The sequence below is a fragment of the Dermacentor andersoni genome, chromosome 11 (assembly GCF_023375885.2).
Source record: "Dermacentor andersoni chromosome 11, qqDerAnde1_hic_scaffold, whole genome shotgun sequence".
Classification (NCBI taxonomy): domain Eukaryota; kingdom Metazoa; phylum Arthropoda; class Arachnida; order Ixodida; family Ixodidae; genus Dermacentor; species Dermacentor andersoni.
In genome coordinates, this window is record NC_092824.1 from 69,249,380 (window position 1) to 69,371,275 (window position 121,896).

The 121,896-nt window shown below is 45.5% G+C and overlaps 4 protein-coding genes, 1 long non-coding RNA gene and 1 other non-coding gene across 8 annotated transcripts; 5 read left to right on the forward strand and 1 right to left on the reverse strand.

Annotated features, from left to right (window-relative positions):
- The first annotated feature begins 15,921 nt into the window (after window positions 1-15,921).
- Window positions 15,922-24,794, forward strand: LOC129381455 (uncharacterized). Its single transcript, XM_055064325.2, has 4 exons — window positions 15,922-16,151; window positions 16,574-16,650; window positions 19,592-19,718; window positions 24,614-24,794. Exons 1-4 carry the CDS (start codon window positions 16,030-16,032, stop codon window positions 24,753-24,755), a joined length of 468 nt encoding a protein of 155 aa, XP_054920300.1. The 5' UTR covers window positions 15,922-16,029; the 3' UTR covers window positions 24,756-24,794.
- Window positions 24,795-38,105: 13,311 nt separating this feature from the next.
- On the forward strand, window positions 38,106-61,795 carry LOC129381428 (uncharacterized). The gene is made up of 6 exons (XM_055064288.2): window positions 38,106-38,317; window positions 39,671-39,741; window positions 43,478-43,604; window positions 53,597-53,673; window positions 56,579-56,705; window positions 59,534-61,795. Exons 2-6 carry the CDS (start codon window positions 39,724-39,726, stop codon window positions 59,725-59,727), a joined length of 543 nt encoding a protein of 180 aa, XP_054920263.2. The 5' UTR covers window positions 38,106-38,317; window positions 39,671-39,723; the 3' UTR covers window positions 59,728-61,795.
- Window positions 43,501-100,846, reverse strand: LOC140214027 (uncharacterized). Its single transcript, XR_011890937.1, has 3 exons — window positions 100,725-100,846; window positions 67,407-67,502; window positions 43,501-43,585 (listed from the first exon to the last, which is right to left on the reverse strand). It is a non-coding gene; the product is annotated as an uncharacterized lncRNA (long non-coding RNA).
- On the forward strand, window positions 77,300-92,338 carry LOC129381643 (uncharacterized). Its single transcript, XM_072285269.1, has 6 exons — window positions 77,300-77,699; window positions 80,769-80,845; window positions 83,482-83,608; window positions 85,082-85,155; window positions 86,607-86,748; window positions 90,330-92,338. Exons 1-6 carry the CDS (start codon window positions 77,578-77,580, stop codon window positions 91,021-91,023), a joined length of 1,236 nt encoding a protein of 411 aa, XP_072141370.1. The 5' UTR covers window positions 77,300-77,577; the 3' UTR covers window positions 91,024-92,338.
- Window positions 100,847-102,654: 1,808 nt separating the features above from the next.
- LOC126518417 (U1 spliceosomal RNA) lies at window positions 102,655-102,816 on the forward strand. Its single transcript, XR_007596389.1, has one exon. It is a non-coding gene; the product is annotated as a U1 spliceosomal RNA (small nuclear RNA).
- Window positions 102,817-111,534: 8,718 nt separating this feature from the next.
- On the forward strand, window positions 111,535-121,491 carry LOC140212852 (uncharacterized). 3 transcript variants are annotated; one of them, XR_011890940.1, is made up of 4 exons: window positions 111,535-111,690; window positions 112,120-112,196; window positions 114,465-114,591; window positions 119,479-121,491. XR_011890940.1 is itself a non-coding variant. In XM_072285266.1 (3 exons), the coding sequence occupies exons 1-3, from the start codon at window positions 111,569-111,571 to the stop codon at window positions 119,670-119,672; spliced, it is 393 nt and encodes a 130-aa protein (XP_072141367.1). In that variant the 5' UTR covers window positions 111,535-111,568; the 3' UTR covers window positions 119,673-121,491. The 3 variants fall into 3 exon arrangements, 1 of the variants encoding a protein (XP_072141367.1); XM_072285266.1 differs by lacking the exon at window positions 114,465-114,591; XR_011890939.1 differs by lacking the exon at window positions 111,535-111,690 and having other exon boundaries at window positions 111,827-112,196.
- Window positions 121,492-121,896: the final 405 nt, after the last annotated feature.

The window sequence follows — 121,896 nt, forward strand, 5'->3', positions numbered from 1 at the left end:
CCTGCCTTGCCAAACCTAATGGTTTAAACAGAGCGACCGGACACCAGTGTCCGGTACGAACCCGTACCTCATGTCGCAACCACAAAGCTACACAAGCTCGCGCGATTGTCCATCCTGGTAATACACCGCAATATGCGGCGCACTTCCAAGCCTGCTTACTCACTCTCCATAATGGAATATGTAAAGATTGTCGAAGAGAGACGCTCATCGAGGGCGAGACTCACGAAATTAAATAGGGTATTCCTGCTTTCCTGGGAAATTCCTGCAATAATTACGGTAGCACTCAAGTACTTGGGCGAGGGTTAAATGTTGCGATGACCTAAATGACACATATAAGCTGCTGTTCAAAGAATATGATGTCGGCGTAAAAAAGCAGCCTTAGCTCAGCATCTACTACCTAAACACTTTGGAAAAGAGAAATGAATGTGCTTGAGAACACACTGTACGAGTATTGAAGTTTGTGCACTTAAAGGAATGCGACAACATCCTAACTGAACAGTTGCATTTTAGATTCGTCAAATACTGAAAATGTTGAGAAACTCAAGTAACAAAAACATCTTTATCACTCAATGAAACCGACGGCAAAACTTAATGAACGGCGCCAAATAACACATATAAAGCGCTGAGAATTCACTTATTACACAGCGCTCTGAATGTTTCTGCTTTGTGGGTACATCATTCGGCCGTATTCGAACACATTTTATTGATTTCCAGGAAATTGAAAATGAATATGAAGAAAGTTCTCCGCTGAGGATGCTCCGAAAAATGCAGCTAATATAACTGCGATATATATTTTTTTCATGTAGTTAGCTTTGTAAATTCTCAGCTTCTATTGTTTTTAAACTTACTGATTTCATAAGTTTTCCCACTTGCGAGCCTGAATAAAAGTTTGATGGATAATTTGCCGGGATTTAACTGGCTCTGTCAAACGAAATATGATGGTGTGAAAGTTCTAATTTCTTCAATAAATGAACGGGTCTTGATGCCGGCCAAGCCTGCATGATTAGAAACGACGCCCAAGGTAACACCACACAACTCGAACCAAACGATGACATTGCATCAGTCATGTATACAACCGCTACAATAACTAATAAAAGTATACACGTAAAAAGTACATTACCGCGACAATAGCCATCAATGTTCACCTAGTGCTTAAAGTAGTCATTTCAAACGAGCAACATGCTGTACTAAAAACATACGCCATAGGCACTGTCTCCACTCTACTGCCCGTTGTGTTTTTCTTCGCTAAACGGTTGAAGAGATGTCGCACAAGCAATGCGTTAACTCAACGCTTGCAGCGTTCATTACCTTACCGAGAAAAACAAAAGAAAATAGTAACTTCTTCGGTAGCATATTTCATCCAATGTACATGAAAACACTGAAGTATTTGACGTATCTGTGTTTGCTACGTATTGGGGGAAATGATTACGTGTCGTTCTCACGATGCCTTCAGCAGGAATGTTGTGCAGTTCGAATGCGAGTGGACTATTATTTGACTTCGTACAAACACTGCAGGAAAACTTGAACCTGGAAGCTTTTCATTGTATTTGACATGAGCGACCTTAGTTATGCATACAATGTTCGACTGGGAGTCATTCCACCTACACTTGTCAGAAATAAAGCGAAAAGTTCGCCTTTGCACCATTTCCGTTTCTTAAAGTGAGAACTTCAAGTGGCCAATCGCTATACCCGCAAGAAATTGGCCCTAGTGCAGTGAGAGAAAAATATCATGTTTAGATCGGCTAAGTTCCTTATCTAACCACCACTAATAGGCATTTCTTTTCAGTTCGAGTAGCAAGAAAACCAAACCCTCGCTTTGCTTACTACATTATGTATAGACTATGTGAGAAAGGTGCGGGTCTTTCTTATTTTCAAGTTTAGCCACACCGACCAGCTAACGCAGCATTGTTCAAATTTAGCCAAACATGATCCCCAATCGAGCGCCAAGATTAAATGCATCAAGTTAGTGCTAAGTTTCAGAAAGTCGCCTTATCATGAACGCACGATTGTTTATCAACCTCTAAATTCTCATGTGTTTTACTCCTCTCGTAACAAGAGTCGGCCGTTTTGAGCTCATTTTTCCGCGTCCTTGCAGGAATGCTCCTGGAACCGGAGGAATGAAGGAGCAAGGCTCCTGCAGTGTCAGAGCAAGTGTTCAATCTTCTGCCAAGAAGCCGAAACACAAATGTGAAACATGTGGTAAATTTTTGAGGGCTGCCAATCTATCTGCACATTACCGCACGCATACCGGCGAAAGACCATTCAAATGTGAAATATGTGCGAAATCATTCGCGCACAGGTCGAATTTGCGTGATCATGAACGGATTCACACAGGTTTGAAACCCCATATCTGTCAAATATGCACTAAACCGTTCAAAAGCAAAACGGAACTTAACAATCATCTCAAATCACACAGTAACGACAGACCTTTCGTTTGCGACATATGTAATCGCTCCTTTAAGCACAAACGGCATCTCCAAAGACACCGCCAAGGATTTCACGTGGACGGAACACCGTAGGAGTGAGAGCAGTGTGGATTTTGGTCCACAAAGAGAGAAAGCATCGACGCACATCTCTGCCAGAATACTGGGCACTAATTGTGTGGAGATTCGTCTAGACATGCATTTGAACGAATTGCACATCCCGTGACGCATACGATGGGCAGTTTTAAGTGTGACTAGTGCGCAAGCGCAGTAAATCGCCCATGGGTTTTGTATATGAACGTGACCATGCACCCGTGCAGAAAAAAAATAAGCGCTGACATTCTCCCGCCGGAGTGATAAACTAACCGGACGCATCGTGTGGAGAAGCGGGCTTCTTTTGACGTTTAAGACTGCTGAGTGACATGCAAGACGTAAATGATGCCGCTTGATTTTCCGAAATTACAAAAGGAAACGTCGTCTCCAGCAGAATTTGGGATGTATGAATATCGAAGTATGTTGCAGGTCCTGGCTAGAGCTTATTGTTTGTACAACTATGTTGTTCGCCAAAGTAGCTTTAGCGAACTCATTCCTAGACAAACCCTAATGAGCAGCAAGTTCGTGTTTTGTGTCACTAGAGGGTTGAAACGCTCGCACAGAATCGTTGACACCTGGTTCAGTTCTGTGCAAATGGTCTGACAGTGTACTAGTAAACAAGTTTTACCTTATCATCGTTTTAATTATTCTGCAGTGTGAATAGAAGAGAACACCTCTCATTAGGAAACATTTTCAAAGAAGGCAGTTTTCTTGTCAACTAAAAAAAATATCTCCCAAGATTGAGGTCCCTAGGCCTTGCTGCCTTCCAGAGACCGCTTTTACGACAATATGTAGACATAAACATGGAGACATTTATGTCCCTTACAAATTGTTCAATGCACGTAATGCTTTGGCTCACTCTTTGGCTCTTGTATTCACAGCGAAGATTTTTCTTCTTTATCATGCCGATGAGAAAACGGAAACTGAATTAGACTGAAATCATATACAGCTTCACAATATATGTTCTACCAAAACGAATATTTCAGCTGTTGTTGTATTAACGTGGAACTTCTGTCACTTTTAATGTGCAGTTTCTCATTCATTCTGAAGGCGTCTCTTCTCCCTTGCACTCCACTCTATTACAGCTGTAGAATTTTTAGCCTGATGTGACAAACGTGTCCCTGCGAGCAAGATAGGTTTTAGTTATACTATTGACACGCGTAGTTCGTATGTCTTCTTCCTGTGGGCGCGTTTCACCGGATGCCCTTCTCATTGCAGGACGCGCCTGCATGCATCAGAAGGTGCTCCAAAGTTCGGTCTTATTTTTGGTATTGTTCAATTTTTATCACCAAATTTCACGCGCAGCACGAATACATTTGTGCACTCTAGAAGGCACGCGAGGACCAGCGATTCCGCTGGAATCTTCTACGAACAATGTGTGAACAGCCGACGCTTGTTAATCGTAAATCTCTTGTTGGACGATCGATTCATGTGCCCGGCACTATTTTTCTACCCGAATGTAACTTGTTTTGTGGGTTCCGGTTCGCCCAATAAAGAATGGTTCGTGAGTGATGGTTCTTGCTACTGTGTTATTTGTCGTATCTACAACGCGACATCTCGTAGAGGACCTTCGTGGTGACTGATCAAACCCTACCAGTCATGAAAAATCTTGGAGGACGCTTAAGCTTCACCTTCGACAGTGGAACGCGATAGCGTTATCGCACCCCATTCGCACTGCCCATTAATAAACGCAAGGGTATTGGGGCATCCTCGCACCTGTCCCCGCACGGCCCAAATGCGCTCAAACAAGACGAAGGGGAGAAGCGGGCGAGTGGCGCGCACCTGTCGGGGCAGCGCCGTACATTGCCAGGAGGGGGTCTTCTGTGTTTGCCGCAAGATGGCTCTGCGTGTGCGCGAAGCGCAGAATTGTAGCGGTAACATACTTGGCTAGTCGTTTAACTCCGACTTCTGTAACTTACATGCTCATAGTAACCGATATAGACCGCCGTATGACTTTCTACGGAACGTTTCTAAGGCAACGCAGCATTCACTAAAGGCGCTTTTGTCCCGCTTTGAGCCATCGAACTCGTCGCTGAGTGTTAGCGTCTCCTTCTCACATTATGGAGACCCTGGTTCGATTCCCACCCAGCCTATTTTGGAAGTTATTTATGAATGGCCTTCCGGGATTTTTCGCTCATGGCTGACGCCGCCGACACCAACACCAACGACACCAGCTTTTCTACGACACAAGCTCCTTAACGCTATCGCGTTAATATTGTGAACATCGCCATAGAGGAGCGAGCTAGCCGCAGGCTACGCCTGCCGCTTTAGTACGGACCTCTGCCCGAGAAGACCAGGACGATCATGACCCCGACAAATGCCACAGTGAGAGTGCCCGTGTCACCCGCAGTGACGTGTGCTGCAAAGCCAAGGAAGCCACCGATCATTAGCGGATCACCATTTGGAGATCTGGAAAGCTGGCCGGGAAACCTTTGGAAAACCACTATGTTTAACAATTGAATCTTTGACGAGCTGCAGTTTCACAGTGCATTTCTGCATACATTCAAGAGCGTCATACCCAAGGAGCGGGCCGAAGTTGAATAGGGATGCCGCACGAGAACACCGTGACCTTCAGGGCAGAAATTCAGCCACTTCGACCCACAGATGTCCGAGAGGAAAGCGTTCTTCCGCGCCGCGTTTTGAAACAAGTGGTTTACACAGGATGGATACGTGAGCCAGCCAAAACCATTCCAATATTCCTAATGGAAGCCACGGGTATTCAAAAGACGTTGTAATAGCGCACTCAACAACATCGTCACCTGCTGTTCGCGCCGAGGTGAAAAATTCAAACACAATAAGCTCCGACGAACTCCGAAACACCCCCATAACAGTTTCACGTGAACTACTTAAGATGTTCTCTTCGATGCAGCTGAAGTAGCCTTAATTGCTGATGTCGTCTGAGGGAAGGTCCAGCAGCCATTCCCAGTCCCTAAATTGCTGCATCTAAAGCATGGAGTGATGACCTACCTGACTCTCTTCAGGCGTCTGCGTCCCCCATCACGCCCGCACCTGACGAGTGCTCGCTCTGCTGCCACTGAGAAGCCGGACTCGTCTATTGCTTATGCCCTTACCGTGAGATACGACCTTTTGCCGTCAACTGTTTGCGTTCACAGCAACATTGTTTGTGACTGTTTCGCTGCAACTGAATGGAGACCCCGCCGACTGTGCCGATCGCAGTCGCCACGGCACTGCCTCTCACTGAAGCATCCAGAGTACACTGGGCTAATACGTTACTGATATGTGGGTCCATATCCGGTAAACTAAACACAGCAACCTACGGATGTGTGGTTTCTGTTCATTGAAGTGCCCAAGGTCCTCCCCCGCCAAAGTAAGATCTGTCTCCACGACGAAGAAACGTCGTGCTGCAATTTCGACGAAGCTCCCAATAAAAACCACGCTGCCAAAAGATACCTGACGACGCCACGGAAATGTGGGACAGTGCCACGAAGCCATGATCATATACCTCGCAATGAACCAACAGACTATGAACCAACAACACAGACGTTGTCGCCGCGTAGTGGCCGCTTCAGTGGACTGAGGACCTGACTACTCCGTCATGAATCAATACTTAACCGCACAGTCGTTGACAGTTATGACTACATGGCAAGGTCCCCAAATCAGAGCAGCTGGAGGTCACCTAACAAGGACGACTCGAAGGAGCACGTACGTTGAACACAAGAGGTGCTAGACGCCCTTGCGTCGCAGAATCATCCTTTTGTCGCAGGATCACGACAACTCGCCCGCCTAAGCATCAAGCACCAGCCAAGGACGGTCAGACAACGCTACAATCTTCGACGACGCTTCATCGAATAGCAGGCCGGTGACCATGATTAGGTTTTCACCCTCATAAGCCAACGTGGACTGAGGCAATAGCTACGTTATTTCGCACACTCCAGGAAAATTAGGCGAATGTGCGCATGGCCCGTAAGCTCGTAACATGGCCGTAAGCAGTCCAACTTCCGCGGCAGTGGGCGGTTTTACATTAGCCAACCCATTATGATTTCGTTGCTCTAATTTTCTTTACCGCGTGTTACTTCGTCCTCGTTCTCGTTTTATCTTTTTGCGGTGAACGCGTTTCACCGACTAAAGTGTTAAGTTATCGCTCCGCGCATGACGCGCTTGAATGTATCAGAACCTTCTTGGTCATCCTCACAAAATTTGTCTGCACTCTATGTTATAGTGGAACCTTCTGTAATCAGATTGCATGCGTGACGAGAATAGATTTCCACACACTGTAAGGCGCTTGAGCCTTTGCGACTGGTCTGGAGTCTTCGACTAAACATTTATAAATAACAGACTCGCTTGAGCCGCTGATCAATTTTGCAACGGTTGAGGCATGTGCTCGCTGATATCATTCAGTCCGAGTGTAACTGGTTTCGTGGCCATAGTTTCGCTCAATAAAGTGTTGGTTTTGTGACTCGCGGTTCTTGCTACTGTGTTTTTCACCGTCCCTTCAACGTGGAAATATCGACGATTAAGCCACGTCTTAGTTGAACATTCGTCGACAGTAACAGGAAATTGTGCGTGGCTCTGCTATCGCAAGCATCAAAGACCAGCGAAGCTGAGGGAAGTTGGGGCTTCAGAAAAATTTGTCGTCTTCCTCTGTGGGAGGATTCGGTTGGGACGGCGCGCCATTTCAGGCTCCTGCCGCAACACAAGCGATTTGTTGAGAAGCCATATGCGTGGGTGTCGTCTGCCAGACGGTGCACCGACGCCCCATAGCTCTGATGCATGCCATCTCCGACGCCGTTGACTTGGTAGCTTTTTGAAATCCGCCAAACCGATGATAATGGTGATCAAAAGAAAGAAAAGACGCTTGATTCTGCAACCCGTGAGGGAGCAGAGCGAAGCGTTGAACCAAACGAGCGAGTCGTTTTTCTTTTTGTTTTCTTTAGGTCTCAGAGAAATGATGTCACGCCTGCTGTGTCCCCGCCGCGCAGCTACTTCTCCCTCGCTAGACTCCACCGACCCTCGCCGCGTCGCTATGCTGCGCGAAGTTATTTCTTACACTCTACTTTCACTCTCTCTCAGCAGTCTCGCCCGCAGCTAGGCGAAGCTGCGAACGTCAAGAGAAAACCAGCGAGGCACTAACAGCTCCGATGCAAAAACCTTTTATCCAGGTGGACTGTATCTATGTTGACTCGCAGTACTTTACTTGCCGATGTACTGTTTGTATCAAACGAAACAGGAGCAGCGGATCACGTGACCGAAGCATAAGTGAAGGTAATGGGCATGCCGTGGAATAGTTATCACCATTGACAGGCTCGCGCATCCGGCTTTACTGGACTATTCAACGGCGCTCGCCCTATACCGCGATATTTCTTGCATCTGTTCTCTGTGATTTTTGCTTTCTCCCTTTGAAATAAAGAGGAACAAAACAGAAGACAAAATACCGAAATATCAGGCCAGCATCATCGCCTGGTGAGGTGAAACCAGATGTATTTGTCAATGCTGATGATTGGCAGTTTTTGCACAATAAACTTTGAGTTACGCTTCGGAAACGCATTCCGCGGTTCACGTCCCATTTGGCACCAATAGCAGAATACTTAAGCGCATTGTGAGAAGTGATAATGTCGGAGGTGCCCGACAAGAAAGGAAAAGAGGTGCCTACGTAGGCTTAGTACACTTTTCAGCACAACTCACGGAGATGTAGCAAGCATGTTCAATCTCGAGATAACGCACGGAACGAGGTTTTGCTTAGGTATGCGAATCGTTACATTTCTACATAGAGACGTTGATAGCAAGAATAGTTTTTTTCTAATCAACGCATTAAAAAGTAACGAGAAATGGCCATTGCTTGTTATTTGGGCCTCACTGGGTAGTAGGCGTTCCCAGACATGTGCTTTCCAGCTGTGCGATATAAGATGAAAGAGCGAATAGCAGACCGTCAGTTCACGAAAACTAAAGCTATGGCAAGTGCGCATGTTCACGAAATAGCCCTAAGTGTAAGAAAAGCACCAGAAAATATGCATGTTCGCTCGTCGCCGAATCGCGTAAGGCAACCGCGAGGTGGAGCATTACCTGTCATCTTGGAAAGCTGGAATTATAAATAGTCGAAAGCCACCCAGTCGTCGCATTTCGATAGTATTCAAGAACTAGAAGAAGTACTTTATTACATTACATTTCAATCTCCATTCCGCTCTGTTTACGCGACGCTGCAGTTCCCATACCGTTGGCGGGTCGCAGATGCAGGTCGGATCCTTCGTTATCTCACCGTGTGCGCCTTAGCTATGTCCGAAGGAAAGATGATTAGGACATTTAGGACGTTTAGGACTGTGCCAAGGTCTTTTAAGGCTCCTCGGAGGACGCCCTCCACGTTATTGGCTTGGATTTTGCGTGCACCCCGAGTGACCGATCCGAGGAAATTCGGCATTCGTGTTTTCCTCTCTAATTTTCGATAGCGCTTTTTTTTCTGAGGCACTTCCTTTTACTCGTAACAACTCCTACCTTCCTATTTGTTTGTAGGGCTCACGTATGCATTCTTACATGTTAAGACCTGCGAAGTCTAATGGTCATTGCAATCTAAACAAAATACAAGGCTATGAGAACCCCATCTTCTCTTTCACTACAGTAACACTAAAAATAACCTCACGCACTGATGGAGGCTCACCAGCTCTTTCACTCGGTAGAAAGACTCTCCGCCGTCTCTATGTAGCAAACTACGATAAAACTGAAAAGCAAGCTAGGATACTTTCTCCTTTCCTTACGGGCGATTCTTTGACTTACACCCTACGCGCGGGCTGGAATGTATTAGAAATGGTCAGTGGAGACCTCCTTCTCTTCTTTCGTGACAAACAAGAGAATGAGATGCTAAGCAGTCTTGTGAAAATTGGAGGTATTCCGATCACCAGCATAGCACACTGATGCATCAAAAGCGCGCGCGGATAAATATTGCTGCAGTGGCCAGCTCACCTGGGCAAAACGTGTTGTCCAAAGCCACCCCTCGGACCAGTGTGCTGACACACCCCATCGCAAGACGTCATCTGCGATGGCGACCACGCAGCATAACCAGGATCACGTACAAAATGAAAAAGAAGGAAAAAGGTCGTCACCCTCAATCTCAAAGAGAATATCTTGCGTGAGTAAGCCCATAAAAAGTGCTCAGTTTTTCACTCGCAGCCTTTGCTGATGGGATGCGTAAGGGGGGGGAGGGGGGAGGGTCCCAAAGGCCAACGTCACTTGCCCGGCCAATGCATAGCAGTGCCATCTGTTGCACTGGTTAAATCATCTTCGCCCATTCTATGAGAGAGCTGGGCGACTCCGGGACCGTCGGGCGACATCACCTCCCATCTCCAGGTGAATCCAGAGCCACGCCCGAACAGCCTGCAAGCGCGGGCACTCAGCGGGCACACAACTTTTGAGCCGTTGGTGCCGAATAGCCGGTATCGTTCACTTGATCGCCCAAAAACAAAAAACTAAGAATTATCGGTAAAGAGAAAGGGTAGGGAACACAAACTTGAATTCTACTGTGACACTTGGAACACTTTCCTTTTTGTTAGTACTACTATGGCGTTGCGGATAATGTATTGCAATGCGTGAGGGCTAATTAAAACTTTGATGATCATACTAAACTGTTATTTGAACACGAGCTTAATGTATTTATGAGTCCAGGAGAGGCATTTAACCTCTGACCAATCAAACTTCCGGTGATGGGCAATCTGAAGATACCGCGACGACGGCATCGCCTCATTGGCTGTTATGGCAATAATTGTGCAGACAAGTATGTCATTTATAATCCACAACTTAAAAGCCCCTCGAATCAGTGTCACAAGTAATTATAAATGATAGATTGGTTATGATTCCTTCTATTTACCTTCAATACAAATACGTATTATTGGCAATAATTTCTTATGGCTGGTGAGTGAATGCTGGTTGAATGCTCAACAATTTGTAGCGAGAGTCTCGGTGCGATGCAAAAGGTAAGCACATGAAGCAGCTTCTTGTAACCTTCTGTAAGTGATGAATAAAGAGGAGGCTATATATTGTACAGTATCACACAATTAGTATTGTTCTATTAATTCAGCGCTTGGCGCGTCTGGGCTTCTTCCCTACTTGGAAAGGAATGTTATAAAATATTTTAGGCAATGACCACTCCACAGTAACGTCGACTTTGATGCAGCAGCACGCCTGTCCTCGGCAAATTCCTATGTTGAAGCTTGCTTCGGCCAATTGGTCGCATTTTAAAAAATCAACATGTCTAATTCGTTATTAGATAAGCAAACTTAGCATAGACGACGCAATAGCATACTTTAGCACTTTCATTACTGACACCATAAAACGCATGCGGAAGTGAGGAAACGAGGTCTACGAAGAGACGCAAGAAAAGCAAATCAAACATTGGGCACACTTCGTCGATACCAAAACACGTAAAATTTTATCCAGTTGAAGGAGTTAAGTCAAAGGATAGACCGACGCAAGGGCAAGCTGCAGAACAAGCTGGGGCAGTTTCTCTCTGGCATAAGGTCCTGCACGCAAGAGATGCAAGTCTGGTACGGATTAACAAGCTTACAATGGCAGGAAACTCATCCGTAGATCCTGGTGAATGACCGGGGCAGGAGCCTAGGAGACCACGCATATACTCTTGGTGAAAACTTCGAGCATGTGTGTAGCTCAATGCCGAAAATTCAACCATTTTTAAGTTTTCCTTAAGCTCTATTACAGCTTCTGGCGCGCTGGCGCTATAATCAACTAAAGCTTTTAATCAATCGTTCGTGCACCCTGCAATTGAATCAGGGTGATAGAGAGAGGGAAAACAATATTGAAGGTCCAGTTGGCTTGGGTCAAGACAGACGGGCGAGCGGGAGGCGAGCCCCACCGGAGCCTCCCTTCCTCAGCTGGCGGCTGGACCTTGAGTCTTGGCGGCGTCGTCGGTCAGCCGAAATAGCCAGATGTGATCCTTCGGGCATTCGCCGAGCAGCATGTCAGAGCTTCTTTACTTCATCTTTTTATGTGTCAGCTCACATCACTGGTGCTGAGTGTGAAAGATAATTTACGACTATGGCGTCATCACTCCCAAGGATATCAACCTGGCTTCGGTGTCCACGGCTTGGCACGTGTTCTTGATTCGTAGCGTAGGACACGGATAAACACAGAAACATGACAAACGCGTCTCGCATGTCCAGGAGCAGTAGTATAGGTCGAAGCACAGGCCATGTAGGCATTCACGAAGCCTAAACCACATCGAAAGACAGTTCAGGGTGAGCAATGCAATTCTGCTCTTTTTGTTCTTAAACTGAAGCTTCTTAGGCGAACCATCCCGGAATTTGTTGCTGATTGTGGCTGCTGCAGTGTTACCCAATAGGTGCGTGCTTGAAGTCGCCTGGCTCGCATGCGCTGTGCAGTTTCCATTGCGCGACAAGCACAAGGATGAACCAAGAAAAAAACAAGACTACGTTACACCTGTCATTGGAGTCTTATACTTCATCCTGCACACACCTGTCCTTACACAATGCCAACATGTGCAATAGATGGGCGTAATTTCTTTTTTCCTTGAGGGAAGCAGGTACAGCATTGTAGACTGCTTCCAATCAAGATTTGGTACCACCGAAAAAACAAATCTTTAGATCTTTAGCGTAGATAACTTTTATGGGCATCGCCGGGTACGCATGTGTGCGGCGCCAAATACTTTCAAGTTCAAAGTTACAGCTGTGCGCATGGATTATGCTTAAATTTTCGATATAGTAAATTTGGCGCCAGAACATGAATCTAAATAAAGCGCCCCTATTTGAGGCACGTAAAGTTCAAAAAAAGAGAAAAACTTGCGTTTATATACTTGAGAGAACGCATGCTTTTTCTGAAAGGTAAGCCCTTCCCGGAAAGGCCCATCATTTGACAAGCAGGGGAAAGGTGTCATTGAGCCAGTAATAACGAAGTATACTGGAGAGGTAACGTTTACTACAGGTGTATTTTGCTGTTCTAGCTTTTTTGCGATGAATCAACGTGAATATAGAGCACCTTGCTTTACGACCCGAGCAAACTCATCCTCTGAGGGAACTCCGAAAGCTGCCTCACCAAAGAGGGCATTTACTGGTAAGGATTTTCAATAAAGATCTCCTTATGGTAACTAAAAGCCTATCCGCTTGACAGCATTTCATTTGAGCTCCCCCTTTGCAAGCTGATACCGACGTGAAGATGGTTCGTATCGTGAACCCTTGACTATGTCCAACCATCAAACAACCATCAAACAAACCAACTGCTTAATTTCGGGAAGGCGTGTTCGACTCCTGCCTTTCGCTGCCGTTCACAAACACGCATAACACGAAAGCGCTGCGTGAAGGGCGTCGTTTGTCCAAATCCACGCGCCAGCGTAACTCACCTCGCCTAAACGTATTAATCGACGCATCACGAGTAATGTATTAAATCGCCGCTTCAGGAATCCGAAAAGAGCTGCGCGAAATCAGTCCAGCTATAGAAGCGATAAAACGACGGACACCGACTAAAATATGTACTTTTCAGTACTTCTCTTGGTCGGTGTCCATCGTTTTATTTCTTCATGCTTCATCTCAACCAGACGAGCTTCCGTCGAACCTCGACTTCAGTCCAGCTATAGGTTTCTTTCAATTCGTACTTCGTCCTAGCGGCCAATAGTAGCTCACGGAGCAGAGCGCTAAATGTGGAAGTTGCAGAGAAGTTGCTCTATACTCTCTGGTCACCCACCAAAAATTGCACGCCCCGCTGCTTGCCATTCCTAGAAAATTTTATATGCGACGCCCTGCCATCTGCAACAAAGCAACCTTGTTTTGCTATGGGAGAGTCCAGGTGAGAGACAGGGTGGTTGTGGAGATGAAGACACGCTATTTTCTGCAGATATTTAGGAATGAATAAATGAATACCTTCATCTATTGTGAAAAGGGAGGAGCAAACATCGGTGGAAGCACGTCTCAGCACATTAGGAAAGGAGCGGGGCACAAAGAGAGGAAAAGCTGAAGTCCGTGTGACAGGCGAAGTCGCAGTTTAGGGTCGAGAGAATATAAGCGAGAGTTGGTGAAACCGGTTGAATTCCAGTGTACACGTGTGATGTGGCGAGTAAATGATTGGAGTCACGGCCCAGCATCCGTCCTTTGCGGTAGTATAATCACCCGCCGTTCTTGGTAATAAACGTCTACTCAAAACCAATCTTGGCAATTACTTATGCACTGGCCATACCTCGCCACGTATTCCTTAGTGGCAGGGTCTGTGGATTACAACTGCGCTGTCGCAACAAGTTACGATTATACCTTGACGCTTGCGATTGTGGTTGCCATACTTGTGGCTCTTGCTATTGCCGGAATACTATAAACATGGTTTTACAGCACAAGTTAGAGGACAGACATTGTAGAACATAGTTTCTCGCCTTTCATACGCTCAATGCAAGCACCATTGGAGCATGTTACGGTGGGCGTCTCTTCAAGACAGAGACGCGATCGCAAACATAAGAGCACGTTAAAAGACAGCGTGCCGTCTTGGGCCGCCTGCCAAACATATCCAAACCAACAATATATTCGCAACCATGCTGTCGTTTTTATCGATTTTCGAATTTTATCAATCTTTCCCAGAAACAATGGTTCACTAATGGAATTACAGAAATGATAACGTAATGAAATTGAAAGTGGATGAAAAAAACGACTTGCCGCATGGGGGGGGGGGGGGGGGAGGAGATCCCACGTCTTCGCAATGCGTGTGCGATGCTCTATTACATACGAGAATTTTCGCTCACGGGGACGCCGGCGCAAGTCGCCGACGCCGCCACCGGATTTTCTGTTATACGTACGAGGCCCTTAACGCTTTGGTGTTAAAATTGCTCCTTCCACAAACGAAACACAAAACACGTAAATGACGGGTCACCTGGGGGACTGAGCATTGCAGAAAGACGCGAAAGAAACAAAACAATGCATGGTATAATTTTAAGTAAAATATTATTTCTTAAATATAAATTAAGATATATATATAAAATAAATAATAAATATTAAATATTATTATTATTATCAAGTAAAATATTATCGAATCAGGGAGGTAAGTAAGAGAGTAGTTGACACAGTCGCCGGCTGGAGAGCAAGCTGGGGAAAGTTTCGAACGCGAAGGCTTAACGCATTATATATGTTTGTTGATTCGGGCAGGTAATCGTACTGGCAACTTTAGGTGCGGTGCGATTTTCCATGACAACCAACAATTTTTTCACCAAGGTTTGTATAAACTGTGTTCAAGACGCTTAGCAGGCATCAACATTGTGGCAAACATGTAGAAAATATGTTATCATTCATTTTTCAAGTAAGATATTGCACAAATAAAAGTATTTGCTAGACAGCGTCACGCATTAGGGAAAGTTGCGTAAATGGAGTTAAAAATTGACTTACTAGAATTACGTAATTACGTCCACAATGTCCAGCTATTCTAGTACTTGATATCATCGTTTATTGATAGATTTACTTAAAAAGCATTGAACATAGCAAAAACGAAAATAAATGCCCTTCCGTTTAGCATTTCAGGCACATATTCCCCTACGAAGCCCACACAATATCACGTGTCCCGCTTTGGAAAGGTATGAAAACAAAAAATATGACCGGTATCTGGTAGTAGCAAGAACGAAATTACTTGAGGCAACGCGCAGCAAGGCACGTAGTTCAATAGAAGTGAACAAAGACAGAACGCTTCAGTTCTGTTGTCCGATGTACCTTCTTGCGCACTGCCTGAAGTTATGCCGTACCAGCTTAGCCCACCTTTCGGTTTTCTTGAAGAAATCAATTACTGCACTCCGTATGTGTCACCTAATGAGCACCTCTGGGCTATATATGTGACGTGAGTGAATTGCGTATGTAGACTGCTGCCCTTCTGAGAGGCTGCATGTGCTCTTGTGCTGCAGTCACCCTGCTGGCGAGACTTTTCACTCTTGCTTACGCAATAAGAAAAAGACAATTTGCTACAATATATTACCGTTGTCTGAACCATTATCGTGTTAAAAGGGCCTGGTGATGCTCAGTATAATGTATTTTCAACTGGCATAGCTACAGCAAATACAGATAGCACACTGAAACTTCCACGATGTGGAACAAGCTCCAAATCGATCGATGTCTTAACTTTCTTTAATTTCTTCTCAATATTCATTCACGTTTGCAGTGGCAGAAACTTTTGTACAGCAACCATTTTCATGAAGAAATTGAAGTTTGTATACGTCCTGCGCTTCCAAGAGCAACAATTTATTCACAGCAAGATGTGCACTTCACTTTGCGAGGTGCATGAACGAAAACTGGCGATATCATCAGATAAATGTACTTTCTTTCCTGGTAAGGGAGGTGTAGTTTATTTAGTTAATTTGGCGGATAGATAGCACGGGTAATCGCGGCGCCTCTGCTGGCGTTCAAAAATTTGTACTTTAGCGTCATGCTTGTGGCGCACTCGAACATCTAAGTTTTTTTCCAGATATGCGGTATCGTTTTATTAGTTTCCGTTCTTTCTTGGCATTGAGTGCGCAAGCGCAGTGATTCAACAACGCGCAGTCGACAATACACGCCAGTTATAGGACATCAAAACATCAGACATGGCTGAAGAAAGCAGCAACGAATACACGCCTCTTGACTTAAGCATCAAGGGCAAAGCAACAACAAGTACAAGCCGTGACGGTACCCAGGACGCTTCAACTACATTGGGCGCCTACAGAACGTGAGCTTTACCACTTGTCAATTTTTTTCGTTGAAAACTGTTACCCTTAGACACGACCCATATAATAGGATTTAACATCTGTACATTTGTTCCCACCTAAAACGGGTCTTTTTTACAGCCAGCTTGAGCTTTGAAATCGAAGGCATTCTTAGATGAAGACGCGCCGACGCGAGGGCCGTGCGAAAATATTGCCACGTTTAGCGCAAAGTCAGCTACCTAGCGCTCAGGCTAAGATTTTTCAGAACAGGAGGCGAACGTATACTTACAGAAGAAAATACTTTTCATTGATGTATAAGTCTTGTACTCCACACATGCGATGGGGTGCTATAGCTTGAAGTCCCGGGTAGAAATTAAACATAATTTCAGCTCTTTATTTCTTGTCATAGCTAGTAACTGTCTGATGACTTTTTTATTATTTGTAGGATTTCCGACGACGCCTTGCGCTACCCGGGGAACACGCAGCACACGCCCACTACGGACGAGACTTGCAACGTCGACGGTACGTAGGCGATTGTCACTCGCCCTTATCATAACCATGGCATATAGCCCCTGCGGTTACGGTGGTAGAAATACATTTATTGCGTATAAAGATGCACTTTACTAGCGTTGCCAAGACGGTTTCCGCATGAGCCAGCTTATAACTGTCTTTACTAAGAAATTTGTGCTTATCTGAGTATATTCGCATTCATACATAACCTATGCAGTAGAAGTTTTGCATGAATGTGTTCTTGTATCGGGGCTCACATAAAGCCCGCTCCTAGATGATGAGGGCAGAAGCCGAGAGTGTACATTCCATGCAACGATTAATTAGCTCGTAAATGGAATCATAGCATGACTATTGGTCTACAATCTTATTTGCCAAGCAGAATCTCGGTGGGTTTGACCTGCTAACATCGTGGCAATGTTTCCCTTAAACCGATCACGCTGGTTTACAATGCAAGTGCTTTGATCCGAATGCCGTGTGTGATGTGCAATTATTGTGGCGTTTCAGATTTCTTTACTGGATAGTCTTAACGGTGCTGTTACGTTTTAGGCAGAGTGTGAAAATTGCTCATCAATAGCATGTTACGAGCAGCAGACATATCCCGCTGCGGCCTAATGTAAAATTTACAGCGTGCAATTTAGGGCACCCCAAAACAGCTTATATTGAAGCTCTTCGTTCTTTCATACGAAGCAAGCCACAGCCACAGCATAAGCAATATTAAATATATAATAAAAATGCAATGCAAGGAGATAGAAAATTGTTGGGTAGTTGTTTGCGCTCTGTTGCAATAAGTCTTTACCTAATATCTGAGCTATGGGCACCTGAAGCATAAACACTATTCGTATTGCCAGAGTAACCATCACTTCATCGAACGATTTAAAATCAGTGGGCCGCTACTTCAAAATTGTAAAGGATTCTTAAGAAGAAAATCTACACCATGCTGAAACACCGGTCTTCCAAATTGAATGTACTCTTTTTTTTGTAAGGTGATTGGCTTTCCTTGGATACGTCATCCATTTTTCGTACTGCCAGTATCTGCGCAGCCTCGTTCGCAGGCATGACGAACGGTGTGACTTCAGTGGTGCGACTAATAATGTTGAGAATGCCAGACAATAAAAATGAGATCTTTATTTACGCCTTTGCTACCACACTGCAGTTCATTCGATGTCAAAGTTGCAACTAAAATCTGTAGTTCCGGTGGTTGGGAATCCGCGTTTAATGTTTTCTTCGGCGCACGAAGGCATAGATGCTAAGGCATGTGGGTGCAATAAAGACACATTCTTGGCCAACTCAACCCCCCCCCCTAATATTGTATGCAAAAGTGCTTCCAAAAATCCGTGTCCCTGGAGTTTCAACGCTAATTGCAGTAGCGTAGATGGTAATCCTGAGTTTTATGCCGCAATTTCCGCCTCTTAGGTCTCTCGCGTGTTCCTTTCAGTTTCACGCAATTGCTGCGCCGTTATATAAAATACGTGCACCTAGCTACGATACTTGCAGCGCTATTCATACAGTCTACACTTTTAAAATCTTTCGAGGCTGTCCATTGCATAGATTTGTTACATATTGCCCCTTAAATTAACACTTCCGCATTTCTTTCCAAGCTAATGTACTTTCTGCAATACGACTCTTATATATGCGCAGTAAGTTATCTTTTTGAAAGCTGTGCTATAGTCTATTGATGACCTACACAGGAACATTGTTAATGACTGCCGTTTTAGCGCTCGTAATGAGCAGGGAGGTGGTGGTGATAAACTTTAATAAATATTGAGCCGTATCTTAAGCTATTCCTGGGTTGGCCCTTGGTCTCGTGAAGTGGCCAGCAGTCGGTGACGTCCGGCGACTTCCGAAGCCCAGCCCACCAGCTGCTTTTGGACAGCTGGGTCGGAGCTGGACACCGCGACCTACCATCGCTCGAGGTCAGTGAGTTGCCATTCTGATGGCGGCTGGAACTCAGAGCATACGTACAGTATGTGATGGAAATCAGCTCTTGGGGCTCCACACAAGGTACACTCTGGAGAGAACAGCCCTGGGTGCATTAGTGCTAGAAGGGCGGGGGAGAGAAAAGTGCGAGATTGTAGCTGGCGCCACGTCACCTGCTCTAATTTAGTGAGTGATTTGTGAGGCGGAGGATAGTGGAGTCGTTGCTCTCTGTAGTGGAGTGAAATTTCGTGGTATGTGACCATTCTGTCACGGGCGCTTCCTGGCTCGGCGGTTTGCCCTGCTCGGTTGACGTACGCTCGAGCGGTGTCATGGGCGGCTTCGTTGCCTGGATGGCCCGCGTGCGCGGGGACCCATATGAGTTGAATGGCAGGGAACCTGCAGTGCTTACAACCGGTACTTATGTGCTTCACTATACAAGACTCACCAAAAGGGGTTCGGATAACCACTTTCTGAAAGACGAGTACGTATTTTGATTACGCACCTACGTCATAGAAGGCCAATAAATTAAGGGCATACGCCAAACAACAATGTTAAATCCCTCGGTAGAAATGCGTCCTCTCACTTTTGCATGGTCATCGTCGGCGTCGGGCTATGCCTGCTGCTCGTAAAACATAAAGATGAAGAATAAGTAAGAACTTCGTGAGCCATCTAATGTGCTTATTACTGGATAGCACAGCAAATATTGGGTCAAGGGTTTCACGCACAAGGGACCGAGATGTTGTTTTTCACTTTTACCACACTCGTGTTCTGCCCGTGGTTTGAGATAAAGCGTGATAGGCGTGTCAGAAGAATCCAACACTACACAATCTTGATCGTGCATGATTTACCCATCACCACGAAGTTCTTGCATGCATTCAAGACATAGATAAAGCACTGCGTATGGAAGCACCGCAGTAACGTTTCTCGACCACTAAAAGCTTCTTGCCTTGCACCATGAGCAAAGAAAATTCATTCCCATGAATTGCCCTTGCACAACGGCGAATTAACACCTTTACAATACTTTTATGCCATAAAGGTGCCACTGAAAATGGGAGCACAAGTTACCAGCACCTGGGGTTCATCGGCAACATCGATAACGCAAGGCCCAGCACAAGCCGCACTGGCATGGAGGAAGCATCAGCCAGTTTTGAAGACGGCGCCACGTAAGTTCACATTTAGAAACGTTCCGTCGCAAAACAACTCGGAGACGACAGCGATGGCTACCCGTGTAACAATCATGCCTCTACTCAGTAATTTCTCCTAGGGAGGGCTAGCTCTGATGGCTGAAACAGGTGCTGCAACAGCAGTTTTGAGCGTACGGCCGGAGTGGCTGGCCTTGACTAACTTCACGGTTCCAACCGGAAGTGTGCACACCCGATGCCTCAACCACAAAGCTATACAGGCTCGCCCGATTTTCCATCCTGTTAACATGCCGCAATGTGCGGTACACTTGCAGGTTTGCTCCCCATTATGGAATATGTAAAGATGGTGAAGGGAACATGCTCATCCAAGTCGAGGCTCATAAAATGAAACAGGGTTTACCTGTTTTCTTGTAAAATTATGCAAGAATTAAGCTTGCACTGACCAAATATTACTGGCCAAATATTAACTGGTGTTTAGAGAATATGCTGTCGGTGTAAACAAAAGCCTTTACCTCAGGGTCGACTACCTAGGTACATTTGGAAAGAAATGCATGTGCTCGGCAACACCCTGTACGAGTATTGAAGCTTGTGGAATTTAAAGGAATGTCATAATACCGGAACCGAAGCTGCTGCATTTTAGATTCGTCATATACTTAAGAAGGCGTTGAGAAACTCAAGGAACAAAGTTACATCTTTGTGAACGTACAATGGTTTCCAGCAAGTACGCACGCGAGCACAAGAAATAGAAACAGGCAGGACAACGCTGGACCTACGATTGAAGTTTTTTGTGAAAACACTCCGCATATCACCGCCGCGCATGCGTATACACCCAAGAACAATAACAAGGTTTGCAGTCAATTATCAACAAAAGCTCTACATGTATACAAAAGTGAAGCCACACCCCTTCCCGACAAAGGCAACAACACGTGGATTTACATGATAAATTACGAACTTGCAGTTCTTTATCATTGATATGAACCGAAACTTCACTCAGACATGTATGCGCGCCCAACTTTTTCATGTGGAATGCTTCGCTAATTTCTCTTTCCAGTTTGCTGCGCTCTCTCCCCACTATCGATACACTATGAAAAATGGGCGGCATTCGTGCTTCTTGCAATGCAATGGCAAGTTCTCTCCTCTACCTGTAGGTAGCAAATAGCGATGCTCACGCATGCGGTCATTATTGTAATGACCTGTGCGGTCAATATAGAACTGTCCGCATGAGAGAGGTATGCGATACACAACCGAAGATGCAAAGTTTTTGTGAAAATAAGTGATGTGCTTTTTTCCACAGCCACTAGTCGCATCTTTCTTCTCCGCTGTGATGCTTTTGTACAATCTAACCAGTTTGCTCGATGCCGAAAACGTTAGTGTGACACCCAGAAGGCGAGATTAAGTGTCGGCAGGGTACCCGGTCTCACTTTTGGTGGCTGTGTCAGAATCCTTGTTTAGAAAGTACACAAAAAAGAAAACCGTGGAAAGCACGGACAATGAATCTTCAAAAAGAAAAGGCTGTAGCGATGCCGTGTTTGCATGGCTTGTCTCATAATCTTGAGAGGGTGCAAACTGGTTAGGTTGAGCAAAAGCTTCACAGGATAGAAGAAAGATGCGACTAGTGGCCGTGGAAAAAAGCCCACCACTTTTTTTCACAAGAACTGTGCATCTTAGGTTCTCTATCACATACCTCTCTCATGCGGACTGTCCTATATCGGCCAGACAGGTCGTTGCAATAATGACCGCATGTGTGAGTATCGCTATTTGCTATCTACAGGTACAGTAGAGAACTTGCCATTGCATTGCAAAAAGCACGAATGCCGACCTGTCTTTGATAGTGTATCGATAGTGGGGAGAGAGCGCATCAAACTGGAAAGAGAAATTAACGAAGCGTTCCACATGAAAAGTTTGGCGCGCATACATGTGTGAGTGAACTTTCGGTTCATATCAATGATAAAGAACTGCAATTTCTATGTTTATCATGTCAATCCACGTGTTGTTGGCTTTGTCGGGAAGGGGTGTGATTTCGCTTTTGTGTACGTGTACAACTTTTGTTAGTAATTTACTACAAACCTTTTTATTGTTCTTGGGTGTATACACATGCGTGGCGGTGATTTGTGGGATGTTTTCACAAAAAACTTCCGTTGTAAGTCCAGTGTTGTCCTGTCTTTTTCTACTTCTTGTGCTCGCATCCGTACTTGCTGGAAACCATTATACGTTCACCATGCACCAACTGGCCCAGCAAACTACTCTACTAAACTTATTTCTTTATAATTCAGAAAAAAAAAGACCGCCACGATTCAATCAACTGCCGCAAATAACATATTTAGAGAGCTCAAAATGGATGTATTACACAGCTCATTGAAATTTACTGTTTTATGGGTAGATCATTGGCCAGTCCTCGGGCACATTGTACCGATTTCAAGCAAATTGCAAATGAATATAAAGAAAGTTGTCCGCTTGGGATACTCCAAGAGATGCAGCTAATAAAACTGCGATATATATTTTTTTCGTGTAGTTAACTTTGTAAATTCTAAGATGCTATTCTTTTTAAGCTTAGCGATTTCATAATTTATGATAAGTTATGATGTATACATTTACCGAAATTTACCTGGCCCTATCACACGAAATTTGAATGTTTGATGGTCCTAATTTCTTCATGAAATAATCCGGTCCTAATGCCGGCGAAGCCGGCACGATTAGAAACGACGTAAAACGTAACACAACACGACTGTAACCAAACCATAACATCGCATGATTCATGTCAACATGGGCAACACGAATAAATCAAAGCACATTACCACAAGATAGCGACCAATTTTAATCTAGTGCTTAGCGTAGACATTTCAAACGAGCTACTGGCTTTAGAAAAGACATACGACGTACGCGCTGTCTCTGCCCTGCTGCCCGTTCTATTTTGCTTCACCAAACGGTTGAGAAGATGTCGCACCAGCAATGCCTTAACTCAACGCTTCCAACATTCATTATCTTACCGAGAAAAAAATAAAAGAATCCTAACTTCTGCAGCATATTTCATCCGATGTACATGAAACACTGAATTATTTGACGTGTATGCGCTTGCTACGTATGGGGGGAAATCACTATGTGTGTGTCGTTCTCGTGATGCCTTCGGCAGCAACGGTGTGCAGTTCGAATGCAAGATAAATACCAAACGACTCCATACAAACACTGCAGGAAAATATGCACACAGCAGTTTTTCTTCGTATTCGTAATGTGGGACTTCAGTTATGACGTGTTATGTCTGACGGGCAGTAAGTCCAGGTCAAAAATAAAGCGAATAGTTTGCCTTTACGACATTTTTATTTCTTAAAGCGAGAGATTCAAGTGACTAATTGCAATGGCGTATACCCGGAAAATGCGGCTCTAGTGCAGTGAGAGAAAAATATCGTCAAGAATGTCTCATACCTCCGTAAGCAAGCAATGATGTAATGGCTGTATATGAACGAAGGAAAGAAACATCGAACTAGCGAACAAACGAGCGACAAAAAAATGTGTGAATGAAAACAGAAACGAAACAACCTTTCGGTATTGCATTAGGTTCTCTCATATGACGTTGTGGAGATCAACCTATAGTGCCAAACGTATACTTCGTACTGTGGCTCACTATGTCAGACCCGTCAGATTGTACAACTTAACTTTAAACATGAACACATGTGCAGCAGGCCTTCGCCATCAGGTGTTAGAAGAGTGTAACATGCTGCCGAACTGTTTTACTCTTTTACTCCGAAAAATTCACCGATAATTTGGAAAGCTGATAATCCGAAATTTCAGAGCAGCATTGTACGTGTTTTCCTTTCGCGATATATGGAGTCAAAGATTTTGCGAGAGACACATAGCAGAGGTAAATCGCGACGGCTTTTGTGACTGGTCGACGGATGCAGTGTACTAGCTGGTGTAGCTTGGCTTACATAAAATACTACACAATTCGCGTTGCGCATAGAATCCGATTACAAAACAATTGCAAACCAAGACAACCGAACGAAGCAAACCAATCAAGCTGGAGCAAGAGCCGACGCGAACTGACGAGCTGATCATAGCACGAAATAAGCCCTCTGGCTGAGACCAGATGCTAGTACGAAACGAGCAGTCGGGCGGGTCAGCAAAAAACCAGTTTTGCGCGCTCATATCCCTGAAGGGCAGCTGTCATTGGTCTCCGCCTCTCGACCGTTCAAGGCTCGCGTCTTCTGCCTCTCCGCGTTTGCTCTTTCATCTTTCGCTGTTGTGCTCGGTCACTAGGTTACGCCGCCGACGCTCGCCGCAGGAGCGGGTCATTAAGAGCTGCGCCATGAAACGCAGACGTATTTTAGCCGACGCAAAACAGTCTTTTTCAATGACAAATGTCTCGCTTCGGAGCGCACGCTTCTGGACCGCTGCCTGAATACTCTTTGTGAGCGTGTAGAAGGCGGAGTTGCATTTTCAATACTCAGACCGGCTAATTTTTTAACTTACCATCACTGAGAGATATTTCTACTCTCCTGCTATCCCCCTAAGCCCTTCCCCCTGCGCAGGGTAGCCAACCGGAACTATCTCTGGTTAACCTCCCCGCCTTTCTCTGCATTATTTTCTCTCTCTCTCTCTACTCTCCTGCACCTGTTTCATGCAGTATATATATGATGTATTCGATGATGCAAGGCTTCTGTTATGCTTGAATCGAGAAAAGTTCTTAATTTACAGTGCAGCATTACAGGCCACTGAATAGCACCAGTGTTATATTTCTGACAATCTAGAGCCCAAATCGAGCGCTAAATACCAATGCAGGAACTTAGCGCTCAAATTGAGCGAGTCACCTTACCACTACGGTACGGTTTACTTTGTCAAACTCTCATTGGCTCAAAATCTGTTTTTGCCATCCCACAAAAAATTCGGCCATATCTTGAGCTAAATTGTCCATATCCTTGCAGAAATGCTACTGAAACCGGAGGAAGAGAACAGCAACTATCCTGCGGTGCCAGCAGGAAGGTTTCCAGCAGGCGGGACGCCTCACACGGCCAACCCAACGAACGTACCGGAGGCACAGCGCCCATGTTCAGAGCACGCGATTGATCGCCTGTCGAGAAGTCGAACCACAAATGCGAAACATGTGGTAAATTGCTAATGAGTGCTGATAATCTAACTGCACATTACCGCACGCATTCAGGAGAGAGACCCTACAAATGCGTAATATGTCATAAATCGTTCACGCACAGAGGCAGTTTCCATGCGCATCAACTGATTCACACAGGATTGAAACCGCATATCTGCCAAAATTGTAATAAACCGTTCAAAAGCAAAGCGGCACTTAAAGTTCATCTTATATCACACAGTAACGACAGACCTTTGATTTGCGACATATGTAATCGTTCCTTTAAGTACAACTCAACTTTGAGAAAACACCGCAAAACATTTCACGAGGGTAAATAGCCGTACGGGTCCTAGCAGTGTGGATTTCGGTTCGCAATGAAAGAAAACCTCGACGCACATCTCTGCAAGAATATATGGTGCGAATTGTGTGGAGATTCGTTTAGAGATACAGCTCAACTGGTTCCAGGTCACGTGACGCATACAGGTGGGCAGTCGTAACAGTGTGACTAGTGCACAAGGGAAGTAGATCGCCCACGTGTTTCGCATAGGAACGTTACCGTGAAGCCATGCAGGAAAATAACGCTGACATTCTCCCACACTGACGAGAAACTAACCGAGCGCATCGTGTCGAGAGGGGCTTCTTTTGACGTTCAAAAGTGCAGAGTGAAATGCAAGACGTAAACAATGCCACTAGATTTTTCTAAATTACGTGACAAAATGTCGTCTCCACCAGAATTTGGCATGATTCCATGTCGATGTATACGACAGATCCTGGGTAGAGCTCACTGTTTCCAAAACTATGTTGATCACCAACGTAGCTTTAGCAAACTCGTTTCTAGACAAACCATAATGGGCTGCAGCTTTGTGTTTGCGTAACTAGAAGGTTGAATGTTCGCACAGGACCCTTGAAACCTCGTGTAGTTTTGTGCAAGCGTTTTTACAGTGTACTAGTAATCAAGGTTTAGCTAACCGTGCTTTGAGGATTCTGCAGTGTGAATAGAAGGGAGTACTTCACATGGGGAACCCATTAAAAGAGGAGGCACTGCGTTCTTGTCAACTAAAAACTAATATCTAATAATTGAGGCCCTTCGGCCTTGCTGCCTTTCTGGGACAGCTTTTACAATATATGGACACAGCCATGGGAAAATTTCTTTCGCTTACAAATTATTCAATGCGCGTGATGTTTTGGTTCTCTCTTTGGCTCTTGCATTCTTACCGAAAATTTTTATTCTTTATCATACTGCTGACAAATCGGAGACTTTATTCGGCTCAAATCATTTAGAACCTAACTATACATCTTCTTCCAGAGTCAATATTTAAAGTATTGTGGTGTTGAGGTGTAACCTCCGTCAGTTTTCAAGTGCAGTTTCTTATTCACTCGAAAGTCGCCTCTTTTGACTTGCCCTGCGCTATAACTACCGCAGTGGAATTTTTTAGCCTGATCTGACAAACGCGTCTCTGCGAGCAATGATAGGACAACTCAGATACAGTTATTAGTTATTATTATTGACCCTCGTACTTCTATACCTTTTTCCAATGTACGCGTCTCACCGAATAACAAAGGTTAAGTTACAGCTCAGGGCGTGAGATACCAGCATGTGTCAGAACATTCTGCAATAGTGGAACGTCTGGTAATCAAATTGCACGCGTAAGGCGAATACAGTTGTGCATTCTAGAAGACACGCGAGCGCCAATGATAAGGCTGGAATCTATTACGAAAAAAAGTGAGAATAGCCGATACTCGTTAATCGCAAATCATTTGTTCAATGATCGATTCATGTGCCCGGCAATATCGTTCTGCCCGACTGTAACTTGTGTTGTTGATTCAGAGGTACGCCCAATAAAGATTCTTTCAAGACTCACAGTTCTTCTGACTGTGTTGTTCACCGTCACTACAACGTGACATCTGGTAAAGGTGCTTCATGGAAACAGAATAAACCCTACCATGAAAAAAACGTGAACGTCGTTAGGGGCGAGGGAGACAGCCGCAGGCTATGACTACCGCCCGAGTACTTGACCTCTGCTCGAAAAGACTATAAACATGGTGGCCCAGGTACCTGGCATAATGAGAGTGCCCGTGTCACCTGCAGCGACGTGGGCTGCAAAAGCCAAGGAAGCCACCGATCATTCGCTCGCGGATCACTGTTTGGAAATCTGAAAAGCTGGCCGGAAACCTACTCAAGAACCGCTATGTTTAACAATTGAAACTGTGAAAAGCTGCCGTTTGACAGCTTACATTTTTTACACCGTTTCACCAATTACATTTCCACAAACATTCGCGAGCGTCATGCTTAAGGAGCGGGTCTAACTTCAATGAGAGCACCGTGATTTCAGAGCAGAAATCAAATCCTAATTCATCCGCGTCGACCCTCACATGGCAGATATGAAAGCGTTTTTCCTCATCTGCGGTTTTGAAGCAAGTGATTTACGTCGGATATGTAAACCGCCCAAGACCATTGCGAAATTCCTAGCGGAAGCAACGGGCATTGAAAAGACGTTGGAAAAGCGCACTCGCAACATTGTTGACTAGTGCCCTCGCCGAGGTGAAAAATTCAAGCACTAGGCTCCGACGAACTCCGAAAGACCACCGAAACATTGCACGCGAAGGACTCCTTGAAATGTTCTCTTCGACACAGCCTCAAGTCGCCTCAATTTTGGCGTCGTCTGAGAGGAGTTCCAGCAGCCATTCGCGGTTACTGAATTACCACAGCTGAAGCCTGGAGTGATGGCCTACGTCAGTCTTCAGGCGTCTCGGTCCGCCTTCGCGCCCGCACCTTGGAACTGTGGTAAAAGCCGGACACGTCAAATGCTTACACCCATACCGTGAGATGCTATTAAAGGGTTGTGCAGTCAACTCCTTGCGTTCACAGGAAGACGTACAGCCGCGTGAAATTGCTCACTGTTTCGCTTCAACTGAATGGAAACACCGACGACTTTCTCGATCGCTGTCGCCAAGGTACTGCCTCTCACTGGAGCACCGAGGATAAACTGCGGCTATACGTGGCCGATATGTGGGTCCGTATCCGTTAAACCAAACACAGCAACTTGTGGAGGTGCGGTTTCTGTTTACTGAAGTGTCGAAGGTCCTCCGCCGCCATCACAATATCAGTCTTCACGACGAAGAAACAACGCGCTGCAATTTCGACGAAGCTTCGAAGAAAAAACCACGCTCCCTAAAGGATGCCCGACGACGCCACGAAGCAGTGGGACAGTGTCACGGAGCCATAGCCAGACACCTCCAAATAACTAAGGTAAGACTATGAACCACCAACATCGACGGTGTCGCAGCGCAGTGGCGGCTTTAGTGGACGGAGGACCTGACTACTCCGTCATTAATGAATCCTTAACCGCACAGTCATTGACAATTATGTCTACATGGCAAGGAACCGAAGTCAGAGCATCTGGAGGCCACCTGACAAGGACGACTGGAATGAGCACGTACGTCGAACTCAAGAGGTGCTAGACACACTTGCGTCGCAGAATCACCCTTCCGTCGCAGGATCAGGACAACTCGCCCGCCTGCGCATCAAGCACCAGCCAATTGGATTGGATTGGAGAAACTTTATTTATGCCCCGTGAAATTGCTCACTGTTTAGCTTCAACTGAATGGAAACACCGACGACTTTCTCGATCGCTGTCGCCAAGGCACTGCCTCTCACTGGAGCACCGAGGATAAGCTGCGGCTATACGTGGCCGATATGTGGGTCCGTATCCGTTAAACCAAACGCAGCAACTTGCGGAGGTGCGGTTTCTGTTTTCTGAAGTATCGAAGGTCCTCCGCCGCCAACACAAAATCAGTCTTCACGACGAAGAAACGACGCGCTGCAATTTCGACGAAGCTTCGAAGAAAAAAACCACGCTCCCTAAAGGCTGCCTGACGATGCCACGAAGCAGTGGCGTTGCCAGGCATCCAGTGGCGTTTCAATCTCTTTGGTCGCGTCGCGTACGCTCTTGGTGATTTCGGCCGTCCACGAGCCGATGTCTTCGATCTCGTCGTCACCGTCTCTCTTCTGGCTTCTGGCGTCTCGAAAGGCATCCCAGTCTATCCATCTGTGAGTTTTGACGCTGGTGTCGTTGTGTTCCGGTATGCCGATTTCCACGATGGTGTGGTCGCTGCCTAGGTCGATCCCCGTGTTGCTCCAGGTGATCGCGCCCCAGATGTCGTTCTTGACGAACGTGAGGTCTGGAGTGGTGTCCCGGGACACGGAGTTACCAATTCTCGTCTGATGTGTCGGGTCCGTGATGAGGGTGAAGTCGAGTTCCGTGGCGTCTTGGTACAGGTCGCGGCCCTTTGCTGTGCACTTGTTGTAGCCCCAGGCAGGGTTCATCGCGTTGAAGTCTCCGCACGCGATCAGCGTGCTGCGGCCCGCTGCGGTGCTGGCTCTGTGCAGTAATGTCTTGAATCTGTTTTCTCTGAGATGGGTTGCTGTAGACGTTGAGCAGAAATATGCTTCCTTTCCTCTTCTTGCCCGGGATGATTTCGGTGAGTGTGTGCTCGATCTTGATATTGCTGTGCAGCTCGTGTTCGACGAACGTGAGTCCCTTCCTGACCAGGGTGCACAGGCCTCTGCCGTCGGGTGGTCCTTTGTGCACTCTGCAGCCGGGGAGGGACGGTGCGTCGGTTAGTGTTTCTTGTAGTAGTATAACGTCTGGCTTGCGCGCGGCATGATGGTGTTGGGCTGCTGAGCACGAGGTCGCGGGATCGTATCCCGGCCACGGCGGCCGCATTTCGATGGGGGCGAAATGCGAAAACACCCATGTGCTTAGATTTAGGTGCACGTTAAAGAACCCCAGGTGGTCAAAATTTCCGGAGTCCTCCACTACGGCGTGCCTCATAATCAGAAAGTGGTTTTGGCACGTAAAACCCCAAATATTATTATTATTATTATTGCGCGCGGTATGTACGATGTGCTGTTGGATGACTGCCTTCTTCCTTCCGAAGCCGCGACAGTAAGCACCAGCCAAGGACGGTCAGACAACGCTACAATCTTCGACCACGCTTCGTCGAATACCAGGCCGGCGACTATGATTGGGTTTGCAGCCTTTTAAGCCGACGTGGACTGAGTGAAAAGCTACATTATTTCGGACTCGACAGAAAAATACAATGATGTGCGCATGGGCCGTAAGCCAGTAACATGCCCGTAAGCTGTCCAACTTTTGCGACAGTAAGCGGTTTTACCATAGCTAACCAACCATGATTTCATTTCTTTAATTTTGCTTACTACGTGTTCTTTTGGTATTCGCTATCGTTTAGTTCTCGTTGCCCGGGCACGATACTTTTTTAGGTAGGCGCGTTGACACGTGTTCTTTTTATCTTTTTGCGGTGAACGCGTTTCAGCGCCTAAGGTGTTAAGTTATCACTCTGCGTATGACGTGCTTGCATGTATCAGAACCTTCTGGGTCATCCTCACTGATTTTGTCTGCTGTCTAATTTATAGTGGAACCTTCTGCGATCGGATTGCAAACGTGACAAGAATATTTTTCCACATACTGTAAGGCACTTGAGCCCGTGCGATTAGTCTGAAATCATCGACTAAGCAGTTATAAATAACCGACTCGCTTGAGCCGCAGATGAGTTTTCCGACGGTTTAGGCATGTGCTCGCTGCTATCATTCAGCCCGAGTGTAACTTGTTTTGTGGGCATAGTTTCGCTCAATAAACTGTTGGTGTCCTCGTGGTTCTTGCTACTGTTTTTGCAGTCATTTCAAGGTGGAAATAGCAAAGGCTAGACCGCGTCCTAGTGAAACTTTCGTCGACAGTAAAAGAAAATTGTGCGTGGCTCTGTTATCGCAAACATCGTGGACCAGCGAAGCTGAGCGAAGCTAAGGATACGGAAAAATTGATGCCGTGTTCTTCTGTAGGACGTTTCGGTTAGGACTGTGCGCCATTGCAGGCGCCTGCCGCAACAGAAGCGATTTGTTGAGACGCCATATGCGTGGGTGTCGTCTGCCAGACGCTGCACCACCGACCCTTCGCTCTGATGCATGCTAGCTCCGACGCCGTGTACCTGGTAGCTTCTTGAAGTACGCCGAAGCGAGGATAACGGTGATCTAAAGAAAGGGAGGACACTCAATTCTGCAACCCGTGAGGGAGAGCGTCGAAGCGTCAAACCAAACGAGCGCGTGGTTTTTCGTTTTTGTTTTCTTCAAATCTGAGAGCAAAGACGTCACGCAAGCTGTGACCCTGCCGCGCCGCTCTTTCTCCCTCGCTAGACTCCACCGACCCTCGCCGCATCGCTATGCTGCGCAAAGCTATTTCTTACACTCTGCTTTCACTCTGTCTCAACAATCTCTCCCCCAGCTTGGCGAAGCTGCGAACGTCAACAGAAAACCAACGAGGCGTTAACAGCTGCACTGTAAAAACCTCTTATTCAGGTGGGCCATATCTGTGTTGACTCGCATTACTTTACTTGCCGATGTACTTATCTGTGCCAAAGAAAACACGAGCAGCGGATCACGTGACCGAAGCATAAACGAAGGTAACGTACGCGCCGTGGGATAGTTATCACCATTGACCGGCTCGCACATCGGGTTTGACTGGACTGTGCGACGGCGCTCGCCTTACACCGCGATATTTTCGCATCTGTTGTTTGTGATTTTTGTTTTCTCCCTTTGTAATAAAGAGAAAGAAAGAAGACAAAATATCGCAGTATAAGGCGATCATCATCGCCTGGTGAGGCCAAACCAGATGTATCTGCCAATGCTGATGATTGGCAGTTTGTGTACACTAAACTTTGAGTTACGCTTTGGAACCGCACACCAGTGTTCATATTGTTACGCGTAGAAAGACACAGACAAAAGAGACTATTTACAGACTATTTACACTAGAAGGGAGCCAGAGCGCCAGGCCGACATTCACCCGCGCCAAGGGCACCGACCCACTTCGTCGTCGTTCTCACGGCGGCTCGTCTCTCAGGTATTTACCGATCATATCGTAATACTACCCCCCGGCGGCAAAAGCGCCGTCACGGTGCAGTTAAATATCCAAGGCACGTGGAGAGTTGTAGGGCTTGAGTCGGGCGACGTGGACAATGTCACTGGTTGTCACAGCAGAGGACGTAGTGGGCGTGGCGAGAACGATTTCGTAGGTGACATCTGTCACTTGGCGAAGCACGCGATATGGGCCCGTGTAGCAGGAAAGCAGTTTTTCACAAAGGCCAACTTTACGTGATGGTGACCAAAGCAAAACGAGGGTGCCGTACACATGCCGATGATAGGCACAGTACCACCATCCGCAACGCGGACGACGCGTGCCGACGCTGGGGTGAGGAGCTTGTTCAGTCGTCGTCGGAAGGCAGCACTCATAATAGAAAGATGTGCCCCTGTGTCGATGAGTGCCGTGACAGGATATCCATCAACGTCAACGTCAAGAAGGTTTTGGTTCGTGTTTAACGTGAGCAGAGGATTTGAGGGCAGTGTCGACAACGCAGCTTCACCTCCAGAAGCTGCAGTGCCTAGTTTTCCGGCTGGGCCCGGGAGGTGATAGGCGGCGAAGAGAAGCGGCGGGGTTGGGGCGAACGGGACTGACGGCGTCGAGGTGAGGGCGAGCGGTTGTAGCGAAGGTTCGGAAGAGGAGCATCAGCGGCAGTGGGTTCACGGCGGGTGGCATAGGGAACAGAAGGGCCAAAGGTGCGGGAGTAAGTGGCGGCGTATGTCCGAGGAGGCGGAGGCCATCGGCTGCGGCAGTGACGAGCGACGTGGCCGATGCGACAGCAGTGAAAGCAGATTGGTCGGTCATCAGGGGTACGCCAATCGGACGGGTTGCGGCGAGATGTGGTGGAAAAGGACTGTCGGGGACGAGGAGGGCCGGTGGAGAACTGGGGAACGCTGGGTTGAGATGTTGAACACACGGAGTTCAGACCCATGTTCTCAAATTCTTGTCGGATTACAGCCTGAATCATGGCAATCGTGGTCGCTGGCGGATCGGGAGGCGTCGTGGAGAAAGCTGGCGAACAGGCGGCCTCAAGCTCGCGGCGAACAATACGGGTGACGTCGTCACAGGTGGTGGCCTGACGCGATCGACCCTCACATGTCGACGTAGCAGCGGTGTTGGGTAGCCGCGTGATGTGGTGTGTGATACGACGGCTCTTGGCTTGTTCAAGGCGACGGCATTCTTTAATGATGTCGTCGATTGTCGAGACATTGCCGAAAACAAGCAAATTGAAAGCGTCGTCGGCGATGCCTTTTAGGACATGTGACACTTTATCTGATTCAGACATAGCATCGTCAGCTTTGCGGCATAGAGCCAAGACGTCGAAGATGTAGGAAACGTACGGCTCTGTAGATGTCTGAACGCGAGACGCAAGAGCCTTTCTCGCGGCAACCTTGCGGCCAATGGGGTCGCCGAACAGTTCCCGTAGCCTTTCTTTGAAAGAGTCCCAACTGCTGATCTCTTCGTCATGCGTCTGGTACCACACGCGTGGCGTGCCGCCAAGATAAAAGATGACGTTGGCGAGCATAATGGTTGGGTCCCACCTGTTATTAGTGCTGGCATGTTGATATAGCTTGAGCCATTCGTCAACGTCCTGTCCCTCCAGGCCAGAGAACACACCAGGGTCGCGATGTTGGGCAACCGTGACGACGGGAGCAGTCGGACCAGCCGAAGCCATTGCAGAGGCGGGCTCGTCACCGGGAGGCATGGTGACAAGCTCGACGTACCGACCGCTCCGGAGTTCCGTGGCGAGGACGGGGATCGCTGACCTCCACCAGAATGTTACGCGTAGAAAGACACAGACAAAAGAGACTATTTACAGACTATTTACACTAGAAGGGAGCCAGAGCGCCAGGCCGACATTCACCCGCGCCAAGGGCACCGACCCACTTCGTCGTCGTTCTCACGGCGGCTCGTCTCTCAGGTATTTACCGATCATATCGTAATAATATCTCATTTGGCACCAATAGCACAATACTTTAGCGCATTCTGACAAGAGAAAATATGGGGGCACGCAGACAAGAAAGGAAAGGAGGCGGTTACGTAGGCTTCTTACAGTTTTCTGCAGAACTCGGGGATATGTGGCAAGCATGTTTAATCTCGAGATAACGCACGATACGGGGTTTTGCTTGGGTAGGGGAATCATTACGTCGCCACTTAGAGGCGTCGATATCAAGATTTTTTTTCTGATCAACGCATTATAAGTAACGAGAAATGACCATTGCTTGCCAATTGGCCCTCACTGGGTAGTAGGCGTTCCCAGACATGTGCTTTCCAGTTGTGCGATATAAGATAAAGAGACGAGTAGCAGACCATCAGTTCACAAAAACTAAAACTGTGGCAATTGCACATGTTCACGAAATACCTCTAAGTGTAAATAAAGAGCGCCAGAAAATGTGCATATTCCCTCGTCGCCGAATCATGTAAGGCAATCATGCCGCACAGGCCAACTTCGCCTGCCTGGCCTCTGCGCAGCTAGCCATACTTTAGCACTTTTATTACTGACACCATGAAATACATGCGAAAGTGAGGAAACGAGCGCTGCGAAGAGACGCAAGAAAAGAAATCCAACATTCCGCACACTTCGTCGATACCAAAACGCGTAAAATTTTATCCAGCTGAAGGAGGTAATTCAAAAGGATAGACCGACGCAAGGGTAAGCTGCAGTACAAGCTGGGGCAGTTTCTCTCTGGCATAAGGTCCCGCACACAAGAGATGCAAGTCTGCTATGGATTAACAAGCTTACACTGGCAGGAAGCTCATCCGTAGACCCTGGTGAATGACCGAGGCAGGAGCCTAGAAGACCACGCATATACTCTTGGCGAAAACTTCGAGCATGTGTGTAGCTCAATGCCGAAGATTCAACCATTTTTAAGTTTTCCTTAAGCTCTAATACAGCTTCTTTCATCTTCGAATAACACTTCTGTTGTCTCCGGCACGTTTATTTCGCCGCGTTTTTAACTCAACTAAAGCTTTTAATCAATCGTTCGTGCACCCTGCAATTGACTCAGGGTGATATAGAGAGGAAAAACATTATTCAAGGTCCAGTTCGCTTGGGTCAAGGCAGACGGGTGACCGGGAGGCGAGCCCCACCGGAGGCTCTCTTCCTCAGCAGGTGGCCGGACCTTGAGTCTTTGGCGGCGTCGTCGGCCAGGCGAACTAGCCAGATTTGATCCTTCGGGCTTTCTCTGAACAGCATGTCAGATCTTGTAACTTACTTCATCCCGTTATGTATCAACCCACTTCACTGGCGCTGAGTGTGAAACAAATTACGAATATGGCGGCATCACTCCCTAGGATAGCATCCTGGCTTCATCGTCCACGGTTTGGCACGTGTTCTTCATTCGTAGCGTAGGACATGGATAAACACAGAAACATGAAAAACGCCTCTCACATGTCCAGGATCAGTAGTTTAAGTCAAAGCACTGGCCACGTAGGCATTCACGAAGACTAAACCACATCGAAAGACAGTTTAGGGTGAGTCCATGCAATTGTGGTCGTTTTGTTTTTAAAGTGAAGCTTTTCAGGCGAATGATCCTGGACATTGTTGTTGATTGTAGCTGCTGTTGTGTTACCGAATTAGCGCGTGCTTCACGTCGATTCGCACGCATGCGCAGTGATGTTTCCATTACACCAGGAGCACAAGCATGAACCGAAAAAAAAACAGTCACCTTTACACCTGCCATTGGAGTCTTATACTTCTCCATGTACACACCTGTGCTTACACAATGCCAACTTGTGTACTGGATGAGCATAATTTTCTTTCCCTTTACTTATCTTTGACAGCGTGTAGGCACAACAACGTAGACTGCTTCCGATAAAGATTTGCTACCACCGTGAAAACAAATCTTTAGCGAAGATCACTTTTGTCGCCCCCGACCCGTATGTGCGTTCGCGGCGCCAAATACTTACAAGTTTTAACTTACAACGGTGCGGAGGGCTTCAGCTTAAATTTTAAACATAGTAATTTTAGTGACCGAACATGAATCTAAATAAAGTGCCCCTATTTGAGACACACACAGCTGAAAAAAAGGTAAACTTAATTTGCGTTTATATACTTCAGAGAACGCATGCTTTGCCTAAAAGGTAACCTCTTGCTGGAAAGGCGCATCATTTGACAAGGAGGTGAAAGGCGTCATTGAGCCAATAAGGACGAAGTTTACTGGAAGGACAATGGTTTCAAGATGTGTATTTCGTTGTTTTAGCTATCTTGCAATGAATCAACATGAATATACAGCACCTTGCCATACAACCCGAGCAAGCTCGTCCTCTGAGCTAACTACGAAAACTGTCTCACCAAAGAGGGCGTTTACTGAGGCAATGGTTTGGTTCTTACCGCAAAACGACCGCATTGAGCAACGCTCGCTAAATGTGCCTGTAGATTCACTTCTTGAGTCTGATGTGCAGATTTCCTGCACGTAGTCAACTTCGAAGCACTATCAGCTCTAATTGCCGCAAGAAATTCCTGCTGTTCCTCGCGATACGCGTGCATGTATTTTAAAAATTTCCTTCCTACGGCAGCTGTGTCTGTCAAGCATCAAACTTGTACCGCAACATACCGCTGAGAAAGAGGTCCTGTCTGCATGGTTCAGGTATCAAGATTTTGCCATTCCGTTCAGGATTGTCCCTCTGATAATATGGAGAGGTAAGGATTGTCTAGTAGAACAATGTGGCTACGCAAACGCATGGGAAGCGACCATTCCTTGCGCAAGATTTTTGCGATTCACGCAGCAGTGCCGCGTGGATGACGATGCAAATTGACGGCAGGGCCTTTCGTACTAGAAGAAGGAAATTCTGGCAGCCACAACCCATATTACTTTCTGGAGCGAAAACGGTGACCGCTCTAAGGCGGTGCCAGCTGGTCACATCCGCAGCAGAAACTACACAGTGCTTGTTTTAGATGAATTATCTTATTATAGTGAAGTAACGTCGCTTGCTCTTTCGTGGCATCCATCGTTTACGTTCGGTAAATAATTTTCGTTCCAGGACGGCAAGACAGCTGAAGAAGTGGCCATCACCCTGGCCCCTCTAGATCCCACCTGTCACACCATCATGTGTGACCCTCGCTCAGCCGCCACTAACTTCTGCAAAGGCCGTATTTCCCCCCAAGCTCTTCGCATCCTGTGCCAGGCACCACACTCTACATACTGCATGATCTCCCTTACATGCATCCCGGCCCATGCAGGCCCTGTCCACCAACACCTCCCCAATCTCCACCAGGTCACCCACTCCATTGCACGAGGCCTAGTCAACCGCGCTGCAGTCACTGGAGACGAGTTGGACACCAGAAAAAACCTGACCACCTATAACGATCTTGTTAAGGCCATTTGCTCTAGTCGCCGAACCTTCTCCCACGTCACCCCAAATTCAGCCGGACGAAGGCTACCACCTTTCACCTGCTACAAATAAACACGTACCCTTCAACCGCCTGCCTTCGCCTTATATTCCCAGACGTGTACGCCACGCTCAACTGCTGGTGCAGTGGTATTCACCCGGCTACACTTCCGCATTTGCTGTGGGAGTGCCTAGTACAGTACACACACATTAACACCATAACCCTCTCGTCGAGGTTGCGTGAGGCACTGCGGAGCTTCACCCTCGACGACCAAACTTGGGTGACCCAGCACGCCCGTGAGACGGCGGCGAGGCAAGCTCTCAACGTCCCCTTATGGGAGGCTTAGGCCCGGCCATCGTAAACTGCTGGTTCTACAATAAAATTTCGTCGACACACACCCACAGACCCCTCTTGCCCCCCAGGGAGGCAAGAGGGGTCTGTGGTGTCGGAGCCGCATGGCTGTAAGCGGCCTAGGGGTGCTTACGGTTATGTTCCTCGAACTCGGTTGGGTGGAAAAGATTTTCGCGATGAGGCATTTTGGCAAGAAACCGTCCTGTAGCATTACGTGAAAGATCTCTGTACCACAAAAAACACCCTGAAGCGAGCAGAAGTGAGCCTGTCTTAAAGAGAGCACTGACGTCACTTATACGTGCCTTGGATGTCGAAGGCCAATCGGCGCTTGAATAGCTACACATCCAGGGCTAACGCCAATGTTGACTTCACAGATGTTGTCTTCACATTTAGCGGTGTAATTTGGCGTAAAATATAAGGGAAAACTCTTTCTCAGTCAGAGTCAGTCAGCCGGGGAAGCCTTAGCACTACTCCTGAAAGAAATAGTAATAATCACATGTTCGTGTCTACAGCTTTTTGCAGGACGATGGCTTTACTTAAATTTGCTTTGATAATTTGGTGTCAATGCAGCACGGGTCACTGCAGTGCCTTTTCTAGTGTTAGAATATTAGCGCTTTAGCGTCGACATAGTGGCGCACTCTATCGTCTCTATTTTACAGATGGGTTTTACGATTTCCTTCGAGCTGCCCAAATGCCCAACGTTTTATTTGTTCTCTTTCATCCTTGGTGCAGAATGCGCATGCGCGATCATTCAACAACTTTCGGTCTCAGAAAGACGATAGTACTCCGGAGCGTCAGCATAAGGCATGACTGAACAAGGAAATGGTGGACACACGCCTCCCACCTTTACCTTCATGGACGAAGCAACCGCGGGTACAAGCCGTGAAGGCGGCGAGGGTGCTTTAGGCACTTCCGACGATTACCCCCCGTGAGTATTCCCGCTTGTGAAAATTTCGTTGGATGTTTTAAGCCGCAGAAACAACATGGCATGACGACTTTAAGAGCTATGCAGTAGTTCCCACATCGAAGTAGGCGTTTTCGAGGACAACTTACAGGCAGCGTGGCTGCAGTGTTTAAGGTCATCGTAACGAGAAGTGCCTCTACAGGAGGCAAATTTTTTATCATAGTAGCAGCAGCCCATTGGCTGGGTTGTTGCGCTGCTTAGCTCGACAACACCGGTAATGTTTCAGCCCAGTGGTCTTTCATCAGTGATTGTGAAACGCAAGAAGGCTCCGTTACTTGGATTTGCGTGCACATTACCGAAACCCACGTGGGGAAATTCCGTGATCCCTCCGAGAGGCCGTCATAGCGAGATCGGGCTTTTGAAACGTGAAACACGAGGCTATAAATAAATATTATAGTACATCACACTTCCTCTTGCGGTCGAGTGAGCACACTCCAGGAGCCTCACGAAACATCGCACAAATAGTACAATTTGCTAAAAACGCAAGACATGTGTGACCAACTGAGCCCACTTCTGAAATTCTTTGCTGGTACTCGTTTTTCAGGAGATATAAAAGGTTCGCTTGAAGAAAAACACCACATATCTTCGAAATGAACGCTGTGTTCATTTTTATGCCGTGTTCGGGTAAATCGGAAAGTGCTACCGGGACGCCGCGACGGCCGCGTTGGCAGAGTGTGCGAACGTAATCGTGAAATGGCGAGAACAGTTGCCGACCTCCAATCTGAAGATGCGTGGTCGCACGCTGGCAGAGCTGTTACGGACGTGGCTGGGCGACCGACTAGGTCGACTGGCGCGGCCCTTGTACGAGAGCTAATATAACGCAGCCAAACCTAACATAACCTTGCGTTACCTAATGCGTAATTTTAAGCGCTCGTGCAACGTTCACGCACACCACTCATGGCGCGGCAGTTCTGTCGCGATGTGTATGACTAGCGCTTTCCAGTGGACTCGCATGATGTCATAGAGCTATACGCGCGTAGGCTAAAATAGGTAACTCGGAGGGGATGGCAGTACATAATTATCTCGTGATCTTGTAGCTTAGCACCTTCGTAACTTTGTTTTAGCATCATTCGTTGCTTTCTTATATTTCATGCTTCATGTCATAATTTAAGAAATTGCGCAATTTAAGAGCGTGCCGTTCACCCTATACCGGCCAGAAAATGATCGTTCTGATAAAATGATACATTACGGGTACAGTCTTCATTAACAAAGCAGCAGTTCGCTTGTTCCAAATTGTTTGCCCAAAACATTATTCAGATTTATTCTGTTGTAAATGGGAGAGCAGTCTCAAGGGCCAATACGTATGTCTCATTCCAGGTATGTTGACGAGTACATCAATGATGTTTGGGAGGTGATGAACAGCCAGACCGATGCCACAGACATCAATGGTATGTACGGCATGGCCTTTAACCATCGATACCACTCACGAAGATGCTTAACAACCTACAGAGGAGGCAGCATTTCCATCGACCATGACGGCGGTGCATTTATTGGTCATACGGACACCTTACTAGGATCACCATGTCGGTTTGTGCTTACGCAGTCATAGTGTGAAATTAATGCCGATGAATTGAGTTCTTACAGAGACAACACTACGCATATTCTACGTGCGTCAAGTTTCGAATGAATTCATTTTCAACGCGATGAATTAATTCGTAAAGGCAATCGACGCTTCTTGATTTGCCTTCGATTTCGTGTTGGAATTGAGTCAGAGTAACAAGCTTTGCATTGCGTAGCAAGCCAACCGTAAGTTTTATTCTTCACATTAAATTCTTGCTAGATGATCCTGTCTTTAAAGGGCCTCCTGGCGGGCGCCATTGCAAATTTCATTTGTACACTGGTAATTGCCAAGGCGCTGTCAAGCGAGCCGTTTTCGTAATACAGTTTTTCAAGTGCATTCGTTGTGGGAGAGGATAGGTGACATTCGACAGTTGTGGAAGGCGTAGCAATATCTCCTGCTCTGCGGAAACTAAAGACTTTGCCTCCGCAAAATTTGGTTATCCTTAGGGACTCCAAGGCCGCGTTACAACAACTGTACCGTGGTCTGCCATCCCTCAAGTTCCCTTGCAAATCACTAGCCCTCGTGAAAGAACTCAACAACACAGGCTTTAGAGTAAAGTTTCAGTGGATTCCCTTCCACATTGGCATTTTTGGCAACGAAAAAGCTGATGCGCTTGCATACTTAGCGCTCGATCATCCTCCCAAAGTCAAGCTTCTAAAGAGTAATCAATTGAAAAAAATCTGTCATTCGAAATCACTTTGGGTCACTTTGGTTTCCACCGCATATGCCCTGCGTAACCAAGAGATTTCACCGAGAGGAAGCCTCACTTCTACATCGAATAAGGACAGGATATGCCAGTACACCGGCCTGGTTATTTAAGACGGGGCGAATAATTTCTCCAAACTGTACGGCATGCAACAAGACAGGAGACATTGGGCACTTCTTGTGGTCCTGCCAGAAATTCGAAGATGAAAGGGACGCTCTCCGGAAGAATCTGCAAAAACAGGACCTTCCGCATGTATGCCTGCAACACCTTATATTTCCTGAGGGATCAGTTATAGCCCGCAAAGAAACTTCACGTCTCCTTATCGAAATATTAAGAAAAACTCGTTTGATGCACATATGGTGAAACCCTTCAGCGGTATTGTAAGAGACGCTCGGGCAGAGCAATTGCCGGCCTTGATCGCCAGGCTAAACCCACCTGTTGCTACAATTCGCCAACGCCACCACCATAGGTGACATCGAGCTGTCTTGCTACTGTGGCATCAGCAGGCGACTGTCACTGTCTACAGACACCCTCCCCCTCTACCTCAAATTGCGCCCTCAAGCGGCGTTCCTTCCTTGCCTCCTTCCCTACAGGAGCAAAGGGCGTACGTCATGTTCACGTGACGAGCCCTGTCTTAATTCTTTATTCCAATACATTTTTTTCGTAGGGCAATCTGTTTGTGCGCACTCCGTTATTGAATGACGAACCTCATTCCCATGCAGTGGTCGGTGCCTTTGCGAGGAGTTCGCATTGCACAGATGTATTTGTTTGTGGGACCTTGACCGGCCCTCTGAAAGCGCGGCACTTCCAGGGGAAGAGCACGCGGCCTACTGTTGAAAATTGCAACTATGCCCTGCCCCGCAGTCGCTTATACGTTCGACACGTAGTAGCCACCACTTAAGAGGTGCGTTTGTGTCTTTACGGCAGCCAAACCTGGTGAGGGGACCTTTAGGACAGCTCTCTGTCTACCTTACGGAAAAGCAGGCCCGCCTTATTAGTGTTCTGTAAAACATGCGCTCATTGTATTTACCGCTACGTGGCGGAGTTGTAGCTTTTACATTGTTCAACGATACTGCCTTGTCAACTTGTAATTCGGCCCGTCTTTTCCATCTTATCAGATGTCGGCGACTCCACCCTCGAATATGCGCATTGGGTGGCTTACATTAATCAGTGTGATATGTATCGAAGGCGTGCGGAGGATCACAGCCACTTTTTGTTTATAATTAGTTAATATTGTGCTGATAGCTAAAAATGCATTCTTAGGAAGTTCAGCTACAGACGTAGGTAAATATATGCATCGGATAGCCAGGCTCTTACAGAATAATCCACCATTGGTTGAAGCTTGCATCTATTACATCAAGACAAGGTTTTTCCGGGGTAGTCAAGCTTGAATGAAGTTTTTACACTTGTTCAATCACCATTTCCTTAGTCCACGACCCGATCAAGCTGTCTACTGCTAGAAATGAACACGTGACATGCAGAACCGGCAGGTGCCCTTTTGCACACAACCCGTTGACCTATACAATGTAGTGGCTATCGGGGTTCGATCGTAATGAAAGTGTCAACATGCGGGTTGGTGACCTCATTAGGCAGCCATGCTTTCGCTCCACCACCCACGCTTTCGAAACAATATTCATTTGAATCAGGAGCTTCATCTCTGGGACATTTCAGAGTTTTCTGCTCAACACATAAAATGCAGAAATGCTTTCAGGAACACCTCTTAGACTGACATGGCCGATGTTCATTCAATTTGAGAATGTTCTAGTGATTGTAGTCAAGGAATTATCTATTTAGGGCCTGGATGGTATGCCGGAATTTCTGGAAATTGGCAAGTTTATAAACATTTGAACTACAATGTCAGCAATTTAGTAACTAATCCTATAACAAATATCGCAGTCCTGTTAACCGCATTGTTTAGGATATCTATAGTGGCCAAGTTTGATTTATGAAGTAACAATTTACAGAAATGACAAATGTTTCCGAGCGTTTTTCAAAAGACCTAACCATAACTTTCTGGTAACCATCAGACCACTGCATGTAATTTTTGGCAATTTACGGGTATTAGTAAAAGTACTTTCCAGTATTATGATATCGTATTTATTGCTCAATTACAGAGTTGCAAGCCTGATATTCACTTTTACAATTTTGTCGATTTCAATACTTTTTACAGAGACCTTCACTGTCTGACCAATAAGTTAGTTTATGGCAGATACAAGACTTGATTATTTTCTTTCACACTCCATAGCCTGTATCAAGGATGGTACAAGCGTGACCGAGAAAAACAATATCTCTGCTCCCAGATACTTAGACAGAAGCCTCCGCGCTGAAGTTTTCTTTTGTGCGTTACTAAATAAGCAGCTTGACAATAACGAGAACGTGTCCTTCTTGGTAAAGGCAAGTTTGTTGTGTGCCAAAGCCTGCTTATTGAATTTAATATATGCTTCATTGCGACCTTACTGAAGCATGGGACACGCCTCTTGCTGGAAATCGGAAACATAGATTTGACTCTTGTAGCCCACTAAAATATTGTGACCTGTCGTCTTTCGCTTAGAACACGGTCGTTTTCTATTCTTCTTTCTTAAAACCGAGTATTTATTTTTAGAATAATAAACATTCTGTAATTTTCACCGTGCTTGTCTGTTACGTCAATGCGAATCTCTTTCGTGCACTGAGCACCGAATTCCAGAATTTCGAAAATAAAGAGCGCGCTGCATACGCCAACACAGCAGTCAGCCTTCTCTATTTTAAAGCCGAACTAAAACGTTTTGCATGCCAACATTTATTTTTCATGCTCTTTCAATGACGTCTCCATAGCGACGAGTGAACACTTCTGCTGTTTTTTTGGGGGGCCATGCAGATGCCACTGACAGCGGAAGCACCAATCACACGCCTGTGGAGTCCTCCGCCAGTGCCGATCACTCCAGGCCCAGTACGAGCCACGCTGGCATCGAGCAAGTATCGTCCACTACAAAAGACACCGCGAGGTGAGCCCACACTTCGAAATATTTCTCGACATAATGGAACCCAGACATTGAGCGATCTGCAATGGCGACCGGGCAGCTCCCTCCCGATTTTATGCCGCACGCAAAATAGAAAAATAGATCATAAGTGTAAGAGCAAAAGAAGGCGTCTACTTCAAAGACGCGTGAAGAGGTTTCAAAGACGCGTGAATACACTTCAAGCGTGCCGTGCGGTATACTGATGCGGTGTGTAAACGGCTCCTGCCGCAGCAGACTCGCCCACGAAGAGTGTGGCCAATGTTAGGCAACCAGCCCCTTCGGCGGGTGCAGCCTGCATTGCTCCGCCATCCAAGAAGAGCTCATCAGCTTCTAGGCTCGTGGCATTTAAAGATACTGTCACTCAAGGGGAGGCTTTGCCAAACCACAGCTTGCAAGAAGAGCGCTGAACACAATTCCTATTCGAACCGCAGCACCGGTTCACTTCGAGCCGTATAACCCAATGTAACCCTGCATCATATGGAACGAAAAAGGCTCTGTAAGCTAAGTTAGCTGTCCTATATCAGACACGCAGTACAATTGTCTTCTGCAATATGTACACACCAATATTGCGGAGGAATGTAAGCAGTCTTGTACACAATTTAGATGATGTCAAAGAACCTATTTAGAAACAGTCCAAAAGTGCTGCGACCCGCTGTGGCTGCTTAGGGGCTATGGTGTTCGGTTGCTAAGCACGAGGTCGCGGGATCGAATCCCGGCCACCACGGCGGCTGCATTTCAATGGGGGCGAAATGCGAAAACACCCTTCTACTTAGATTTAGGTGCACGCTAAGGAGCCCCAGGTAAACCAAATTATTCCGGAGTCCCCCTTTGGGTTGAGCCGATGCCGGGTGTTCGGACGTTTTAGGCACCGCGGCGGAGGCAACACACCGCTTTGGCCTCTGCTTCACATAGAGGACCACCCCGAGGCTGACCTATCCGGGGAAAATCGGTGCTTGCCTTTTCCTGTCTCTCTCTGCCTCCAACCTTCATCTTTCTCTCACTTTCCATCTTTCCTGTCTTCTCCTTGCTTCACTTACAATTTTTCCAGGCAGCAAGGGCTAACCTTGTGTGAATAGCCAACCTAGGTTACTTCATATTTGGTTACAGTGGTTATGTACTTGGAATGCGTCATGTAACCGCGCAAACGACAAGGGACGAAGAAGGAAACACACAGGACAGCTAATGTACAGCTGGCTTTTGCAGGCCGTGTTTCCTAGGTCCTGCTGCGTCCCCTTCTAGGACTCCACGGTGGGTGGCTGGCGTTACTTCCGAGATTACACTCTTTTATGGCTAGTTCTTTCCCTCCACTACCTGATTGCTCCCTGAAAAGGGGGCGCACGGATGATGTCATCTAGTTTTTTGCCAATGAAAAAAAAAATTTCCCTCGTTTCCACGTAGTCAACTCTGAGTAACCAGACAAACCCATGCGAACAATCTCACCATTCCTCGTGCCTAAGTCTCTCACCGAAGTTCTTGGAACAGGTCATAAAGCATCCAGGATGGCAAGCGGTGATCTCTTGCAGCTCCGCAACCAGAAACAGTATGAAGTCACCCAATCTAGTATCATTTGGAGACGCCAAAGTAACAGTAACTCCGCATCGTACTATGAATACCACCCATGACGTAGTCTCCGATGATCTCTTAGAGCCTACTGAGGCTGAACTACTGGAGGGCTTCAGGGAGCAGAACGTCATCAACGTTAAACGAATTAAGATGAGGCGTGACAATAAGGATATACAGACCAAGCACCTGATACTTTTGGCACAGGTGTTCTGCCCGAGTCCATCGAGGCCTTGTATATCAAGCTTTGTGTTCAGCCATACGTTCCTAATCCCCTGCGAAGTTTCAAATGCCAGCGTTTCGGTCACAGTTCACAGAGCTGCCAAGGTCGCCAAACCTGCGCGAAATGCAGTGCTCATGAGCACGCCTCTGACTCTTGTGAAAACTCTCTCCACTGTGTAAACTGTGATGGTGAGCACGCTGCATACTGGCGGTTGTGCCCATCTTGGAAGAAACAAAAGGAATTGTTAAAATTCAGTAAAAGGGAACATAAGTTTCAAGGAGGCATGCAGGCGGCTATCCCTCCTACCAAAGAACACCTTTGCCGATGTGACGCGTCAGGGGGCAGCGACACAACGGCTTCCGGCGGCTGTCCGACCCACAAGCAGTGAGTCGACAGTTACGCCATCTGCCCCTGCGGTGGTTGCAGCAAGCGCTGGCCCGCGACCCCAGCACTAGGGGCCATCCACCTCCGGGCAGGTGGCCTCAAAGGTCTCGTCCAACGTACTGAGACCTTCACGTCCACAAAAGCACTCGCAAGAGGGGATGGACACAGCCACCAGCAAGATGGCGCCACCAGCGCCTCAGGAGCGGCGAGACTCTCGATCTCTCCAAAAAAGACAAAACTCGCGTCACGGCGCCTCCAAAGGGCCCGTGAACTAATCTCACTCTCTTAAACACAGCACCCTTATGATTTATCATAATGGAAACACAAATACTACAGTGGAATGTACGAAGACTTCTACATAACCTCGACAACATTAGAGAACTACTACTACAAAAACCTAATCCAAGGTTGCTGTGTGTTCAAGAGACTCATCTGAAACCCGCACAGACAAACTTTCTACGTCAATACATAATCTATCGTAAAGACCGCAACGAGGCTAATGCCTCCTGCGGTGTTCCAATAGTTGCGGACAAAGCGGTAGCTTGTTGATCCATCGCCCTTAACACGTCCCTTTAGGCAGAGTCAATTCTGGCCATTCTGTTTAATAAGCTGGTCACTGTATGTACCATTTATATACCCCCGAGCCATTATCTCGAAAAGAGTATTTTATAATCCCATTGACCTGCTTCCCGAGCCTTATACTCGCGGGAGATTTTAATGCTTAATGCTTCGTTTTATTCATTTTCCGGAGTTCCCCACAACGGCGAGCGTCATAATGAAATCGTGGCTTTAGCCCCTAAGACCCCATAATTTATCAATCCTTAAAAGCCCTGTGTGTTTAGGAAACACACTTAATATGTACGCACCCACTATCTTTTTTGTTCTTTATCATGATGATGACAACAGTGAGACTATATTAGACTCAAGTAATTTCGAGCTTCACGATATGTGTTCTCCCCCTGCGAATATTTTATTGATAGTTGTATTGAGGTAGAACCTCTCTGTTTTAAAGTGCAGTTTCTTATTCACTCGCAGTTGTCTCTTTTGACTAACACTCCACACTAGTTACAGCTGTAGAATTTTTTAGCCTGATGTGACAAACGTATCCCTGCGATCCATGACGGGACCAGTCGAATACAATTTTTAGTTACATTACTGACTCGCGTGCTTTTATATATTTTTCCAGTGAAGTTACAGCTCAGGGCCTGATGAAAATATTGCAGAATGCTCTGATGCATGCTGGTGCGTCGATTCTATCCTTCTTCTATTTTGTAGTTGAGCCTTTTGTAATCAAATTCCACGCGCAAGTCGAATACAGTTGTGGATTCTGGAAGACACGTGAGCGCCAAAGATTATGCTGGAATCTTCTTAGAAAAAGTGAGAAGAGCCGATACTCGTTAATCGCCAATCATTTGCTCAACAAGCGACTCAAGTGCCCGGTAATATCTTTCTGCTCAAATGCAAATTGTTTTGTCGGTTCCCGTTCGCCCAATAAAGTCTTTCATGACTCACGGTTTTTCTGACTGTGTGGTCCACCGTCACTACAACGTGAAATGTTTGACGTAACAGTTCTATGGCAACCCGCAAGGTGGAGAGAAGTAATTATTAAAGGGAAAAATCAGACCTCCACCCGTTCGTGACTACTGCTGCAAATAGCAGCTGTAGCAGTTGCTACGAACAGGTGGATGCCTGATTTTTCCGTTTACTAACGTGACATCTCGTAGAGGTGCTTCGTGGAGACCGAATAAACCATACCAGGCGTGAAAATAAAGATAACGTCGTCATGTACGAGCGAGCTAGCCGACGGCTACAACAACCGCCCGAGTACGCATCTCTGCCCGAGAAGACTAGGAAGATCGTGGCCCAGACAACTGCCACAATGAGAGTGCCCGTGTCACCCGCAACCACGTGTGCTGCAAAAGCCAAGAAAGCCACCGATTATTCCTGTATCGGTTTGGAGATCTTAAAAGCTGGCCGGACACCTGTGCAATAAGCGGTACGTTTAACAACTGAAACTGCGACAAGCTGCACTTTCACATTTTCGCAGTGGATATCTAAAAACGTTCACGAGCGTCGTGCCAAGGAGCGGGCCAAAGTTGCATGAGAACACCGTGATCTTCAGGGCAGAAATCAACTGTTAATTTCGGCCCGTCGAACCGCACACGTCAAAGCTGAAAGCGTTCTACCTGATCGGCGGCTTTAAAGCAAGTGGTTTACACCGGATTGATACGTAAGCGAGCCAAGAGCCTTACGAAACTTCTTACGGAAGCAAGAGGCATCGAAAAGACGTTGGAAAAGCGCACTCGGCGTCATTGTTGCCTAGTGTTCTCACCGAGGTGGAAAATTCAAGCACTAGGTTCCTTCGCGCCCGTACCTGACGACTGCTCGATCTGCTGCCACTGCGGAGAAACAGGACCAATCTATCGCCTACACCCATAGCGTGAGATGGCACTACGACATTTTGCCTTCAACTCTCTGCACCAACAGCAAGGCAAATGACCCCGTGAAATTGCTGACTGCTTGGCTGGAACTCGGCGGAGACCCCGACGACTTTCTCGATCGCCGTGGCCAAGGCACTGCTTTTCATTGCAGCGCCCAGGGCACAATGGGCCAATACGTGGGTGATATGTCGTCTGTATACCTCAAACTAAACACAGCAACCTAAGGAGGTTCGATTGGTGTTCGTTGCAGTGCAGAAGGCCATCCACCACCAACACAAGATCAGTCTTCACGACGAAGAAACAACGCGCTGCAATTTCGAAGAAGCTTCGAAGAAAAAACCACGCTCCGTAAAGGATGCCTGACGACCCCACGAAGCAGTGGGACAGTGTCACGGAGCCATAGCCAGACACCTCCAAATAACTAAGGTAAGACTATGAACCACCAACATCGACGGTGTCGCAGCGCAGTGGCGGCTTTAGTGGACAGAGGACCTGACTACTCCGCCATTAATGAATCCTTAACCGCACAGTCAATGACAGTTATGTCTACATGGCAAGGAACCCAAGTCCGAGCATCTGGAGGCCACCTGACAAGGACGACTGGAATGAGCACGTACGTCGAACTCAAGAGGTGCTAGACACCCTTGCGTCGCAGAATCACCCTTCCGTCGCAGGATCAGGACAACTCGCCCGCCTGCGCATCAAGCACCAGCCAAGGACGGTCAGACAATGCTACAATCTTCGACCACGCTTCGTCGAATACCAGGCCGGCGACTATGATTGGGTTTGCAGCCTTTTAAGCCGACGTGGACTGAGTGAAAAGCTACGTTATTTCGGACTCGACACAAAAATACAATGATGTGCGCATGGCCCGTAAGCCAGTAACATGCCCGTAAGCTGTCCAACTTTTGCGACAGTAAGCGGTTTTACCGTAGCTAACCATGATTTAATTGCTTTAATTTTGCTTACTACGTGTTCTTTTGGTCTTCGCTATCGTTTTGTTCTTGTTGCCCGGGCACGATACTTCTTTAGGTACGCGCGTTGACACGTGTGCTTTTTATCTTTTTGCGGTGAACGCGTTTCAGCGCCTAAAGTGTTACGTCATCACTCTGCGTATGACGTGCTTGCATGTATCAGAACCTTCTGGGTCATCCTCACTGATTTTGTCTGCTGTCTAACTTATAGTGGAACCTGCTGCGATCGGATTGCAAACGTGACAAGAATATTTTCCACATACTGTAAGGTACTTGAGCCCATGCAATTAGTCTGGAATTTTCGACTAAGCAGTTATAAATAACAGACTCGCTTGAGCCGCAGATCAGTTTTCCGATGGTTAAGGCATGTGCTCGCTGCTATCATTCAGCCCCAGTGTAACTTGTTTTGTGGGCATAGTTTCGCTCAATAAACTGTTGGTTTCCTCGTGGTTCATGCTACTGTGCTTTTCGCGGTCATTTCAAAGTGGAAATATCAAAGGCTAGACCGCGTCCTAGTGAAACTTTCGTCGACAGTTAAAGAAAATTGTGCGTGGCTCTGTTATCGCAAACATCGCGGACCAGCGAAGCTGAGCGAAGCTAAGGATACAGAAAAATTGATGCCGTGTTCTTCTGTGGGACGTTTCGGTTAGGGGTGTGCGCCATTGCAGGCGCCTGCCGCAGCAGAAGCCATTTGTTGAGACGCCATATGCGTGGGTGTCGTCTGCCAGACGCTGCACCACCGACCCTTCGCTCTGATGCATGCTAGCTCCGACTTCGTGTACCTGGTAGCCTTTTGAAGTACGCCGAAGCGAGGATAATAGTGATCGAAAGAAAGGGAAGACGCTTGATTCTGCAAGCCGTGAGGGAGAACGGCGAAGCGTCGAAACAAACGAGCGCGTGGTTTTTCGTTTTTGTTTTCTTTAAATCTGAGAGCAAAGACGTCACGCCACCTGTGACTCCGCCGCGCCGCTCTTTCTCCCTCGCTAGACTCCGCCGACCCTCGCTGCATCGCTATGCTGCGCAAAGCTATTTCTTACACTCTGCTTTCCCTCTCTCTCAGCAATCTCTCCCCCAGCTTGGCGAAGCTGCGAACGTCAACAGAAAACCAACGAGGCGTTAACAGCTGCACTGTAAAAACCTCTTATTCAGGTGGACTAGAATTATGAATAGTCGAAAGCCACCCAGTCATTGCATCTCGATAGTATTCAAGAAATAGAAAAAATATTTTAATACATTACATTTCAATATCCATTCCGCTGTATTTACGCTACGATGCCGTTTCCATGCAGTCGGGGGTCTCAGATTGAGGTTGGATCCTTCGTCACCTTACCGTGCGCGGCTTAGCCGTGTCCGAACGAAAGACGATTAGGACAGTTAGGACGATTAGGACAGAGCCAAGGCCTTTTAATGTTCTTCGGAGGACGCCCTCCACGTTATTGGCTTGGATTTTGCATACACCCCGAATGACCCATCCGAGAAAATTCGGCATTCGCCTTTTCCTCTCCCTTTCCTCAAAAGCGTTTCTTTTTCTCGCGTACTTCCTTTTAGTCGTAACAACTCCTAATTTTCAATTTGTTTGTACGCCTCACGTATGCATTGTTACATGTAAACTCCTGCAACGTCTCATAGTCATTGAAATCTAAACAAAGTAGAAGGCTATGAGAACCCCATCTTCTCCTTGACTGCGAAGCAGTCGCAGTTCTGTATTGCTAGGTATTAGCGAAGACAGTACTGGAATTTGTGGGCAACAGAACAAAGCGAGCGCAATGCACTCGTAGGGTGATAAGAACTACCTGCTTCATTTGTACTGAACCAGAGACCGTCACAGCACTAAGCAGAATTGCAGCATTTGGCAATCAAAAAGATTCTGGGGTTTTAGCCGCCAAGACCACTTTCTGATTATGAGGCATGCGGTAGTGGAGGATTCCGGAAATTTAGACCAACTGGGGTTCTTTAACGTGCACCAAAATCTAAGTAAACGGGTTTAGCGCATTTCGAACCCATCGAACTGCAGCCGTCTTGGCCGGGGTTCGATGGCGCAACCTCGTGCTCAGTAGACCAACACCATAGTTCTGGTAATCATAGGCTAGTTAGGGCTAACTTATTTGTATACCTACTGAGCTTCCACGAATGCTTACAATAGCAACAATTTTTTCCCAAAAGGATGTGCACTTCACTTTGAGAGGAACATAAAAGTAGCGATATCATCCGATAAGTTTACTTTTTTTTCGTAGTAAGTGAGATTTAGTTTGGTTAGCTGATTTAGAGGATAGATAGCACGGGTAATCGGGGCGCCTTTGCTGGCGGTCAAAAACTTCGACATTAGCGTCAAGCTAGTGGCGGACTCAAACGTCTCGTTTTTTCAAGATATGCGGTATCATGTTAATCGAAATTCGAAATTGACAAAAGTTTTATTAGTTTTTATTAGTTCTTTCTTGGCGTTGAGAAGCGCATGCGCGGCGATCCTACATCGCGCAGTCGACAACACACGCCACTTATGGGACATCGAGACATCAGGCATGGCTCAAGAAAGCAGCTATGAATACACGCCTCCTGTGTTTAGTGTGACGGACGAAGCAACCCACGTACAAGCCGTGACGGTACCCAAGACGCTTCATCTACTTTGAGTGCCTACACAACGTGAGCTTTACCGCTTGTCCATTTTTCATTCAATATGTTCACCCTTAGACACGACCGATATGATAGGCTTTATTATCTGTACATTTGTTCACACCTAAAAGAGCATTCTGGCACCCAGCTGGAGTTTGAAATCGGAGGCTTTTTTAGATCAAGACGCAACGATGCAAGGGTGGTGCGAAAATATTGCCATGTTCAGCGCAAAGCCAGCTGTTTAGCACTCGGGATAAGACTTTTCAGCACATTAAGCAAGCGTAGTTACATAAAATACTATGTTTCGTTCATGTACCAATACTACACTGCACACCCACCACGGCTGGCTATATAGCTGGAAGTCCCGTGCTCAATCCCAGGTGAGACCGCCGAATTTCAATGAAACTACCATGCAAGATGGCCGCTGTTCACTTGCATTTACGTGCTCGTTGCAGAAGCTGTGGTGGTGAAAACTTATGCTGCATTTACAGCTGTGGCATGCGTTTCATGAAGTCGTGGCTATTGCACTAAAAACCTCCGAATTAGCTTAACCTCAGTGAACGCTTGCTGGGCCGAACCGTGCTTTCAAGACAACTTGTCAAAGTGCCCCGCAATGCTGTCATTTGCCAATTAAAACAAAAATTTGTGACTTACTAGGTACTGGCTGCACAATCCTAGTTCCTAAATATATAGCCCGGTCCATGAAAAGACAACTTGGTTTAAAACGTTTGCTCTTCTGTTTACATGTGTTGTTTAAGGGCTACCCCCCAAATCCGTAATTGAGTTGCGAGAGCAATGAAGGTGTTTCAGTTTTTAATGTTTTTGACAGCCTAAATTTAGCTTACTGGGTTCTAAATGTTTTGTTTTTTTCAGAGAGGGAACTGGGGCGACTTTACACTACAGCGATGTAGAAGTGGAAAGTCATGGTATTCTACGGTGACCTGTTGCATTTGTGAGCAAATGCAGTAGCACGTTGCATTTCAGCTATTTTCGGGGTCAGCATTGTATCTGTCTTAGGATATATTTCATTGCTTTCTCACAATAAACTATATCCTTTAATGAATTCCGTGGCAGGCTCCACGAGTGACATAGAAGCAAACTTCGCCTTGCATGAAAATAATATTTATTAGCTCCATTCTAGTCCAGCAATATTTCATTGAAACTCGTCATTTTGTTCGTAAGTGTTAAAATTAAGGCTTAAATTAAGGTTAAAATATGTAGTATTCCGTATAGCTCCTGGATACGCGAGTCATGAATGTAATTGGCGTGAAAAAGCGACATTCACCACGGGGGTGCCAAATCATAAAAGGTGGGTACAAAGATGTATTCCTCTAAAATAAGCGCTGCTTGGCATCCTAATTGCAGAAACCATCCGCATAGTCTCATTTTTGCTTCAACGTGTTTCATTATTGAAAAAAAAAGGTTTACATGCAGCAACGGTTTCATTACGAAATTATCTTTAATAATATGTTACTGCGGCAAGTGGAGCACGCATTTTATATAGCGAACAATATGCGAAGGCATCCTACCCGTTGTAAGCAGTTTAACACTTCAGCTGACAGTGTTCGTGCAAGGGAAGGTGTCGTTTCGACTATGGCGGATCAGTTCTCTGTACAACACGTTGCCATTCGTTCTATGCCAGCCAGCATAGCGTGCCTTTAGGGAGAATGAAACATTGAAAGTAGCGCATTTACAAAACAGTACTTTGCTCTTTCCAAACTTTTCTTTATTAAAACATTGTCAACCTTTTTGGCCACAGTGTTAACTATGTGACCATAATTGCAGACTTTCTGAGGACGCCTGGCGTTACCAGGGCTACACGCAAACCAGGGCGATTACCGACGATACTTGCAACGTCGACGGTACGTAGACGATGGCCATTCGCTACCGGTGCAACTTGCAAAGACACTTCACAACGAACGTAGGAGATAGCCTCTACGGTTACCATGGCAGCGGTGCATTAATTGCGTACGAGGATGCACTTTAGCAGCACCGCCAAGACGGTTTCCGCATGGGAGGGCTTATAGCTGTCCTTACTAAGAAATCTGTGCGCAACTGAATACATACAGATTCATACAGAAGGCGTGCAGTGCAATTTTTTGAACGAATTATTTCGGTCGACTGCAAAGGCACGCTCCTTGATGGTCGCGTCAGAAGCCGAGACCGTACAGCATTCCATGGCGTGATCAATTCACTCGTAATTGGAATCGGCCATTTTATTTGCCAAGCTAGAATCTCGGTGGTCTTGTCGTACTACCACCATGACAATTTTCCCCTTAAACCGATCAAACTTAGACAAAAAAAATTTTTTGATACGAATTTCAGTCTCATGTTCAATTATGGCTACGCTTCTGGTCCATATAATGGAGGGTCGTAATGGTGCTGTCACGTTTTCGGCAGAGTGCGATAATTGCTCAAGCAAACAGGTTACGAGCAGCCGACGTATCCTGTTGCGGCCGACTGTAGTAGTAACAGTAGGCAACTCGGGGCAACCTAAAGCAGTTTATAATGAAGCTCTTGGTTCTTTCACACCAAGCAAGCCAAGTCAAAGACGCAGCATAAAAGACGTTAAAAAGCATAATGAAAATGTAACGCCAAACGACACAAAATTGTTGGGTAGTGTTTTGCGCTCTGTCGCCACAAATATTTACATACTAACCCAACTATACGCTTCGGAAACATTAAGCTTATTCGTACTGACAGAGAAACAGCCAGAGTAGGCAACGATTTACAATGAGTGTGCCACTACTTCAAAGTTGTAACGCTTTGTTAACGAGAAAATCTATGCCATGATGAGACACCGGCCTTCCAAACTGAATGTTCACTTTTGTTAAGTGATTAGCGTTCTTTGCACACATCAAGCATTATTCGTTCTGTCAGTATCTGTGCAATCTCTTCCGCAGGCCTGACTGACGAACGTTGTAACTTTAACGGCACGAGTTATTGAGAATACCAGACACTAAAAATGAGTTGCTTTAGTTACGCCTCTGCTATCAAAGTGTAGTTCATTCGAACTCAAAGATGACGAAAGTCAAATCTTTAGTTCTGGTGGTTCAAAATCCGCGTTTAATGTTTTATGTGACGTACGAAGGCGCAGAGACTCAGACATGTGCGTGTAACAATGCCATAAACATTCTTAGCCAACTCGCTTCCCCCCCCCCATTTCATATTCTAAACAAAGGTGTATTCAACAATACGGCGTGTCCCGGCAGTTTTAATGCTAAATTCAGTAGCATCGATGGTCATCTCAACGAGGGTTCTGCTGTAGTTTCCGCCCTTTGAAGTCTCTCGCATTTGTCTTTTTTTCAATGTCACGCAATGTCAGCGCAGTTATAGGGAAGATGCGCACCTAGCTACAATCCTTGCAGCGCTGTCCATACAGTCCACGCTTTTAATGCGCACTGCGGCTTTCCGCTGCATAGTTATAAGTAGCTTTCCTCATGAAGCAGCACTTCTGCATTACCTTATAAGCTGATGTGCTGTCTGCAACATGACTCTTACGTATGCGCTTTCCGCAATCTTATTTTGTTCTATTTCTGTGATATTCTGTCAATGGCCTACACAAGGGACATAGGGGAGTACAGCCGTTTTCGCTTTTGTAGTGAGCTGCTAAACATGTACAGCTTACAGATTATGCCTTCTTAGGAACTTCACATACGGGAATTCGCAAGTAGGCTTCGGATTATGAGTTTCTGAAATTCGAATACGTCCTCGTCTTGCGCATGTATCTCTCATAGGTCAATAATTTAAGGGCATGCATGAAACAAGAATTTAAATTCCCCCGGCAGAAATGCATCCTCTCACTTCTTTTCTTTGTCCTCATCTGCGTGGGGCTCTATCTATTGCTCGTAATAGATGAACAATAAGGAAGAACTTCGTGCAACATCTAAGGCGCTTATTACTGGATATTACAGCAAATATATTGCGCGATGGGTTCGACAAGCAATACCCGACATGTCGTTTTTAAGTTTGACCAGTGTGATGTTTGGCCCGCGGTATGAGATATAACATGAGTCTTCAGAAGAATCCCACCAGAGTGCACAATCTCGATCGTGCTCAACTTTCTCAAGGCCACGAAGTTCTTGAATACATTCAAGACATAGTTGCAGAAAGAAAAACTACCCCGTACGGAAGCAATGCAATAAGGTCCCCCCCTCCCAAAAGAAAAGCTTCTTGCCTTGCACCATATATCAGAAAGAAATGTTCATTTGCCAAGAATTGCTGTTGCACTACGGCAAATATACACCTATAATACATAATATATAATCAAGAAATATAATAACTACTATAATAACTACCTATTTACTATAATAACGGGATCATGAGACATCCATTCAAACGTAATTAAGTGCTTCGCAGTTGAACAAATATAAATAATTCTAAATTCTATATTGTAAATAATTCTAAAACAATGTTGTTACTTCTCTACATTGCGGAATTCCGCAGAACTATTACGTCAACATCTTGCCTATGCTTCTGAGTTCATACATTCGACTTCGTCCTGCTATCTGCTAGTCGCCTGGTTAGCTCAGATGGTAGAGCGGCTTCCACGAAAAGGCGGTGGTCCCGGGTTCAAGTCCTGGACCAGGACAATTTTTCTTCCAGTGCGAAGCTTTTCTTCCGAAGAACCCGTATGCGTTTCCTTTGCAGCACTTAGTTACGTTTGGGTGGAAGTCTCGTTATCCCTTTTTTAATTACTTCTCTCCACTTTGCGGGATTCCGCAGAACTATTACGTCAATCCTTTACTATACTGTTACGCCATGCAGGTGTCGCTGACAATGGCAGCACTAGTTACCTGCACCTGGGGGCCATCAGCAGCATCGATAACCCAAGGCCCAGCACAAGCCGTGCTGGCATGGAGGATGCATCAGCCAGTTTTGAACACGGCGCCTCGTGAGTTCACATTTAGATAAGTTCCACTGCAAAGCAACTCGGTGAAGACAGGCGCGGCGACCTGGGGAACAATTGTACCTCCACTCGGTAATTTCTCCTTGGGAGGGCTAGCTGTGATGACTGAAACCGGGACTGCATCAGCAGTTTTGAACGTTCGGATGGCGCAGCCTGCTTTGACATACTACACGGTTGCAGCAGCGCGACAACACATGGACAGAGTAAGAAGGAGGCAACACCCCATGGCACGCTGCAATTTGCGGCACACTTGCAAGTTTTAACCCGCTTACTCACTCCCCATTATGCAATATATAAAGGTTGTGAAGGAAAGATGCTCATCGGAGTCAAAGCTCATAGGATGAAACCGGGTTATGGCCAAGTTTACCAAGGCAATGCAGCATGGGAATGCCGTCAGTAAGAAGAGTGGTCGAGGTTAATCTGCAGTCGACCACTCTGGCGTGCCTTATAAGATCATGGCTTCGGTACGTAAAACCTAGATTTACTTTTATATTCGATATATTTTTACCTCCATCATAACGTTCCGAAGGGCTCAGGTTCAAAAGTATTACATAGCGCTACGTTAAGGAGCTTGAGCATGTCGTTGAGAGGGAGTTCGCACTTTGTACGATACGTAACTATGACACGTGACACGTTAGGCGGAGTGCGCATGCGCGTCTCATACCGATAAGACGCCAAGTTGCAGTACTTGTGTAACCAAGTGGCCGCACGCTGAGCAGCCCAGATGACCCCACTTTGATCCCAATGAGCCCTTCTTCTTTGTGTCCGATGAGAAAGCAAGATATATATAGTAAACCTGACGTTAACTTGCATGTCTCGATTTCACCAGTGCTCAAACATTGCATAACTATAGACGGACGTAACTGATGGAATTGCATTTTAGATTTGTCATATACTTGAGAAAGCATTGACAAACTCGAGTAACAAGATTACAATTTTATAACTCAGCAATGAAATTAATTCAGCCAACATCACCAAATAACACCTGTAAACTGCACAAAATTCATGTATTACACAGCGCTATGAAATTTTCTATGCTATGGGTATGTATGGGTCATGCGCCAGTTCTCGAATACAATGTATCGATTACAGCAAACTGCAAATTGATAGAAAAAAACTTGTCCACCTGGGATTGCCAAAGAGATGCAGCAAATATAACTGCGATATATCGTTTCCTGTAGGTAACATTGCAAGTTCTATGCTTTTAATGATTTTTTTAGTGATTTCATAATTTTTTCCACTTGCAAACCTAAATAGAAATTATGATGGATACATTTGCCGGAATTTAACTGTGTCGATAAAACAAAATTAGATTGATAGCTATATTTTTTTATTAAATAATCAGATCTCGATGCCGGCCAAGCTGGCATGATTAAAAAAGACGTACAATATAACACCACACGGGTTAAACCAAACCGTAACATTGCATGAGTGATGTGAACAACAGTAACAATAATAAATAGAACTACACAATAGTACATTACCGTAACAATGAACGAATTAGCGCCAATGAAAGGAAGAACGAAATGACCTTTAGGTATTGCATTACGTTGTCGCATGTGACGTTGAGGTAGTCTACCTACAGTGCCATACGTTCACTTCATACTGCGGCTCGTTAGGCCTGGCCCGTTATATCGTATAACGTTATGCATTAGCACGGGTGCCACAGGCTTTCGTCTTCAGGTGTTAGAAGAGTGTAACATGCAGCCAAACTGTTTTTACACTACGTAGCATACCAATCTTTTCTAAAAAAAAAATCACCTATCATTAGGATAGCCCATAATGCGAAATTTGAGAACGGCTATGTACGTGTTTTCATTTCGCGATATATGGAGGCAAATATTTCCATAAGGACACATAGCAGAGGTCAAGCGCGACGGGTTTTGTAAATAACTGATCGAAAGATTCAGTGTAATCGCTGGTGTTGCTTGGCTTACATTAGATACTACACATGTCGCTGGCGTATACAACCCCATCGCAAAACAATTGCAATTCAAGACAACCGAACAAAGAAAAATTAAGCCGGAGCGAGAGCCGAAGCGAACTGACAATAGTACGAAATGAGCGCTCTGGCTGAGACCAGATGCTAGCACGAAAGGTGTGGTAGTGCGGGTCAGGATAAAACCAGTTTTCCGCGCTTATATCAGTGAAGGGGCAGCTATCATTGGGCTCCGCCTCTCGACCGTTCAGGGCTCGCGTCTTCTGCCTCTCCGCGTTCGCTCTTTCATCTTTCTCTGTTCCGCTCGTTCGCTCGGTTACGCCGCCAACGCTTGCCGCTGGAGCGGATCATTAAGAGCTGCGCCATAAAACGGAGACGTATTTTAGCCGACGCAAAACAGTCTTATTCAATGACAAATGTCTTACTTCCGAGGGCAATTTTCTGGACTTTTGCCTGAATACTCCTTGTGAGCGTATTGAAGACGGAGTTCTGTTTTTAATACTTTTAATACGAGTTTTTTAATTTACTATCACTGACAGATATTCCTACTCTCCTGCATCGGTTCCGTGTAGGATATACATGATGTATTAGTTAATGCAAGGCCTCTGTACTCCTTGCATCTCGAACGAGGAAAGTTCTTAATTTGAAGTTTAGCATCACAGGCCACCGAAACCACCAGTGTTCAATTTCTGACAATCTAGAGCCCCCATCGAGCGCTATATACCAGTGCAGCAACTTAGCGCTAAAATTGAGCGAGTCGTCTTACCACTAACGGGCGGTTTAGTTTGTCAAACTCTCAATTGGTCAAAATGTGTTTTTGTCGTCCCATAGAAAGGGTCGACCATTTTGAACTAATCTGCCTGTGTCCGTGCAGGAATGCTACTGGAACCGGAGAAAGGGAACAGCAAGCGTCCTGCGGTGCCAGTAGAAAGGTTTCCAGCAGACAGGACACCTTACCCGGGCAACCCAACAAACACACGGGTGATACAGCCCCCACTTTCAGAGCACGTGATCAATCATCTGTCAAGAAGTCGAGCCACAAATGCGAAACATGTGGTAAATTGCTAAGCGGAGCTTTTAGTCTAACTGAACATTACCGTACGCATACAGGCGAGAGACCCTTGAAATGCGAAATATGCAAGAAATCATTCGCGCATAGGGGGAGTTTCTATAAACATCAACAGATTCACACAGCAGTGAAACTCCATATCTGCCAAATATGTACTAAACCATTCAATAACAAAGACGGCCTTATCAGTCATCTCAAATCACATAGTTCCGACAGACCTTTCGTTTGTGACATATGTAATCACTCCTTTAAGTGGAACACAGATCTCCGAAGGCACCGCAAAAGAACTCACTAGGGTAAAATCTCGTACGAGTGCAAGCACTGTGGATTTCGGTCCGCAAAGAAAGGAAACCTAGACGCACATCTGTGTAAGAATATTAGTTGCCAATTGTGTGTAGATTCGTTTAGAGACGCAGCTCAACTGATTGCACATCACGTGGCGCTTATGGGTGGGCAATCCTAACAGTGTGACTAGTGCGCAAGTGAAGTCAATCGCCCACGTGTTTGCATAGGAATGGGACCATGAAGCCGTGCAGGAAAATAACGCTTACATTGTCCCACAGGGGCAAGTAACTATCCGAGCGCGTCGTGTCGACAGACGGGCTTCTTTTCACGTTTAAAACTACTGAGTGAAATGCAAAGCGTCAAGGATGGCGCTTGATTTTTCGAAATTACGTGACAAAAACGTCGTCTCCAGCAGACTTTGGGATGTTGCAGTGTCAAAGTTAACTGCAGGTCCTGACTAGAGCTAACTCTTTGCCAAACTAAGTTGTCTCGCCGACGAAGCTTTAGCAAACTCCTTTCTAGACAAACCCTAATGGGCTGCAACTTTGTGTTTGTGTAACCAGATCGCTGGATGTTCGCACAAGATCCTTGACTCCTCGTTTAGTTTTGTGCAAGCGTTTTGACAGTACTAGTAAATGAGCTTTAACTAGCCATGCGTTTAATGAGTCTGCCGTGCGAATAGAAGGGAGTACCTCACGTGAGGAACCCTTAAAAAAGGAGGCACTGTGTTCTTGTCAACTAAAAACTAATATCTGCTAATAAGTGAAGCCCTTAGGCCTAGTGGCCTTTCAGAGACAGCTTTCACAATATATAGACACAGGTATGGTAAAATTTATTTCCCTTACATATTCTTGAATAAACGCAGTGTTTTTGTTCTCTCCACGGCTCTTGTACCCATACCGAAGATTTTTGTTCTTTATCATGGTGATGACAACAGTGAGACTGTATTAGACTGAAACCGTTTGGAGCTTAAATATACATGATCTTCCACATCGAGTTTTTTAACTGTTCTTATATATAGCTAGAACCTCTGCCAGTTTCAACGTGCAGTTGCTTATTCGCTCGTAAGTCGTCTCTTTTGACTTGCGCACCACTTTAGTTACAGCTGTGGAATTTTTAAACCTGATGTGACAAACGTATCCCTGCGAGCAACTACAGGACGATTGAGATACAGGTTTTAGTTAATAGTATTGGCCCGCGTACTTCTATATCTTTTTCCAGTGAACGCGTCTCACAGAATAACAAATTTTAAGTTACAACTCAGGGCATGAGGTACCAGCGTGTATCAGGACATTCTGCAATTGTCGAGCCTTGTGTAATCAAATTGCACGCGTACACTCGAATACAGTTCTGCATTCAGGAAGACACGTGAGTGCCAATGAGAACGCTGGAACGTTCTACGAAAAAATTAACAGCCGATACTCGTGAATCGCAAATCATTTGTTCAACGATCGACTCATGTACCCGGCACTGTCGTTCCGCCCGAATGTAACTTGTTTTGTTGGTTCCGGTTCGCCCAATAAAGTCTTTCATGAATCAAAGTTCTAGCTGTGCTGCTCGCCGTCACTACAACGTGATATCGCATATAGGTGCGTCGTGGAAACTGAATAAACCTTACCGCCCGAGTACGGACCTCTGCCCCAGAAGACAAGGAAGATCGTGGCCCCAGACAACCACCACAGCGAGTGCCCATGTCACCTGTACCGACGTGTGCTGCAAAAACCAATGAAGCCACGATCATTCGCAAATTATTGTTTGGAGATCTGAAAAGCTGACCGGAAACCTGCTCAAGAACAGCTATGTTTAACAACAAAAACTGTGAAAAGCTGCGGTTTCGTAGCTTACATTTTTTACACCATTTCATCAATTACAGCATTTCCACAATCATTCTTGAACGTCATGTTTAAGGAGCGGGCTGAAGTTCAATGAGAACACCTTGATCTTCAGGGCAGAAATACACTGTTAATTCAGCCATGTCGACACGCAGTTGGAACAGATAGAAGCGTTTTTCCTCATCTGCGGTTTTGAAGGAACTGGTTTACGCCGGACTGATACGTAAACCGGCCAAAACCATTGCGAAATTCCTAACGGAAGCAACGGGCATCGAAAATACGGGCCCGAAATTGATGTACTACAGAGCATTCGAAAATAAACTATTTCTTTAGTAGATACTTTGGAAATCCTCCCATAAATGATAACTATTTTATCCGTCTACTATAAGATTGGCAATTTCGGAATTTTTTTAAAGTTCAAAACCAAAGCCAAAATTCTCATTCACTAAATTCATATGGAACACAATGACGAACTTCGTTGCTTTGCCTTGAGGGGTTGTCTTCAAACGCTACTGCGGCTGTTGTGGCCAGTTCTTCCCTTTGCCAACATTTCATTCATTATTTATTTCTTCATTTTATTTATATTTTATTATTTCAACGATGTTCAAACTAAACGACTTAATCCAGTCTAGACACCGGCCAAGCTGCCATGACTGGAAAAGACGTAAAATGCAAACCACAGGAGTTGAGCCTCATCATAAAATTGCATTAGCCATGTGAACAACAATAACAATAAATATAGGTATACAAATAGCACATTACCCACACAATAGCGAACTCTGTTCACGTAGTGCTTAGCGCAGGTATCTCAAAAGAGAAACAGGAAGCAAAGAATACATATACTTGGCGAGCGTGATCTGCTCCAAGCAACACGTCTGTGCTCTAGAAGGACTCTACAAGCAAGCGTCTCTCTTTGAAAGGGGTCTAGTCCTCATGAGTTCCGTCTCCCTGTCGAAACGTTGGCTTCAGCTACGAGCTTCAGTTACCTTTCATAACCACCGCAGACCGCAGTGTTCATGTGCATATCTTTCTTGCATTTTAGAACTCCTGACGCCACCGGCGCTGAGCCATAGAATACGAAGTACTACCAGTCTAGTGGCACAACTACAGTCTACGGTAGATGTAGGAAGATTTTCCGCCGCTGGTATACCACGCCTTGCCTTGCAGGTGAATCAGCAATCCGTCTGCAGTAGTACACGATACATTTATAGAGCATCACCGCTAACTCACGGGTGCACAGTTCTGCAACTGTAAATCTGAGCTCTACATTCTGCATAGTTTCATATACAAGAAATGTAACTGTTGTCTCATGAACTTAAGCTCACGGTTGAGATGATCTGACGGGTGAATCGCTGCGGCGATAACGCTACTCGCGCACGTACGTCCTGTACTCCTGCTGAGGACAGTTCGCGAATTATCCGTGAGCAATTCCTGACGTAGAATTAGGAGGGGTACGAAACCGATACGTGCACTCAGGTAAAGGATGGTGCAAAAAGAGGCACAATGCCAGGAGACATATTGTGGTTATGCGAGGGGTGTTAGTCACAGCTGCGTAGCAGCCATTCCCAATTTGCTATCGTGTCGACGTCGCTAAAAAAACGCAGCCGCAAGGCTCCTGCAGCTTCACCATTAGAAGCAACGTTTTTTTTTCATGGGGCTGTCTATTGTTGATTGCAGTGTTTAACTGCATGATAAATTCAACTGCGCTTCGCTTGTCCTTACCTAGTACTTTGCAGCAGTGCTACAATGTAGTCTCAAATATTAACGCGATAGCCTCAAGGGCCACATGTGAAAGAAAATCCGCTGTCGGCGTCGGCGGAGTTGTCCGTGAGCCTAAATTCCTGTATAGATATGGGTATCTTTAAGTTGCAACAGAACTGCTTGTTGGCCTCGTTGGTGCTTGTTAAAGACATGTTTTTCGTCGGAAGGTAAAACACACAAAAGTACCAAAAATAGATACACATAGACACACAGATACAAACACATGCCACCCTTCTTGTGTTTTATTTGTCTTATTTCTGTGTTTTAACTTGCGGGAAAATTTCATTTTACAATACAAGTATCTGTGTATTTGACGCGTTCCTATATTACATGCGGTATATGCAGGTTATATTACCGCACCATCCTATCACTAAAGATGCTCAAAGCTTGTCTCACATTCTTTACAAAGTTCCCCGGAACTTTGAGATTGTCAGCCCACAAACAAATGACACGAAAAAAAACACCGACAACGCATGTTTTTATGATACATCTTCTAATACTGAGCTATTAAAAGTGCGAAACGATAAGACAAACCTGATCATTAGGTATTGTTCTTTTAGGCGCGGTTCTTCGCAACCTTCGGGATCGGCCCACGCAACAGGAGTGTATGATGAACGAGAGTGTGTGATGAACAAGAGTGTACGACGAACAGCAAGAGTGTATGACGAACAACAAGAGTGTATGACGAACATGAAGGATCAGTAATGACATGAATATCATGACATTTCTCTAATGTAGGTCATCAAACAGCCACCTACATCTTGGTGCTCTCATGGTAGTTTCTGCAACTTGGTAGATATCTAGATCACAATAGTGGGACAAGAGCGAAAGACGAAAATCAATGATAGAGGTCATGACATGAATGTCATGATATGCATGTCATATAGGTCATGAAACAGACGCATACGTCTTGGTGCACCAAAATTGGCATGGTATGACAAGAGCGTTCGACGAACATGAATGATAGATCATGACTTGAATGTGATGGCATCTGTGTCATGTAGGTCATGAAATCGCCTCCTACGTCTTCATGCTCTTATGGTCGTTTCATTAACTTGGTAGGCTCGATTCCCACAAGGCCTTGGATCTGCCGGCTTTTTTATTGTGTGATAGTCTATCGATGGCCTACACAGATGTAGGAGATGACAGCCATATTAAGCATGAAATACATGTAGCTCACGTTGTCGGCAACCTTCATGAGACCTTCAGCCTAACTATAGAGCCGTTATCCAGGAAGTCAAAAGGAGAATGGGACTTGAATGGTGGCGAGAACAAAACAGACATCGTTGCGAGAGCAAAAAGAGATCCTCCGGGCAACAAGTCAAAACGCAAGACAATGCCGTCTCCGGCCTCCAACTTTTTGTACAAGACCAAATTACATATGCTAGTCACCGCCCAAAGAAGCTAAAAGAATTATTGCTTCCGATTGTACTGGTAGCGAGCAGCAGTAGTTCCCGATGAAACAGGTACACATGCCAGTCTCGAACCGCGGGGCACGATGAGAGGCGGCCTTTGTCAGCCACTACCTCGCTGATCAAATCTGGGGCGTTAGGCAGAATGAGGAAGCCGCCCGTGTCCAAGGACTCGAGGTCGTCACCTAGGCTGGGGTACGGTGGCTAGCTGGGGTGCTTATGGCCACAGGCCGCCCAAATTGTCTGCCATATTGAATAAAGAATTCACACGCTCACTCCTATTTATTACTATTTCTTGCTCACAAAATCACACAAGCTGTAATTTCTTGTACACAAGCTCTTTTAGGCCCCTTTACAGCAACGTCACATTAACTTCACAGAACCCACCAGACCACTACGAACACATTAACACTAGCATGGCGCTTTTTGGCCATACCTGGCCTTTGTGCCATTAAACCTCAAACATCAATCAAGTTTAATTTGTCATTTCTAGCAACGGCGCTCAAAGGCAAATACAGGGCACCGTACACTTCATTGTCATTTTTGGTGCTTACATAGGGTTGCCTGTGCTCTATTCAAGGCAAGCGGCCTGTGAGTTACGCGGCGCTGATATTGCGCTCTTCTTTGAAAGATGGCTCAACGCTGCGTGACCAGGCCGGCAGCGTCCGGCGAACCGCGGATGGTTGTGGGTGTTAAGATGGCTGTGAGTAAGCGTCATTACTTCAACTATGCTTCTTTTCTCGCGCCCATTTCATACTTGCATCTACTCTAGATTCCAGGAGAATGAGCATTTTTTTCTTTCCGTGATGGGCTTCTAAGCATGCATTGCTTGACGGCAGTGTTTCCTTAAGAACTGCATCTACAGCAGTCCTAAAATTGGATCCGAATAGTCTGTTTCTGAAATGCGAATACTTCGTTGGCTGACGCATGTACATGTCCACTATTGAAGTAACGCGCATTTTGTGGGAAAAATATATTTATTGACCGGACCTATAGAAATGGTTAACATTCTTCGGAATATTCCCCCTCCATCAATACACTTGCATAGACGTGTCTGGCACGCTTGGAAGGCACCGTGAAATTCCTTGACAGCAATGCCTTTCAGGAACGCTGCAACATGCTTTTGGATGTTTTCCACAATCTCCCAATGCTTTCCTTTCAGCGTTCTCTTAAGTCGGGGGAAAAAAAGAAGTCGCACGGAGCCAAGTCGAGACTGTAAGGGGACAGGGGACCACCATGGTGTTGCTCCGGGCCAGGAACTTGGTAACGATGAAAGACGTGAGGCTGGGGGCATTGTCATGGTGGAGCTTTCCCGTGTCATTGATGACAGCCCTCACGCGCGCGACCCGGTGTTTTAATATCTTGACCACCTCCTGGTGAAAGGCTTACTTGAGCCTCTCCCTGCGGTACAAACTCAAAATGGACGATTCCTCTGGCGTCAAAAAAGAGAATGAGCATCGTTTTGAAGCGAGACTTGCTCATATGCGCTTTCATGGGGCGGGGGGATGATTTTGTGTGCCAACTCGCTGCTCAGCCTTTTGATTCTGGGTCGTACTCGAACATTCAGGATTCGTCTCCGGCTACGACAGAGTTAAGAAAGTCCGGCTCATTTTGAATCCAATCGAACAATTCTTGACAGCTCAAAACTCGAAGTTCTTTCTGATCTTCCATCAACACTTTCGGCACAAGCTTCGAGCAGACCTCGCGCATTTGCATATCCTCAGTCTATACCCCACATACCTAAAATGTTGCGTTGGCAGGGCAGAACCCTCGCCCCATTTCCCGACCGGTTTTGCCACGCTGCAATTGATAGTCGCGTCATAATGATATCATGGGGATTCCTTTCATAATGGACCCTGCATGTAGCATAGCAGGTACACAATTTCTGGGTTTGCTTCGAAGAAGAATGTATAATAACCAGTCTGAAACGTGCCCCCTCACTTTTTCTTTGCCCTCGTCTACACGGGCTATGTCTGCTGCTCGTAATAGATAAAGCAAAAGCAAGAAATTCTTGAACCATCTAATGCGCCTATTACTGGATGATGCAGCAAATATATTTGGTCAAGGGTTGAGCGCTCAAGAAACTGACATGTTCACTTTCGCTTCCAGCACCAGCGTGTTCTGTCCGCGGTTTCAGGTGGAGCGTAGTAACCTTCCGAAGAAGCCAACATTGCACAATCTTGAGAGCTCAGCTCGCTCATAGCCTGAAATCACCGCGTACGCAATCACTCCAATAGGGTTCCTGTGCCACTAAAAGCTCCTTGTCTCGAGGATAAAAAAAAAATCTATGTTATTTTCTTATGAATTGTCCTTGAACAGCTGCGAATAAACACGTGTTATGTGCTTTCATGCATTACAGGCGTATCGTACAATGGTAGCCCTACTTACCTGCACCCGAGGTCCAGCAGCAGCATCGATCACGCACAGCCCATCACAAGCCGCGCTGGCATGGTGGAAGCATCAGCTATACGGCGCCAGGTAAGCCTGCATTAAGAAACGTTTCATTGCAGAACAACTCGGAGACCACAGAGTATGCTTACCGTGGTGCAAGTATGCCTGCCCCCTCTAAATGTTAAGGGGGAGGGGTGGCTCTGATGTGTGAAACAGGAACTGCTTCAGCAGTTTCGAGAATACAGCAGGCGGAGCTGGCGTTAACATACTCATGGTTGCAACAGAGCGACTCGACACGAACAGAGCAGAAAGCTTATTGTTTCCTACGATATACTTCAGCGAACTCGGGCGCTGAAATCTTTGAGCCACTATGGGAATGACTGAAAGTACATAGATTTGTCTGATCATTCAGACATGGTTGTGTATTCCTTGAGTACGTTTTGTCTGCCTCCATTGTCATAAATGCCATAGCAATATATACACTTGGAAGTGAGCAAGATGCTGCGAACACGTAGAATCGCTGCTAGTGGAAATGACTGAACTTGTCGAAGGGGCAAAAGCGAAACACGCCAAGCGCCTCCAGGCATGGCATGCCCGCGATAAATTCAGAAAATAACTAACTTAAATTATGGGGTTTTACGTGCCAAAACCACTTTCTGATTATGAGGCACGCCGTAGTGGGGGACTCCGGAAATTTCGACCACCTGGGGTTCTTTAACATGCACCTAAATCTAAGTACACGGGTCTTTTCGCATTTCGCCCCCATCGAAATGCGGCCGCCGTAGCTGGGATTCGATCCCGCGACCTCGTGCTCAGCAGCCTAACACCATAGCCACTGAGCAACCACGGCGGGCATAAATTCAGAAGGGCGGTTTACATCGCTTGTCGAAACAAGCGTCCGTGGCGTGTTTCAATATCGGACTTCTGTGCTTAGAGATACTGTGTTTCAAACAAGCCATCGGACAATTTAATAATATTCCTTGAATAATTTATTACACAGTACATTTTTGAAAATGAGAAGCTTACAAAGTCACGAAGCCGTTTGAAGCCGGAATGGCGAAGTTTAGGCAAATCAATGTCCCTCCCATTATCCCCATGCTGGCTCAACCGCTCCCATTGAAGCTCCCATAGAAACTAGTGCCAGGGTTCGCTCTAGTGCTTATTGTATGAAACTTTATGTAAAAAATGAGGGGAACCCCAACCGGCGCGATCCTGAAACTAGAACCACTCGCACGATTTTCCATCCTGTCCACACGCTGCTATATGCGGCCCAGTTAAAGAATCGTTGCCTGCTTACTCACTCGACCGGATGGAATTCATATGGTTAGTGAGGCGCAAGATGTGAATCTAAATCAACACCCATAAAATGAAACAGTGTATGTAAGTTTACCGATGGAGATTAGCGTGGGCTCAAAAAGAAAGCTTGCCCTAGAGCGACAGAACAGGTTCAGGCAGGTTGACGGGGATGCTTGAGAAATTACTTTTCTTTGTTTCCAAGACAGATGCGTGTGAGTGTGTCCGCCATGAACAGTCGCTAAATCGACGGCCGCACTGTTTTGTTTGGCGGCTTTTGAAATCACTCCACACAGCTTAACAATTTCACGCATCTACTTATGGTGGAAAAAAAGATGTCCCCTCAGGATTCTCTAAGATATCCAACTTTTAGGGAAGGAAAACTTGTAAATTTTATGCTTCTCTTCGTTTTTCACGATGCGATTTCAGAATTTTTACATTAAAGAGCGCATATAAAATCACGATTTATACAGTTGCCGAAATTTAAATATTTCAATCAAATGAAACAATTTCATTAAATGTGCGCGCAAGACAATCAAGAATTATGTTCTTAGATCTACATGTGTTCTCTGAAACCGATAATACCTCTGTCATGGCCTGTTAATCACCTTCCCTATCATTAATAATTGACTTATTTACTTATTTATTTATTTATTTATTTACTCACTTACCTCTAATTTGTTTGCTACATAATACGGTCTCGATACCAGCCAAGCTCGCATGATTTGAAAAGGTTTACAAGTTAACACGATGGGAGTTGAACCTCGCCATTTGACTCATATGAACAACAGTAACAACATTAGGTATGGGTAAACAAATAAACAGTACATTAGCAGGACAAAATGTAGCATTGTTCACCTGGTGCTTATCGCAGGCATTTTAGAAGAGCAACAGACTAGATGGAAGGCAAACGCTGGGCGCGGGCACCACACCTCTGCTCTCTCCCCTAAGCGGTACAAAAGATGTCGTACCAACAATGACTTGACTCAACGCTTGCAAACATCATTAACTTACCGACAAAAATGCTGTCCACCATGGAGAGAAATACAGGTTATTTATATTACACCAACGTAGGTTGTACTGAATGCTGTAATGCATATTTTCAGAACGAGATGAAGCAGGAAACGAACTTCCTCGGCAGCATATTTCTTCGGCTGATCGTGAAAACACTGAACGATATGATGCATGTGTGCTCGCTGCGTACGGGGGAATAGATTATCTGCATATCGGCTACTCGATGTTGGAATGGTTTAATGTTCGAATGCAAGTCGAATGTTAAATTACCTCATACAAAGAGAGCAGAAAAAATTCAACCTGGAATTTTGTACTTCGTATTCTACAGGTAGAGATTGAGTTAGGACATAACATGTCCTTCTGAGAGTCAGTGCAACTATATACTTGCCAGCAATAACGAGAATTGCGCGCCTTTGCGCCATTTTCAGTTATGAAGACGAAAGCCGTAGCTGGCTGTATACAACGGCTCCTACCCGGAAAAAGCGGCTCTAGCCCACAGACAAAAGATATCATAAGGAATGGCTCATACCTCGTAAACAAGCAATGATCTAATGGCTGATAATGAATGAAGAAACGAAAGACAGGACGGAGGAAGGAAAGAAAGAACAAAAGAAAGAAAGAACGAAAGGACCTTTAGGTATTGCATCAGGTTCAATCATGTGTTGTTGAGGAGGTCGACCTACTGCGTGATACGTTTACTTCACAGTGCCGCTCGTTACGCTTTGAAAGGAGTCTGACTCATCCGATTGCATAACTTAATGCACGACCACGTGGGCAACAAGCTTTCGCCTTCACGTGTTACAGAATTGTAACACGCAGCCGAACTTTTTTACTCTTCTTAAAATAAAAGACGTCCTAAAAACGTTGACGCATTTTAGCTGATGCTGAATGGACTTTTTCAATGTCGTATGTCTCACTTCCGATAAACATTTCAGGACTTTCTGCCTGAAAGCTCCTTGGGAGCGTGTTAAATACCCACAAGTAATTTAAATATATAAACCGGCTATGTCTCGTCATTAAAACTCGCTGCCAGACATCTCTGCTCCCCTGCACTTGTTTTAGATAAGCTATATGTGATGTATTAGGGCAAGCATTTCTCGTATTGCTTGCAACTATAACAAAGATGGCTCTTTTCATGTTTTGCAACAAAGACAATCTAAAGAAGCAACGTTCAGTTTATGCCAAACTAGAGCCCAAAGCGAGCGCCAAGATTAAATGCAGCAAGTTAGCACTCAGGTTAAGCTAATCGCCTTAGCTATAACGCGCGATTCATTTTGTCAAGCTCTAAATTGTCAAAATGTGATTTTGTTACCCCGTAACAGGAGTCGACCATATTGAGCTCCTTTGTCCGTCTACTTGCAGGAATGCTACTGGAACCGGAGGAAGGGGACAGCAAGAGTTGTGCGGTGTCTGTGGCAATGTTTTGAGCAGGCGGGATGCCTTACACGGGCGCGACAACCAACACATGGGCGACACAGCCCACATTTGTAAAGCACGCGATCAAACATCTGTGAAGCAGTCGAAGTTTGTAGAGCGCTGCCGCAACCGTACTGCCTAAAACTACGAATTCGAAAGCTGTGGTTAAATATTCCAACGGGCTGATCACATAGATGAACAGAAGCAAATGCATACAGACGATAAGCTCTACAAATGCCAAATATTAGAGAAATCCTTCCGGCACGATAGTAGTCTATATGTCCATATGCGAGCATGTAGTGGCGAGAAACCCTACACTTGCGAAACGTCTGGTAAATAGTTTCGGCGCTCTGATCACTTAGATGAACATATGCGCACGCATACAGACAAGAGACCGTACAAATGCCAAATATGTGACAAATCCTTCCGGCACAATAGTAGTCTATATGTCCATATGCGAACGCATAGTGGCGAGAAACCCTGCACTTGCGAAACGTCTGGTAAACAGTTTCGGCGTTCTGATCACCTAGACAAATATACGCACACGCATACGGACAAGATACCGTACAAATGTCATATATGTGAGAAATCGTTCCGGCACACTTCTAACTAAATGTCCATATGCGCGCGCACACTGGCGAGAAGCCCTACTCTTGTGAAACATGCGGTAAATTGTTTCGGCGTTCTCATCACCCAGATGGACATAAGCGCACGCATACAGGCGAGGCCCTACAAATGGCAACTATGTGACAAATCGTTCCGGCACAAAGGTAGTCCGCATATCCATATGTGCACGTATACTGGCGAGAAACCCTACACTTGCGAAACATGTGGTAAATCATTCATGCGGATGACGGATCTCCATTGACACCAGTACACTCACACGGACGAGAGGCCCCATGTTTGCCATTAATGTACTACACCATTCAAAGCGAAACGCAATATCAGCATCATCTCAAATTTTGTTGTAGCGATAAAGCTTTCGTTTGCGAAATGTGTGATAAATATCTTACAGACAACTCACATCTCATTCATCCCCGCCAAAGGATGCACGGGGATAAAACATTGTCTGAGTGGTGTTGTTTTGCGGAGGAAGAAACCCTTCACGGACAGCTGTGCCAGAATTTTACGTTCTACTTATGCGGAGATACATTTAAAGACGCGATTCAACTGTATAAACACCTCATGACGCCAGAGGGGTGTTGATTCATAATATTCTGACTAGTGCGCAAGTTAGATAAATCGCCCGTGGCATTTGCATAATAGCGCGAGAATGAAACCGTGAATGGAAACAACATTGATATTCTTCGACAGGAGCCAGCAACGAACTAAACGCATCGTATGCAGAGACCGGCTTCGCTTTATATTTAAAACCGCTGATTAAAAGGCTCGTTCCTTGGACACAGTAGACGAGACATTGTCGCCACAAGTATTTATCGTGCTTCAATGTCGAAGAACAGTTCAGGTCCGGGACCACACTATCTGTCTGCAAAACTATGTTCGCGAACATGTACCTTCAGCAAACTCATTTCAAGACAAACCATGATGGGCTGCTAGTATGTGTTTTGTGTAAGAAGGTCGAAATGTTCGCACAATATTCTTAACACCTGGTTTAGTTAGAGAAGTGCATTCGGCAACCGTTTTGCATTGACCATCCTTTTAGTTATTCTGTTGTGTGATAGTAAACACCCATGAAGAGTTTAAAAATTAACGAATCTTTTTTTTTCACGAGAAAGTAACCTCTGCCATTAATTGAGGTTCTTAAGCCCAGTTGCCTTCGACCGACAATAATTAGACGAGCTTTTACGAAAGTGTATAGCCAAATTGTATGCATAGAAAAATGTATTTCCTTAAATGTTTTTGTCAATGGATTGCGTATTTTAGTTTTCTCTTTGCGTCTTATATTCTTACCGAAGATCTTTGTTTTATGCCATAAACTAAGCTGATGACATTAGTGAGACTACAAAATTCAAATAATTTGGAGCTTCACTATGTGATATGTTCTCCTTCTATAAAATGTTTAGTTATCCTTGTTTTATTGTGGTAGATCCTCTGTCAGCTTTAAATGACAAATTTTCTTCCGAAGAAAGTCGAATGTTTTGACTAGGCCTGCTCTCTTACAGCTGTAAAATCTTCTTAGTCTGCTATGACAGGCGCATCCGTGCGAGCAATGACATGACAAGTAAGATTCAGGTTTTATGCATATAGGCGCGCGTACTTGTATGTCTGTTTACCTAGAACACGTTTGAACTGCTAGCAGCGGTCAAGTTACTGCTGAGCGCATGAGATGCCTGCACGTATCAACATTCTCGAACTTTCTCGGTGGTTGTCTCTTTTGTCTACGTTGTAGTCGAACCTTTTGTGATCAAGTTGGGCGCGCGACGCGGATAGAGATGTTCATTCTTAAAGGCGTGCAAGCTCGACCGATGACGGATGAATCTTCGACGAGTCACGTGGCAATAGGCGACGCTCATCAAACACAAACCACGTCTACAGGCTGTCTATAGACGAAAGTCGACAACGTTTCTATTTCTCTTTGTCTACTCGCATTCTATCCCATTGTGTCTCATTTCATACTCACATTCTCCCCCATCCATTGCCCCCAGACTTGGTGTCGCCACCTTAACATCTGCAAACTTACCCAACGCACTGCTGCTACCCCACTCAAGTCCTTCGTTCAACTCGTTTCTTTTTGTTACTCGCGCTGACCGCTTGACCAGCTTTTCTAACACCAAAAATGCATGCAGCCTACGACACCGATGGCTTCTGTTCTGCTTCACTTAAGGTTCCCTAACGTCTCCGTCCCCCAACACCCTCCTACGTCCCTTTTCTTCTTTCGTCTCTTTTTTTTTCTGCTGCCTTCCAAGTCTTCTACCCTCTTCTCGTCGTCTTAGAAATCAAGCCACAGCGTTCATTTACTTTTCAGTCTCTCCATTTACAGCCAGCTACCACCGACAACGACCACCTGTAAAATCACACAACTAACCTGTTAAAACAAGAATTGCAGAAAACCGCCTTTCACGAAGATAGGCGCTCCTTTTGAAACGTTGGCCAGCCTTTCTAAGGCATCGTATCCTTGCGTGCCTTTATACCACACACTGCATTTGCATCAACTTTTAGAAGCACACTCTTCGCTGCAGCCATGCCTGTTAACACTGCGCCTTGAATTGGAAACGTTGCTTTCATGTTAAAAAATGGAAGGACACAATACTCTGAACCACTTGTTCACTATTTTAACACCCAGTTGCAGCACGTCAGCTTTAACGCAACTTTTTCTTAAGTATTCACAGTATTTTTGAGTGGTCCTTGGTTGTCCATGTCGTGCTAGAAATTTTGTTTCAAAAACACACAACGCGAATATATTGCCACAAAATGCCTGGTAAGTCCTACATAAGAAGCAACGAATAAACAATAGTTTCATAAAATAACTGCTAAAAGGAACTCTGGCGCTAGCGTCTACGGAAGATGCAATGGGGGCGGTTCAGCGAGCATGGGAATTATGGGAAGTACATGGATTTGCCTAGACGTCATCCTTCTGGCTTCGAGCGGCTTCGCCACTTTGTCAACTCGCCATTTTCAATAATGTACTATGTGATAAATACTTGAATAGATGGTACTTGTTGTTGAAGCGGTTACGCCATGGATCCACGCTTCAACATGAATTTAGAGCGGGCAAGCGAGTGCCTTAATATTCCTGGCCCGTTTCTATTCGACCCCTTGACAAGCTAAACCGTTGCAACGAGTACAAATTGGGTGTTTTTGCGGCGTCTCCTCCAGTGAGAAAAGTATAGATTCCTCTAATTTACGATAATGAATGCCTACAAAGCGCAATAAACGAATCCAAAAGTACGCCTGGGTCCAAAAGTACGAAAGTCAGACAATCCTCTGTAATTCCCATCATTACCATGGTGCCTCAACGAAATGAGTGCCAGAGCTCCCCCTATAGTATTGTAGGAAACACTGTGGAATAAACCCAAAGTCTCACATTGTGCGAACGAGCGCGTGCATGCGCATATTAAAAAAAAAGAATTCTTGCATTTTCACCCGAAGTCGAAGCTCGTGAATCAACATGCATCTCAGGACAAGAGGGCGCAGCTTCTAATGCAAAAAGCGAAATCCGCTTCTGTATTTCTCTGGAAGCATGTAAACCGATTTCTGTAGCCAAAAAAAAAATTAGTAACAAAAAGAACAGCAATTCCCTTTCACCTGTTTGCGCAAATGGTCAACATGGGTCTGCGATGACAGAAGCAGCGAATTGCTTTCACGTAAATCTGCTAATGCGTGCACCGATGTTTCTCAGCGCATAAAAAAAATGGTTCCGATGTTGCCGCAACTATAGCCTCTCAGTGTATTAGGAGCCGTTCTCAATTTACTTCTAGGAGTGTTGCAGTAACCAGGGAAAGCCAAGGAGACCAGCAATGGGCCTACAACCTGTGCAGCGTCGTTTTCATCCGTTCGTCTGATTTGCAAATGCATCGTGTCACGTGCTTCGCCAAGCGGACTTACATATGCGAGGAATGCGATGCATATAGTTCGACTCGCGTGCGGCGACAATCATCGCACATACCACAACAGCATCTGACGCTTGCGAAGAAAGTTCGAAGCCTTAAGGCTGCGTATTGCTTACAGACCATATCAGTGCCGGGAGTGTGGCTCTTATTCGGGCTGGAAAGATAGCCTGTCGACAGACATTCCCGCCTAAAACGTCGTAATTATATGTACTGCGCTGCTTCCTTTCTTGTTAACCATGCGCCGAGTGCAGATCTTTGGGAGCACAGAATAGATAGGCGGTTACGTTATGACCTTTGCCTGCAGGAATACACGTGTCAATGGTGCCCACAGAACTTACGGCAACGCAAAAAAGTAATCGGGGATACCATGGCGGGCCTGTATTTTAATGCGAAGCATTCCTGTTGAGTGTTGCTCAGTTTTTCCTACCATCTGCCTAACCGTTTTCGTGGAAAATGCCGCACCTCCCAGATATAACTAAAACACTGCTGGTTTTTCGCACGTGATGCCATGGGCGTCACTTTTCGTAGTGTGCCAGAAGCAGGCAACGAGCCGACAGTTTCGTGACACGACTTTTTGTGACCGTCACATGTCGTTCCTGCGGTGCCCTTTTCCTCTTCTTTATGCAATAAGAACAGACATGACTGCGCCGTGAAATTATCAATAAATGAAAAGATTTATTTAGTGAGCTTTCTCAGCGCATGCGCCGGATGGAATTACGTAAGTATTGCGTGAGCCATACGTATCTTCATATCGCGCGTTGATGCTCCCTATACTGTATTTCTAATAGCAGATCGCGCAGCTGCTAACAATAGAAATTGCACACTAGGGCCTGCTCGATGTACAACAAGCTTCAAACGATCAGCGTCCAATCTTCCCTCAAGTTGTTCTCAAAATTCAGTCGTGTTTCATGTGGCGGCTATTCTTTTGTGGCACCACCATTTTCATAATAGACTGAAAGCCCGAGTAAATGAAGCCTGTCCAACTTGTGGTTCAAATGACGCCGAGAAAAGTGGGTTTGAATGCGCACACGGCGAGAGCACAGTGAAGAGAGGCTCGACTACTGACTCGGCTTGTTTCTGTTTGCCGCCAAGCGCTCACACTTGGCTCGTTGTATCCCATACTGGAATAAAAGTTGTGCAACACGAATCTGATAGGTTCGATATAGGCAGCAGTGCATTTATTTAACGACTGCGGCGCTCGTCGTGGTGGGTGCGAGACGCAATTTTCGACTGTGGCCCAATCACTGGCCGGGACGCGCAACTGTCCTAAGTGCGCGAGGCCCGATTGAGCTATGACTACGAACGACGCAAGAGTGTTCGTCACCGAAGAAGTGCGGAAAGTGCGAAGCATTTGCAGTTCTTTATTTCTAGGAAGTGGGAAGGCACCACTGCAACTTGTGGATAACAGAACAAAGTGAGCGCACCCGTCAGGCGATAGAAGTATGTGCTTCAATCGAACAGAGCCTGAGATTCAGAAGAATTGTGACATGTGGTAATCATACGCCTGTTACGGCTAATTATACTTGTATACTTTCTTCAGTTTCACGAGTCATTTCACGAGCAAGAGTTTCTCCCCTGCAAGCTATGCACTTCACTTTGACTAGAGCATGAAAAACACTAATGATATCGTCACGTCAACGCTTTTTTTTTAAAAGGGAGGGCGGTTGTTAGGTTAGATGATTTAGCGGAAAGATAGCTAGGGTTATCGGGGCGCCTTTGCTAGCATTCAAAAGTTTGCATATCTTGTAAAAACTAGACGATAGAGTGCGCCACTAGCTTGACGCAACAGTGCAATCTCATTTCATTCTAAATCCCGAAGTGCCGAAAGCGTTATTTTTTTGCGTTCGTTCTGGGCACCGAGTGCGCATGCGCCGGAATTCAACATCGCGCAGTGGCGAATACACACCAGACCGTTAAACATCGAAACACCAGGCATGGCTGAAGAAGCAAGCAATGAATACACGCCTCCTGCGTTCAACTTCACGGACGAAACAACCCCAAGTACAAGCCGTGAAAACACCCAGGGCGCTTCGTCTGCCTTGGGTGCCTACCCAACGTGAGCTTTTACCGCTTGTCAATTTTTCATTGAATACTGTTGTCCTTCGACGTGGCCGAGGTAATAGGCTTTTACATAAGTTCATTTGTTCCCACGTATAATAAGTCTTTGTTGACGGCCAACTTGAGCTTTTAATGCTAGGAGAATGTCATCAAACTTGAAAGTAGAAAATATCCAGAAGCAGCCAACTTCCTGTCGCCTTGTCTGTGTTCTGCTTCTCGATTTTTTCTACTTTCAAGTTTGCTAGCATTCTCCTAGTGTAGCCATCTACCAACTGGCCCAACAAGAAATTCTCTTGAGATATTAAATTGGGACTTTCTTAAATTAGATATAGACGCGTCGATGCACGGGCGGTGCGGAAATATTGTCATGTACAGCGCAAAGCCATCTGTTTAGCGTTCGGGATAAAACTTAACCCAATGAGAAACGAATTTATTTAACGAAGAAAGTATTTTTCGCTTATGTATGATTATTGCACTGCCACCCCCCCCCCCCCCCCCCCCTTGGAACTCTAGCTTGAAGTCCCGGGTGCAAGTCCGGATGTGACCGCCGTATTTCCATGAAAGCGCGCTGTAAAAAGACTCGTGTTTCCTGCCTTTCGCTGCTCGTTACAGAAGCACCGGTGGTGATAGTCGATATACAGTTTCCAACGTGGCATGCGTTTTATCAGGTGCTACTTCTGGCGCGAGAAACGTAGGAACTCGTTAGTTTTGAGCGCACTGCCTCCCTTGATTTGCCGAATTGGTGAGTACTGTAGTGAGCAGTGTGAGTGGGAGCACACGATCGGGTGGCAAAAGGCCTCGAAACCGAACTAGAGCGATACGCGGATGGCGCTGTCGAAAACAAAGGGGAGGGGAGGAAGCTCTTGCGCTTAATGTTAGCCTTCCCGCTGCACCTTCTTTTTTTTTTTCGAGAACGGTAGCAGGCGGCCATTCACTGCTCGCCGACAGGCGCTAAGACGGTTATGTGTCGCAGTGACTTACAACTGGTCATTTTTTTCTTGCATGCTTTTCATATTATTAGAGCGCAGCTCTTATGCGCCCGTTCCTACGTTTAGCGTAAGGTATTTTCAGATATACCCCATAGGACGTGAAGCATATCTTATGGAGCGCATAGTGTCCCGCGTTACAGGCCGATTTCAAAGGGAAGTAGCTCAATAATGCTTACGCATCGGAGCAGTGCTGCTATTGGCCAAGCTGTGGTGCACAAAGTTTTCAGTAACCGCAATATCAAACATCTTATCAATGGGCGCTGGCGATGTGTGAAGTTCTGCACTTTGTATGAGACGCACGGTGGGAGTACCAACAGTTACTAGAACAGCGTCCTCCTTTCCACTTTGTTTCCGACGGCTGCCGTCGTTTATAGCCCATAGCATGGTTCGAGGCTATCTGACACGCGCTCCTCTGTTCTCGCTCGTGTTGCTCCCGATAGTACTTTCAGGATGCTACGTCAAAGTCAACAAAAATACTGTAATTTGCCACATAAAAGAAAGTGTGAACAAGTATGTAGGTCCTGCAAAACACTTTATCTTTAGAATACGTAAGTTCGGTGGAGGAAAAGGCAAAAGTTGCTTTAAAAGGATGGTTTGTCCGTTTACCTGTGCTGCCTAAGGGGAAACAATGCGTATTAAAGAGAAAACGCGCTGTCGCGCAAGCTTACCTTTTTCCCGCTCGGAGTAGTTTGGCCGATGAAGCCACTTCTTGTTTTGTTTTTTGCACGGATTTTTTATCACTGAAATTTATATAACAGGGCTGCAAATTGTTTTGTTTCAGCAAACTTTGGAGACTATATACACCAGCGATAAAGAAGTGCAAAGCCATGGTGTTCCACAGCGCCCTTTACCATTTGTGAACAATCGCTATAGCACGTCGCGTTTCAGCTACGATTATGCTGTGCATTGCACCATTCGTCGCAATATTTAAAGGCAAAGCCTTAGATCTGTTTCGACGTCTCCTTGTGATCGTACAGAAGACGCTGTTTTTTCCCCATCACTGCCGCTAATCATTCTAGAAAAAGCACGTGTATAATATTGAGGTAATTAAGGCACTCCAACTCATGACCATTGGTGGGAGGCAAACCCACGACATTTGGTGTTAATTAGGCCGAAGCTGATTAAGGCACAGTTGATTAAGGTAGCTTTAACTATGGCCCTCGATCGCACAACATTTAGTTATAAGAACAAGTAATAAGAAGTAAGATGTATTCGAATGAGAATGTCGAGTAATTCCATGGATGTCTCTAGCGCGTGGAGACTTCCGCCTTCACACTCTTTGGTGTGTGCATATTTTTCATTTTGTTTTAACAATAAACAGTCTCCATCAAGAAATTCTCGAATAGGCAGCGGCAAGTGGCATAGTAGAAGCAAACTGAGCATCGCTTGCAGAGAAATATTTATGAACTCCATCCTCGTTGTTCCTCAATTCATTCGAATTCATCCTTTCATACCGAATTGCTCAAATTAAGATTTGGCTACGAGACAGAAATCTTTCACATATAGGACAAGTTACGTATGGCCATAATTTCAAGTACTACCTAAAGTACGATATATTCCTCATATCACCGGGATCCCTGAGAGATGAATGTACTTAACGTGAAAACGCCGCACTCACTACGGCGATGCCAAATCACAACAGGCGAGTACAAAGGGGAATTTTTCTCACATGAGCGCAGCCGCGCATCATAATTTGAGGAACCATATGCAGTATCATTTTTATATTTTAACCTGTTTTATGAATGCATAAAAGTCTCCGATAGAGGAAAATATTTTATTGCGAAATAATTGTTAGGATTCTGTCACTATGGTAAGTGGAGCACGCAACTTCTATAGCGAACAACATACGGAGGCACCATACCCTGTGTAAGTACTCTACCAGTTATGCTGACAATGTTCGTGCGAGTCGAGGTAGGTGCCGTTTCGACTATGGTGGATTAGTGTCCTGCACGATGTATTGCCCCGCGTTTCGTTCGTGCTATGCCAGTCAGCATAGTGTGCCTTTGGTGAGAACGAAACATTGCAATTAGCGTTTCTCAGCTGCAAGTGTCTGACACCGATACTTTTATTATTTGCAGCATTTCTGACGATGACTGTCCTTTCCAATGGAACACGCAGCCCAGGCCAACAACCGACGGGACTTACAACCTCGACGGTAATTAGGCGATGACCATTTGCCTTTACCACAGACATGGGAGATAGCCCCTACGTGCATTGTGGAAGCTGTGCATTTATTGCGTATAAGGAGTCGCGTTAGCATCGGCACCAATTCAGTTTCCGACATGAGCCACCTTATCACTGCAGATAGTAAGAAATTTGTGCTGATGTGAATACATGGAGATTAGTACAAAAGCTATGCAGTTCAAATGTCTGAGCGAAGTCTCTTATCGGTGAACTGCAGGGGCACGCTCCTAGGTTATCGTGTCAGAAGCCGAGACCCTAATACATTGCATGCCTTGATCATTTAGCCACTCGTAATTTCAATCATTGCGCGACGATTGGTATGCAATGCTATTTGCCAAATAAAATCTTGGTGGGTCCGTCGCGCTGCCACCATAATTTTCCCTTTAAGCTATCAGATTTAGTACCCGCCGTGGTTGCTCAGTGGCTATGGTGTTAGGCTGCTGAGCACGAGGTCGCGGGATCGAGTCCCGGCCACGGCGGCCGCATTTCGATGGGGGCGAAATGCGAAAACACCCGTGTACTTAGATTTAGGTGCACGTTAAAGAACCCCAGGTGGTAGAAATTTCCGGAGTCCCCCACTACGGCGTGCCTCATAATCAGGAAGTGGTTTTGGCACGTAAAACCCCATAATTTAATTATCAGATTTAGTAGACAAAGAAATGTTTTCATGTGAATGCCTAATTTGATCTGCAGTCCGGGCAGCGTTTCAGATGCCTATAGCTGAGGGTCATGACGCTACTATGACGTTTTCGCCAAAGCGACAGCATTGCTCACCTATAGCATGTTACGAGCCGCCCACATATCCTGGTGGGATCGAATGCAGCAGCTACAGCATACTATTTGGGGCAAGCCAAAGTAGTTTATAATGAAACTCTTGGTTCCTGTCTGCCAACGAGGCCAAGCAACGGCAGCAGTATAAATATTACAAATTTAATGAAAGTGTAACGCAAGGAGGCCCAAATTGTTGGCAAGTTACTTGTGCTAAGTTACTATAGACGTTTACCTACTAACCAAATTATACGGCTCCGAAACTTTCAGAAACGTTAATCGGGTTGAAAGAACCATAGCACCCTACGATTTTCGCCGAGTGTGCCACTACCTCAAAATTATAGCTCTTTGGTAACAAGAAAATCTACCCTATGCTGAAACGCCAGCCCTCCATGCAGAATGTACTTTTTTTCTGAGGTGATTAGCATTCTTTGGATTATTCTTGCAATTTTCGTTCTTCCAGTATGTGTTTGAGATCCTGCACAGGTCTGACTGATGCAGGTTGTAATTTTAACGGTACTACCCATAAAAGTAGGGATGTTGGAAAATAAATATGAGCACCCTAAATATACGCCTATGCAAGATCACTACAGTTCATTCCATGTCAGACGTGCTAAAACTTCACACTTTAGTGCGGTGGTGGAGAAGCCACGCTTAATACGATTTACTCTGTGATTTCTGAAGGTGTCGACTGTGCCGAATGGGTGTCATAAGCCGACTAGCATTCTTATTCAACACCACCCCCCTCCCCCCGCCACTCCACACTGCTTCATCTTTTAAATCAAGGTGTATTCATTCAGCAATATGCCATGTCCCTGCATTGCTTTAATGCGAATTGCACTAAGGTAGATGGTGGTCCCGAGGAGGAGGGTTCTGCCGCTTCTATTGGCGTTCTCAGTCTCTAAAGTTTTAATTTTTGTTATTTCAGGCAATTCCTGCACATTAAGGGAAGATGTGCCTCTAGCTATAATCTTTGCGCCGTTAACTATAGAGCACGCACTTTTAACGTGCTTCGCTGCTTTCTGTTGCACAGTTTAGTGGCAATGTCCTGTGAATGAACACTTCTGTAATGCTTTCCAATCTAAACTGGTGTCTGGAACACGACTCTTACACATGCGCATTGCGCAATCTTTTTGCCGCTGTATGATATCTATATCCTGCCTACACCGGGACGTAAGGAAGCCGTTTGCGCTTTCGTAGTGAGCTGCTAAACACGCACTGCTTACAGCCTGTGCTTAGGAAAATCAGCTACAGGAGTCACTAAATGGGCATCGGATAATGAATTTCTGAAAGTCGAGTACATCGTCGACTGACGCCTGTATATGCCACAGAAAGTCGATAATTTCTGGGCACGCTTCACACAAAAAAATTATAATCCTTTGGTTGAAATGTGTCCTCTAATTTTTTTTCATTTTCCTCCCCTGCAACGTGCTCTGTCGCCTGCTCGTTATAATAGTTAAGCAAGAAGCAAGAACTTCATCACGTATTTAATGCGCTTATTTGATAATGCAGTAAATATATTCGGCCAAGAGTTTCCTGCACAAAAAGCAGACTTGTTGTTTTTCCCTTCGAACACTATACTCTTCCGTCCGTGCTATGAAATAGAGCGTAATAATCGTGATCCTGCTCGGCTCCCTCAAGGCCGAGAAGTTCCTGCGTGCATTTAAGACGGAGTTTCAGAAATAAAAAGCACCGCGTACGCAAGCACACCAATAGGGTTCCCGTACCATGAAATGCTATTCGCCTCGCGCCATATGTCAGAATGAAATATTCTTTTCATATGAACTGCCCTTCCACTGTGGCGAATGAACACCTTTGCTCTACTTTCATGCCATACAGGTGTCGCTGAAAATGCAAGCACAAGTTCCCTGCTTCTGGGGTCCAACACCAGCATCGATAATGAAATTCCAAGCACAAGTCGCCCTGGCATGGAGCAAGCAACCGCCATTTTAGAACACGGCGCCACGTAAGCCCGCCTTTAGAAAAGTTTCATTGAAAAGCAACTCGGAGCTAGCGGGGATGGCAACCCACGGAACAGCCGTGCCCGCACTCAATAATCCCTCCCAGGGGAGGGGGAGGGGGAGGGGGGGCTTCTTGCGATGTCTGACGGAGGCACTGCATCAGCAGTTTGGAGTATTCGGCAGGCGGCGCTGGTGTTCACGTACGTAACAGTTCCGAGAGCACGACTGGTCATGCACACAGTTAGCATGTTGCACTTCTGTTACACTTGAACGCGCACTTTTTGGTTGGTTGGCGACCTGTTTCCTCACTCTCCCTTGTGGAACGTATCAAGATAGTGAGGAGCAAGATGTTCATCTGAAACAAAGCGCTTAAAATGAAACATAGCATGTCTATGTTTAACTGAGCGGTACACACCATGGTCGTTCAGTGGCTATGGTGTTTGGCTGCTGAGCACGAGATCGCGGGATCGAATCCCGGCCACGGCAGCCGCATTTCGATGGGGGTGAAACGCGAAAACTCCCGAGTATCCATATTTAGGTGAACGTTAAAGAACCCCAATTGGTCGACATTTCCGAAGTCCTCCACTACGACGTGCCTCACAATCAGAAAGTGGTTCGGCACGTAGAACCCCATAATTTATTTTAACCTGGGCGGTGTAACGTTGGCACGCAGGCAGTAAGAAATGTGGTCGAAAGTAATCGGTACTTCAACACTATGGCTTGCCTCATAATGAGATCGTGGTTTTCGTACATAAAACGGCAGCATTTAGTTTTTATATTCTAAATAGTTTCATCTGCACTATAGGTTTCAGAAGCGAAACGACGAAAATATTTTCTTAGCCCTGAGTTCAGCAGCAGCTGAACCTCCTACAGGGCAGAAAAATAACATGAAATATGTCAAAATGCCAGGTAATGTATTACGGGATGTTATCATTTCTTTTTTTCTGGTAAATAAGCCGTCCCTATCGTTATTGATCTCAAAGTACATAGTCTTTTAAATTTAGCCTCCCACCAAGAGAATGTGGGCGCCATGGTGCGCAATGGCTTCCACCCCTCTCTACTGTGATAGGGCAATCACGTGTAACGGCGAGGGCATCAGTGAATGTTCGCTATAGGACAAGCAACTGTAGTCTCCTTTGCCAGTCCTCAACATCTTGTCATTGATCACACACATTGGAGGTCCTTATTATTTTATTAATTTCATTTTATTATAGTTGTAATATTATGTTACAGATATAACCATTGCCACCTTCCGTTTTAGCCCAAGGCCTTTCTCATTTCGATCTCATAGATAGCAGTATATTGCCTCAATGTCTGTTTTCCTGAAGAATTCTGGACGCAACCTTTTCCACAAGGACACTTGTCTTCCTCAGTTGCGACCCCTTTTCTAAACATTGGCTTCGGCTACAACCTTTGTTGTACCACTGTTCCCCAGCTCAGGTCTTACTGTTCATGTGAATATTTGTCTTGTGTTTCAGATTTCCTGAGACTACCAGTGTTGGCCAATCGAACACGCAGTACCACACGATTGATGGCACATCCAGCGTCTCCGGTAGGTATGGGAAAGATTTCAGCCGTTAGTATACCACGTCTCGCCTTCAAGGTGATTGAGGATTGTAACGTTTGCTATGGAGCACTACGCATTTAAACAGCATGAATGAATTAATGAACTGTGGGGTTTTTCATGTAAAAACCACGAGTTTATCATGATGCACGCCGTTGTGGTGGATTCCGGATATATTATGATCACCAGGAGACGTTCACAGTGCCCTCAATGTTAAACAATCTCCGTTCGCACAGGTGTGGTTGAGGAAATGTCATTCGTGTACCTTTTAGTTATTCGGCTGGTCTAAACGTTTCTTGATTCCATTAAGTCAATTTATTGCTAAGAATTCTTTGCCTCATTCAATAGTCCGTGACAACCCAAGAAGGGAGTGCAAGCTCCACTCGCAAGACCCAAGCATAACCATTGTCCTCTGAAAGCCAAGATGGCTGTAATCCGCTTGCAGCTTACTGAACTCGCTGTGCTAATGAAAATTTAAAGGTAATCGAAGAAAAAGAGCTCGCTATTTGAAGTTAAATATTACTTTTGCCTGACACCTAATCTGAGAATCACTGATTAAATTTCCCAAGACATTCGGGTTTCAACATACCACCAATAGCACAGACAGTTATGTACGGTGAAAATAGCTACTTTAAATGCGCAATGGTGACTGAAGTCACGGTAGTAAGCGAACCAAAATGAATGGCGCATTCATGAAAGTTGTGTTTAACTTGTGCTTGACTGCGTACATATAACCGTTTACGCTTGGTTTGTTGCCGACTATAAGCACTTTGCGTTAGATGGGTAAGTGGGTAGGCAGGCAAGATAGGTACGTTCTTATCTAGCGTTGTTTAAATGAAAAGAAAATGATTGCGTGCGCGATGACAGAATCACAACAGTTGTGTCGGGCACATCAGAGTGGTGCTATAGTCATTTGACCACAATTACACAAAAGAGCGAATGATCTTCCGAAAAGCTCATCCATTAAATAAGGAAATCTTTGAGAATGAGCATCCAATACCTGTGATTCACCGTCACGAACATTTTTAATAGCACCACGCTAGTATTTAGCTATTAGTCCCTGCATGCATATTACATTGCCTTGTATCCGATGCAGCACCTTCGTCTCATGCCGAGTAGATTATCATAGATCCATCTCATTATCAAAGCGCGACAAGAAGCGGCGAGCAAACAAACATCAGGTATTTCAATATGAACCAAGCGCGGCTTTAGGCAAAAATGACCCCGGAATAAAACACTGAACAACTCCGAAAACACATGTTTGTTTTCGTCGTCTACACTATGTTGTGTTTTCAGGCGTTTGTGGCTAAGCTAGGAGGATCACTGCAGAGGGCAGCAGAGCTGTCACGGTTTCTTCTTGATTCCTGCGTGTTCATATCCCGGAACGCTCCAGCCTCGTGACTTGTTACACAGTGGTAAATTGGTGCCTGTGCTTTCAGGGCACACACACAATACTGAACACCGAAGCAACGCATTCAGACTGCCGGTCTACAGCAGCGGCAGCGGCGGCGATGACGCAGTGGCCAGCACAAGCCGCGCGGGCATGCAGGACGCAACGGGTACATTGGGAAACGAAGCCAGGTGAGCCAAACTTTTCCATGAACTCCTTTTGATAGAACAACTCACTGAGACGACAGGGAATTCTGTCTATGGCCGAGTTATGCTTTCACGCACGAACTTATGAGAGATATTGAAGTTCTGACCATTCAACTTCCAAATATCAACTGCTGTTCTCACAGTATGGCGCTGGCGTAAGCAGGAAGCTTTAGCTCAGGATGTACTACCTAGGTACATGGGAAAGGAGAAATCAGTTTCCTCGCCAACACACTGCACCAGCATTGAATAACTACTTAAGAGGATGTTGGTGAAGTTTGCGGAAATTAAATCAATGCGTTATTAGTGTATTTGGAGCAAACGCGTTCTTGACTGATGTCATATACTTAAGTAAAGTGAGAAAATCAAGCACCAGAAATACATCGTTTCAAATCGGCAATAAAAGCAATGCCAGGATTCTATCAACTGCACCAAATAATAAAGGTAAAGACCACTAATGTGTGTGTAATCTAGCACCCTAAAATATGCTATTTCATTGGTAGATACTTTGGAAATCCTTGTTCATGGGGAACAATCTCAAGTAAACTGCAAAAGTATGTAAAAGTTGGCCACTGAGGATTCTCCAAGAGATGCAGCTAATAGGAGTTCGGTAGGTATATTTTTTGGCAAGGTAAATTTTACATTTTATGATTCTGTTCTTCTGAAAATTAGAGATTGGAGAATTTTGTCATGGAATAAAAAATAAATCATAATTATGATGGATAGAGTTCTCGAAATTTAAATATTTAAATCACATGAAGTTATTTTATTGGAATTCGCGCGGAAGGCAAAGAATTCTGCTCAGGCCTACACGGGTTATCCGAAAACAGCAAATTCGCTGTCGTGGCCTGTTAATCACTTTCCTAACAATTATTTGTGTATTTGTTTAGCTAGCTGCAAGTACTTAACTACAATATCTCCTCTCCATACTGGCCAAGCTGGTACGATTAGAAACGACGTGCATGTTACCACCACACGAGCAGAACCACACCATAAGGTTGCATGGGTCGTGTTAAAAACGGTAACAATATATGGAAAACAAAAACAGCAGATTACTGCAACAATAGCGCACAATGTTCATATAGAGCTTAGTGTACATATTTCAAAATAGCAACAGACGAGAGAGAAGACAAACTAGGGGCAGACATCTTTGCACTACAGGCCGTTTTCTTTTTCTTCCCTCAATGTTACAAAAGCTGTCGCACGAACAATGACTTGACTCAACACTTGCAGACATAATTACCTGACCAAGAAAAATGTTGTCGTCCATGGACAGATGAGAGAAATAGAGGTTAGTTTTACATCAACGTTGATTGCAATGAGCGGTGTAAAGCATATTTGCACAACGAGATGAATAAGCAAGAAGGGAAACTTTTGTGGCAGCGTATTTCATCCATTGTACGTCGAAAAACTGAAGTATTTGATGCATTGGTGCTCACTGCACACGGGCGAAGACATTATCTACGCGTCAGCAGCCCCATGCAAAAGGCAGGAACGGTGTAATGTTCGAATACGAGTGTAATGTTAAATGACTTGATACAAAGACTGCAGAAATATTTGAACCCGGCAATTTTTTCTTCCTATTCGATACGCAGGGATTGATCAATGACGTATGATATCCGACAATGAGTCATCATCATCATCAGGCTGCTTATGCCCACTGCAGGGCAAAGGCCTCTCCCATACTTCTCCAACTACCCCGGTCATGTACTAATTGTGGCCATGTTGCCCCTGCAAACTTCTTAATCTCATCCGCCCACCTAACTTTCTGCCGCCCTCTGCTACGCTTTCCTTCCCTTGGAATCCATTCCGTAACTCTTAATGACCATCGGTTATCTTCCCTCCTCATTACGTGTCCTGCCCATGCCCATTTCTTTTTCTTGATTTCAACTAAGATATCATTAACTCGCGTTTGTTCCCTCACCCAATCTGCTGTTTTCTTATCCCTTAACGTTACACTTATCATTCTTCTTTCCATAGCTCGTTGCGTCGTCCTCAATTTAAGTAGAACCCTTTTCGTAAGCCTCCAGGTTTCTGCCCCGTACGTGAGTACTGGTAAGATACAGCTGTTATAAGCTTTTCTCTTGAGGGTTAATGGCAACCTGCTGTTCATGATCTGAGAATGCCTGCCAAACGCACCCCAGCCCATTCTTATTCTTCTGATTGTTTCAGTCTCATGATCCGGATCCGCAGTCACTACCTGTCCTAATAGATGTATTCCCTTACCACTTCCAGTGCCTCACTACCTATTGTAAACTGCTGTTCCGTTCCGAGACTGTTAAACATTACTTTAGTTTTCTGCAGATTTATTTTTAGACCCATCCTTCGGCTTTGCCTCTCCAGGTCAGTGAGCATGCATTGCAGTTGGTCCCCTGAGTTACTAAGCAAGGCAATATCTGTGAATCGCAAGTTACTAAGGTATTCTCCATTAACTCTTATCCCCAATTCTTCCGAATCCAGGTCCCTGAATACCTCCTGTAAAAACGCTGTGAATAGCATCGGAGAGATCGTATCTCCCTGCCTGACGCCTTTTTTTTGGGGGAGGGGGGGGGGGGGATTTTGTTGCTTTCTTTATGGAAGACTACGGTGGCTGTGGAGCCACTATAGATATCTTTCAGTATTTTTACATACGGCTCGTCTACACCCTGATTCCGCAGTGCCTCCATGACTGCTGAGGTTTCGACTGAATCAATCAGGAGTCAATCCGCCTATTCTTGTCAGAAAATAACCCGAATAGTGCCCTTTTCCAGAGCGACATAAAGAATACAAGATCAAAGAAAAGAAACAAAGAAACAAGCACAGAAAGTGAGAATTGCTGAAAGAACAATAGAACCTTAAGGTATAGCATTAGGTTCAAGTTTGTGTGGTTCAAAATGTCGACCTGTGCTGCGCCATACATTTATTTCACACGGCGGCTCGTTATGTTTTGGAAGGAGGCTGATATTCCGATCCCATACATTAATGCACTACCACGGGTGCAGCAAGCTTTCGCCTTCACATGTTAGAGAAGTGTATTATGCTGCAGTACTTTTTTTTTACTGTTCTTAAAATAAATGCCGTCCTAAAAAATGTGGACGCATTTTAGCTGACACTAAACAGTCATTTTCCTTGCCGAATGTGTCACTTCCAGGGGCACATTTCAAGAGTTTTCCCTGAATGCTCCATTTGATCGTGTTGAAGACGCACGTGTATTTTGAATGTCTATACTGGCTTGGTATCTTATCTAACATTCATTGCCAGGAATTTCCGCTCACCTGCACTTTTTTTATGTAGGTTATGCATGATGCATTAATAAAGCATGGTTTTGTATTGTTTGCAACTTGAACTAAGATGTTTCTCATCTTCAAGTTTAGCAACGCCAGCAATCAAAAGCAGCCGTGTTCAATTTATGCCAAACTAGAGCCCAAACAGAGCGCGAAGGTCAAATGCAGCAAGTTAGCGCTCAGGTTCAGCTAGTGGCCTTATCATTAACGCGCGATTTAGTTTGTCAACCTCTCGGTTAACAAGTGTGTTTTCCCTCCTGTAACAAGAGTCGACCATACTGAGCTCCTTTGTCCGTCTTCTTGCAGGAGTGCTATTGGAAGCGGAGGAAGAGAACAGCCAGAGTTGTGCGGTGTCTCTGGCAATGTTTCCAGCGGACGGGATGCCTCACACGGGTACCCCAACGAACACGCAGGCGACAGAGCCCACATTTGTAAAGCACGCGATCAATCATCTGTGAAGGAGTCGAAGTATGTAGAACGCTGCCGTAACCGTACTGCCGATAACCGCAAATGCGAAAGCTGCGGTAAGCTGTTCCACCAGGCTCATCAACTAGTTCGACATTACCGCACGCACACAGACGAGAGACCCTACAAATGCGAAATATGCGGTAAATCATTCTCGAATGTATGGACTCTCCGTGCACACCAGCTGACTCACTCGGACGAGAGACCCCATGTCTGCCATATGTGTACTACAGCATTCAAAACCAAATGGAATCTCAAGAGTCATCTCAACTTGAAGTTCAGATATAGAGCTTCCGTTTGCGATATATGTAACCAATCCTTTATGGACAACTTAGGTCTCAGTCATCACCCCCAAAGCATGCATGGCGATAAGACACCGTATGAGTGTGTGCGTTGCGGATTTAGTTTCGCAGATAAAGAAACCCTTGATAAACATCTGTGTCAGAGTTATAAGTGCTACTTATGTGGAAATTCACTTGGAGACCTAGTTCAACTGATCGCACACCTCATTACGCATAGCGGTGAGCAGCCGTAATATTCTGACTAGTACGCAAGTTAGGTGAATCAGCCGCGGCTTTCGCATAATGACGCTAGAGTAAAGCCTTGCAGAGAAACGATGCTGATATTCTTCCACAGGCGTGAGAAATTAACTAAACACATCATGTGCAGAGACCGGCTCCTTCTGACGCTTCATACAGCGGAGTAAAATGCTGCTTTTTAGAAATTACGAGATAAGAAGTCACCAGAATTTTGTCCTATCTCGAAGTACAGTGAAGGTCCTAGTCTGTGCTCACTGTTTGAAAAACTGTTTTTCGCGAACGTAGCTTAACTCATTTCAAGACAAACCTCAATGGGCTACGAGTGCCTGTTTTGTGTAACTATAAGCTTCAAATGTCCGCACATAATTCTTGACACCCCGATTAGATAGAGAAGTGTTTTGTGGAAACCTTTGTTTGCAGTGTGCTAGAAAACAACTTTTAATTAACCATCCTGTTGGTGTCTCTATTCTTTGAATAGAAGAAAACACCAGTCATTAGGAACCATTAAGAAATTAGGGACTTTTTTTTGTTAACTCAAAAGCAATTTCTGCCATTATTTTAGGTTCTTCAGCCAGGGTTGCCTTCGACAGACAATACTCTTAGGGGCGTTTACGAAAACGTAAAGCCACATTGTATGCATAGGAAAATTCGTGTAAATATTTTTCAATTGATTCAAGATTTCGGTTATTTTCGGCTCTTGTATGCTTACCGAAAATATTTGTTCACTACCGTAAACTAAGCTGATGACAGTAGTGAGACTTTTAAATTGAAATGGTGCTTCCCTATATGATATGCTCTCCATGTACAAAGTTTTTAGTTGTTTTATCCTAGTACAACCTCTGTCAGTTAAAAGGGCAGTTTTAATTCACTCGGATGTCGCATCTTTTGACTCTTAGTCTGATGTGACAAACGCATCCGTGCGAGCAATGGCATGTCAAGTAAGATACAGGTATGCGTATTGTCTTGACTTTGAACCCGTTTCAACCGCTAACAAATCTTAAGTTACCGTTCAGTGAATGACGCGCCTCCATGCATAAGAACATTCTCGAACCTTCTCATCGATTATTTTTGATCACCTTTTCTAATGAAATTGTACGCGCGACGCGAATAAAGATGTGCATTCTTCAAGGCGTGCGAGCACCAGCGATGACGGTGCAATATTCGACGAATCACGCGGGAGTAGGCGACGCTGATTAGGCACAAACCACGTTTTGGACAATCGGCGTATGTGCCCGGCACTATCCTTCTGCCCGCGTATAACCTGTTCTGTTAGTTCCGTTACGCCGAATAAACAGTATTTCGTGACTCAAAGTTCTTGCTATTGTGTTGTTCGCCGTTACAACAACTTGATATGTCGTAGAAGTGCTTCGTTGTGACCGCATACATCCTGCAAGCCGTGAATACACCCTACAAGCTCAACTGACGCTAGCAACAAGAAACTTACCCCCCCCCTCCCACTGATACCCTATAGACGCAACAATATTGAGGACATTCATGTACGTGCCAGAATAAGGACAAGGATGACGCCAACATCCAGTGCCTGTGGCCACCCTAGGAGCTTTACATGCAAGCATATCGAATCTTGCATAATAGTAAATGGTGCAGCGTTGGAGTATCTTGGCAAGGTAGCTTCGAGTTTCGCCTGCACGTCAAGCAAGCTAGTCTAATGACCAGTATGTGAAAATTGTGATGTACAATACATAGGTGAGACTGGACAAACAAATGATACAAGACTCCACGGCCATCGCACAGACACAAAACAAAATTTATATAAAGCAGTAGCCAACCACTTGAACGAACATAGCCATACATTCAATGAATTCAGAATCTATGTATTAAAAACCAGTTTCCGTTCAACTTGCGATAGTGAACATGCCGAATTTCCCCTCACACAAGTGGAAATGTCTACCCTGGACAGGAATAAATTCGGCACGTGGCAGCTTAGAATCACTAAAAGCCGTAACACACTATAAATTCTTATATCATTAAATGCATAACACGCGCCATGCCGCTATCAAACCTCGATTATTAACGTCGCCTATTTGTCCGTTTCTATTTCTTCCTTGCTTCTCCCTTACAAATCGATTTCATATTCTATTCAGCCCCAATTCGCATATACCAACCATTCGAGCTCTTTTCCCACGAACACCTTCCCCTCACAATTTTTCTGAGGTGACTCTTGAATTTGTCTCGCTTTTTTTTATTTTCGCTCTTTCTTTTCATCTTTCCTTCTCCTAATATTTTTAAATATTTCAGTGGAAGACACTACCAGGACGTGGTTCGGGTCCAGCCTGACATCGTGGGAGCGGTTTCGCAGCGTCTTCCTGCAAATTTTCACGAGCGTCGTGCGCCTATAGCGGGTCGATGTTCTGCTAGAAACAGGTGTGCAGCTACCGAATGTGAATATCGCGGCCTTTACGGAAGAGACTAACCGTCTCTTCAGCTAGGTCGACCATAACATGCCTGAGAAAAAAACGTATTTCTTCATGCGCGGTTGGAAGGAAGAGCTTAACGCTGGATTTAATTCGTAAGCCCGTCAAGACCGTCGCGAAATTTCTCAAGGAAGCCAAAGGCATCGAAAAGAGGCTGGCATTGCGCATTCGCCAATATAGGCGCCTATAGTGCTTTCCTAAAGTGAAGCAATCCTGTGACTAGGCTCCGACGACCTCCGAAAGACCAGCAGAAGATTTTTGCGCGTAGAACTGCGCAAATGTTCTCTTCGAAGCAGCCTCGAGTAGCCCTAATGACTGACATCGTCAGAGTGGAGATCCAGCAGTCATGTGAATAGCTTATTCACCGCAGCTTAAACCGGAAGTGATGACATTCATCGCTGTCGTCCGCGTCTCCCTCCTCGCCCACATCAAAGCGCAGTAACTGGGCAATTCTGTCACCAGATGCCGCCGCCAACGCACCCGCTCATCATCCCACTCAAGGCCCCGAGTAAGACAGACGTATGGCGTGCACCCAAACACCGCCCGCTCTGCTACCACTGCGGAGAAGCCGGCCACGTCTATTGCCGATGCCCATACAGTCAGATGGGACTCTGCGCCCACAGCAATGTTAACAAGCACGTGGAATCGCTGTCTGTTTGGCTGCAACTCAGTGGAGACTCCGACGATATTCCCGTCGGCCGTTTCCTATGCACTAGCTGTCACTGCAGCGCTACATTACGCTGGACCAATCCGTGGCCGGTCTGCGAGCCAATTTGCAATACACTAAAAGCAGCAACCGATGGAGGTGAAGCTGCTGTTCGTTGAAATACCGAAGATCCTAGCCCGAAACTCAAGATCAACCTCCACGATGAAGCAACGGCACACTACTATTTCGATGAAGCTCGAAGGAAAAGACTCGCTGCCTGAAGAATACGTGACGACGCGATGTAATAGCCATAATCTGACGTCACAAAATAACTGTAATGCGAGACCATGAACCGCCAACCTCGACGTGCTTCTCGATCCGGGCAGCCGGAGGTCACCTGATAACCCCGAGTGGAATCTGCACACACGTCCAACGCAAGTGGTACGCCACCCTTCTCGTACGCAACCTACGCGTGTAATACTTGAAGCAGCGCGCAGAAGACGAAGACAACTGAAAACACACACAACAGGACGAGCGCTCTACTGAAGACGAACGAACTCGTCTAAGCCAAGTTGTTGTAACCTTCGCTTTCAACATCGCAGTGCAAGAAACAATTCAGATCACGGCGTTCAAGCTAGTTCATGGTAGGGATTCAAAGGCAGCTTTCAACGCCATGCTACAGCATGTAACCGTCGAAGATTATCTCGATGGCGCCATCTTTCTGCAACGCTCCGCAGAATTACAACTCGCACATGTACGCGTCAAGCACCAGCCAAGGACGGACAACCGACGCTTATATTTTCAACGAAGCTTTGTGAAATACCAGCCCGGTGAGGGTGTTTCATTTTGCACCCCGATAAGCTGACGTATATTACGTTGCAAGCTACCATATTTAGGGCTCTACAAGAAAATTCGGCAAAGGTGCGCAGGCGAGGTAGTGCCGGACGGCACACAACTGCAGCGGTGCCGCTCAAGCCCCTCCTTTTCTCCTTTTATTCCCTTTACCCACTTCCCCAGCACAGGGTAGCCAGCCGGTACTTACACTGGCTAACCTCCCTGTCTTTCCTCCTCTTTGTCTCTCCTCCTCTCCTCCTCAAGCCCCTAATTAGTACTTGCTGTGCGATTTTAGTCGGTCTACCATAGCTAACGAACTCTGGGACTACGTTGCTTTGACCGCTAAATCCCCACTGAATGCTTTTTTTTGTAAAACCGCGGAGCTGCTCTAAGTCGAACCTTTGCTATCCGCTGTCCGGTGTCACGCAGGGGGGACCGGCTCCCGCGCTTCTGACCCACTACTGCTCTATTCCTCTTCATTCAATTGTGGCGGCCTTCGTTACCGTTACAATATATATATATATATATATATGCTCCAATGAGGGCTTACCTGTATTGACCTCGAGATACACGGCGAATGACCCTGGGCTCAGTCCACGCTGATGACGCGCCCACACGTACGATGAAGATGAATGGCACACGCATGATGATAATGATGTACGGATGATGGTGAAGTGCACAATAAATACCGGAGCTCGCACGAGAACGGCATCGCCAACGTCGCGCAAACCCCGAGCCTTCAGAACGGTAAGCGCAAGCAACCCCCACTTTCAAGAGAAGGCAACCCGAGCCTAGCTCCATCAGAGACGAGCTAACCCCCAACTTCGAGAATATGATGCCGAGCTGAGACGTCGACGCAGAGAGCTTCATCTCACGGAGGGTGCCGACGGAGGGTTCAAGAGAGAATTCCTCGACCGCGAGGGCGGCCAAGGCTGCGAGGTGTGTTATTGACTGTGGTTTCATCACGACCTTACGAAACTAACGAGTGTGGGCCATCCGGAACCGAAGCTCGAATCCAGCAAAACGACGACAACGAGACGAAAGACTCCTGAAAATCGCACTAAAAACGAGTTCAAACTTGAGAAAACGACCACCAGTTTCGCTGGTTTGAAAGCTTTCACTGCGTGGAACTGGCTTTGCTTTTTTTTACTACCCTAGTTCTTACAATAGACGCGTGCCTAACGCTATAACATGTCTTGCTTTTGATTTTAATAATGGGGGATGCCGCACTCGCCTAGCCCCACTACCAAAAATTGCATGCGCCAGAGAGAGAGAGAGTCAAACTTTATTCAATGTAAATAAAATAAGGCACGATGGTTGGAGCCCCTATTCCAGCGCCCCACTGGCACGAGCGGCTCGCTGGGCTTGGTCCAGAAGAGCCAACTGGCTCTCCCGACCCTCGTCCGCAAGCCATGCCTCCCACTGCCTATTCCTCATTAGTGGATGTTGGTGTAATATGGGACTGTCTATGTGCGGAGGCCTCCTGGGGCACTCCCATGTGATGTGTTTTAGGGTGGGTGTGTCTGTGCACCACGGGCACTCGTCAGTGAACCTCGTGGGGTGTATTCTGTGTAGGTGGTGCAGGTTGGGGTATGTATTCGTCTGAATACGACGCCAGTCCCTCTCCTGTTCGCTGTTTAAATCGGAGTGAGGATGACCAAAACGTCTCCGCTCCTGCCTTTGCTGTAGGAGGATGTCACGAGAATTCGGTGGAAGGACGTCGCTAGGCCATGCCGTTGCTCGGACGTTCAAACCTCGAGCAATACGGTCTGCCCTAGCGTTTCCTGCCAGTCGCTCGTGTGCCGGACACCAGACGATAGTGTGGTGCCCCTCCAGTTGAGTGCCTAAAATTTTGATTATTGATTTGGGTGCCGTTCCTTGTAAAAACAGGCGGCAAGCCGCTTGTGAGTCGGATGATATGACAGCCGAATTGGTTTTGCGCTCGGCGTCCTGAATGGCCAAGGCGATGGCTGCAGCCTCTGCCACGCATGCCGAGGAGGTTTTGAAGGATGCCGTTGTTATGTTGTTGTGGCATGTAGAGACTATGCTGAAAGTGTCTGAGCTGGCTCGACTGGCATCCGTATAATACACCCCCGGTCCCATGCCGAAATGTTTGTGAAGGGTCTTTGCCCTTGCTCTGCGTCGTCCGGGATGGTACTTGGGGTGCATGTTTTGGAGAATTGGGGCCACCGCGATGTGCGATCGAACATTGCGGTCTATCTGTGCCGTTTCCTCTCCGCAATATTGGGGTCTCAGGGGAAAGCCTAACCTCGCCAATACTTCCCTGCCCTGAGTTGAAGAACAAAGTCTTTCTTTCTGGGCATATAACGTCGCGACTGCGTACTCGTCAAAAGTATTGTGCAGGCCCAGTCCTTCGAATCTCTCTGTGCTAGTGCATTCGGGAAGACCGGGGGCGGCTTTGAAGGCTTTTCTTATTATTGCGTTTGCCTGTTTAATCTCTTGGTTTGTCAAGGCCTGATACGGAAGGGCGTATGTGAGTCGGCTAATTACGAATGCGTGAACCAGGCTGATGGTCTCTCCCTCAGTTAGGCCGTCTCTGCTTCTTGCCACTCTCCTTATCATTCTGGCCACGTTTCCTGTGACCGCCTTAGTTTTTGTAGGGTGTGAGATGTTCCAGCATTCTGCATGCGCCAGCTACCCCGACTTTGGGAAGTGGCGTGCTTCAGCCAACCCTAGTGGAATGGAGGGGCCTCCACACGGGACCGCGGCCTCTGTGATCACTGCAAACCCGGTGCCTGGTAAGTATGCAGGAATCGCAGTCGCTAAACGGCGCCATGCCTGAAACGATGACATGTGGTGCCAAGTAGAAATGTCAATTTAAACTTAATCTGGGATGGTGGCGAAGTCGCAAACGATATTTGATCTAATATTTGTGACCGAAGATCATCGGGTTGACAAACCTCTAAATTAAATTATAGCAATGTTCTGCAGACTGAGCTTTAAGTGAGAACTTATGCGAGCAAATGCGTGAGAAAGTTGACGTGCGGTTTTCATCTGCCCTGCCATTCCTGCCGCAGTAGCTTAGTAGCTGCGGCCATGAGCAGCCGTGCTCGAGAGCTCGGTCCTGTCTGTGGCGGCCACGTTTCTATGGGGAAAAATGCAAAAAAGAACGTTGGTGCTCTTATATTTGTAACCTTAACTACTGCAACATTGATGAAGATTCTCACTACAGCGTGCCTCATCGTGATATCCTGATTTCGGCACGTGAATCCACAGATTTTAAATAATTTTAATTAACAGCGCCTCTTGGTTTCCTGAATGAGAAATTGCATCCCTGAACTCAAGGTTGAGAATTTTATCATGCGCTGTAACAAACCTGAACAAACTCAATGTCCCTGGCTTGTCCATCTGCTTCGTTTTTGTGATGCAGGAATAACAAAACTCGGCCAGACGTTACAAGCCTTCTGCTGGAGTAGCCAACGAATCGGGATTAAAGGAAAAGGTACATTTGAAGGTCGCCTGGCACAGCTACACTGCCAAGTTTTACGTCATTATTTTTCAACCATGCGCGATTCGGTTGATGTGCATATGGAACGCAAAAAAAAAAATCACAGTGGCGCCCCAAAACACACAGCGCAGTGTCTTTCATTCTCCACAAGTTGTGGACACAAAATTGAAGTGAAGTTTACATCTAGGCCAACACCAACAATACGTCCAAGTTTCGCGTCATCTGGCAGTTTTACAGCGTGCAAAACTGCCAGATGACGCGAAACGTGCATGTAGAAAAATCTGCGCAATAGCAGCACCGATTTATGTAGAAACGCGCCAAATGACGGTACGATCGTAAAATTCAATAGGCACAGATTGCGTAGCTGCTGACACCACGATTTACTTGCTTAACGCATAAGAATTTGTATTTTTTCCGTGACTTTAAGCAGATAAGACAGCGATCCGCATGTGTCGAAATCGGGGGCAGTTATCTCCACAGCAGCCGCGTAAGCGCTGATACAGGGTAGGCGTGTCATTGGAGTGTTTCAATGAGATTTCACGGTCCGCCGACTGGTCAGAATCTTCGGATTCAGGCATTGTTCGCTGTCCTCTTTCGCAACTTGAGCTGCATCTTAATGGTCTTAGGTAATTATTTATGAACAATTAGTTAACCAATTCTTTAAGTATTACCTAAACCAGAAAATCTTCACTAGACATGTTGTAGATCACTATTGAGAAACATTCAAATAATTTTTTCCATGGTGACAGCGGCTGTGGTTGTTTTTCTTACTTTATCAGGACTGTCGAAAAAGCGCGCGAGATTTGATAAGAAGTCCCACATGATTACGCCTTCCCGCGCGGAGACACTAATGCCTTGAAACATTCCATGAAAGATCAATGGAGGCTGCACGCAGACCGACTGACTGAATAGGCAGCATGCAAAAAATTACTGGGTGTCCTAAGATCTCTCGTAAGAGGTGAACAGCGAAAGCCTACCCTTCCTCCTCTTATCATTCGCCTCTTTCTCTTTGCCTCTTTTCCTTCCCTTCTTCCTTTTAGTCATTACTGCCCGCATACAAGAATTTTTAGTCATTTGTAATCAATTGCGGTCATTAAAAGCCGTCGTTAGACATGTTGCTCATATCATTGCCATTAGTACTCATTACAAGTCATTTTCGTCATTATTAGTTATTACTGGGCATTACTAAGCATTTTAGTCATTTCTAATCAACTGTAGTCGTTACAATTCGTCGTTAGACATATTGGCAATTTCATAGTCATTGGTAGTCATTACAAGTCATGAGTACTAATTACTAGTCATTATTAACCGTACCAATCTCTATAGTAACGTTATCATTCACGAACTCTCACTATCAATCATTTTTCATTCTTTTATCTGTATTTAATCTGTCTTCCTATGGCGTGATGACGCTTCTGCGTACACTCCGGCGGACAGGTCTGCAGACACAAACTTCCCCATGAGCCTAGCAAGGCTTTCGCCTTAGAAAAGAAAAACGCTGACAGAGCTCCGAGAGAACACATCTCTCTCAGCCTAAGTCACGACGATCCGGTCACGCGATCTTTCTATACATGCGGAAGCGTCTGGGGGGCTGGAAGCATGTCGCGCGCGTTTCGGCATACGCCGACAGCTCCGGTTATGAAAGCGTAGAGTTCGTTATGACACATGTAGTCATGAAAGGGTTCGCCCTATGAGATTAGCACGCCACTATACATACCTATTTGCACAGTTTTCCCGATGAGATCATAAGAAGCAAAATTTGACTTGACTGAGTTATCGCCGTGCGCGATGGATGTATCGGCCGCATGGACAAACTTGACGCAGACGAGCTGCCTTTGCAACGTCAATGTTCACAGGTTAACTAGCAGTACCACAGCGGTCTATGCAGGCCTGCAACACGATTGTTTGGCAACTTATTAAAGCGTCAGCTACGTTGTATTCGTAAGTATACATGCGTACTGTGCGATGCTTGCCTGCACCAGGTAGTTGCTCCTATATAAATTGCATCGACTGAGTGACTGATTGCTTTTACGTTAGTCTCAATGCAACGCCCAGGGTACGACAGGGGAATGTCCCTTATGAACAGCTCTTTGATACGGGATACACAATAGTGGAGGTCTGTGCATTCATTTCGAAATTTCTTAAGGTGCCATTATTCTTTAAAAACGAACATTTCTGCATTCCGACCCCTAACCTAGTTCCCAGCTGCTAGCCTTCTCGCACAGTTATTCTAGAGGAACCAACGTTTGTTGCGGGTTCACCTTGAAGCCATCCCGACAACGGTTTAGGCTGAAAAAGCGATGAAGCTTCACTTACAACTTCGTCGGAGGCTTTATGTTCCTTAATGATACCGGAATCCGCCATATTGACATTTTCTTCCTTGGCACCCCTGAAGTCGAATCAACCTGGGGCATCGGCTTCATCCGTGTGCTTGCAAAGCACCACTGCATCACGCGATTATCGCTGACCTTTTACCAGCGCCGCTACTCTCGTTCTCAGTTTAGTTGTTCGCGTAGATAAGCGAGCCACGTGGAAACCAGCCGGCTTGTCGGGCATGACACAGCATCCTAACATCGTTACTTTTCTTTTTCCTTTTTGATGCGCCGTATCTGGCGCTGAGCTTTGAAAGTTCTGGTCGGGAAGTCAGTGATGTCGCTTTTAGTCTAAATTGTCAGTCGCTTGGTGCGACTGGAAACATGCGAGACCTAAATAGAACCGGCGGCGGACGAGGTTGGCTCAGACGCCGAGCGATGCCATTTATCCCGAGGGGGTTCACGTCAGGAAAATTGTGAATGGATCCACTGTTGTTGGCACCAAACATAATTCAACCACGTCCACGCAAATAATATGCGTAAAGGACGTGGCGCTGCACAGGATATCATTCGATAAGCGCAGTGTGCCGCTGGAGGACCTTCTTACGAAACCTGAGTAACTTCTGAACACTCGAGCGTAGTGTGGACGTTCCGCTACTCTGAGCAGGATGGCATAGCCTGCCCACATTCGACTGATCCCTGCCTTGTTCCCACTCGGTTGGCCAGATGCAGAGGCCTCTGGAAGTTGCCGAGCTCTCCCGAGTCTGCTCCAGCCAAACGTTAGGCTGCTCGGAGAGGAATCGGAAGAGACACGTGGTCAGAGTTCTGTCGTATCTCGGCCACACTCCGAGCTTGAAGGTGCGAGCGCCTCCGAGCACGCGGAGCTGGAGCACGGCGCTCTGAGTGAACCCGGAGATTGTACTCGAAGCGCGTGATATCAGCCAGTCTAATACGGCGAGAAACCTATTCAGGGTTTGAAAGTGACCAGTTCAACGTGTCACAAGTATAGCAACGCACTTTTTGCGAAGCAATGAAAAGTCGGTTAGTGTGACTATAATGTTGCGTGGTGAGAGCTACAAATGAAGCTGAGGTGGAGAACTATTTCGGATGTTGGTTTACGGTATTTATCTCTTTCAATTTAAATCAATTCAATTCAATTTCTTTATCAATATCAACTAGTCAATTTTAACATGTTGGTCAACGTCGAAGTGGTCTAGCAGTCTTATTTCATATGTTATTAGGTGAAAGAGAACAAAAGGCGCGCAACATTTTCCTTATTCTAGTCAGTTTTAGTAGATAGAACAGTAAACGTTTTTAATTTAACCAGGTCAGCCGACTGCGCAATAACGATGCATACATCTGCGCATGAACTTAAAGATTCTTCAGGTGTGTGACAGCGCAGGATGGAATTCTGATGCGTTCAGGGCTGCGTTTTCTTACTCAATAAAACAAGATGCGCCATTAAGTAAAATTGATATCTGCGGGTTCACGTGCTGAAATCAGGACATCATGATGAGGCACGTTAGAGTGAAAACGCGGATAAATTTTAAACCAGATGAAGGTCCAAATATAAGTGCACGAACGCTTTTTTTTATATATTTGCCCCCATCGAAATGCGGCCGCCACGGTCGAGATCGAGCTCTGGAGCTTGGCTGCTCACGGCCGCAGCCACTAAGCTACCGCGGCAGAAATAGCATGGCAGTAGAAAACTGTGCACTGACTTTCTCACGCATTTGCTTGCATAAGTTCTCATTTGCAGCTCAATCTGCAGAGCATTGTTCTAATGTAATTTAAAGGTTTGTCAGCACAGTGATCTTCTGCAAATATCGTTTGCAACTTTGCCGCCTTCCTATATTAACTATAAATTGGCTTGTCTACCTGTAACACATGCCATCGTTTCAGACATGACGCCATCTTGCAATACTGGGCTTCGCTTACTTACGTGGTGCTGGGTTTACGGGGATCACGGAGGCCACGGTCCCGGGCGGAGGCCTCTCCATTGCACTGTGGTTGGCTGAAGCACGCCACTTCCACAAGTCGGTGTAGTTGGAGCATGCTATTTTTGGTAGTGGGGCTAGCTGTGCGCGCCAGCCCCCATTACGAAAATCAAAAGCTAGACATGGGGCACGATCGGAGATCTTTGTTCGATACGCGTTCTGTTCGCATATCCAGCTTTTCTGGACACGTACCAACTAGCGCCTGAAGCGGCCCCGGCATAAAGCAAGCGCGGTTTCAATGGAACGAGCCGGGTTTTCGCGAATAATAAAAGCTAGAGGTCTATTATTGAAAAAGGCAGGTGAGAGACATGTTCTGGAAGACAACCCACGCGGGCCAAGTGCAGTGATCACGCTGTGGCAAGCAAGAACTTTCTGCCCAGAGCGGGTAAACATTCATCAATGGAAGCCTGTTGAAACGCCAAAAATTTGTACTCAATTTTCGATACAAGAACATTAGTTGTAATAAAAATACGGCGTCAATAGTAATAATCATTGCAGCATATGTAGTCCGGAAACAAAGCTTTCGATTCGTGCCCATCTCGACTCTCTACACATAGCGTAACACTGTTCACAAAAGCTATCTACACTTATATTCTTATAACACAGTTGTGCAAGTTCACGTGGTATCTACAAAAACCCGACCGTATCACTGTCGGAAACATTGGAAGCCGTGGCCGAGACGTTTTATCGCTCACACCTATCGTTCCGCGTCGTGCTAGTAGCGGTTCGATGCCGTTCTGCGTGACACCTTGTTCTTTAACGCCGCGTAGGACTGAGTTCAACAGTCTACCACCAGAGGTCCGAAACAGAAAACTGAACGTTTACTTTCAGTTCTGGTTCTTCAGGAGGACTCTTCAAATATTTTATTTTCTATTTTTACTTCCTAAAACGCAGCAATGTCTTGCTTATTTGTTAAGTCATCGCTTTTATTATCAAATGTTATTCCTTGGACAACATAACAAGCATGCGCAAAGCTTTGCATTACGTAAAAAATTCCATCTTGCCTTGTAGCATGAACATACTCAGGAATTCTGGACATTGCACATTCACCATCCTGTGGAACTTCACGGCAACGCACATGCGTAATTGAAAGGGCAAAATTTTAAACAATTTTATTTCTTCATATTAGCAGAGTATCAAAATGTGTCAAATGTCTGCGCCAAGAGGGCACTCCGTAGTAACAATATATGCATTTATGGCACTTAGTCGGAATATTAGTGGTGCGTTAAAGTAGCGTTTTCGTAAGGATGGGCGGTTAGGTCACACGACAGGAGCAAATGGTTTTGCGCCCTCTCAGCAGAGGGCACGCTGACTTGAAGAAGCGCGAAATTTAAACCGTAAACCGATTTATTACAGCTGCAGTTCTGAACGGTAATTGCAAAGCGAGCGTCATTCAGTCTGTTTGCACGCGCATGTTTTTGTGAGGCAACAAGAAAATGAGAGGGAGTGTATGTGGGTGTGAACCCTTTCAGCGTGCGTGCTTGAGTACTTGTATCTGCTTGAGCGTGCGTGTTTGTGTGTACATTTTTGTGCGTGTGTGCGTGCGTGTGCGAGTATAAATGTGAATGCGGGCGAGCATATGTCGTATCTCTGTGTGTGCGTTTGTCTGAGTGTGTGCGCGCGTGCGTGTGTGTTTGAGCGAGCATTTTCCCGCTTACACGTGCTCTTGCGGATGAATGGGATATAGAGTTTATTTAAACCCATATTGACGTCTGCGAGACACGAACGAATGACATTGCATTTCTAGCATTGTCTCTTTCTAAAAGCGAAATACATGCAGAAATAAAAGAAAATCCAGTTCCCTTCCACTCTATCGAAAATTATGATCAGCGAAGCTGTTTGTGGGCCCCTTAATGGCGAACTGGACCTCCGCCGGGGGTTGGCCCGGCATTCGACTATATATATATATATATATATATATATATATATATATATATATATATATATATATATATATATATATATATATATTCGTGATCGGCCTACGTATGAGAAGATATTGACGCCTGCGTAACTTACACCGCGGGTCGGCCAGGCATCGCACTATCTTCGGGGTTTCATTCTCCACGCGGACACCACAGTGGGGAAAGTAGCCGTCACCAGAAAGCTTTCGCTCGGGTTCTCCTCTCTAAATCCATATAAAAGGAGAATTCGTTTTTCTCGGGAACCACAGCACCAAATATGACGAGTTTTGTTGCATTTAAAAGAAAAACCTAAAAACTAGTGACTGTTGGTTTCAAATTTTTGTGGGTCGTCCACTTCTTTTATAAAGAATGACAAAAGTCTAACATTTTCAGAAAACAATACTATCAAGTTTACAACTCTACCTCAGCAAGGGAAAAGCATATCACAATTCGGTGAATTCATATGATACTACATCTAAAGCAGACAAAATTGGTATCTTACATATGAATCTAAACAAATTCAGTAATATGTAGATACAGCTTTTACAGAACCCTTGTGAAAAACGTAACAAATTCACGTGAAATACAAATTGTCGTATCGAATTTGTCTGCCTTGAATAATCTAATAGATACCGTTTACAGAACCGCGATATCTGTTCTTGATGCTGAGCCATTATTTATGTAATCTTCGCGCTTCTATTTATTTCGTACTTTTAAGTATTTGAACAGCCAACAGTTTTAAGTATTTGCAACAGTCACTTGAATTTACCTCTCTCTCTGAAATGCAACAAATTCCATGAAAATCGGTCCAGGGGTTCTTAGAAAAGTGTTTCTGCGTTTTGCATAAATTTGAATATGCCGCGTTAGAGTTGGGCTCGAGCTAAAGCTTCCTCTTAAGGGCTTCGCTGTAAAAAAAAATAAACAAATTAAAAAAAAACGTCTCAGCCGTAAATATCGCCGCCTAGATTTCGCCACGATGGCACCGTCACCATTGGCACGGCTCCGTGAGCAGCTACTAAGCTGTTCACTTTCGTTATCTTCCTTCCCTCGGCGGCAGCGCATTGTCTTGACTAGCATCGCGCTAGGTCTACCTGATGATTGCGTCGTTCGTCGCTTCTGCGACAAAGCAAACTTGCGGCGGCCCACGTTCGCTGCTATATTGACAAAAAAAAAATTAAATTGTGGGGTTTTACGTGCCAAAACCACTTTCTGATTATGAGGCACGCCGTAGTGGAGGACTCCAGAAATTTCGACCACCTGGGGTTCTTTTAACGTGCACCTAAATCTAAGCACACGGGTGTTTTCGCATTTCGCCCCCATCGAAATGCTATATTGACATTAAAACCTTAAACTGCTTGTCTTCGAAAAAACAGCATGAATAAAAATCGAAAGCAGACTGGCCACAAGGAACATGCTTACGTGTCCATACTATTGGTGACAGCATCACAAAAGGCTATGTGCGGTCAGGTTGACTTTGCAGATTTGCAAGGATTGGCTGACGGGCTAGTTGCTTCGTTATCATATAAAGAACAGCGCTTCATGTTGTAAGCGCGGTGTGGGTGTGGTTCCTCCTTTGTGTCCTGTCTTGAAGCGCTGTTAGTTCTGTGGCTTTACAAACGTTATTTTACAGCGTCAGTTTTGCTTTCCAAGAGCGTTTACTTGGAAAAATTTGTTCGCATAGCTCCTACAGAAGCATGGTTAATCAAAATTCTGTCACTCGACCGGATAATCTCGAGGACGCGCTGCAAGCTGCTCATTTTCATTAGCGACCTAAGATCTATTACTAAATATTTAATAAACGTAGCTTTGTTAATTACGCACACAGTTTCCACTCTGAACACTCGAATGATGAAATGTCACCAATACTTGTATTGGTTTATTTGTTTTGTTTGGTGCGGTTAAAAGCATCCGGCATATTGATGGTGCTGTAGGTTTCTTATAAAGCAAGTGGAACGCTTGGACAGGTTATCTTGTGCAAATGAACTTCAGGGGCTTAAGCACGTGTTCCCAACCGTACACTTCTGCCTTTATAACCAATTAACCTTAATTATACAAGAAGCATCTTAGCGCTACAGTACGTCCCACAAGGTGTGTGAGAACATTGTGCGAGCTCCCGATTAGATTTCTGAGCATTGGTGGCATCAGGCTCGGTTTCCTGTCATGATCAGGAATAAATAAAGCAGTTTCCCTCGGGAAAGAATTCAATACATCTTCAGTACTCTATAACATAAGGATCAGCGCGGATATGTACGTTCGAACGAAATGTACTGAAATATCAGGATTATGGTTTTGCTGCATATAGTTTAGCTGTCTAATGCTAAGATCTAAACAAAAACAGTGCGATTTTGTGACAACTTATGCTGACATGAAATATGAGCTCCGACAAAGTACCCGTGGTCGATCTGGCCAATAGACTACAGGGCTACGTTGAACCACGAAATGCTGGTTTGCTAAATACCAGTAATTGGAAAGTGTTTAGCTCTTCAATTTTGGTATGTCAACGCCGCTGTGCAGTCTTGAGGGCCCTTTTTTTACCAGAAGCACTATGTTTCAGCTAATATTCAAAGCAACTGTACACTGTTCTTTTCTTTTTGGGTGGGGGGGGGGGGGCTGAAATTATTTTAGTGTCTAACTACTGATCCAAAGTCATCGGTTAGCTAAAGGCGCGCCAGCATGTGTTTCTAATATACAGTACGTTGTCACAGATTCAATAGTGACAGAGCGTTATCAGATTGCACGCGTGAAGCGAATACTGGAGCGCGTTCTCCATCACGCATGGGCGCCCGAGTTCGGCTGCAATGTGCGAGCATTCCAATCTGATGAAGCTATGCCTTGATCCCTAGATCAGATCCAGAGGAAGCACTACTTTGCGCGCAGCCATCGTTGTACTTTGAATGTTTTCTTTTCCAGCGCAAGCTCACTTTATAATGAGTTACACTCGTGACTCACTCTTTTGCAACTGCCTTGTTCTTCACATCACTACAACTTCACAGTATAGACGTGCAACATCTTCATTGAGCGAATACTGGGAAATGGACTAGGACTTTTGTTGGCGCGTGCCGTTTACACATTTGCTGCAACAATTTATTTTTCATAACTTACTTTTTTTTTATTTAGGAGTCTGGAAAAGGCATCAACCTTATATTAACAGAAGGTCTTAGAATGCAGACAGTTTAACTGCTTATTAGTAGGCTTTCACCTCCTGGTAAGGATTTTCGATAAAGATCTCCTTGTGGTAATTAAAAGCCTATCCGCTTGACAGCATTTCATTTGAGTTCCCCTTTGCAAGCTGATACCGACGTGAAGATGGTTGGTATCGTGAACCCTTGACTCTGTCCAACCATCAAACAACCATCAAACAAACCAAATGCTTAATTTCAGGAAGGCGTGTTCGACTCCTGCCTTTCGCTGCCGTTCACAAACACGCATAACACGAAAGTGCTGCGTGAAGGGCGTCGTTAGTCCAAATCCACGAGCCAGCGTAACTCACCTCGCCTATACGTATTATTCGACCCATCACGAGTAACGTATTAAATCGCCGCATCAGGAATCCGAAAAGAGCTGCCCGCAATCAGTCCAGCTATAGAAGCAATAAAACGACGGACACCGACCAAAAGAAGTACTTCTCAGTACTTCTTTTGGTCGGTGTCCGTCCTTTTATTTCTTCATGCTTTATCTCAACCAGACGACCTTCCGTTGAACATCGAGTTCGGTCCAGCTATAGGTTTCTTTCATTGCGCACTTCGTCCTAGCGGCTAATAGTAGCCCACGGAGCAGAGCGCTATGAATGGCAGTGGCAGATAACGTGCTCTATACTGTCTGGTCCCCCACCGAAAATTGCACGCCCCGCTGCTTGCCATTCCTGGAAAATTTTATGTGCGACGCCCTGCCATCTGCAACACAGCAACCTTGTTTTGTTATGGGAGAGTCCAGGTGAGAGACAGGGTGGTTATGGAGATGAAGAAACGCTATTTTCTGCAGCAATTTAGGAACGAATAAATGAACGAAAAAAGGGAGGAGCAAACATCGGTGGAAGCACGCCTCAGCACAAGATGGAAAGGAGCGGGGCACAAAGAGAGGAAAAGCTGGAGTCCGGATGGCAGGCGAAGTCTCAGTTTAGGGTCGAGAGAATATATTCGAGAGTTGGTGAAACCGGTTGAATTCAAGTGTAGACGTGTGATGTGGCGAGTAAATGATTGGAGTCACGGCCCAGCATCCGTTCTTTGCGGTAGTATAAGCACCCGCCGTTCTTGGCAATAAACGTCTTCTCAAAACCAATCTTGGCAATTACTTATTCACTGGCCATACCTCGCCACGTATTCTTTAGTGGCAGGGTCTGTGGATTACAACTGCGCTGTCGCAACAAGTTACGATCATACCTTGACGCTTGCGATTGTGGTTGCCATACTTGTGGCTCTTGCTATTGCCGGAATACTATAAACATGGTTTTACAGCACAAGTTAGAGAACAGACATTTTAGAACATAGTTTCTCGCCTTTCATACGCTCAATGCAAGCACCATTGGAGCATGTTACGGTGGGCGTCTCTTCAAGACAGAGACGCGAACACAAACATAAGAGCGCGTTAAAAGACAGCGTGCCGTCTTGGGCCTCGTGCCAAACATATCCAAACCAACAATATATTAGCAACCATGCTGTCGTTTTTATCTATTTTCGAATTTCATTAATCTTTCCCAAAAACATTTGTTCACTAATGGAATTAAAGAAATGAGAACGTAATGAAATTGAAAGTGGATGAAAAGAACGACTTGCCGCAAGGGGGGGGGGGGGGGGGGAGATCCCACGTTTGCCGGATTTTCTGTCATACGTACGAGGCCCTTAACGCTGTGGTGTTAAAATTGCTCCTTCCACAAACGAAATACCGAACACGTAAAAGACGGGTCACTTGGGGGAATGAGCATTCCAGAAAGACTCAAAAGAAACAAAACAATGCACGGTGCATACTTCTTCAATACCCAAGCAAGTAAAATATTGTCGAATTAGAAAGGCAAGTCATAGAGTAACTGACACAATGGCAAGCTGAAGAGCAAGCTGGGGAAAGTTTCGAACGCCAAGGTTTAACGCATTATATATCTTTGCTGATTCGGGCAGGTAATCTTACTGGCAACTTTAGGTGTGGTGCGATTTTCCTTGACAACCAATAATTTTTTCACCTAGGTTTGTATAAACTGCGTTTAAGACGCTTAGCCGGCATCAACATTGTGGCAAACATGTAGAAAATATGTTATCATTCGTTTTTCAAGAAAGATATTGCATAAATAAAAGTATTTGCTAGACAGCGTCACGCATTAGGGAAAGTGTTGCGTAAATGGAGTTAAAAATTAAATTGCTAGAATTAGGTAATTACGTCAACAATGTCCAGCTATGCTAGCACTTGATATCATTGTTTATTGACAGATTTACTTAAAAAGCACTGAATATATCAAAAACGGAAATAAATGCCCTTCCAATTAGCATTTGAAGCAAATATTCCCCTACGAAGGCTACACAATATCACGTGTGCTGTTTCGAAAAGGTAAGAAAAACAAAATATATAACCGGTATCTGGTAGTAGCAAGAAATAAATTACTTGAGGCAACGCGCAGAAAGGCACGTAGTTCAAGAGAAGTGAACAAAGACAGAACGCTTCAGTTCTGTTGTCCGATATGCCTTTTTGTGCACTGCCTGAACTTATGCCGTACCAGTTTAGCCCACCTTTCGGTCTTCTTGTCCACTGTCCACGATACACTCCTCAGAGACAAGAACTTGCCAAAGCTTTTCAAAAACTTGACAATCGGCCGCTTTCTCTGCAGGTGCTGCTGGAACACCGCCCCCGTCGCCCGTCGGCCCATAAAGCGGTGAAGGCACTTTTGTGCTTCTTAAGGACGACGGGCTTGTGCGACCAACTGTGACTATTAATGCAATTTCTGTAAGGCCACACACGTCAGCGAACTCACTGCAATTTCCTTCTTTCCTTCCCTCCTCTCTCTCCCTGTTATCTTTGTTTTCCCCCTTTCCCTTTCCCCCGGTGTAGGGTAGCCAACCGGACATGATTCTGGTTAACCTCCCTGCCTTCTTATTATCTCTTTTCCTCCTCCTTCCTCGGTTTTCTTGAAGAAATCAATTGCTGCACTGCTTTTCTTTTTCACCTAATGAGCACCTCTGGGCTATATATGTGACGTGAGTGAATTGCGTATGTAGACTGCTGCCCTTCTGAGAGGCTGCATGTGCTCTTGCGCTGCAATCACCCTGCTGGCGAGACTTTTCACTCTTGCTTGCGCAATGAGAAAAAGACATAATTTAGTACAATAAATTAACGTTGTCTGAACCATTATCGTGTTAAAATAGCCTGGTGATGCTCAGAATAATGTATTTTCAATTGGCATAGCTAGAGCAAATACAGATAGCACACTGAAGCTTCCACGATGTGGAACAAGCTCGAAATCGATAGACGCCTTAACTTTCCTCAATCTCTTCACAATATTCATTCACGCTTGCGGTGGCAGAAACTTTTGTACAGCAACCATTTTCATGAAGCAATTGAAGTTTGTATACATCCTGCGCTTCCACGAGCACCAATTTATTCACAGCAAGATGTGCACTTCACTTTGAGAGAAGCATGAACGAAAAGTAGCGATATCATCAGATAAATGTACTTTCTTTCCTAGTAAGGGAGGTGTAGTTTATTTAGGTGATTTGGCGGATAGATAGCACGGGTAATCGGGGCGCCTCTGCTGGCGTTCAAAAATTCGTACATGAGTGTCACGCTAGTGGCGGACTCGAACAACTAGTTTTTTCCAGATATGCGGTATCATTTTAATCGAAACTCCGAAGTGACAAAAGTTTTATTAGTTTCCGCTCTTTCTTGGCATTGAGTGCGCAAGCGCGGTGATACAACAACGCGCAGTCGACAATACACGCCAGTTATAGGACATCGAAACATCAGGCATGGCTGAAGAAAGCAGCAACGAATACATGCCCCTTGACTTAAGCATGAAGGGCAAAGCAACACCAAGTACAAGCAGTGACTGTTCCCAGGGCGCTTCATCTACTTTGGGCGCCTACAGAACGTGAGTTCTACCACTTGTCAATTTTTTCATTGAATACTGTTACCCTTAGACACGACCCATATAATAGGCTTTAACATATGTACATTTGTTCCCACCTAAAACGGGTCTTTTTTACAGCCAGCTTGAGCTTTGAAATCGAAGGCATTCTTAGATCAAGATGCGTCGATGCGAGGGCGGCGCGAAAATATTGTCACGTTCAGCGCAAAGTCAGCTACTTAGCGCTCAGGATAAGATTTTTCAGAACATGAAGCGAACGTATACTTGAAGAAGAAAATACTTTTCATTGATGTATAAGTGTTGTACTCCACACACGCGATGGGGTGCTATAGCTTGAAGTCCCGGGTAGAAATTAAATATAATTTCACCTCTTTTTTTTTTTTTCTTGTCACAGCTAGTAACTGTCTGACGACTTTTTTTTATTATTTGTAGGATTTCCGACGACGCCTTGCACTACCCGGGGAACACGCAGCACACGCCCACTACGGACGAGACTTGCAACGTCGACGGTACGTAGGCGATTGTCACTCGCCCTTACCATAACCATGGTATATAGCCTCTGCAGTTACGGTCGTAGCAGTACATTTATTGCGTATAATGATGCACTTTACTAGCGTTGCCAAGACGGTTTCCGCATGTGCCAGCTTATAGCTGTCTTCAGTAAGAAATATGTGCTCATCTGAATATATCCAAATTCGTACATAACCTATGAAGTAGAAGTTTTTGAATGAATGTGTTCTTGTATCGGGGCGCCGATAAAGCACGTTCCTAGATCATGAGGGCAGAAGCCGAGAGTGTATATTCCATGCAATGATTAATTAGCCCGTAAATGGAATCATAGCATGACTATTGGTCTACAATTTTATTTGCCAAGCTGAATCTCGGTGGGTTTGACCTACTAACATCGTGGCAATGTTTCCCTTAAACCGTTCACGCTGGTTTACAAAGCAAGTGCTTAGATCCGAATGCCGTGTGTGATGTGCAATTATTGAGGCGTTTCGAATGTTTTAACCGTGCTGGTACCTTTTAGTCATATTGTGAAAATTCCTCATGAATTGCATGTTACGAGCAGCAGACATATCCCGCTGCGGCCGAATGTAGACGTTACAGCGTACAATTATGGGCACCCCAAAACAGCTTATATTGAAGCTCTTCGTTCTTTCATACGAAGCAAGCCACAGCCGCAGCATAAGCAATACTAAATATATAATGAAAATGAAGTTCTTTGCGCTCTGTTGCAATAAATCTTTACCAAATAGCTAAACTATGGGCACCTGAAGCGTAAACACTATTCGTATTGACAGAGTAACAAGCACTTTACCGAACGATTCACAATCAGTGCGCCACTACTTCAAAATTGTAAAGCTTTGTTAAGAAGAAAATCTACGCCATGCTAAAACACCGGTCTTCCAAATTGAATGTACTTTTTTTGTAAGGTGATTAGCTTTCCTTGGGTACGTCATCCATTATTCATGCTGCCAGTATCCGCACAACCTATTTCGCAGGCGCCACGAACGCTGCGACTTCAATGGCGCGACTAATAAAGTTGAGAATTCCAGACACTAAAAATGAGTCCTTTAATTTACACTGTAGTTCATTCGATGTCAAAGATGCAACGGAAACCTTTAGTTCCGGTGGTTGGGAATCCGCGTTTAATGTTTTCTTAGGCGTACGAAGGCATAGGCACTAAGACATGTGGGTGCAATAATGCCATAAACATTCTTAGCCAACTCAACCCTCCCCCCTTCATATTGTAAACAAAAGTGCATCCAAAAATACGACATGTCCATGGAGTTTCAATGCTGATTGCAGTAGCGTAGATGGTCATCCTGGGAGTTTTATGCCATAATTTCCGCCTCTTAGGTCTCTCGCGTGTTCCTTTCAGTTTCGCGCATTGTGCTGCGCCGTTATATAAGATACGTGCACCTAGCTACGATACTTGCAGCGCCATCCCTACAATCAACACTTTTAACGTCCTTCGAGGCTTTCCGTTGCAAAGTTTAGGTACATATTGCCCCGTGAATTAACACTTCCGCATTTCCTTCCAAGCTCTTTTTGAATGCTCTTCTATAGTCTATTGATGACCTACACAGGAACATTCTTAAAGACTACCGTTTTAGCGCTCGTAATGAGCAAGGAAACCTGCAGTGCTTACAACCGGTACTTATGTGCTTCACTATACAAGACTCACCGAAAGGGGTTCGGATAATGACTTTCTGAAAGACGTGTACGTATTTTGATTAAGCACCTGCGTCATAGAAGGCCAATAAATTAAGGGCATACGCCAAACAACAATGTTAAGTCCCTCGGAAGAAATGCGTCCTCTCACTTTTGCGTGGTCATCGTCGGCGTCGGGCTATGCCTGCTGCTCGTAAAAGATAAAGAAGAAGAATAAGTGAGGACTTCGTGAGGCATCTAATGTGCTTATTACTGGATAGCACAGCGAATATTTGGTCAAGCGTTTCACGCACAAGGGACCGAGATGTTTTTAACTTTTACCACACTCGTGTTCTGCCCGTGGTTTGAGATAAAGCGTGATAGGCGTCAGAAGAATCCAACACTACACAAACTTGATCGTGCATGGTTTTCTCATCACCACGAAGTTCTTGCATGCATTCAAGACATAGATAAAGCACTGCGTATGGAAGCACCGCAGTAAAGTTTGTCGACCACTAAATGCTTCTTGCCTTGCTCCATAAGCATGGAAAATTTATTCCCATGAATTTCCCTTGCACAACGGCGTATGAACACCTTTACTATACTTTTATGCCATAAAGGTGTCACTGGAAATGGGAGCACAAGTTACCAGCACCTGGGGTTCATCGGCAACATCGATAACGCAAGGCCCAGCACAAGCCGCGCTGGCATGGACGAAGCATCAGCCAGTTTCGAAGACGGCGCCATGTAAGTTCACATTTAGAAAAGTTCCGTTGCAAAACAACTCGGAGACGACAGCGATGGCTACCCGTGTAACAATCATGCCTCTACTCGGTAATTTCCTCTTGGGAGGGCTAGCTCTGATGGCTGAAACAGGTACTGCATCAGCAGTTTTGAGCGTACGGCCGGAGCGGCTGGCCTTGACTAACTTCACGGTTCCAATCGGAAGTGTGCGCACCCGATGCCTCAACCACAAAGCTATACAGGCTCACCCGATTTTCCATCCTGTTAACATGCCGCAATGTGCGGTACACTTGCAGGTTTGCTCCCCATTATGGACGATGTAAAGATTGTGAAGGGAAGATGCTCATCCAAGTCGAGGCTCATAAAATGAAACAGGGTTTACCTGTTTTCCTGTAAAATTACTGCAAGAATTAAGCTTGCACTGACCAAATATTACTGGCCAAATATTAACTGGTGTTTAGACAATATGCTGTCGGCGTAAACAAAAACCTTTACCTCAGGGTCGACTACCTAGGTACATTTGGAGAGAAATGCATGTGCTCGGCCACACCCTGTACGAGTATTGAAGCTTGTGGAATTTAAAGGAATGTCATAATATCGGAACCGAAGCTGTTGCATTTTAGATTCGTCATATACTTAAGGCGTTGAGAAACTCAAGGAACAAAGTTACATCTTTGTGAACGTATAATGGTTTCCAGCAAGTACGCACGCGAGTACAAGAAGTAGAAACAGACAGGACAACGCTGGACCTACAATTGAAGTTTTTTGTGAAAACATCCCACAAATCACCGCCACGCATGCGTATACACCCAAGAACAATAACAATGTTTGCAGTCAATTATCAACAAAAGCTCTACACGTATACAAAAGTGAAGTCACACCCCTTCCCGACCAAGGCAACAACACGTGGATTTACATGATAAATTACGAACTTGCAGTTCTTTATCATTGATATGAACCGAACCTTCACTCAGACATGTATGCACGCCCAACATTTCATGTGGAATGCTTCGCTAATTTCTCTTTCCTGTTTGATGCGCTCTCTCCCCACTATCGATACACTATGAAAGAAGGTCGGCATTCGTGCTTTTTGTAATGCAATGGCAAGTTCTCTCCTGTACCTGTATGTAGAAAATAGCTATGCTCACGCATGCGGTCATTATTGTAATGACCTGTGCGGTCAATATAGGACTGTCCGCACGAGAGAGGTATGCGATACACAACCGAAGATGCAAAGTTTTTCTGAAAATAAGTGATGTGCTTTTTTCCACAGCCACTAGTCTCATCTTTCTTCACCCCTGTGATGCTTTTGCACAACCTAACCAGTTTGCTCGGCGGCGAAAACTAGCTAGTATGACACCCAGAAGGCGAGATTAGTGTCGGCAGGGTACCCGGTCTCACTTTTGATGGCTGTGTCAGAATCCTTGTTTAGAAAGTACACAAAAAAGAAAACCGTGGAAAGTGCGGACAATGAACCTTCAAAAAGAAAAAGGCCGTAGCGATGCCGTATTTGCATGGCTTGTCTCATAATCTTGAGAGGGTGCAAACTGGTTAGGTTGCGCAAAAGCTTCACAGGATAGAAGAAAGATGCGACTAGTGGCCGTGGAAAAAAGCACACCACTTTTTTTCACAAGAACTGTGCATCTTCGGTTCTCTATCGCTTACCTCTCTCATGCGGACTGTCCTATATCGGCCAGACAGGTCGTTGCAGTAATGACAGCATGTGTGAGCATCGCTATTTGCTACCTACAGGTACAGTAGAGAACTTGCCATTGCATTGCAAAAAGCACGAATGCCGACCTGTCTTTGATAGTGCATCGATAGTGGGGAGAGAGCGCATCAAACTGGAAAGAAAAATTAACGAAGCGTTCCACATGAAAAAGTTTGGCGCGCATACATGCGTGAGCGAACTTTCGGTTCATATCAATGATAAAGAACTGCAATTTCTAAATTTATCATGTCACTCCACGTGTTGTTGGCTTTGTCGGGAAGGGGTGTGATTTCGCTTTTGTGTACGTGTACAACTTTTGTTAGTAATTTACTACAAACCTTGTTATTGTTCTTGGGTGTATGCACATGCGTGGCGGTGATTTGTGGGATGTTTTCACAAAAAACTTCAGTTGTAAGTCCAGCGTTGTCCTGTCTGTTTCTACTTGTGCTCGCATCCGTACTTGCTGGAAACCATTATACGTTCACCATGCACCAACTGGCCCAGCAAACTACTCTACTAAACTTATTTCTTTATAATTCAGAAAAAAAAGACCGCCACGAATCAATCAACTGCCGCAAATAACATAATTAGAGGGCTCAAAATGGATTACACAGCTGACTGAAATTTACTGTTTTATGGGTAGCTCATTTGCCAGTCCTCGGACACATTGTACCGATTTCAAGCAAATCGCAAATAAATATAAAGAAAGTTGTCCGCTTGGGATACTCCAAGAGATGCAGCTAATAAAACTGCGATATATATTCTTTTTGTAGTTAACTTGTAAATTCTAAGATTCTATTCTTTTTAAGCTTAGCGATTTCACAATTTTTCTTAGTTGCAAACCTATATAAAAGTTATGATGTATACATTTACCGAAATTTACCTGGCCCTATCACACGAAATTTGAATGTTTGATGGTCCTAATTTCTTCATGAAATAATCCGGTCCTAATGCCGGCGAAGCTGGCATGATTAGAAACGACTTACAACGTAACACAACACGACTGCAACCAAACCATAACATCGCATGAGTCATGTCAACATGGGCAACACGAATCAAAGCACATTACCGCAAAATAGCGACCAATTTTAATCTAGTGCTTAGCGTAGACATTTCAAACGAGCTACTGGCTTTAGAAAAGACATACGACGTACGCGCTGTCTCTGCCCTGCTGCCCGTTATATTTTGCTTCACCAAACGGTTGAAAAGATGTCGCACCAGCAATGCCTTAACTCAACGCTTCCAACATTTATCTTACCGAGAAAAAAATAAAAGAATCCTAACTTCTGCAGCATATTTCATTCGATGTACATGAAACACTGAATTATTTGACGTATATGTGCTTGCTACGTATGGGGGGAAATCACTATGTGTGTGTCGTTCACGGGATGCCTTCGGCAGCAACGGTGTGCAGTTCGAATGCAGGACAAATACCAAACGACTCCATACAAACACTGCATGAAAATATGAACACAGCAGTTTTTCTTCGTATTCGTAATGTCGGACTTCAGTTAAGACGTGTTATGTCCGACGGGCAGTCAGTCCAGGTCAAAAATAAAGCGAATAGTTCGCCTTTACGCCATTTTTATTTCTTAAATCGAGAGATTCAAGTGACTAATTGCAATGGCGTATACCCGGAAAATGCGGCTATAGTGCAGTGAGAGAAAAACATCGTCAAGAATGTCTCATACCTCCGTAAGCAAGCAATGATGTAATGGCTGTAAATGAACGAAGAAATGAAACATTGAACAAACAAACAAGCAACGAAAAAAAATGTGTCAGTTAAAACAGAAACGAAACAATCTTTAGGTATTGCATTAGGTTCTCTCATGTGATGTTGAGGAGGTCAACCTACAGTGCCAAACATATACTTCGTACTGCGGGTCACTAAGTCAGACCCGTCAGATTGTACAACTTTAAACATTAACACGTGTGCAGCAGGCCTTCGTCATCAGGTGTTTGAAGAGTGTAACATGCTGCCGAACTGTTTTACTCTTTTACTCCGAAAAATTCACCGATAATTTGGAAAGCCGATAATCCGAAATTTCAGAGCAGCATTGTACGTGTTTTCCTTTCGCGATATATGGAGTCAAAGATTTTGCGAGAGACACATAGCAGAGGTAAATCGCGACGGCTTTTGTAAGTGACTGATCGACGGATGCAGTGTACTAGCTGGTGTAGCTTGGCTTACATAAAATACTACACAATTCGCGTTGCGCATAGAATCCGATTACAAAACAATTGCAAACCAAGACAGCCGAACGAAGCAAACCAATCAAGCTGGAGCGAGAGCCGACGCGAACTGACGAGCTGATCATAGCACGAAATAAGCCCTCTGGCTGAGACCAGATGCTAGTACGAAACGAGCAGTCGGGCGGGTCAGCAAAAAACCAGTTTTGCGCGCTCATATCACAGAAGGGGCAGCTGTCATTGGTCTCCGCATCTCGACCGTTCAAGGCTCGCGTCTTCTGCCTCTCCGCGTTCGCTCTTTCATCTTTCGCTGTTGTGCTCGGTCACTAGGTTACGCCGCCGACGCTCGCCGCAGGAGCGGGTCATTAAGAGCTGCGCCATGAAACGCAGACGTATTTTAGCCGACGCAAAACAGTCTTTTTCAATGACAAATGTCTCGCTTCGGAGCGCACGCTTCTGGACCGTTGCCTGAATACTCTTTGTGAGCGTGTAGAAGGCGGAGTTGCATTTTCAATACTCAGACCGGCTAATTTTTTAACTTACCATCACTGAGAGATATTTCTACTCTCCTGCTATCCCCCTAAGCCCTTCCCCCTGCGCAGGGTGGCCAATCGGAACTATCTCTGGTTAACCTCCCCGCCTTTCTCTGCATTATTTTCTCTCTCTCTACTCTCCTGCAGCTGTTTCATGCAGTATATATATGATGTATTCGATAATGTAAGGCTTCTGTTATGCTTGAATCGAGAAAAGTTCTTAATTTACAGTTCAGCATTACAGGCCACTGAATAGCACCTGTGTTATATTTCTGACAATCTAGAGCCCAAATAGAGCGCTAAATACCAATGCAGGAACTTAGCGCTCAAATTGAGCGAGTCACCTTACCACTACGGTACGGTTTAATTTGTCACTCTCATTGGGTCAAAATCTGTTTTTGCCATCCCACAAAACATTCGGCCATATCTTGAGCTAAATTGTCCATATCCTTGCAGGAATGCTACTGAAACCGGAGGAAGAGAACAGCAACTGTCCTGCGGTGCCAGCAGGAAGGTTTCCAGCAGACGGGACGCCTCACATGGGCAACCCAGCGAACGTACGGGAGGCACAGCGCCCATGTTCAGAGCACGCGATCGATCGCCTGTCAACAAGTCGAACCACAAATGCGAAACATGTGGTAAATTGCTAAGTAGTGCTGCTACTCTAACTGCACATTACCGCACGCATACACGCGAGAGACCCTACAAATGCGGAATATGTCATAAATCGTTCGCGCACAGAGGCAGTTTCCATGCGCATCAACTGATTCACACAGGATTGAAACCGCATATCTGCCAAAATTGTACGAAACCGTTCACAAGCAAAGCGGCACTTAATATTAATCTTATATCACACAGTAACGACAGACCTTTGATTTGCGACATATGTAATCGTTCCTTTAAGTACAACTCAACTTTGAGAAAACACCGCAAAACATTTCACGAGGGTAAATAGCCGTACGAGTGCTAGCAGTGTGGATTTCGGTTCGCAATGAAAGAAAACCTCGACGCACATCTCTGCAAGAATATTTGGTGCGAATTGTGTGGAGATTCGCTTAGAGATACAGCTCAACTGCTTCCAGATCACGCGACGCATACGGGTGGGCAGTCGTAACAGTGTGACTAGTGCACAAGGGAAGTAGATCGCCCACGTGTTTTGCATAGGAACGTGACCGTGAAGCCATGCAGGAAAATAACGCTGACATTCTCCCACACCGACGAGAAACTAACCGAACGCATCGTGGCGAGAGGGGCTTCCTTTGACGTTTAAAAGTGCAGAGTGAAATGCAAGACATAAACGATGCCCCTAGATTTTTCTAAATTACGTGACAAAATGCCGTCTCCACCAGAATTTGGCATTCTTCCATTTCGATGTATACTACAGATCCTGGGTAGAGCTTACTGTTTGCAAAACTATGTTGTTCGCCAACGTAGCTTTAGCAAACTCTTTTCTAGACAAACCATAATGGGCTGCAGCTATGTGTTTGCGTAACTAGAAGGTTGAATGTGTGCACAGGATCCTTGAAACCTCGTTTAGTTTTCTGCAAACGTTTTGACAGTGTACAAGTAATCAAGGCTTAGCTAACCATGTTTTAAGGATTCTGCAGTTTGAATAGAAGAGAGTACTTCACATGAGGAACTCATTAAAAAGGAGGCATTTCATTGTTAACTAAAAACTAATCTCTATTAATTGAGGCCCTTCGGCCTTGCTGCCTTTCTGGGACAGCTTTTACAATATATAGACACAGGCATGGGAAAGTTTGTTTCGTTTACAAATTATTTATTGCACGTAATGTTTTGATTCTCCCTTTGGCTTTTGTATTCTTACCGAAAATTTTATTCATTATCACACTGATTACAACAGGGAGACCTTATTCGACTCAAATCATTTGGAACTTAACTATATATCTTCTCCCAGAGCGAATATTTTAAGTATTGTGGTATTGAGGTGTAACCTCCGTCAGTTTTAATGTGCAGTTTCTTATTCACGCGGACGTCGTCTCTTTTGACTTGCCCTGCGCTATAACTACAGCGGGGGAATTTTTTAGCCTGATCTGACAAACGCGTCCCTGCGAGCAATGATAGGACAACTCAGATACAGTTATTAGTTAATATTATTGACCCTCGTACTTCTATATCTTTTTCCAATGTACGCGTCTCACCGAATAACAAAGGTTAAGTTACAGCTCAGGGCGTGAGACACCAGCATGTGTCAGAACATTCTGCAATAGTGGAGCGTCTGATAATCAAATTGCACGCGTAAGGCGAATAAAGTTGTGCATTCTAGATGACACGAGAGCGCCAATGATAAGGCTGGAATCTATTACGAAAAAAAGTGAAAATAGCCGATACTCGTTAATCGCAAATCATTTGTTCAATGATCGACTCATGTGCCCGGCACTATCGTTCTGCCCGACTGTAAGTTGCTTTGTTGGTTCAGAGGTACGCCCAATAAAGATTCTTTCATGACTCACGGATCCTCTGGCTGTGTTGTTCACCGTCACTACAACGTGACATCTGGTAGAGGTGCTTCGTGGAAACCGAATAAACCCTACCATGGAAAAAACGTGAACGTCGTTAGGGGCGAGGGACATAGCCGCAGGCTACGACTACCGCCCGAGTACTTGACCTCTGCTCGAGAAGACTAGGAACCTGGTGGCCCAGATAACTGGCATAATGAGACTGCCCGTGTCACCTGCAGCGACGTGGGCTGCAAAAGCCAAGGAAGCCACCGATCATTCGTGGATCACTGTTTGGAAATCTGAAAAGCTGGCCGGAAACCTACTCAAGAACCGTTATGTCTACCTATTGAAACTGCGAAAAGCTGCCGTTTGACAGCTTAAATTTTTACACCGTTTCACCAATTACATTTCC

Coding starts and splice junctions, on each gene's coding strand:
- LOC129381455 (XM_055064325.2), top strand. CDS start 16,030: ATGGCTGAAGAAAGCAGCAACGAATACACGCCTCTTGACTTAAGCATC. Junction 16,152..16,573: donor ACATTGGGCGCCTACAGAAC/GTGAGCTTTACC, acceptor TATTATTTGTAG/GATTTCCGACGACGCCTTGC. Junction 16,651..19,591: donor CGAGACTTGCAACGTCGACG/GTACGTAGGCGA, acceptor TATGCCATAAAG/GTGCCACTGAAAATGGGAGC.
- LOC129381428 (XM_055064288.2), top strand. Junction 43,605..53,596: donor ACTACAAAAGACACCGCGAG/GTGAGCCCACAC, acceptor CCATAATTGCAG/ACTTTCTGAGGACGCCTGGC. Junction 53,674..56,578: donor CGATACTTGCAACGTCGACG/GTACGTAGACGA, acceptor TACGCCATGCAG/GTGTCGCTGACAATGGCAGC.
- LOC129381643 (XM_072285269.1), top strand. CDS start 77,578: ATGGCTGAAGAAGCAAGCAATGAATACACGCCTCCTGCGTTCAACTTC. Junction 77,700..80,768: donor GCCTTGGGTGCCTACCCAAC/GTGAGCTTTTAC, acceptor TATTATTTGCAG/CATTTCTGACGATGACTGTC. Junction 83,609..85,081: donor ATTTTAGAACACGGCGCCAC/GTAAGCCCGCCT, acceptor CTTGTGTTTCAG/ATTTCCTGAGACTACCAGTG.
- LOC140212852 (XM_072285266.1), top strand. CDS start 111,569: ATGGCTGAAGAAAGCAGCAACGAATACATGCCCCTTGACTTAAGCATG. Junction 111,691..112,119: donor ACTTTGGGCGCCTACAGAAC/GTGAGTTCTACC, acceptor TATTATTTGTAG/GATTTCCGACGACGCCTTGC. Junction 112,197..119,478: donor CGAGACTTGCAACGTCGACG/GTACGTAGGCGA, acceptor ATATCCTTGCAG/GAATGCTACTGAAACCGGAG.